The sequence below is a fragment of the Dipodomys merriami genome, unplaced genomic scaffold (genome assembly GCF_024711535.1).
Source record: "Dipodomys merriami isolate MVZ:Mamm:240054 unplaced genomic scaffold, mDipMer1.0.p SCAF_13, whole genome shotgun sequence".
Lineage (NCBI taxonomy): Eukaryota > Metazoa > Chordata > Mammalia > Rodentia > Heteromyidae > Dipodomys > Dipodomys merriami.
Genome location: NW_027202604.1, coordinates 15570707 through 15714885, shown reverse-complemented (window position 1 = coordinate 15714885; position 144179 = coordinate 15570707). Strand labels below are relative to the sequence as shown.

At 39.5% G+C, this 144179-nt stretch overlaps 1 protein-coding gene across 3 annotated transcripts; it reads right to left on the bottom strand.

The window, feature by feature from the left end:
* Window positions 1-32591: 32591 nt before the first annotated feature.
* Lrrc3b (leucine rich repeat containing 3B) lies at window positions 32592-116581 on the bottom strand. Of its 3 annotated transcripts, none has more exons than XM_070018391.1 (3): window positions 116164-116581; window positions 113716-113856; window positions 32592-33915 (listed from the first exon to the last, which is right to left on the bottom strand). In XM_070018391.1, exon 3 carries the CDS (start codon window positions 33752-33754, stop codon window positions 32975-32977), a length of 780 nt encoding a protein of 259 aa, XP_069874492.1. In that variant the 5' UTR covers window positions 33755-33915; window positions 113716-113856; window positions 116164-116581; the 3' UTR covers window positions 32592-32974. The 3 variants fall into 3 exon arrangements, with proteins under 3 accessions (XP_069874492.1, XP_069874493.1, XP_069874494.1); XM_070018392.1 differs by lacking the exon at window positions 116164-116581 and adding an exon at window positions 114501-114641; XM_070018393.1 differs by lacking the exon at window positions 116164-116581 and adding an exon at window positions 114529-114641.
* Window positions 116582-144179: the final 27598 nt, after the last annotated feature.

The following is a 144179-nucleotide window of genomic DNA, read 5'->3' as shown; positions in this document are numbered from 1 at the left end:
AAATTAATTGAGTTGTAATGGTAGATTTTCCATGTGATAATTAATCCAGTAGCTTCCATTATCCACCTCACTGGTCTTCCAACAATAGAATCCATGCCAGTATATTTAGTCTGTGGAGAGAGCATCCTTTGTGAGGCAGGTAAAGTTCATGCTAATCTTTCAGAATGAGGCATCCAAAAACAAATCTTGGTAATCTTTTGGCTTCTCCACCAAGGGCTATTCCAAGCAGGAAATCTCGTGAGAAGCCACGTGGCCTTCCAATCTTGCTGTGAGAGAAGCTGGAAGAAAAGCAAAATGCCAAGGAGCTACTTACTCTTGAATAGATTGTTTTCCAGTGTTTAAACACTTTCATCTTTTAATTTTCCTGGGAGAGTGTAGACAAGTAGATGAGCATGGTGAAAAGTTAAATCACTGGCAGAACTTACCCCCAACACTGAACTATCTTGTTGAGAAGGGACCCATTCCCTGGAGTCATGGGGAGAGAGAAGGGTCATCCCTACTCCCGTAAAGAAGATATTTGAGCAGTCTTGTTTCAGCCATTCTTGTCCCCAAAGGTTCTGTAAATATCCCCTTTCTGAAGAGCAGGTGCAGTCTGCCTCTTTCCTGCTTTATTTTATACGTGTATCTTTGATTTTTTTTTTTTAAAAATACATGTTATCTTATAGGTTCTAAGGATGTAAATCTCAAATCCTGGTATGGGCCAAATATTACCTGCATTTCATGATGTATTTTAGCCAATCTTTCTAAGAATCTGTGAATTAAAGGAAATAATGAGAACCATCTCATGGAGGTTTATGTTGTGTGTGATTCTTATTTTTGTACTTTTTTATTGTAAAAATACTGTATAGAGGGGTTACATTTCTTATTGAGCATTGTTGCCTCCTCCTTTGTTTTTCCTCATGGAGATTTATTTATGATAAAATGTTTATAGAGCAGTTGTCTACTGATCATTGACGGAGATAACTCAGTGTGGTCACCCACAGCACAAGTTTCCTTTTCACAGTAATTGATGGGAAATAATCAGCCACTCAGAGACTACATTTCCCAGCTTCCTTGCATTAGAGGCGGTCATGTGACTCATTCTAGCTGATGGACTGTGTGTGCCACCTTTGACCTTTGGGGTTGAAGCATACCTGTGTACCTCCTTCCCAATGCCTTTTATCTTTTCACTTGATCTGTCCTTCAAAGATTCATGTTCTGAATGATAGTTCCCCATCTGGTGGTATTATTTTGGTAGGTTCTAGAACCTTCAGAGGATGTCTCCTAGCTTATCCTTAGGGGATGTGTCTTGATCTGGGCCTATTCTTGTCTCTTTTGGCTTTCTTATTCTGGGATGCCCTGGAGTAAGCAGCCCCATCACCATGGTGATCTGCGGCACTGTGGTCCCAGAATCAACATAGCCAAGAACAATGGAGGAAAATCTATACAACTGTGAGCCAGAATAAATAATGTCCCTCATTGTTGTTTCTGTCAAGTATTTTGTAACAGTCACAGAAAGTTTGATTACTATACCAAGGAATGTCTGAGCTACAAGGTAGAACTAAATGTGTCTCTAAGTGAGCCATCACAGGAGAGTTCCCAAGAGAGCTTACCTCACAGGCAACCTTTCAGGAGCTGAAACACTTGTAGTGTGAAGACACAGGGAGTCTCAAGTGTTACAAAAGTTAGTCTCATTAGTACACAAAAGTATTTTTGCTCCTTATCAATTCACTGTAAGTCTTTAGCGGATCAATTTCCATGTGGAGATTCAAGCAGCAGGAAGATTCTGTTTGGGATCTAGCCTTTTATTGTGACTTAACACCCTTTGTTGCCTCCTTTTCATCCAACTAACAGAAGGAGAAAGATTATGTATGGTCATTAGGAAATGTTTATCTGGCCCACCCTAGAAGTACTTCATTTCACTGCTACCATTGGCTAGAATTCAGTCATATGGCCACATCTAGCTGTAAAGGAAGTTGAAAAATATTGTCCAATTATAAACTCTGGAGGCATGGACTGGTGTGCCATTTCTGCTGCAACAAATTGCTACACATTTTGTAGATTAAAACAACACGAAGTGACTATCTTTCAGTTCTGGAAGTCATGCTGACCTGGTTACATTCCATCTTGAGGCTGTTTACAGGAATCGATGTCCTTGCATTTTCCAGCTTCATAAGGCTGCCTGTATTATTAGACTCATGGATTCTTCCTTTACCTTCAAAGGTGGCTGTATAGCACCTTGTCTCTTACCTCAGCTTCCAAAACCACTTGTCCTTCTCTGAATCTGACCCTAAGCCTTCTTATAAAGACCTTTACATTGTCAAGTGCTGGTGGCTCATTCCCATAAGCCTAGCTACTTCAGAGATTGAGTTCTGAGGATCATGGTTCAAAGCCAGTACAAATAGGAAAACCCATGAGACTCTTGCCTCTAATCAACCAACAGAAAGTCAGAGCTGTGGCTCAAGTGGTAAAGTGCTAGCCTTGAGTGAAAGAGCTCACCAAGGCTCTGAGTTCAAGCCCCAGGACCAGTACACACACACACACACACACACACACACACACACACACACACACACAAACACACACACACAGCCCTATGTAGCCAACTCAGCTAATCTAGGATGATCTTCCTGTGCAATATTCTTATTCATATTTATAAATCCCTTTTACTATATAAAGTCAGATAAATTAATGTATTCTAACTGGACCTTTTTTTAGGGGGGAGGGGGGAGGGATCTTAGTCTATCAACCTTAAGAGGGAAATAGTTTGTGGAAAGCACACATATTGTCTACCACAGATGAATTAATTAATTATAAGAAAATTGCAAATTATCACTTTGAGTAGAAAGAGAGATAGATCATCTTTTGACATTCTTTAACAGATTATAATGTTCTAGCAAAGCGGTTAGGATTTAAACAATAAATATAGTCCCAGAAAAGCATCTAACCGAAACAGGGCTTTTATCTGAAAGAAACAGGACAAATCTCCAACTGTTGGAACTAGAAAATGAGGAAGTAAATGGTTGCTACATGATCTTTGGCTGGCTGTTTTGTCTAAAATAAGTACAAATGTCTTTGCCTCTCAAATGTCTTCCCAGACACAAACTGTGACTCCCATGTAGAGCCTTGAGGCTCTGGACACGAGAACCAGAAAGTCCTCCAGCAGAACACCTCCAGAAGGGCAAAATCTGTTTAACAGTGTTTATTTTACAAACCATAGTTTAAAAATATCTGTGTTTGCAAATTAAGAGACTTTCCTAACACTAATTAAAATATCCTTATTAACTTTTGGCAGGCGGCTGCTGTTCTTCATTTGAGGAAAAACAGATCTAGGAGAAAGGTCTGGAAATACTGGAGAAGAAAAATCAACTTTACCAAATGTACAAACGTAGCACCCAGTTGACTACCATCATGAGAGTGAGATATCTAATTATGTATCAACTTCATAATATTAGCAATTACACAGAGAAAAATTCTGAAAATAATATTTCCTTTTACCTTTTCCAACACTTGTTTGGTTCTTTTTTTAGTGGTTCTTTTGCTTCCATAAGGATGTCTCAGTGGAACACAGTTGGACAAGGTTCTTAGTCACTGACTACAGAATCTGCTGCAGCTATTAGGAGCTAGGAGATGGTTTAAAGTGGTTCATAGGGATTCATATTTACCTGATGCTCTGTGGAGAACAATGCAGCCAAATGGAACAAAGTTTATCTTGGAATTCTTCACCAAATTCACTGAGAAACATCCCTGAGATGTTTCTTCACTGAGATGTGGCACCATCTTACTAAAGATGCTACAATCTGGGCCTTAGCATATTCCCTGTGGTCTAGAGTAGCCAAACCAGCTCGACAAAGATTATCTTGCAGGGCACTGTCTCATTTTTCCCCATTCCTCTCTAAGTCATTGGGTTGTGTCTAGGTACAACTTACTTGGTTTCTAGCTTCATAAGAGTTTTAAATATAGTTGTTAGCTTGCTAGACTCTACAGTTCAGGAAGACAAGCTAGAATTGATATTGTTAGGTTCTCTATAGCAGATGTCACAGATTTTGACTTTACTCCTTGGTCTCCATCCAAAATAAACAACTCACTGAGCATATAGGGATATGTGTCTGGCACTAAGTGCTTTTGCTATAATGGAGGATTGGTAATAAAATTTATATGGACTCTAGACATATGATCTTTGTTACTCCCTGATGATTCTGTGCTCTATCAATAAAAGCTGAGGATTTGCTGCTGCCCCCTGCTGGAAGATTCTACCTTCATTTAAGTGTAGCAAATTTATCTTCGTAAAGAGTTTCAGAAATTGGGGAAAGATGGGACCTTTGCTCCCAAATCTTACAGAATCTGTGTCATGAGGTAAGTGTTGATTACAGTCAGTGGCATGCCAGGTACTGGATTCCAGGTGTATGCTTCCCCATTCTAGTCCTTTGCTGCTATTATGGGCATGAATCATGCATGGAACCTGTCCAGAGCACTGAAAAAAAAGAAATTCTGTTACTATACATTACTCACACATGTATAAAGCACATGTTTAAGTACTCATGAGTCTTAGGGAATAAGATCTCTGAGGAAAAAAGAAGGAGGATTATCTCCAATTTAACCATATCAAAACACAGGCCTAGCTTTGAGCTTCACATTTATAGAGGCAAGCTGGTAAAAAGTAGTTAAACTATAACCAAAATCCATATCACATGACTATTACCCGAATGCTCTTTGGGCTATTCAAGTCTCCATTCTAGTGGAAAGAAAAGGCCCTACCTGAAATGTTGATTCAGAATCTTCTGTGAGCTAAGCATTATCTCATTTATATTTAATCACCTTCATTATTTTAAATTTCCTCAAAACAATTCACTAGAATAGGTGATTTTATAGATAAGGATTCAGGCTTCAAGAATACTCTGAAGTCAGCTCCAAAATCTGTCATTCCCAAAGATTTTGATCTTCATTAAGAAAGCTTCTCCAAGATTTTTAATTTGTCTTTGAGATGGAGGAGAAGAAAAACTAAATTCCAGGAACATGATCAAGAAGAAAAGGAAGAAGAATTTCTGACAAATTGCCCAGATTGGTAACAGCTTATGCTGTGCATTTCAGACACAGGTCTCATTCCTTCAAAAGGGATTTCTTAGATAACTCATTTCTTTTCAGGTATTTCCTACCTGCACTGGTTCCTGGAAGCTGGGACAAAGATCAGGAAAAAATAGAGAGAGGAAGAGAGAGGAAAAGAGAAAGACAGAATAGAAAGAGAGAAAGCAAGAGAGAGAGAGAGAGAAAGAGAAAGAGAGAGAGAGAGAAAGAGAAAGAGAGAGAGAAAAGTTGAGGTTGATTCTCACTTTGGGGTCCTGGGTTCATACTGTTGCCACAGAAAGGAATGTCAGGACATACCAAGGTAGAGACCAGAGAAGTTTACTAGTAGAACAAAGCAAGAGAGAATACATATCTAGACATGTAGGCATGGGAGTGGCCATGTGAAAGATGATGGTGCCCAGCGCTCTACCATTAGGGTATTTACACCAGATAAGATAAGGCAAGGATGAGAGGTGTGGATAATGAAGCAGTCCTGGGAAAAGCATGGCTTGGTTGATCTTTTTCTCAATCCTGGGGTTGCAAGGAATTTCATAAAATTTGTTATCCCTGTCACCACTTGAAGGGAACAATCTGGTCCTTGTCATAAAAGATAAACTTTATGGTATATAATTGTGTTGCAATAAAACTATTATTTGAAAAATTAAAAATAAATACTCCATGCCCCAATAAAAGAAATTTCTCAATGGCCAAAACATATGATTTCATCAATTACATGGTTACAACTCTCATTTAAAAGCTTTTAGTCATAGCTGAATATATAGATCTCTCCCCAGAGAAAACTGTTTCAATTTTTGAAATAGCATTTAAAAAATTAGAGAAACCCACATTTTAGGTCTCAAAGTAGCAAAGTAAAAATAAACTTCTGAAAAAAAAATAATGCTTTGGAAAAGAAATCTGTAGATTTCTATAAATGTGTTTTGGTTTCACTTAAATGGCTGGTTTCAAATTTAAATTTAGATTAAGAATTTGTTTTTCCATTTAAAATAATAAAGCAGTTACTGTGTGGAGGACACAGAGCTGCAGGCTATGGATTACTCAAAAAAGGAGCCAACGGTGACACTTAGACCTTATAAATATCACATAGGATATGCCCACAGTCCCACAACAAGCATTAATCAGTATTTCTGCTCTGATCTTAAGCTGTTGATAAACACTTCCTCACTGTTCCTTTAAAATCTTATAGACCTCTGCTCCAGATAGACTCTATTAACCACTAAGCAAAATTTAAAACTTATCTGCAGACTGTATTCATCAAATCTCCTCATCTGATCCAATGTGGGAAGAGATATTTTGCAATTTCAGAGTTAACGGATGCAGAGTTAAGTCTATTAATTTTATACATTGTGGTTTTTATTTCTGTAGTTGTAAAAACACACCCTAATATATAAGTATGGATGAAAGTATAGCAGGTGTGTAAGTGATATTTGCAAAGCTAACCTCAAGGAACGTGTATGACCTGGAAGGAGAGGAGAGAAAACCATGGCCATGCCAGGCCACAGACACTTCATGAAAAAGGGGTACAAGATGAGAATGTTCATGACTTTGCAGGACTCCATAGAGCACAGACCAGCCGCCAGGAGAGAGACGTGAACCAGAAGATGTCCCTAGCCTTCAAAAATGCAATTGCCACCTACCAATACTTGAAAATCAACAACTTTAACTGTTTGTATTAACTGTTGTTGGATAAAAAATAGCCCTGAGAAAGGGAACACATTGTGCTCTTTTATTTTAGAAGCATATTTACTCGGTACTTACAATGCTCCAGGCTCTGGGAGAACTTGGGTATCCAGGAATAAAAGAGTTTGTACTAGGGATTTATTGGGACAGGCAACAGATGTGAATAGCTGTGTGAACCTCAGGGACAGAGTGCTTATCTCCTGCCTTATTTAGAATTAATCATGTGGGAGCAGGGATGAAAGTGAGGGGCTTATTCTGTGGGTCAGATATTTCAGATATTGTAACCCTGATATGATAAATTTGAACTTTACTTCACAAACCATAGAAAGAGGGGAGGACTTATGAATATTGTCCATGATCCATGTTAAGGGAGAAGATTCTAGAATGATTCAACTATATTGTATTTGCTGAGGGAATGGAAGAGATGATTGTGATTTGGGATTCTGCCAAAATCTATGAGTAGAGTTCTGGTTGGACAAAGCTTAATTGCATAGTTATCCACCTCTCTACTGTGTAGTCATTGGCTTAGGGAGGAGCATATTACTGTAATAATCAAGTATATTGTTGCTGGGATTTCCAGATCAGATGTTGGCTTTCTTCCTCTGGAGAGTCTCTTTTGCAAAATTCTGTGAGTAGGGTAAGGAATCTAGAATTGCTGTGCTAATTTGAGTTTCTTGCTTGAACTAACATCATGAATGGTTAAGTGAAAGACAGAAAAAAAACAAGGCATCTTTAACATTTCTGGATCAAGCCTAATCTGTAGCTCTTAATTGTTCCGAAGTTTGGATTTTTTTTATTGTTTAAGCTATATAAATGAGATAAGTAAAGCATAATGAGATACATTTTGAATTATTTGCCAGATTAAAAATGTGCCTAAATCATGCTGCTTCTATACAAATATGGGCCAATAAAGATAAAACACTGTCTTCAACTTCTAGTAGTGAAGACAATAGAGAGAAGAACACAGAGTAATGCTTACACAACAATTTGTTAAATACTGATACAGAATTTACTGTATAATATTCAGAATGACATTGATGCCTTACTGAATTGATTGGAATGTCTCTTTTCTAAATTATCTGCCTTTTACTAACGAGAGATTGACTATGTCTTGGCCGGGATCTGAACTGCAGCTCTTGGCTTCATTGATCACAAATGCCAAGGTCCATTGGGAAGGTTGTTTTAGGATAGTGGCTATGATTCTGTGTGAGTTAGATCTTCCCCATCTTTGGATACTAGGTAATTGTCCCGAAAGAGTGCTATAGAATTCCAGAAATTCAGAAAGGAAAGGGACTTGTTCTTAAAGGGATATTATTTCTCCAAGACCTTCACAAATGTTGTGGGTATTTCTTTTTATTTTTTTTAGAACGGAAATGGATGAATCTTTGTCCTCCTTCAACTTTTAAAGTGATAAAAAAAATCACCTACAAGCATAACTGTCAACTGGAAACTTCACAGATAAAAATGGAAACTTCCTGCCAGTCACAAGTTTTCATTCTTCCCTTCATCTCCAGCTCCAAAGAAACCGAGAGTTTTGAAACATCCTATAAACCAAATGCCACATTTCATTGCAAAGAAGACAGGATTATATGAAAAGAAACTCTTTGGGAAAAAAGATGTTTTTCTGGAACTTTGATATGGAATATATTCTGGGTTGATTTTACACTGGACAGCAAAAAAAGAGAAAAGGAAGAAAGGGCAGAATGTAGCAAAAAGAATATCCACTAGAAAGCAAAAAGAGAGAAAATTAATTATGATAAGCATAAAATAGGAAGGAGCATGATGAAATGGAAAACTATAGGAATAAGACAATTCCACAGTTTTGATGTGTGGGTTATTATTGTAATGCCTAAATTTCTTACCTTATTTTTAAAAGGTGACCAAACATAGAGGGTAAAAAGACTTTAATGGTGTTCTGAGCTAGGTAGGCATCTGTCTGGAAAGGTTTGCTTTTGCTGAACGAGAGAAGAAAAGCTTCCATGAAATTGAAACTGAGAGACCCCATTTGTTCTATGAAGCTGTGATTCCCTGCCCCCCACCAGATCTTCAATTTCATCATTCAGAACCAAAGAATGATTCTGTGTGTGTGTGTGTGTGTGTGTGTGTGTGTGTGTGTGTGTGTGTGTCCCCATCCTGCCGCTTGAACTCAACATCTGAACACAGTCCTTGAGCTTTTTTGCTCAAAGCTAATATTCTATCACTTGAGTCACAGCTCCACTTCTGGCTTTTAATTGGTCAGTTGTAGATAAAGAGTCTCTCAGACTTTCATGCCCAGGCTAGCTTTAAGTGGAGATCCTCAGATCTCAACCTCCTGATTAGTCAGGATTATAGGCACAAGCCCAGCTGTTTTCTCCTTTGAAAATCAAACAATATCTAAATCCAAAGCTTAGAATGTTCAAGTAAAACTTGTTGGCTGGTGATCCAAAGGGTTGGAATCAAAACTGGGGTCTGCTAAGAATGAAGATGGCTGATGGAATGGGTGAGAAATTTGTTATTAATTCTAAAGGGCCTGGGATTGTTTCTAGACTTGTTCTATAACAGTTTGAAGGACAGTAACTGTTTTTTTTTCCTTTTACAAATGGTTCTTTGTATCACTCGAGACCCACATGTAATAATAATGAGAGATGAAATGGAACAGAGATCACTAGTGAGTGAAGTATGAAATATGAAAATGATAGAGAGGATGTTAAAGTTTAAAAGCTTTCCATTTTTGAGTTAGCAAAGATGCTATTTATAAGACAAGATGTTTGAGAGATCTGAGAAAATGGTTCTTGCTCATTCAGGTCAGCACCAACTATGGGCCACTGTGGAGCCCACAGGATGGAAGGAGGATAATTCTACAGGGAAGTGATGGATTATAGGGAATTTCCCAGCCTGAGAAAGAGCAGGAATCTATCACTTTAGTCATAAAGACACAAGGATTACCTGGGAGCTTTGTGGACTGGGCTAAGGTGATAAATATGGTTTTCCAGACCATTCGGTGTCACACATTTGACGCCATGTACGGGGGCCTCTCAGAACTGAATATTTTATATTTCTGATCCAACGTGAGATGGACCCAAATCTCTCTCATATGCATTTATCTTCCAGCTGATCGAGACAAGTCACCTTTCCATTTAATCTCTCACAGGGAAGCTTTTGGCCGCTCACCCCAGCCTCTAATTAGGACATTTGGATCATAGCTTCTTTTAGATCTGTGTGGATGCCTTAAATGATCATTTTCATTCATTGAGTAGACAGTGACCTTGTAGAATGCCAATACAGTTACGATTTTTCAGAGTTGCGAGTTCTCCTGAGTATCAGCCAGTGCGTCTTCCCAAACCCAATATCAGATGCCTGCTCTGTGCTTCTCCCTGAGAGGGTCTGTTCCTGGCATCCTCTCCAAATGAGAGATGCTAAGCTCCATCAGTGTGCAGTGTGGTGCTTTTAGAATAGTATCCTCTCTTTGGGCAGGCCTATTCTGGATTTAAGCACATCACAATGCCATAAGGTTTTAACTTCTTTGCTGAATTTTTAACTTGAGCAAAAGCTATTCCTCATATTAACTTAACTTTGACTTACTTGTGAACTAATAACATGACCTTATATTGACTAAGAAAGAATTAGCTCTTTTCCTGAGTTAATTCTCAAATATTGTGCATTACCGTGACAAAGAGTGTCAAATGCAAACCACAAATCTTTACTCTCTGAAAGGGCTAGTCACTCCCTACAATTTATTGTAAGTTTCTAACTAAAGGGAAACATTATATATTTCATTTTTTTCCTATTGGTGATTGTAAGATATCAAGAGAAATTAATAAGACAAGCAGAATCAGATTGTAGGCTTCATATGCATAGTAATAAAATCTCTATTCCAAAATAATAAACAATAACAAGGAAACTGTTTTTTGTGTGTTTGTCTATGTTGAAATATGATAGCCAGAAGCTATTTACATAAGCCATAAATATATAAAAACTATCAAGGCATTTTGTAATGTCTTATATCTTTCCTATTCACAATGCAGTTAGAATAATTTCTCAAAATACAACAATTTGTTTTATTCTGAAAGTTAACTCTTCTTAAGGTTGCTAATGTAATTTTGCCCATTAACCCAGGCTTTTAGGACTATATTTCAGTTTCCAATTCAATATTTTGACATAGAATCACACCCCCTCTGCAGGAGAAAACAAGTTTAACTTCATGTCTTTCCTAAGAGTATGATTCCTAGAGGGTTTCCTATTTCTGCATGGAGATTATTTTTGAGCCTGAAAGGTACCATTATATTCCTTTAGTGATCCTATTTTGTCACATTTCAACTTCCATGCATCAAATATTTGTCACCTCAACATTGCTCTGTCAAATCTTCATAGCATTGTGGCTTTGCTTCTTCCATAGATGATGAACGAGAATGTCATGGGAAAAGTGATGATGGGAAAGGTCACAATTTTTTTTTGTCTGAGATAGGAATTTATTTATACTGTATATCTGATATTTTATATCACACTGAGTACGTTACATTTCATTGAGAAGAACATTCAAAATTGATCCTATTATAGATGTTCAAAAGAAAGCCAAATGGGACAAAATTGCTGCCTCATTCTCTCCATGAGAAATCCTTTGATTTAATTTATATCAAAGACACAGCATTTCCTGCAGGAGAACATGGACCCATCCACTTTCTTCTTGAAATACTATGGAAGAAACAAGTAGCTTATCCTCAACTTCATCTCTTTATCAATTCAGCTGACTCCTTGTTTTGATCTCCTTGTCTTTTCAGATCCATTCAGAATTAACATAATTCTCATCTTTTTCAGGGAGCTACCAACAAATCTTTAATATAATGTTTATTTTTCTTCTCATAATTTGGGATTTGCCTCTTAAGAAAACTTTGTACTTTCCCATGATAGAAAACTCTTAAGTAAATTCACCCTGCTAAGAAGTTTGATTTTTTACAAAAGACCCCCAAATATATATTGAACAAAAGACATTCTCTTCAATAAAAGCTGCTGGAAAAATATATATTCACATGCAGAAGACTGAAATCAGATCCTTATATCTCTCAACAATTCAATGTGGACCAAGGATCTTACTGTAAAACCAGAAACTTTTTTTTTTAATTTTATTTTATTTTATTTGAGAACATACTGTACAGAGGGGCTACAATTACATGGGCAGGATAATGCATACATTTCTTACCAAGCATTGCAGCCTCCTCCTTTGTTTACCCTTCACCTCCCTTCCCAGCCTCCCCCCTCCCCCCACCCAATTATACCCCCCCCACACACACCGACATTGTAAAGCTGGTTTTGACATGACATTTTGTACTTCTCATTGTTGCAACAAAAACCAGAAACTTTGAAACTACCACAGGAAAGAACAGGGAAAACAAGAGAGTATATTGGCATAAGGAGTAACCTCCCAAATAGAACTTCAATAGCTCAGCAAATAGGAGCAAAGATTGACAAAATTAGATTGCATCAAGCTAAAAATCTTCTGCACAGCAAAAGAAATAGTCACTAGATGAAAAGACATGCCACAGAATGGGAGAAAATCTTTGCCAGCTCTGTATCTGTGTATTGTGAACTGGAAACCACAATATTCTGGGAGCTCACTATTGGTGGGAATGCAAATTAGTGAATTGACTATGGAAACCAGTATGAAGGATCCTCAAAATATAAAAGTACAGTGACTACGTAGTCCAGCAATGCTACTTTGGGGCATACATCTAAAGGAATGTACATCAGGATGCAACGGAGGCACGTGTATACCCATGTTCACTGCAGTAATATTCACAATAGCCTAGCTATGAAAACAGCCCAGATGCCCTAATTGCTAAAGAAAATGTGATACATATATATGGTATATATATATATACATATAATGATGTATCATTCTGCCACAAAAATAATGAAATTTTGTTGTTTACAGGAAAATGAATGGGTCTGCAGGTTATCAGTAAAGTAAGGCAGGTTCCAGAGGACAAGGTCGCATGTTTTCTCTCATAAATGGATGAGAGATCTAAAAGATAAACTTACACAAACGCACACAGGATTATACAGTCACACACATACATACACATTCACATATAACATGTTTGTAATTGTGGGATTGCTACAGGAGGATAAAGATAGTAAAATGAAACTCAGTGACAGCTATTGAATAATTGGGGTTAATAGGAATGGGGAAAGTAGGAGTTAGCAGGAGAGTCAATCTGATTAAAATACTGTGTATATATTATATATAATACTGTATATATAAAATACTGAATGAATATGAAACCATATTAGACAATTGGCCTACACTAAAAAGAATATCAAGAATATAAAACTATTTTTGTCTCAGGTAGGGATACTAGTGTGTATATTGTGGGGTGGGGGATGAATCGAGAGAATGAGGGAGGTTGAATATGGTCAAAATACTTAAGTCCATTTTTGAGAGATGGTATGAAGAAACTTGTTAGCATTGATTTTGGAAGGGAGGAGGGGAGATAAGAGATTGGTGGAGAGGATGAATTTGATATATGCAATGTGTGATTATATAGACATGTCAATGAAACCTCCCTTATACAACTAATCAAAGACAATAAAAATGGAGAGCAAACAGCCAAAGGGTAAAAATCAATGCCGTTTCCCTAAGCTTAAAATATTTATAATCTTAGCGTGCTTGGTTAATAGAAATATATTCAGTTTACAAATGCACATTCATACAATCAATAATTTAGTACTTAGTTGTTAAGGGTCTTTCACTCCCTTGAAATTGGGAATTTGAAGAATCCCCGGAGTGTTTTTGTCTCATTTGTAGCCACTGTTTTGGTAAATTATTTCTCTATCTCAGATCCTGCAAGCAATCATCTCATGCTGAGAATGACAGTAGAGAACTGGCTCCCCAAATCCTGGCCTCTGTGTCTTAGAAGAGGCAACAGAACCCAGAACAATCACACTGTAATTTATCTCTTCTCCAGACTGCCTGCTCACCCCTGGCTAGGTCACCATACTTACAGATCTCCATACTTGTATATCTTCCTATAAACTGTAATTCCACTGTGGGTTTGGCTGACCTGCAAAAAAAATCAGGTTTTTTTTTCTTTTCAGTCAGCCATAGGGATGTACAACTCCAATCCCAGGATTCATGAGGTTAGGGAGAAGATCACAAGTTCAAGGCTAGCTGGGCTATATAGCAAGACCTTGTCCCAAACAAAACAAAATGAAATACATTTTCTTTCTATATATTTTCCTTTTACTCCTAATGTGGATAGGCAATCAAATCCTCCCACTTCCAGAATCAAGTTTTGGATTAAGGCCTTGTAACAATAAGGCCTTGTACTAAGCACTATAAAGCAGCAGTAAGCAAAGCAGGCCCTATGATTCAGTAGACAGGTAAAGCTTTAGGAAGAAATGTGTCTCAGAAAATAATTGAAATCAGTAGTTAATGATGTGTGGAGTCTATATAGCTCTCCAAGAGCCCTTAGAGGCCCTCTTTGAGAGGTCCTCATGCACTTGGAGAAAATATTCAGGCTCACAGTCAAGAGAGCTTCCAGGATTCTGGGATATAGCTATGAACTCTGACCTATCCCTGGGCTGGTTCCATAAGACCACAGTGGGATGAAGAACCTTAGCAATGTGGAAATAATTGGGCATGACTTTTTTTTTTATTATTTGTTTCCTTGAGTTGTAGATAATGTCCAACAGGAATCACATTGATGAATGGCCTTTTGGCTTTTCTACAGTTGTGGACTCGACTCATTTCACTGATGCCCAGTATCAAAATATCCGCTCCGGGCAAACAAAAGCAACTGCTAGAAACCTTTCTGCTTTGGAGGAAGCTCGCCTTGAAGCAGTTTAGGAGACTGAAAAGCAGTCTTAAGCACCACAAAGATGCTAAATACATGCCAGCATGCACTGGACAGATGAATGGACAGCCATATTGGTGACATTTACTAACAACTCCAGGGTAAACTACATACCACAATGCAGGGCTGCACAGGGATTGCACTCAGTACAAGAATAAATAACCAGCAGCTCTGGGAAGCAGCTTTGTCCATAGTACCAAGAAAATGAATTGCCCCTGAGCACCACAGAGAGAAATGATCAAATGTTTCTGAAGAATTCTACAAGCAGTAGGATACCAAAGCTTACTCCCCAAAGATAAGGATTTTGCTTTGCCTGCATAGTGGGGAGGGATGTTCTCTAGAGGGATCTACTGACAGGAGAAAGGAGAAAAGAATGTAGTAAAGTCTTTTGTGTTTGTTTGAGTTGTCTTAGGTATCAAGGCAGCCCATAAGACTGAGTCTTAATTTGGGCTCTTACATTATAGTGTTGTACTGTGCACTTTAACTGCGCTGTCTAATTTAACCTCCTTAATAACTCCATTAGAGTTATTATTGCCTCTTATCTTAGAGTCAAGGAAGCTGAAGTTCAGAGATATTAAATCACCCCACATAACTTCCTGTAAATGGAAAATCCAAGCTTCCAACTTGGATCTATCTCAGCCAGTAGCGATGACATGGAGAATGACATGGATTAGGAATTATGCTTTATGAATCATAACAGGCCACACTTGCAGTTAACAATGCAATTCAATCTATTTTGAGTTAACATTTATTAATCACATAAAATGAAGGGTTTTATTGCAATGTTTTCATACATTTGTGTAATTACTTTAATCACTTTCATTCCCTTGTCTCTTGTCCCTCTCTCCCCTCCTACTGGTTACTGATCTCTTTTGTCTCTCTAAAGAGGCTCCATTCTACATTCATGTCTTCTAATGTCTTTAAAATATTATGACTCTACATATGAGAGAAAATGTGGTTATTTGTTTTTCAGAGTCTGGCTTATTTTGTTTAGCATTATGATCTCTAGTCTCTCAGGCTTTTTCCTGCAAATGGCATACTTTTGCTCTTTTTGGCTGAATAAAATTCCATTGTGTATCTATATCACATTTTCTCTATCCATTCATCTGTTGTGAACCTAGATAGATTCTATAATGTGGCTATTGTGAATAGCACTTCAGTGAACATGGGCATTTAAGTATGTCTATAGTGTATGCCGACTTGCATTTCTTTGGGTATATACCCAGGAGTGGTATAGCAGGATCACATGGTAGTTTAATCTTGAGTTTCTGGAGGAAATACATAGCAATGTTCACACTGGCTGCACTTCCCACACACAGGCTGCAACTTGACCAGCATTTGTTATTTATTTTCTTGATGATGGCCATTTGGAATGGGGTGAGATGGAATCTCAATATCATTTTTGATTTGTACCTTCCCTAATGGCCAAAGCTGATGAATGTTTTTTTTCATGTTCTTATTTATTGGTCATTTAAGACGAGAAGATTTAAAAAAAAATGAGACTATGCAGTAGAAACTCTCAGTACTGCTGCTGCCTACTTAGTATGTTTTTAGTGAGCTATACCTGAGCTGATGGGAACGGGGGGGGGGGGGCGCGGTTTAGTGAGTATCTGGCCTTTAAGCAAAGTGCTGGTAATCTAGCAGAACTCTGACAAATTCCTTTTCTATGGGTTATGAGTCCTTTGCGTTTTATGAAATTTCCAGGTCAATCTTAGACAGGCATTTGGGTTAATATAGAAACTTTGAAAAGTTCCAATCAAACTCATTTGTGGCTATTTTCAGAAAGAAGCTTGATATTAGCTGATATTACATGCTCACTATCATTTATCTCTAATGTCAGAATCAGACCAAACATAGAAGAGAGGCAATTTGATATTGATGAAGGGTTTGCCCAAAGAATTTTACAAAAGCAGAACATGATTGCTTCTAGGAACATCACACACATAATTTATTTCCTCTTCAAATAAATTGATTATGTCCTCTAGGCTCTAAATGCAATAGTACCAACCATTTTTTCCTTACTAATGTTGGAACCATTCCCTCATAATATCTGCCAGAATTCTTAAAAGCATTTACTCCTTTGACCATTCTTTTGCCTTCAGACGTACTTTAGGGTTATTTTTTTATGAATAGTAGTAGTCAAACATTGTATACAGCTATACTAATAGCCAAACATGGCTTGAGAGAGGAGGCAATTACATTTCATCCTCAGTGGTCTGAAGGTCACCAAGGGTGGCTGCTTCTAGCTGGCCATTTCAGGGAGTTCAGAAGGTCTGCATGATCGATTTCCCTACGCTCCTTACATCTGAGACTACTTGTGATACAGTCTTCTCATAATCAATTGCAGACATGAAAGAGGATGAGTGGAAGTATTTGATACCACTTATGCTTCATCGTAGAATGAGCACATGGGACTTCTGTCTCAGGAAAGGCAATGCAAGTCACCTGGCACGGAGTAAGAAGTGATGGAGAATTACTATGGGGAAATTGTTGTCTTCCTATTGGCTTTTGAAAAATTTCCCCCCAAATTTCTCTTTCTACATGTCTATTTCCATCTATATAGAAAGCCTCAATACACAACTATATAAAAAGGTACTTTTAAACTGTTATGTAATTTAAACAAGGATAAACCCTAGTTAAAAAATTGGTTTATATTGTACAAAGGTTACTTCATCACGAAGACTTTCATTTTTCCTACTTTTGATTTTTTCCTCAGGATGAATAAAAAAATGTTGTGTTTTAGATATATCTGTGTTGTGTAGGAAAAATTGGAAGCCAAACTTATTGCATATGTTCTCAAAGAAAAGCATTGCTTGAGCTCCAGATCTGTCATAGAGAAATGTGTGTATTTATGAATTGGGGTTCAGCATGTATCTCCAGTGTGAAATATTTTCATTTACTGTCTTAAAGAAACTTTTTACCTTGACTATACTCATCAACTCTTGAGATGGTTGTTAGGTATGTAATATTGGCAGCAGCCTGGGATATGGGTAAAAAGCAAACACATATGTAGTATATTATTATTGTTTAGTTTATTATGATGAACAAGAGTTCTTACCAAGTCATAGGAGCTTAGGTAAAACAGACTTGATTAGTTCTGATGGGATGTCATGTTTCTTCATTCATAAAATGCTCACCAGCTGCTCTTCCTCATGGCCAGGGCAGCTAAAGCAGTAGGATTGTACAGGACTGGGGTTTCATGATGTTGGTTCAAGGAGGCAGGTAATCCAGCAAGCCTGGGTCAGACTCAGATGTCATTCTGCCTTACTAACTGAGAATGCCTAGTGAGACATTACACATTTTCTTGGGCTTAAACAAATGAATCCAAGTGTTGAGTGCTATCATCATGTAAAACATGGGGACCTGTGTTCCATGGTCAAACTTTGTTGTGAATCTGTGCCTTTCTTATGCAGCCTGTAAGAGCCAGATTGTTAGGACTGAAATCCTTGCTCTACCACCTGAAGAAGACATGGTCTTAGGTGAGTGTAGAATCATCACTGCACTTCAGTTTTCTCAGCGGTGTAAACATAAATTGTAATAGCATCCTCTCAGGAGTGTTGCTGTGAAGAGCACCGAAGGAAGGCATATAAAGGTGTTTGCATAGCACCTGCGCCTTGTAATTGCTTCATGAGTGCAATCAGCTAAAAATGGACCACTTTTGTTATTCTGTAATGTGTGTTGATTTATGCAACACAAAGACATCCTAGGGAGTATTTTATTATAGTGAGTGTTGAAAACAAGATATTCTATCTTGTTTTGACAACCAGACATTAATTCTTTATAGTATCCTTTATAAAATTTATTGGTGTTTTTTTTAGACTTCATATGATGGCATCTGAATCAGTTGGGAGAGAATATACCATCGTTTCCATCCATCCCTAAAAAAAAGCTCTTTTGATGAACTCATGGCACCCTAAACCTTAATCTCCCAAACCAAAAGCACAAACAGCCTAAGAATGAGATCCATGCATGTGTATGGCCCTATGGAAAGATCTAGAAGGGTAGTGATTCCAGCTGATGACAGCTCTCAGGTCAAGGACCAGACAATTAATTTAGTAAAGTATGTTAACATGAACGTAGTCATTTTTTTTTCCTGCAAAGTGACAAGCTGAGGTTATAGTTAAAGCCTCAATTAAAAGAGGTCTTCAAATAAAATTAGCTCCATCCTTTTCTGACAACCACAGGGAAAGATTTAAGACCATTTAATCTGTGATGCAGTATAAATCAAGTCTATTTTTGGCTACATCAAGTTGAACTTGACAGCAGAACCGTGTTGGTTGGCTCCAATAATTGAGCTGGGTTCTCAAGGCCTCATTGCTTCATGCTCTTTTATCATCACCCACCTCTCATCAGCACTAATCATAAGGGCCAGATCACAATAATAGCAACAATGATAACAAACATGCGGCTGCGGATTGACTGGCAGCATTTAAGACAGGCCTAATTGCATCTTTCAAACATGTCTCAAATTTTACCTACTTTCCATCTCCATTCCATAACTGACTCTAGGCCACAGCTTTATCCCTTGGTATTATACAAAATCCCTGGGTTCCTTGTCTTCACGCTTCACTTGGCCTGTGATAATTCCTTCTCAATGTTGTGGCTAGTTGGCTTTCAGAAATAAAGTTAGCCCCATTCCTATCTCAGCTTGGAACTCTCCAAAGGATCTCAAAGATCATTACTAAAGATTCTGAATTGGAAAAGAACAAAACTCACTGATTTAACAGACCATTCTGGCAAACTGGAGAAGCTAGAATAAAAAGGACTATATTCACAGTAGAAAGCTGTAACAAAGCAAAATAATACAGTGTTACAGGGGATTGAACCCAGAGCCTTGTACATGTTAGACAAGTATTCTATTATTTAAACCATCCCTCAGTCATTGTGTTGTCTTTTGTTTTTGAGTTGAGTCTCAACTGTGCCGAGTTACTCTCAAATTTGTGATTCTCCTGCCTCATCTCCTGAGAAGCTGGCTTTGTAGAAGTGTGCCGCTATGCCCTCTGGTAGGAACATTACTGGACTATTTGCATCAACGGATGGATTCTTAAAAGAAAAGAAAATTGGTATGATTCCTCTCATATGTACATAGATTATAAACATACAAAATACATAGGGTCATATTCACATATACACACATATACATAAAGGAAGATTCCAATGGTGTAATGTACAGTTTAACAAAAATGACCATCAGGAAGCTGAAGCATGTTTTGTCAGGTAGAGGGAGGGCAGCTGAATGGAGAGGGGGAAGGGTGGGTGCATACAGTGTACATATGTGAAAATGGAGCCAGATAACTTGAGGGGATGGATAGGGTTAAGAGAGATGAGGGATAATTATGGCAGGGGTACTTCAGATGTGTGGTACTCATAAATAGACATGTTGAATTGACACTCCTTTGTATAATTATTTAAAGATAATAAAATAAACACTGAAAAAGAACAATGTTCTGTATATTGAATAGAATACTCTTCAGTCACGAAATGAACAAAACCCTGCCATTTCAACATGGATATAAGTGGAGGTCATTGAGTTAAGTGAAATAAGCAAAACACAGAAAGACAGCACATGATCCCAGTTATATGTAGACTCTATGATCTCATATGTAGACTAAATTATCTCAGTAGTACTAAGTTTAGACAGGAGTAAGAAGTTCTGATGTGTTATTGCACAGTGGGTAACTAGGTGACAATAATGCAGTATACACTAATAAGATTATAGTATATAGCAGCATGCATTTCAATACACTATAACAATTAAATAATATCCTGTGATATTTCAATATACTGTATTGACACAGATCAATATATATTGGTTGTATTGTTATGTATCAATGCTGATATATATTAATTCATATTGATTGTATTGATACAATGGATTATATACATGTGTATACACATATATACTTTATTCAATATTCAGTATACAGAAGTACACATTACAAATAGTTAAAGAAAGACATTTGAACATTTTGAACATAAAGAAGTGATCTGTCTTTGAGGAGATGGATATGTTTATTATTATTGTAATATTATACAATGCATACATATATGAAAACATTACATGGTAGCCCATAAATATGTATAATTTTTAAATATTTTATGCATCAGTAAAAATACATTAAAAAAGGAAGAACAGATAAATATATCTTCTGAACAGCATGCATAATATATCCTTTTAATTTAATTAATTAATTAATTTATTATTATTAATTAGTTTTTTATTGTGAAAATACTGTACAGAGAAGTTGCAATTATATGGGCAAGGTAATGAGTACATTTCTTATCAAGCATTGTTGCCTCCTCCTTTGTTTCCTCTTACCATCCCTGCCCTCTCACTCCCCCCCAATGCCAAAGTTGTAAAGTTTGTTTTTCAATATAATGTCTTGTACATCTTGTACAAGACATTTAAACAATTTAAACAATTTGTTTTTGTTTATTTTATTTTATTTTTTTGTTGGTTGTAGGGCTTGAACTCTGCGCCTGGGCACTGTCCCTGAGCTCTTCAGTTAAAGGCAAACACTCTACCATTTGAGCCACAGCGCCACTTCTGGTTTTCAAATGATTAATTGGAGAAAAGAATCTCATGGATTTTCTTGGCTGGGCTGGCTTTGAACTGTGATCCTCAGATCTCGGCCTCCTGAGTAGCTAGGATTACAGGCATGAGCCACCAGCTCCTGGCTTTATATCCTTTTTATGAAAATTTATAAATATATGTACACAGAGAGAGGTCTGGAAGAGATCTATACTTCTGTCTTCATCTTCCATAATACTGTTTTTATTTTCTAGGTAATTCTGTAACTTCAGATTTTAAATACTGAGCTTATTTTTGTTTGGTGAGCAAAGCAAAATACATCCTCTGGTCATTTTTCTTCCTTTCCTTTTTAATTACACCATAATGCAAATTAAAACAATGGATCTCTAATAGTAAGTCTCATCACAGCTGAATGTGTGGCATGATAACCATTTTCTAAAAGGCTTTCCATGGCCTCTGGCTTCCAATACTTTGTCTGCAGAAATCTGATGAGTCTCTCCCTGGCAGACCTTCACCCTGCTAGCTGAGCAGACCCAGCTGTCTATAGCATGGACCAAATGGTAAGCCAAGACTAATTACAATGTTTTGCAGCTCGGTGAGAGAGGCAAATTCTTCACTTACAACCTCCGCCACAGCTTTTAAAGCTCCCAATCTGAGAGGTTATCATTAGAGTTGTAAACGGAGCCAGTCTACTATGAAAATTGTTGGAATAGAATTGAGAAAAAAATCTTCTTTTCATTTTAAAGTAACTGTTTTTTTGAATATATATATTTTATTGTAAAGATACTATACAGAGGGGTTACAGTTACATGAGCAAGGTAATGAGTCCATTTCCTCTCGAGCATCGTTACACCCTCCTTTATATTTCCCCTACCATCCCTTTCCTCCCACCTCCACAACTACCATCTCCCCCAAGTTATAAAGTTCATTTTCAACATAGTGTCTTGTACATCTCATTGTTATAATGGGACAACCTGTGTCCTTATTTCAGCCTTTTGTTATTTCCCTTCCCCTTCCCAAATTAGAAAAATGTATATACAAGATGCAGGGCACCAGAATAAAATACAGTGAAAACAGGGGTTGTACCATGGGGGAAGAACATACAAAAGACACAAAAAAACACATAATACATTATCAGTACATTAAGAAGAACAGCAACAAAGATAAAACCTCTTGTGTCCCTATCTTGGGGTTCATTTTGCTTAGCATCAGGTTATATGGTCATATGTACATAGCTTTTGACCTCTTCTGCTTGTCCTAGACATATACTAGTTATTGCAGATAAGAAAAACCATGGGACCTATGTTTCTTTGAGTCTGGCTTACTTCACTTAATATCATTTTTTCCAAGTCTTTCCATTTCCTAACAAATGGGGCAGTGTCATTCTTTCTGATGGAGGCATAGAATTCCTGTGTGTGTGTGTTTGTGTGTGTGTGTGTGTGTGTGTGTGTAAGAGAGAGAGAGAGAGGGAGAGAGATACACTTTTTCTTGATCCATTCACCTACTGAGGGGCATCTGGGTTGGTTCTATATCTTAGCTATGGTAAATAATGCTGTAATAAACATAGTTGTGCTGGTAGCTTTAGTATGGTCTTGTTTGTGATCATTTGGGTAAATGCCTAAAAGTGGGATTGCTGGGTCATAGGGGAACTCTATGTGGAGCCTTTTGAGGAACCTCCATATTGCTTTCCAGAGTGGTTGAACAAGTTTACACTCCCACCAACAGTGTAATAGGGTTCCCTTCTGTTCACATCCCCTCCAGCATCTGTTTTTATTAGAGTTCTTGATTATAGCTATTCTAACTGGGGTGAGGTGGAATCTCAATGTTGTTTTGATTTGCATTTCTTTTATGGCTAGAGAAGTTGAGCATTTTTTCATGTGTCTATTGGCCATTCTTATTTCCTCTTCAGAGAAGTCTCTCTTTAAGTCTTTAGCCCACTTATTAACCCGACAGTTGTTTTCAAGTAACAGTTTTAAGGATATCTGTTTCACTGGGATTTTATTTTTATCTATGAGGAAAATTCCTAATGAATCTGGCATGGAGAGTACAGTAATGATACCATTCTTCCCATTAAGGTATTTTATTACCTATGGTCATTTCTCCCCTTTAAAAATCACTATCTAGAAATGAAGCCAGTAGAATCCAACCATCCATTCTTATGCCTCATTTTCTTTCATACCTGTATACAAAAATCATCATGTTTTAGCTTCTACATTGCCTTCTTGTTCTGGATCCTTTCCAGAAAAAAAATAAATAAATAAAATCAAAGTTGCCCTTGACAGACAAGGGCAACACAGAAGGATACAAGTGTGGCACTCACAGTGGATGACATTTCCCACATATTTTTCTATATCACCTCCTAGGAAAGCCTTCCACAGTGCTCCTTGGAGATAGTGACCGCTGGCTTACTAGTTCTGCCATCACAGATGTGTGATGTAAATGGGAATCCATTATTTTCCCCTAGCTCTCGAGTCTAGAAATCCAAGACCAAGTTGTTGGTAGGTTTGGTTTCTTCTGCAGATGCCCCCTTGTTCCTGTATGCTCTTCCTTCAGTCCCTGTGCATCCGGGGTGTCTCTCTGCATGGCCTCCTCTCTTCTTCTTTATGACCCTATAAGTCAGATTGGATTCGGGCCCAGCTTAATGACCTCATTTTCACTTAATTATCTCTTTAAAAGGCCCCATATCCAAATACAATCCCATTCTGAGAAACTGGAATTAGGGCTCCAACTGATAACTCTGAAGAGACAATTCAGCCCACAATATATAATGTTCATTATAAAGAGCAAGTTGGGAGAATCAAAACAGTAATGCAAGTGAAATCTTGCTTGTGGTGTTAGAATATTAGACACAGGGGCAACACAATCTGCCAAGTCTGAACAAAGAGGTAGATGTAGGCTTTAGCCCCCCCACCTCCCCCCAAAACCCCACAAGATTTGAGGTGAGATTTTACTCTTCTGGCATTTCCCTGAGTCCACTCCTCATGCCTTGTAAGAAGTTGGCAGAGAATCAGCATTGGTGCCAGGTTCATTCATTCACATTTCATGTTAACTGAAGATACTGTGGGCAAACCATTTAGGCAATCTAAGACTCAGTTTCCTTATTGGGAAAGTAATGCTTTCATTTACTCTACTTCCTTCTTTCCTGGTGGGCAGAGGTGCAAAAGTTAGGAGCGGATGAGGATAAGATGTGACCTTACATTTGAGTGTGAGTCTTGGTGATTCTGGCATAATTTCATAACAAGGAATCTCAGATGTTTCTGGATCTCAGATGTTTCTGGAACATGGAAGCAGGTGGAGGAAACAAATTAACCAACACAAAATAGTAAATGTGTCTGGAAACAATTTATAAATATGAGGAAAAAAATGAACTGTGGCAAATAAATATATATTTTCTTTAGTTATATAACAAAGCCAAGTATTGTGGTGTACACCTGCAATTCTAACACTCAGGAGACAGAGGAAGAGAACTGTGAGCTTAAGACTAGCCTGGGAAAACAAAGGAGGGGGTTAACAATGCTCAATAGGAAATGTTCTCATTACCGTATTCGTGTAACTGTAGCCCCTCTATACAGTATCTTTACAATAAAAAAAAGTTAAAAAAAAGACTAGTCTGGGATGTACAATCATTCCAACCTTGTCTTGCTATATATATTCAATATGTTTTCTGAAAAATAAAAAAAATATATAAAAGGCCATGCACTAGTGGCTTATATCTGTAATCCTAGCTATTAGAGAGGCTGAAATCTGAAGATTCAAAACAAGTTCAAAGCCAGTCTGGACAGGAAAGTCCATGAAACTCATTTTCAACTAATGACCAAAAAGTCAGAAGTGAATCTTTGGTTGTAGAGTGTTAGCCTTGAACAAACAAAGCTCAGCAACAGCTCTCAAGTCCTGAGTTCAAGCCTCAGGACCAGTGTACAGACACACACACACACACACACACACACACACACACACACACACACACACACACACACACACACACACACACACACCACTCTCATGTATTACATAAGGAGGTCTAAGGAGTATTAAATATAGAAATAGAAACATGAAAGCAAATACATTTAAACAATCAGAATAATTGATGGCTTACATGTAATAGAAATCAGGCTAGAATCAAATGGGCTATGAGAGTATCTTATAATCAATAAATTTGAGGCACAGTGTTATCCTACTCCCCCCCCCCCCAAATTTCCCAGCAAGTGAGGTTAAAAAGGCAATTACATTAGGGATCCATACCACACTCCTTGAGAGGACAGTGTTAATTTTCTGAGGGCAGCTAAGTTTTGCCAAGCATAATATTGCAAAATAAATCTCTGCAGGATGCTCTGTTGGCCGGTGTTAACAATCCTGATGGATTACCTTCAAATCTCCAGGGGAGGAAGAGGATCAACAGACATTACAGATGCCTGAGCCCCACTCCAGAGGCTCCAGTCCAGAAGATGAAAATAAAGCACAGCTAGTCTTTTTCAAAAATGATCTCAACATGCCTGATGTTTCCCTAGGCTAGCAAAGCAAAGACCTAGAGTAAAATAGCCAAGTAACTTACATTGGACTCCTCAGACAGACACTGAGGCTACGATTTGAATGCGAAGAGTCTTTGGAAGAGAGAACAAAACATCCATAAAACAGTGGAGCTGTTATACAAGGGAGGAGAGAGAGCAATAACATACCATGCTAAGCCTCTTACTGCAACCGAGAGGGCAGAGCTTCATTTTGTCAGGATGTCAGGACAAGACTCTTGCTTTGGAGAGTAAGGGAATGGAGTGTTCACATATCAAGCTCCCAGGTGCCATTGGTTGAGGGCTGCTTCTATGGGGTTGCAATGCCATGGAGACCCCAGTCTTCTGTGTAAACTGACAAGGCATACTGCAGTGGTCAGACAAGACATCCAGGCAAGTGCCTTCAGGAGTTGCCAGCTGAATTTTCCTCATGTACTTGTCCATGGTTGGAGTGAGAGCCCAGATAGATACAAGTAAAAGAAGCACAGGCTCCCACCTTCATTTCCTCTCAGAAGGAAGTCTGGAACCTATCTCGTTATTGTGAGTAGCCAAACAGCTTCTCTGATCAAAAGCCTTCTTTGGGTCCCTATGGAAGTCAGGGCTGGGCATCGAAGATGGAGATGAAGAGGGGACAGAACTTGGTAGACCTCGAACACCAGGTCCTGACAACTAGCTGGGGAGCAGGCTTTGTTCTTTGGTAGCTCACTTAAAATAAATGTCTCCTTATCCACCATCACTTATTCTCCAGACTCTTCAGACAAGCTTTTATAAACTCAAGATGATGCAAAATTAACTGGCAATGTGACACAAGCAAAGCGTGAGACCTTGCAAGTGGCTGCTCTGACTCATCTACTGCATGGCAGCTTGGTAAATGGAGAAATGGTAAAGAGTGCTTGACAGGAAGCAGGGAAGGAGGAACGGAACCTTGAACTGGGCAAAGAAAATGATGTCTGTTACTGGAGAAAAATGGGATTATTTGACATGAAAGTCTTTGGGACTTATTTTATGATGTATGTATGTATGTATGTATGTATGTATGTATGTATGTATGTATGTATGTATATACGTATGTATTTTGTGCCAATATAGGATGTGAATTCAGGGCCTGGGTGCTATCCCTTAGCTTATTTGCTCAAGAGAAAGGCTCTACCCCTGGAGACATAGCTCCCCTTCTTGATTTTTGATGACTAGTTGTAGATTCTCATAGAGTTTCCTGCTCAGGCTGGTTTTGAACTGTAATCCTCAGATCAGAGCCTCCTGCGTAGCTGGGATTACTGGTGTGAGCCACTGGCTCTATGACTTATTTTAACACAAGCAGTGATGTTTCATCAGTGATAAAGTGATAAAAATGCCAGTCTCTGGCTCTTGTTTGCCCTCCCCCTGATGGCCTTTAAGAAGCATGCAGACATATATTTAAAGCTTTCCCCAAACTATGTGAAAATATACATAGTTGTCATTAAGAGCAATTGAGTTGATCCACTTCATAAGCTGGGATGCTTCTAAGGATGACATACGCTCTGCATTTGCTCACTGGTTCAAAATAGAAGTTTTGAATGGACTTTACTTCTGTGCAGGGATTCAAGCATCCAAGTGATAGACATTTTCTGATGCTGACTTTAGAAATTAAGCCTTAAATAAATACACAGGTCTTTCTGAGTTTGGGACCAGAACTTTGTAGGTTTTTTATTTTCAGATTTTTTTAAAGGTTTCTTTTAGTTTTTCTTTTAGAGAAATGTTCATAAAGTGGAAATTAATTTGCAAATCTGACTGGTCTAAGATTAATAAGCTATCTGTTGAATTAATGGCACTGATTATTGAATCCATTTTAAAAATAGCACGTGGGGAATAGTAGCTCACAAATACCAGCTTCTTTATACATTTTACATTTCCTCTGAAAGAAAATATCTGAAAGACGCTGGTGTTCTCTCAAAGTCTTTCATCCCCCTCCAAACCCTGCCAATTTCTGGGCTTTCTGAGAAGCCAGCTACCGTGACAAGAATGAGAAATGATCACCTGAGGTTTCAAATCAAGCTTTGCACTCGCTAGGTAGGCTTTCTACCACTTGCATCATGACTCTAGCCCTTTTTGCTCTGGAGTCTGTCTGGGCTGGCCTAGACTACCACTTCCCTGCTTATACTTCCATCTCTAGGTAGGACAGCAGTCATCCACCAATTGCTCAGCTATAGTTTGAGATGATGTCTTGTGAACTTTTTGTGTAAAGTGTCCTGGAACCACGATCCTCCCAACTTAGCCTCTTGAATATCTTGGATGATAGGCATGAACCACTGTCGCTGATTTGTATGTGTACTTCTTAAATGATTTACATTAGTTTATTTTAATGCTAGAGTCATACAAACTAATGGATTTCATTTCTTTTTTCTTTTTTTTGTCATCCACTCATGAAACCATGAGACTTAGACTTAAAAGTATGTGTTTCCTGAGTTGGAAGGAAAGCATCTTAGACCTTGAGGGTTGCCCTGATTGGGTCTGACCCACCAAACCTTCTGCTACATTCTGAATCATCCATCTTATAAGGTTGGGCTAATACAGAATGAAAAAAGGCAGATTTTCACTGTCCTGGATTCAGTTACCTGAATGGATTTTGGAGAGCATCAGGAAAACATTTGTAAATGTGTAGTTATGGAGTTTGATTCCGGTTTATCTTTTCTTGGTCAGACAAGGTCAACTGGATGAATCAATGATACCACTTTGGGAAGCCAGTCTGAGTTGGCCCTGGAGGTGAAGGGCACCATTCAAGGGCACCCATTCTGCTCCTGCCATCAGCGTGCACAGGAGCTCTTCTGCCTCTCTGACTCAACAAAGAACAGTCAATTCCCTCTGCAGGGAGCTTCCTTGAGATCCTTTCTTCCATCTCTCCCTGAGGAAGACAGGTCAGAAAGAACACTGACTATGATAACCATCTATCTGGGAGCTTTGTGTATATACATATAGCTCCCATCATTCTGTCTTCAAAGAATAAGAAGGTTTTGTTTTCTCAGAATCATGGATATTCTTTATGATGACAAGGTGGTAATGTAGGAACCTCTCTTGCTTTTTGAATTCCCAAAGAAACTTTTTGGACAGACATTGGCATTTTCATGACATATGTGGTTCTGATAGTTCTAGTATTCTGTTTTTTTTTTATGATTTGAGAATGATTTATCAGGGGAGGTGATTGGGGCCCTGGAAAAGTCACTGGAAAGGAACATGGGGAGGTAAGTGCTAATCTCGAAGCCTTCAAGGGTTTTCATTTTAGCACGGGTAAAAGAAGTGGGGGGAGATCACTTTCCTAGAAGTTTTTAGCACTGACATTTTAAGAGCTCACCTATTTCTAAAACCTGAGGGTTTAATGAAGCAGAATCTTTCCATTCTCCAACCCTGCCAGATAGATGAGCGAACTTCCTGTCTGAAGTGAAAGTCTTATGTCAATATAGAAAACTTATCTCCATCTCAGACAGCCCTAAATGTGTGTTGATGGCAGTACAAGGATGATTGCCAGGCATCAGAGATGGATGTAAAGCAGAACAATGCACACCTGGCAGACTTTGTTTATCAGTGCATTCTGATTTGCCAAAATGGCACTGAAAGTGAAATCTCCCATTATGCAAATGTTTATCACTTTCTTAAAAAATGTTCCAGTTGGGCCGGCATGTTTTATGGTTTGCTTTGCTTCAAAGATAAGCACACTATCAAAGACGAGACTAAAATTCCCAGGCAGTTTTTTTTAAACTTAAAGGGTTGAGTTTAAAAGAGAATGTTGCCAATGGAACAGTTTGAGGAAAGGCACTATTTAAAAAAAGCTTTAAGCATAAGGTTAGGCTTGCTCAAATAGTGAGATGACAGTTTCAGGAGCCTTCAAGTAGCTCATCATTTACATAAACATCTGCAAAGCTTTGGAGAATTAAGAAGCAAGCATGCAGCTGATGGCTCACACCTGTAATCCTAGCCATGCAGGAGTCTGAGATCTGAGGATGACAGTTCAAAGCCAGCCCAGGTGGAAAAGTCCTTGAGACTCTTATCTCCAGTTAACTAGTAAAAAGCCAGGAGTAGAGCTATGGCTTAAGTGACAAACAAAGTACCAACCTTGGGAGAGGGTGAGTTCAAGCCCCACCACTACCAGCACATACACAGACAACAAAAGAAATAGAGAATAAGCAAGCCAGTGTCAAAATGGGAACCTGGAGCTTACACACTGGGGATTTTCAACATATATATAAGTGGAAGTCATCTCTTATCACTCACTGACATCAGGTACTGTTGGCCTAATGAGAGACACCATCCCTAGAGGCAAATCATTCCCTTTCAGATCTGATCACACAGAGACTCAATATGCTGTCTTTGTATTTATTTGTTTATTTGATTTTATTTGCCAATGGCTTATACTCAGTTCATAGCAACCCAAATGAAGTTTGCTTTTGCAAAGCACCAAGGGCACTGCTAACAATCTACAGACAATTCAGAGAGGGGGATTATGACACATCTCTCAGTTTCATCTGCATGGAGATTTAGAGCTAAATAATACTGAATCTTTGATGTTTCTTTACGTCTGAATAAGAATATGCTTATACTTACTAACTTGAAGAGATTTTTTTCTTTAACTTGAATAATAACAGTTGGCTAATAGAAAACAAGCTCCATTTTTTATTCATGATATAGAGCCCAAGCTGGTCTTGAATTTATAATTTATCTGTCTTAGGCCTCCTAAATACTGGGATTACAGGTGTGTGCTACTACACTAGGCTATAAACTCATCAGAGTAAGGACATAAAAAAGTGTTTTGGAAGAAGTGACATGGAATAAATTGTCTAATTCATGAGAGATTTTCTAAGTTGAATGCTATTCATGTAGTCAAATAAACACAATCTAATCATTAAGTGGTTGTCTTTAAAAGGCTTGATTTCTGTCTCTTGAGAAAACAAACAAACAGGAGCTGGGTCAGTGGTAGAGTGCTTGCCTTGCATGCATGAGGGCCTGGATTCCATTCCTTAGCACCATCCAAGCAGAAAAAGCTGGAAGTGGCACTGTGGCTCAAGTGGTAGAGTGCTAGCCTTGAGCTGAAGAGCTTAGGGACAGTGCCCAGGCCCAGAGTTCAGGGGCCATGACCAACAAAAACAAAACAAAACAAAATAAATAAACAAATAACAACCATGTATTTAATTCAGTTAACCATCCTAGAAATGTTAATTCTCACAGGGATATATTATAACATTGTCCTCCAGGGGGCATTAAATCGTCAGCAAAACACTAGTTTCACTGGAAGGCACTCAAATCCATTCTTCAAGCTCAAACAGTTGGGCTTACTTCTCATTGGGATGCAGAATCTTTAGGCCCCATATCCAGAATTTCATGCCTGGGAGTTCCCTTGGACTTTTAGACTAGACCTAACACTTCCTAGACTGGCTAAGGTGGTGTGAAAACACAGCAGCCTTGAATGTGTGTGTTGCCACCTTGCTTTCTGTGTCTTGCTATATTCTTGGATTGGCTGATCTCTCTAGCAAACCTTCAAATACTATTGCTTTAGGTCAGAAGCCCTTGGTGCTTGAGTCAAATGACTAAATTTACCTCTTAGGAGATCTCAGATCCTGGGTCACAGAACTCTGTGTCTATGCTTTGTCGTCCTAAAAAGACTAACTCAAGGATAGGAGTAAGGATTAGTTAAAATAGTCCAAAGAAAGTAATTGGTGCATGGTAAGTGTTCCATAAGTGATACTCGAAACGCATCATTATTGTTCCTCCATCTGGAGTGAAGATGTGTGCCATATGGTGCCCGCCTTGCCTCCTTCATCCCACAGACCTCTTTACCCATTTATCCCTTGGATCCTGGGATTCTATTATTTTTGCCTACATCATCACTTTATGAAATCCCACTTAAATTTCAATGATTATCTATAACAAGATTTTAAGACAAAGAAGCCCATCATTTCCCTGTTCCATTCCCCTACCTCTGACCAGTGACAAGGACACAATGTCTTCATTATGCAGTAGTTGCACAGGTATGTTTGCTTTTCAAAACACACAGTACTGTATATTTAATATAGATGCATTTGTGTGTGTGTGTGTGTGTGGTGTGTGTGTGTGTGTGCGTGTGTTGGACCCCAGGTTTGAATTCAGGGCCTGGGCAGTGTCCCTGCCTGAGCTTTTTGTTCTCAAGGCTAGGGCTCTACCAGTTGAGCCACTTCTGGCCTTTTTGGGATAGTTTATTGTAATAAGAGTCTCATGAACTTTCCTGCCTGGATTTGAACCTCGATTCTCAGATATCAGCCTCCTGAGAAGCTAGGCTTACAGGCCTGAGCCAGCCCAGCTTGTAGGTGCATTGCTCAATATGTGAAGTACACATCTATAAACCAACTCAGTGGGCCTACCAATAAGAAGACCTCATTTCTTGGAAAAGGAAAGATATAGCTCAGCTTCAAGTTCGTATACCCAATAAGTCTTTCACATGAATAAGAGTCACGTCCTTTTCTGGTAGTGAGGGTTTATAGATAAAAGTAATAATAGCCACATGTTTCACAGTGACTTCATGCAATCCAATCTGACTGTTAAGCCTTTCCTTTGTGGCACAGCTATTTCTAAATTAGCTACACATCCCTATCTAGCAGAAGTGATTGTGAGGATAGAGATGTGCCATCCTTTTCTTTTCCACCATGTCTAGCATGGAGTAGAAGCACAGTAAACATTTGGTCTCATAGCCTAATGTACCTATTTTTGAAGAGCAAAATCAAAAGGCATTCCAAGGAGAACACCTGCAGGATGTCTCGCTTCTACAACCACCTGGGATTGCACAGCTGGGTATTTTGAAGTCTGACAGACACTTGGGTAGATGAATAATTCAGCCACAGCTTCCCCCTACTCAAGAGAGATAGTACACCTTGCGTTCCCATAGCCGTTTAGGTTCACAGGCTAATCTAATCGACGTGACACGTTGTGGAATGATCTCCTTCTGCTTTCTTGACCAGTAAGGCACTCTATTTTCCATGGTTCAAAGTTAAGCTTTTATTTGGTTTTGAAATTAAAAAAATAAATTTCATTATTAAATAGTGAGATGGGACTAACTAACAATCAAATAGTAGCTTACTCAGGAATATAACCGCCGGGGTGGAGTGGGGTGGGGGGGGATGTTGGGAAGGGAGGGTTACAATTAAGGTGGGGGGGGGGAGGAGGAAGTTGGGGGTGGGTGGAGATAGATCACCTAAACTAAAATAGTTATATTGAAACATTTGTGAACGGTTAGTTCAACAGTGATGCGATTTCGAAAGGAACTGGAATACAAAGTTTCAAAGTGTTGACAATGAATGGGCGCAGCACACCGCGTCTTCTTCCTGGCGCTGGCCAACCACCCCCTTCCTCCACCGCAGCCCAGGTGGGCTTTACACCACCGTGCTGATGTCATCCGGCTCATCGGCTTTCTTTTGCCTGCTTGGCAGGGATTTCAAGTATTCCAGGTGTCTCCGGGCATCCTCCTGGTTTTGCCGCACGTAATAGACCACGTACGAGATCACCATGGTGAACCAGCCGAACATGGTGACCAGCATGGCATAATCCGTAGTCTTTTTAGGGAGGTTACAAAGGTCGGCGTCATTGGCAGCATTGAGGAAGGGTCTTCCTGCGTGCTCGTCCAACACCGACGTCTTGCAGATCACATTGTGGGCCGTCTCGTGGTTGGACGCCATGCTCCTCAGCACTTGCTGGAGAGTACAGTCACAATGCCAGGGGTTGTTGGCAATCCTGGCCCTGGCCTTCAGGTTATTGAAGGCGTTTTTGTGCACGCTCTGAATCCGGTTGTCAGACAAGTCCAGAGTCTGTAAGGTTTCGGCGACCCCTTTGAAGGCATGCTCGTCGATGAACTCGATGCCGTTTTTGGAGAGGTTGAGAACTCTCAGTTGATGGAGGTCCTTAAAAATCTCATTGGGGATGGATGTGATCTGATTGGAGTCCAGATACAGTAAGACTGTTTCAGGAGGGAGATCTCTGGGTATTTCCTTGAGGTTTGCATTGCTACAGGTGACATTTAAGCCTCCGGAGGAAGAACAAAGACAGCCCTTGGGACACATACTGGCAGAATGAAAGCACAGTATCATAAGAACAAAACTTTGTAGGAGGAGACACATGGAGAGGGAGCGGGTTAACCACAGGTCTACCAGATTCATGCTGGAATGTCAGCATAATCGTAAGTCCATTCCTCATTTACTCCAACTAGTGTGGCAACGGTTCCAGCTCTGTCCACACCGTCGATTTCCTTCTTGTGGGGCTTTAAAAGGTCGTGGCTAACACACGCGTCTCTTCATTATTCTTGTCTTTGCTTGGGAGCCTACGGAAAGGGAAGCAGATGCAATTAGCTCTTTTGCAGAGGGAAATGCATTGCAATTAAACAGTCTCTCAGGTATCTGGTGTGCTAGTTGGGAAGGAAGGTTCGTTATGCAGGCAATTTCCACCGAGGCCACTGGGAGTTGCCTGTGGAATGGGAATCTCCTGCTCAAACCCCAGGTGCCGGGAGAGGGCTGTTAATAAAAGACAACCTTTCCAAACTCTTGTCACCTTTCTTTTGCTGGAATTAAAGGCAATAGTCTCCATTTCTCTCGACTCTGCTGTTCCCCTCCTAGACTCCTTCTAAATTCTACGGCAATAAAATTTAATTACATCTTTCACCCTTCCTGCAGTAGCAGATGTATTAATGCAATTTAGCCCTGCACTTGGGCAACAATGAGAAATAATACCAGGACTTCATGGCTAATGACCATAGACAGGAATGTCTGTCTTGGCTTTTGAATGGATGCCCAGTTTGGAATACTGGTCCTAAAGAAGAATGATCTTTAACTTGAGTTAAGAAAGGAACAAATGCTTTCCAACCTTTACCATACGATGTTTCTGGGGGACAGATAATCAAGAACTTCCCAAATTGTCACTTTCCTGTGACTTCTTGAGATTACATTATACCTGGGAGAATGCTCTTAACTGAATTTTCAAAAGATTCTATTTTCTAAACAATGTATTCCCTGTACAGCAGAATTTCAAGTATGACACTCACCTGTAAGACTTTCTTTTTATTACTGAAATAAGAAATACTAGCTTCTAAGAATTCCCCCAATAGCTGTTTTCCCCTTTTCAAGTACTATAAGCATTGAAAAAAATAGAAATTAACTACACTCAATTACAAACGTAAGTGATATAAATAAAATGATAAATTGTATGCAATGGCAGAGAGCAGAGATGCAAATATAATTTAACCCTCCCAGTACCCTCTGATATAGAGTGGAAAGGCATATCTTTGCAATCAACCAGTTCATGTAGGAGATGAATGATCCTGCAGATATTAGGTGACTTGCCTAAGGTTGACCAGCTGGTAGGTACATAGACAGATCTCAGATGAAAATCTGTTTTCTGGTTCATTCATCTCCTAACTCTTTCACTATCCCCACAGCTCTTTTTCCATCACATCTCCTCTATGAACATAGGATCCAACGAGCATTGCTTTGGGAGGATCTCAGATACTGTTATGTTGTGGATCTTAATTGCTGCTCCTTTCCAGCCTGTAGAGGGATCCTTGATTTCAGCTTTTCCTTACAGGACCCGAGAAACAAAGCAAGCATTCACTCTTGCTATACAGTGAGCAACAAATGACTTTATGCAAACTTATCTTTTCTGAAGATCCCAGATGGATAAATACAGAGGGAAATGATCCAAATGTTACCCAACTCACAGAAGTGATGATTAATGTGAGCTGAAAACATAATGAACTGGGTTGTTAATCATGGAAAAAAATGAGATTAAGAGCAAGCAGGATGGAGAGGATGTGCTTTTGGAATACTGTATCCCGTAAATGCCAGAAAATGCTAAAGAAGGATCCCTAATCTTACTAAGTCATCCCTCATTCATTTGCAGTGAAGTGTCCTGTCTGTCTCACGTTTTTCCTTCAAAAGTGCATTGTATAGCACCTGTGTGGGGTCTCTAATAAGTATCTAGATCAGAGCGGTATAGACGAGACATTATTCTGAGAAACAAAGGAGAAGCAGAAATACAAAGCAAGAGTCGGTGGGAGGAGCTCATGAGAAGGACGTAACAGACAGGACAATGGAGGAATAATGAGAGCCTCTGTCAACCAAGGAACCTTAATTAACCAAGTCTGTGCAATCAGCTACCTACTAACTTACTAAAAGCTTGGAACCTCCTCTGGAAGATGCTTCACCTTTCTCCTGAGATTATGGTTAGTAGTTGTTTTCTTTTTTATGTGTATATAGAAGTGTTCAATAATTCATACTGTAAAATGTGCGGGGACAAGGGCTTGTTCTGCCTCATCTAGAAACGATAGTAAACAATTTAAAAGTGGTTGGTGTATCAGCTTTGATCTTTGCTATCTGTTCTTTGAGGATGTTATTCAAGTGACATTCTAATAATTTTTTAAAAACAGAGACGTAATAGAAGTTGGTATCCACTGATTTTATATGCCAATGTGGTAGACTTGGCAAACATCACAAGTATAGACTCCAAGAAGGTCCTAGATGCCCCAGCTGAGCCATCTACTCACTGGATGGAAACTTGTTAGGAGTACAAATACAGAGTCTATCTTCCACCACAGATATTATGCTCAAGTTAAATACTGGGTCTTCTCTCTATAAAGTTTGCTAAAAGAACACGAAAACTTCCAATTGGCTAGACTGCTGGGTCACTGTGACTTGGTCTTTACCTTAGACCTGATAAAGTGACAAGAGATGTAGAATGTGGGCAGTAGAGTGCTTAGGTGGTATGATCTGAATATGTGGCCTCTCACAAACTCATACGTTGAAATTGAATTCTCAGTGTGAATGTGTGTGGAGAAGCAGAGCCCTTATTCTTGGGATTAGCACCCTAATAATGGAGTTCCTAGATGCCCCCCTCTCTCCCTATCTATCTAGTGCATATGTATTTATACCACATTTGAACTCATGGCCTCAAACTTGTTTGTGGCTGGTGCTTTGCCACTTGAGCAGCGCTTCTAGCTTGGATTTCTGCTGGTTATTTTAGAGATAGGGACTCATAGTCTTTCCTGAAAAGGCCAACTTTGAACCAGTTTCCTGAGTATCTAGGATTACAGGCATGAGCCACTAGCACCTGGCCCTGCCTTGCTCCATCTATCATGTGAAGACACAGGGGGAAGATGGCTAACATGGCCCAGGGAACAAGTGCTCACCAAGTCTTCTGGGAGCCACCTTGAAGTTGGACTTCTTAGCTTTCGAAACTATAAGTAATAAATGTCTGTTGCTTCAGTAACAAAAATTGACCCAAGCAAGTCCAGGAGATGGTCTAGACATCAAGTCAAAGATGTTGAATCAAGATCACCTTCACAAGGGAGGACAGAAAAGCTACTTCTCTACTCCATGATACCACACAGCCAGTTTCCATAGGGATTATTGGATGGATATAACCTTCCCATCAGCGTAGATCCACACAAGCTGTTGCAAAGGGAGAAGTAGAAGTGGGCAAAGAAAAGGAGGCGGACATTCTTCTGTCTGGTTATCATCCAGCACAAATACTGAACAAGAGCTCAGAAACCTAAAACGTCTTCTATTCTGTTTTGAATCAAGTTTGCAAACAAATCACAAACTATGAACAAATTCTACCCTTCTAGGAAAAAGGACTCTTTAGTGGCTTTTATTAATTTTTGTCTCAGCTTTCAACTTAGGACCAAGTAGAGAAAGCTAACTATACTTCAACCAATCACATAGCACATTCTGCTTCTGTCTAGCCCAACTTCAGCTTCCTGGGCAGACAGCCTCCAATCAGGGCTCAGCAGAAGCCTTCCTTGATTTTCCACTCTATAAAGAGATTATATATACCTGTCTGCCTTTGAGTCTCTGCCAAGTGCCAGGGGGCAGTTGGTTGACTTTCCTGCTAGAGAAAATTCTGAATAGATCATCGTTACATCTTTCCATTGTCATTTAACAAGTCTAAAGTTGATAAAGTTGGCCTTTTCAAGGCAATTATTTCCATAATTAGCTTTATGATTATAGAAATTACATATTCTGATTTATTTTATCATTATATATTTTTTAAAATAAACTAACTATGGATTATATAAACTACCAATCTGTGCAATCCTTGACCAAGAAATATCAGGGAAATTGAATCTGGACTAAATAATTCAGGTGAATGAATTGCACAGGTGTTTTTTCTCCTCCTTTGTTGCTTTGGTAAATGTTGGTTGACATTCACATCTTTATCACCGAGTTTCATCATAAATTTCATGCATTTCCACTCCTAACAACCTGCCAAAGAGGAAGAGCCTCAATTGGGGTGTATCTAAAACTAAAATCTTAATTTTCACCCTTCAACTGCATCCAGTGACCTTCCCCTCCACCATACACTACCTGTTCTTTCCTGCTGATTTCTGAAAAGGGTTCACTGTCACCTTCTGCCATCTCTCATACTTTATACTTCCTGGGTCTCTTTCCTATTTCAAACCTCCATCTTGTTCTGAAAAATGGCAAAAGCCTTCTTTCTGGACTTCTGTGTCCAAGTTTTCTTTGTTTCCATTCTCCTAATAGCAAGTCATATCCTCCCACTAATAGAAAAGAGTCAATGGCCTTGATTTTTGTGACAAGCTCATCTTCACACACTTCCTCACAGACACAGATCAATGTATAGGAAGTTGATAAAAAATGACACTACATCCCACATGAATTTTCCACAAACCATCCTAACTGAACAGCTTTCAATGTAGAGTGGAGTCTCCATTTGGAATCCAGTTTCATTGTAATTTGGCTCAAAAATTATAAAAGCTGCATCATTTAGTCAAGGATGCAAACTGATAAGGATTTTTACTTTTTAATGGAATGTAATCTGAGGATGAATCCAAATTGTTAAGGCAGGGAGTACCTGGAATCTCTAAACTCCCTCTGTTATACCCTAACTTCTGATGTTATATCAATTGCAACTTTAAATACTCCAGTTTGTCTTCCCTAACAGGAGATACCAGAAGGAAGGACCTGTGGCATTTCTTACTTATTTTTGTGTTTTCACATTGCCCATGATAAAAGTTTAATAAATATTTAATGACATGAGCTAAGATCAATTCTCATTTCATCATTAGTTTTCTTGTCATTTATTATATTCCAGGCACTTATTGTAATGAACCCATGTAACAAGATGCTAAAACTGAAGTTCTGACTAGGCAGGTTCCTGGTTAAATGTCTGTAGAGTTTGCAGGTGAGGAGTTAACATATGATACTTGGCTAACGTGTTCTTTGACTAACATCTTCTTATATAATGAACAATAAGAAGGGCCTGGAGCTATCTATCTCATCACTTCCTCATGGGAAGAGTTTATCACATGACCCTTGGAACTGGAAATGAACAGAGTGCTTCAGACTAAGAAGCATAACAGCCTGGTGTTTGGCAGTGGAGCTGTGTGGTGCTTTAAAGTTGGAGTGAACCCCCCTCCCCTAGTGTGTAAATAAATGATAGAAACTATTTCCTATGGATCAGATATAGTCACCAGTGGGGAGATGTTCCCCAAGGGGTGCATCTTGGGTTCTATAGGATTCTTTAGTAAAGCAGAAGGGTCTCAGCAACAAGAGACTAAGGGTAAGTGCTTAGGTTGAAGAAGAAGCCATCTTAAAGGCATGCGTGGTCAGAGTCAGAGAGGTAGATAGAGTAGCTGTAGTAAAAAGAGTCTCATAAGAAAAACACCAGGCCCAGGGACCATGATTCTTTGCAATGCATCGTCATCTCCAAAGCAGTTGATACCCAGTTATGCTGACCTAAGATGGAAGTGAATAAAGGGACAGAAAGGAAAAATTGAGCAGTCTACCATTGTCTATTGTTTGAGCCTGCAACAACAAAACACGGAGAATAGCTGGATATTATATATAGCCTATTTCACAGTGTTTTAGGTAGACATTTGCATTAGAAATATAAGTGATGGAACTTGATTTTTTACTTTTGTTTGAATTAATTGTGGTTCTGGCTTAAAATAATGTCAGGACAATGTCTTATCTTAGACTAAGCACAGAACTGCGAGGCTCATACACCAGGGCTGAGGGGAGGACTATTAGACAGGGCAGAGTGGAGAGGGAAGTGAAATTGCAGTTTTCCGTGGCTACACATATGCCATTTGTACAAATCCTCCCAACCACCATAGAAGGAGCAACTGTGACCTCTGCACAGATGAGGAAATCAAGGCTCAGGGAGGTTATGTGACCTGTCATGACAGCAGCTGTTCTGTGTCAAAAGCAAAAACTTAAGTCCTTTGGCCTCCATGCAACATAGCACGACACACCATTTTATAACTGCTGTAACGGACTTTGCAACGGACTCCACTAAAATAGGGAACAAGAGCCAGGATGCATTCTACATGAAGTAGTTGTTGCATATTGTTAAAGAGAAATGGATGGCAAAGAAAAGGTTGCAGTATGCTTCTAAGTCAAAAGCCCTAAATGTGAGGTTGGTAGAATGCCAATGAGGGAAAGTGCCAGGTACTGATTTTGAGTCCTAATCTCTGGGAAAAAGAGAGGGAGAGAGAGAGAGAGAGAGAGAGAGAGAGAGAGAGAGAGACAGAGACAGAGACAGAGACAGAGACAGAGACAGAGACAGAGACAGAGACAGAGAGACAGAGAGACAGAGACAGAGAGACAGAGACAGAGAGAGAGACAGAGAGAGACAGAGACAGAGAGACAGACAGAGAGACAGAGAGAGAGACAGAGAGAGACAGAGAGAGACAGAGACAGAGACAGAGACAGAGAGACAGAGAGAGACAGAGAGAGACAGAGACAGAGAGACAGAGAGAGAGACAGAGACAGAGAGAGACAGAGACAGAGAGAGGAAGAAGGAGGAAAGAGGAAGGAAGGAAGGAAGGAAGGAAGGAAGGAAGGAAGGAAGGAAGGAAGGAAGGAAAGAAGGAAGGAAAGAAGGAAGGAAAGAAGGAAGGAAAGAACCAGGCACTGGTATTCCTGTTAGCAACTCAGGAGGCTGAGTTCTAAGGATTGTGGTTCAAATCGGGCCTGGGAAAGGAAGTCCATGAGACTCTTATCTCCAATTAACCACCCACAGCCAGAAGTAGGGCTAGAGCTTAAGCAGTAGAGAGATTGCCTTGATCATGAAAGGTCAGGGACAAAGCCCAGGCCCTGAGTTCAAGACGCAGGACTAGCACAAAACAATCCTCCAAAAATTTACCTTGTAAATGTAACCTATTGTGATGTTCATGAATATGCTCTCATTTGGTTCTCTCTCAAACATCCACAGAGGGATATTTTTCCTCCTATTTTAAGACACTTGAGTAACTCCTGCAGAAGAACTCCTCAAAAGCACACAATTGATAAAAGCAGGGCAAAAGTTAAATCCCAGATGTTCCCCCAAACAGGTCTCATTCAACATGCATTGTTTTATCTCTTACTGGTTGTTTTTGATATGGAGAATCTGTAAATGTAAGTGCTGAGTTTTAAGTGTCAGACTAGCTCTCCATGGACGTCTTCCTACAAAGTTTGGAAAAATCCAGGGTACCTTCTCCTTTGTTAGTTTCTCTTTAAAGTGTACTCTGAAATGGACCCTTTTATCAAAATGACAAGCAATCACTAGGTGCAGGTAGCTCTTGCCTATAATCCTAGCTACTCAGGAGGTTGAGAGATCTGAGGGTCATGATTTGAGGCCAGCCCAGGAAAGAAAGTCTTTGAGACCTCCTATCTCCAATTAACCAGCAAAAACCAGATGTGGAGAGCCAGTCTTGAGTTACAGGACACACCCTAGCCCCCAAGTTCAAGTCCTAGTACTGGCACATACACAAAAAAAGACAAGAAATCTTTTTGATCCACATCTGTCAGTTCAAGAATGGTTTTTCCATTTTTGAAAATAATTTTAGAGAGTAAGTACTTAAGATAAACAGTATAAAACAGGTTTCTCTGCACACATTTCCTCTTTTCTACATGATCTGGTGCTCATATAGCTCCAGGATAGATTTACAAATTCTTCTTACCCAGAAATTCACTGGAGAAACAAACAAAAACTTAAAACATTAAAAAAAACACCCAACCAGTAATCAACCCTCTCTGGGTACCCAGCATAGGGTATGGATATTACCATGTCTTAGCAAATATCTGTAATTATTACACACCATGCTACAGGTTTATGAGGAGATGAAATGGGAAAAGGGCCACTTTGGTTTCTTTCTGCTTCTCTATTATTGTGCCCCAGCAAGTTCCCATGACATTTCTAACAGCGAGAGCATTGCAAACTTTAAAATTATAATCTACATAAGTTCATCTCCCCAACACTCAAAAGAGCCCAAGATAACTTGAAAGCTGTTTATAGAAAGCCCAGACTTAAGCTGAATTCATTGTAGATATGTGTAGGATGAGTGGTTTTTAGTTACCATTTCAAAAAGTTAACCCTACATCATCCTTCTGACATTACATACCATGATCATAGTCACTGGCCAGGTGGATTAAGCACAAGATGGAGACAAAAACCACAGTCTAGAAAATGGAGTTAAATGTGGAGTTCTTAAGGAATGAACTCTAGGACCTTAGCAAATCATTCATGTTTTCCTTGCTTTTGTGGCTCGAGGATCAACTCTGACTAATCTAGAACTGGAGACATTTTACAGAATGACTAGTATGGGCTCTGTGAGAAGTCATTGAAGGAAAATTGGAAAAAATCCTAAATACAGAACAAAACAAATGAAATAACCACTGCACCAAAATAGGCTGTATAATTTGTATATTAACTGGAAAGATCATGGAAGAAATAAGATTCTAGACTAGACAAAAAAGCCAAAGGGATGCCATTGGAAGAATGGGAAGCATTCAAATGCTGACATCATGCTAGATCTTATTGCAACAAATGTAAGCTTCTTGGGGTTATATCATGATATGAGAACTTCCTATTCATAGTAGATGCACGTAGATACATTTTAGGATAAACTGCTGTAACAACTATAACCTTATTTTGTATGTATGTGCTTGTCATAGGGCTTGAACTTTCCTGCCTGAGCTGGATTCCAACCACCATCCTCAGAGCTCAGTCTCTAGAGTAGCTAGGATTACAGGCATTAGCCTGAAAGTTTCAAAGTTTTCCCACAGAAGTTATGTGTAGGAGACCTTTTAAGTTTTAAAAGAGACTTAGTGAAGAAATTCGCCTCCAATGAAGGAATTCTAGTTGGAGTATCCACAAGCCTTTTGAAATCATTTTCACACTTCTGCTTCTGGAACTATGAGAAAAGAGCTGTGTGCTGTGTAACATACAAAATTTGTGGTCATTTATTATAGCATCCATAGGAAGCTAACATCAATAAAAGAATAGAACTTGAAGGCATTTTTGTCTAACTCCCATCTCTAGAGCTGGAGAGCTTTGGCTGCAACTAAATCACTCTAGTTCCAAGTTTCCTGGAAGCCAAAAGAAGTACACACACACACACACACACACACACACACACACACACACACACACACACACACACACACACACACACACATTTACAAAATGGGTCTTTTCTGATACAGTAAAAGATAATTCACTATTAGCAGAGATTGGAAAATACTTCATATTTCAGAACCTTCAAAAGATTCTGAAGCCAAGTATCTGTGGCTCACACCTATAGTCCTAGCTACTGAAGAGACTCAGATCTCAAGATTGTAGTTTGAAGGCAGCTTAAACAGAAAAGTCTGGGAGAGTCATCTCCAATTAACCAACAAAAAGCTGGAAGTAAAGGTGTGGCTTACAGGGAAGAGCACCAGCCTTGACCAAAAATGCCAAGGCTGTGAAACCATGCAGTCAAGAGTTCAAGCCCTAATGCTGGCAAAAAAAAAAAAAAGACTCTAGGAAAAGACCACTATACAATATAGCAGAGGAATGCTGGGCAGCTGGTGGCTCACGCCTGTAATCCTAGCTAGTCAGGAGGCTGAGATCTGAGGATCGCAGTTCAAAGCCAGCCCAGGCAGCAAAATCCATGAGACTTATCTCCAACAACCTCCAGAAAACCAGAAGTGGCGCTGTGGCTCAGTGGTAGAGCACTAGCCTTGAGCTGAGGAGCTGAGGGACAGGGCTCAGTCCCAGAGTTCAAGCCCCACAACAAAATAAATACATACATACATACATAAATACATAAATGAAATTATATATATAATATATCATATATAACATATATTTTATATATGTATATATATATACATATATATATAGCAGAGGAGTGGTATAGACATATTCTTCTTTGGCTCAAGCATCAGATGAAATCATTGATCTGTTTTAAAATAAAGCTAGACAATCATCTGAAAATGATCTTTATTAGAGATGTAGGATTAAACCAGGCTGAAACAGAAAATAAGGGAGATCAGGATTGTTAGTTAGCAGGTGCCTTACAGGCCTGGGAGCCATAGAGTTATTTGTACTCACATTTGATTGAAAAATCACTGCTGGGGGCAACTGTGTTGGGTAATTGGTTCATACAGGAGCTATCTCCATGAAGTGAGACACAGGATTATCTCAGTTATCAGAGAATCAGGGAGAGTAAGAAACTTGTGGTTTAAGGCCAGCCTAGACAAAAAATTAGACAGAAGACCCTCATCTCCACATCAGCTGGATATAGTGAAATGCACCTGTCAGCCCAGTTATGCAAGAGATTGGGATGATCGCAGTGCTAGGTCAGACCAGGCAAAGTTTGTAAGATCTCTTCTGAACAGAGAAAGCTGAGTGAAGTCGTGTTCAGCTGTGTTCCTAATGAAGAGAAGTATAAATAGGATGATCTAGGTCTAGGCAGATCCAGGCTGAAAGCAAGACAGCATCTCAATAATACCCAAAGTATGAAAGGCTGTAGGTACAGCTGAAGTAGTAGAGTACCTCCCTAGAAAACTCAAAGACCTGAGTTCAAGTCCTAGTACTGCCTAAAGGAAAAGAAAATTAAGCAGATTAGAAGAATATTTTGATCACTGACTGTAGAGGGCTGCCAATCTTTCTAGTCTTCAATGGAGATTAGCCCCTGTGGATTATTAATATATGACTTTAAGAATAGTATTATGGTGTGTGTGTGTGTGTGTGTGTGTGTGTGTGTGTGTGTGTGTGTGTGTGTGTGTGTGTGTGTGTACGCACGCGCGCGTGGGTGCACACGTGCATGTGTTGTATTGTTTGAACTTTGGGCCTGGGCTCTGTCCTTGAGCTTCTTTTGTTCAGGGCTAGCACTCTACCCCTTGAAGCACACCACTTCCAGCTTTTTTAGATGTTTATTGGAGATAAGAGTCTTCTGGACTCTCCTGCCAGGGCTGCCTTTGAACTGCAATCCTCAGATCTCAGCCTCCTGAGTAGCTAGGATTACAGACATGAGCCACTGATGCCCAGCTAGACCTTTTTTTTTCTTTTTATAAGAACTGAAGAATGTAACTAGGGATACAGGTGGACCCATTGTAACAATGAGATGTACAAGTCTTTATGGGGGGTGGGGGGAGGACCGGATGGGGGGAGTAGGGTGAGTATGGGAAGGGATGGGAAGGGGAAACAAAGAGGAGGCAACAATACTTGATAAGAAGTGTACTCATTGTCTTGCCCATGTAATTGTAACTCCTCTGTATGGAATTCTCACAATAAAAATAAAAAAATAAAAAAAGAACTGAAGAATGAACTAAGCACCTTGCTCCTGTTAGGTAAGAACTTTACCATTTTAATAACACTCCAATCCTTTTGATTTTAGTTTTTTAGACAGGCTTTCATGGTAAATTGCCCAGGCCAGCCTTGACCTATGATCCACTTACCTCTATTTCCTGATTAGCTGGCATTATAGGTGTGTGACATCATGTCATGCTTTAAAATTACTTTATAAATTAAGACTTCTGAAGTTCAAACATGCAACAAACCAATTATCTTTTTTTATGGTCAAGGTGATGTACAGAGGGGTTTCAGTTACATAAGTTAGGTAATGAGTACATTTCTTGTCAAACTTGTTACCCACCCTCAATTTTCTCCTACTCCTCCAGGCATATACATGCCATTTTTACAGTTGCCATTTTGGCATAGGTAAGAATAATGAGTATCATTTTTTAAAGTTCCAAATGATCACAACTTGTTAGAAACCTAGTGAGTGAGATTATTTATTTTACCTTTTTCTGCATTATGTGGTGGACATTTAGGTTGTCTTCTATTTCTTTTTATCATAAACAATAATGAACTTAGACAATATCATCCATATTTTACCTCATTGAGAGAACCAACAAATGGGGATAATGACTTTAAATTGGGAGAATTGATTGTGTCCATCAGTTTGTGTAGAATATAAGTCCACAGCATCAAAGGTAAAACTACACAGAGCCATACTGGTCTCTGTAGGGAAATGGTAGCTTGACCACTCTCTTCTGATTTTAGCTATTGTGGACCTTGGACATATTGATTAACATCAGAGAGGGACCAGGGTCTAAAACTCTTCATTTCTTGACTAACACAACACAGTGGAACAGAAAAGCAGGGTCCTCGGTACTTCATCAAGACACTGTGTTGAAAAAAGAACTTTACAATTTAGGCAGGGGTAAGCAGGTGTGTAGATGTGTAGTTGTGTGTAGTAACAATGCTTGATAAGAAATGTACTCATTACCTTGCTCATGTAACTGTAACCCCTCTGTACAGTATTTTCACAATAAAAAACTTATTTAAAAATTCATATTTAAAAAGCCTATTTATTTGCTGCTCCTGTAACATTTTCTTGGCAACAGTTCTCTATTTTCTCTCCCAAGAACAGTCACTAGGGGGAAATGATTCTTTTATGTGATTTCCATGAAAAACAGCTGTCGAATGTATGTGTATTGCAAAAAAAAAAAAAAAAGAAGAAAGGATTAGCTTGGTGCAGTGGCTCATGTTTGTAATTCTAACTACTTGGGTATCTAAAATCTGGAAATTTGAAACACTGAGGTTCCAAACAAAGCTCAGGACAAAAAAAAAAAAGCAAGACCTCAAGTCAGAAGACAAAGCTAGATGTAATAGCAAATACCTGTTGTCTTAGCTAGGAACATATATTCAGACTAGTCCAAGCAAAAAGCCAGAACTTATCTCAACAATAAGCAGATGGAATCTCATAGTTCAAGTGGTAAAATGCCTGCCTAGCAAGTCTAAAAAGTTTGTGTAATCTCCTTTTTGTTACTCTGTCACTTGCTAGTTACTAGTTACTGGTAGCAATTTGACATTTACCAGCTTTCTGGGTTTTTCAAAAAACATTTTTATTAGTGTATATTAGTTGTAGGAGGAAGGATTTCACTGTAACATTTACACATACATAATGTGTGTACACATAATGTACACATAATGCGTGTACACATAATGTACAAATAAAGTACCCCAATCAAACTCACCCCTCCCATCTCTTCTTTATCCCTTCTCCCCTTCACATAAAACAATTTCAGTAAGTGTTCTAGCTATTCTTTCATACTACCTATCAAAATTTTTTGTCAACTCTTGCAACAATGAGATGTACAAGTCGTTATATCAAAAATGAACTTTACAACTTTGGTGGGGAGGGGAGGGGGGAGGAAGATTGGGTAGGGAGATGGGGGGGGAGATGGGAAGGGATGTGAAGGGGAAACAAAGGAGGAGGCTACAATGCTTGATAAGAAATGTACTCATTATCTTGCCCATGTAATTGTCCCTCTGTACAGTATTTTCAATTTTTTTTTTTGTCAAATTCATCCACATTCATCTTCTTATTTGCCCTCACTCTTCCCTCTGGTACCAAGGATTTAGTATTTAGCACTGGACTTGGACATTTTCATATATAAAATTACTATGACAATAGTTTTTTCATATGGGTTTGGTAATTGTTTCCAAAAATGACTTCCCTTATCTATCATCCTATATTACTCATGCTTTATTACAGTCTAATGTTAAATCTTCTCCCATCAAGATGTAGAGTTCCTTTACCAGTCCTTAAATCCAGTCGGTTCTGGTCTTGCTTTGAGCATATCAAGTGCAGAAGTGACACTAAGCAGTTCTCTCCACAAGGCCTGTATGATTCCTGCTTTTGCTTTTAGAATCCTTCCCAGAGGCCATTTAGAGATGCAAAGGCCTTGCTAGCCTGTTGAATGATGAGAAACCACACAAAGGAAAGTCCAGCTGTTCCAGAGGAGGCATCCCAGTTTATACCAGACATACTCCAGACACATGAGAAAGCCCAGTCTAGATCATCAAAGACAATGATCTAACCTGCAGCTGACCAGACTAAAGAGAACCACTAAGATGCTTACAGGTTTGTGAGTAGTAACAAATGCTCCTAATCATAGATACCTTCTTAGGTAGCTAAAGCTGATTAACATGCATGCCTATTTTTAACAATCAAATGAGTTAACACATTTATTTCTTAGACAAGGCCTGATTAATAGTAGATTGATATAAAGCTAACAACTAATGAAAGAATAGGCTTCTTAATAAAAGTAGGGTATAGACATTATTCAAAAATTTTGTAGAGGCTCAATGCTAAAGGACATTAATGGTTCCATTGTGGTTAGAAACCAAATTATTATTGACTACAAAGTCATTAGTATCCCAATTTGTTGCAGCCCCCTAAATGACATCCACATACAGAAGATACGTAAGCAATTCTGGGGTTAAATCTGAGTAAGGAATGTAAATACTATGTACTCATGTATCCTGGTGCTCAGCCCGGTGTCTGGTATGGATCAAGGTTCTGACGCTGAAGTCCAGTGGTTCAGAGCAAGGACTCAGACTCGACTCAGACTGACTGAGTTTAAACCTCAGTCTTTTCAGTAACCTTGCTTTCCCCATCCATTAAACTTCACTTCTTACTTTTCTGTTTGTAGTAAAGATAATGTGAGATCATTTAGGTAAAGTACCTACAACAGAACCTGGCACTTTTCAGTGCACAATAAATGTAAGCTATTTCTTCCTGTTGAGCAATTTTTGTCCAAACCTATTCTTGGCACAGAGCTGGTATGGCAGTTCTGAGCAGGTATGTGTGCTTGTTTGTTTTCTCTAGCTCTCAGAAGTTGTCCTACAGTAAACACAAAGACAAACATCAAAGAGTTGAGTACTAAGGAAACAAAGGTTGCAGAGATGCAGTAAGAATTTAAATGCCACGTCTCAGTAACCCTTATGATACAGAAGGGAAGTAAATGGCATTTTTCTAGTTCAAGAGTCACTGCCAGCATTGGGATTGAATTAAATTAATGGGAACCCAATCTCCATTATTCAGACTGGAAGGGCCCAAAGCAGTTCTCCTTCTACCCCATTTTACCTTGGCCATTTGTATCCCAATAAGACTTGTCTAGAGCTGTGAATGTATACACATTCTCATGAAAGTGCCTGGGTTGATATAATTGAGACTGATGCCTAGTTCCGAATTTTGATGAGAGATCAGTCAAGAACTCACTTGCCTCAGCTTATCCTTCTATCCGGTGTTCTTCCTAACCAAAGTTTCAGAAAGCTGGTTAGAACTAATATAAGGGACAAAGGCCTAGAGTCAAATTCATTGCTCTGAGTATGCATAAAGTGAAAAGTCAGGTAATCAAGAGTTACCTGCTAACCTATGCAGCCCTTTAGACTCTCATAATTCTTCCTTTCCAGAACCCTTGCCCAGCAAACCAAGTTCCAGCCTTCATGCAATTTGCTTTAGATTTCAGATTCAGATTTTTCTGGTTAGCATCCTAATGTACTTTTGTTCACATTTCATCTTCTCAATGAGCACATAAGGGAATCATGTCAGGTCAACATTCTCCTCATTTATATCATCTTCGGCTATGCACTTTAAAAAAATATACAGAAGTCTCAGAGGAGAAGACAAAGATGCAAAACTAACAAAGATCTGTAGGCCTGGGAATTCATATGAGGAGTTGCCTGGGTTCTATCGATGGAAATTCAATTCGCACAGTAGTACCGCCAGCCAGGTTGCCTCCTGTTCACCTAATTATATCAATGGATCAATGTCCTTACCTCTCTGTTCTCCATCTGAGCCCTTTACCTTCTCAGTTAGACACAGGGTTTTCTCAACCAAGGAAAATCTCTCTTCACAGGAAAGAAATCCCACTTATCAATAAAGGAAATGAGAACTGAGATTATGGCCTGTCTTTTCCAACCTGTACAGTTCATTCAAATTGCACAAGTGTAAAAAAAAATAGGAGCCCTGACTTGGCTTGATTCTCTACTGGGAGTTACCCGGAAAAATTAACAGCTACCTGGGGATTCAGCTTTTGTCAACAACAAAGCAAATAAAACTTTCTAAGCCCACTTAATTGTCAGCATGAAGCAATAAGACTTTCACTATCTCCTGGCTCAGACATAACATATCAGTTTAATAAATCCGAGTCGGTATTTTGCATCCTCACATTTACTATATCACATTGAACCACCCAGCATGTCAGCATGTGTGGTAACTGAACAGGGTAGGGAATCTTTCCAAGTAAACCTGAGAAAATCGGGGAGCCGAGGGGGAGGGTGGAAACAGCAGCCATTTCTAGAGCCTGACACAGTAAATCTCCATGTTGTCTCTGCTAAATGCCTACATGACTTTTCAAGAGTACATTGTTACCATGATGACAGGTGGTTACTGATTTCATTATCCATTGTATCTAAATAGTCAGTTTTCATACACAGTTCACACAGGTCTGCGACCACATTTTTTACATTATCTTTACTTAGGTACAGACTATGAGAACTGCAAAAATGCACCTGCCATGGTCCCCCCAACTCCTTGATTTAGTAACAGCTAAGCTGAGCAGAAGCACACCCCAACAGAGAAGCTCATGCTCTTTCTCTGTTTTAGGTGCTACCATTCCTCATGTCTCAGATGGAAGAGCAAAGCCACCCTGCATGTTCAGGCCAGTGGACCATCTGAAAGTCCAGCTATGGGCCATCCCAGAGCCCAGGCGGATGATACACACATGTTTTCTCAATGAAAACATGGCAGAGCATCTCAGGAACCTCACAGCCTGACTAGGGAGGGCAGGCTCCTACCTTGACCAGTGCTGACTGCTGGTCTCTTCTGTCCACATGGAAATAGAAGAGGAAGGGCTGGAGAGAGCCACTAACTGAGCGGCTCCTTGCACAATTAGTTCCAAAGGGAAACAGAAATGGAAGAGGCAGCATCCAATAAATGAAAGCTGACATCTGGTCAGATGAGTTGTGTGAGTCTCTGCTGCTCTCTGAGAGCCATCCAGATATGGTTCTAGTTGGTGGGAGGTGTGGCCTGGTTGAGGGGACACTGTGGTTCAACAGGGATGGTCCTAGGTTCCCAATGAACTGTCACCAAACCCATGACACTGACCTGCCCTCTAGGCCCAGAAACACACAGTCAATGAGGAGCGAGGTAAAAATATTTATAGAGAATGAGAGCCAGGAAGAAACTGAACCTATACTGAGGAGATGCTTCACTTGAAACGTGTCTGCAATTCCTTCTTTAACTCAGGCTTGGAAGAGAAGACATCATCACGGATCCCTAGGGAAATGGAGCCTCAGAGGGTTGGCAAGGCTCTAGTGCTCAGCTGCTGGAGTCTGGCAAGCACCTCACAGCTGTAGGCTTCGAGCTTGCTCCAGCTGAAGGCACTGAGTTTGCTCCAGCTGCAGAAACAGCTGGCACTCACTCTGGTCACTCAGGCCTTCATCATGGGAAGAGCTGTTTCAGTTACATTCAAACAGTAGATTCTTAAGATGTAGATCCTGACACATCTGTTTACAGCAACCAACAATAATTTACAGTAGAGACTATGATTGTTGATTTATAACCAGCACTTGGAGGGGAGTGGTGGAAAAAGTATATTCCAGGTATCTGTGAGGGGAGGTGGGAGGGCAGTCATTAATTATCCTCTGCTAGTGCTAGAAAACATTCTCTCTTTTAGCTGAATATTTTCCCTGGCATTATTCTTTCTGTTGTCCTTGATTAAAATGTATGCCTGGGCTGGGTATGGTGGATTATGCTTTGGCGGCAGAGATTGAGAGTATTGCAGTTCAAGATCAGCCAACAAACAAGCAGAAAATGGTGGTCCATGCCTGTGATGGCAAAAATGTGAGGGGCATGGATAAGTCCAAAATTGAAGTCCAGAGTTGGATCTGGATGCTATCCAAAACAACTGAAACAAAAGAAGGCGAGGGATGTGGCTAAAGCGATAGAGAGTCTACCTATCAAGCACAAGGCCCTGAGTTCAAACTCTAGTAACACTGTACAAAAAACAGATGCGTGTTCCCTCTGCAGAGTAGCATTCTACTCTGTGACCACAGTGGCTGTTTACACAGTGGTGTAAACATTCATCCCTTTATGAGTAAGTTATTACCATAAAGCTTCCATATTGTGATCCTAGGTATTCCAGAAACACCTCAGACTCTCTTGGAAATGATGAGATGGGGGCTCCAGTGAGACACTAGAGCATCAAAGCAGGGAAGAAAAATCCCAAAAGGATCTTTCAGAAGCAGCTGGTAGAATGTCTGTCTTTCCAGTGGCCACCATGGTGGAATGAAATGAAGCTGTGGGGGGAGATGGAGCCAAGGCTAATTCCTGATTATTTAAGCTGTGGATTATCTCCATGACTGATTGTCTTCCCTTCCCATCTGTCTCCTTCATCTTGGGTCATTTTCGCTGCTCATTATCACCAGCACCAGAGGGAAGGCAAGAGGAAATGGAGGGAGATGAAATTCAAATGAATCAATCCTGCCACTTGTTAGCAGCTCAGCTCACAAGTATTCAACGGGGAGGAGGCTGCAGCTCTTCTGGGGGCTTCAGTGCTCTGTGCTATTCTTGTTCCCTGTGCTGCCAGGCAATATGGAGTGGGTTGCAAGGGAATGATCTGGAGGATGAAAGAAGGAAGGCAGGAGCTCTCTCCAGCAGTCGCTTCTTCCAAGAAAAGCCAAAGGGAGTGATAGGCTTGGGGGCAGCATGCACAAGGAGTAGCCCACATTTTATTAAACAAACTCATGTTTGGAAGCACACTGTCCTGTCAGAACTAGAGGAAAAGGAATGTGGAGCTGTATTTAGAGCAATTACAATGCAGAGAATGCACTGATTGTCATAGCAGCAAAAAGAAAAGGAGGTTTCCTTAAAAGAACAAGGACAACTGAAACAGAAGTGAACGACATGTTAAAACACTGAAGGGAGCCGGGCTCCCGTGGCTCACACCTGTCATCCTAGCTACTCAGGAGGCTGAGATCTGAAGATCACAAATCAAAGTCAGCCCAGGCAGGAAAGTATGTGAGACTCTTATCTCCCGTTAACCATCTGAAAGCCAGAAGTGGTGTTGTGGCTCAAAGTAGTAGAGAGCTAGCCTTGAGTGAAGTTCAGAGACAGTGCACAGACCCTGAGTTCAAGCCCCACGACTGATAAGAAAAATTTTTAATCAATTAAATAAACACTGATAATGAGTAGGAAGAAAAATACATAAAGACCCCCTAAAACCACTGTCATTCAGACAAATGGGATGGCATAGATTGGGAGACAGAACCTGGGTGGGGGCAGAGAGAATTTCCTTTTTCACTCTAAACTCATTCAATAGAAAGGAAGTGGGCTCTGGTTATCAATTTCCCAGCTTTCTCTGTGGTAAGTCTCCTGAAACCACACCGAGGTCCCCTCAAGTGAAGGGTCTATGTTGGCCCTTTAAGAGATTCTCTCTGGCAGAAACCTCATAATCCCAATGATTGATCATTGTGCCCAGTTTAAGACAGCCCTGAAGGGTATTTTCTAGAACTTAAGCTGTCTGTGGGGTTGGCATGTATCTCTTTCCAACTCTCCAATCCTTACACCGATGATAATCCCCATGATATTTCTGAATAAGTCTTTTGCATTCCAAATATTAACTCCTGTTACAGTTTGTCTGCCCACCTTGTCTGGGATGTGCAGGTTATTGATTTTTTTTCTGAATTGAACATTTATCTTTACATATGATGGTATACAACCACAGAGGAGAGGAATGGAACACAAGAAGTAACTGTACCAAAGGAAGAGAGCGAATGCAATACACCAAAGCAAAATGCAAGTTGAAGAGATGAGGATGCAGAAGAGACTAAATGACTCTGTTGGGAACTGAGTAGGAATATTGGCTTTCTATGTGAGAAGAAACAGTGCTGAGGTTATTACAGAAACAATGGTCATCACTCATGAAATCCTTATGGCATCTATAATATGCCCAAGCATTGGGAATAGGACAAGAAGAAGACAGGCTTGCAGTTTCCCTGGGCAAAGAAAGAGGCATAATCGGAGAATATCTTCCACTGTGATTGAGTCTATTAACAAGCAAGTAGCCTTTTTCAGCTATACCTAGGAACACAGTGTATCCTATTTGGGGACACTGTCATCAGTACAATCTTAGAGAATGTTTGTCAGCAGAGGAAGATATATCTGAGAGACCAGACTCAGTTATCAACAGAATACATCTATATACTCTGCCACCTAAACACTAAATAGTCTTGGACAGAGCATTTGGACCCTAAGTCTGAAGGGAAAAAGGAGGAAAACTGCTCTTAGAATGAAGATACATAAAACTGGAATCTTTCTGAAGGATAGGAAATTTCCATCAATTAAAGTATTTAAGTAAATTGTGGTATGATCATAAGACGGAAGAATACAAAGCTGTGTGTACATATACACATACACCCAGTCATTTCAGGGGATGAGTAGGCTTGGACTAGATGCCTTGTCCTTATAAATTGACCTGTTGAATTGCAGCACCTTTATATAGCTACTTAAAGATAATAAAAATTTAGATAAATGTACACATGTATATGTATTTGTGTATGTATACATCATTTTATATACTGCTCCCCTTTGTTCCCTCCTGTATTACCACACTGAAGCTGCTCATATTCTTGCAAACAGGATCCTGAAATCACCTTCCATGTGAACAGGTTTCCACACTTCCTTACAGAGGTCAGCTTAACATGACATTGCTGCTCCTTTGGGGAGGTAGTACACTCCTTTTGACATTAGAGCTGGCCATCCAATCACTTTGGTCAGTGAATTCAGAGCAGAACTTACTGAGTTACTATGCTACTCCTACCCCCCACCTTACCCCTGGGCAACACACCTCAGTCCTCCTGGACTAGTAAGTAGGAGAAGCAGGTCTCCTATTAGACATGTGATGGATATATTACATAATGAGAAATAAACCTTGATCCCTTTAAACCCCAGATAATTAGGTCTCATTCAGTACTACTGATCTATAGGGCCCATGCTCATACATGCTTCATACATTCTCCTTCTTCTGCTAAAGAAATCAGGTTCAGAAAAATCTAAGGCCTTGTTCTTGGCCACATACTAACAAGATGCGCAGCACTTTGGCATGCAGAGAATGAGGGGAAGGGGTCATTTTAGGACATAAGATCAAGGAAAATAAAAAAGGAAGAGAAAGGCATATCCAACTACTGTGATATTCCCATTTGTGTGGAAATGAGTACAGCACTGCTGTTGATGAATACAGCCTTCTGTATGCAACAAGTTCATGATGAATTTGTTAAAGATGTTCACAGAGGCTGAGGATGTGGCTCAGTGGTAGAGTGCTTGCCTAGCATGCTTGAAGCCCTGGGTTCAGTTCCTCAGTACCACATAAATAGAAAATGCCAGAAGTGGTGCTGTGGTGCTGTGGCTTAATTAGTAGAGTTCTAGCCTTGAGTAAAAGAAGCTTAGGGACAGTGCCCAGGGCCTGAGTTCCAGCCCCAAGACTGGCAAAAAAAGAAAGATGTTCAAAAACCTAGTGCTATGGTCTGATACCTTTCCCCTCAAAAACTCATGCTAAAATCTAGCTGTCCTTGTAATAGTATTAAGGTGAGGAACATTCAGCCATGGTTAGGCTGTGAGGGCTTCACTGGTGTCTGGGGTTAATGCCATGATAAAAGCACCAGTGTGGCTGCTTTACCTTTCATCATCTTGTGGTATGCAAGAAGGCTCTCCCAATATGCCAGCCCCTGGACTTCTCAGACTTCAGGATTATGAGAAACATATTTCTGTTCATAACCTGGGTATTCACAAACAGACTCTTTTTTTTATTGTGAGAATACCATACAGAGGAGTTACAATTACATGGGCAAGATAACGAGTATATTTCTTATCAAGCATTGTTGCCTCCTCTTTGTTTCCCCTTCCCATCCCTTCCCATACTCCTCCCCTCCCCCACCCGATCCTCCCCCCACCCTTCACCAAAGTTGTTTAGTTCATTTTTCGACATAACGACTTGTACATCTCATTGTTGCAATGGATCCACCTGTATCCTTAGTTAAACGATTTGTTTTTTCCCCTTCCCCTCCACAAATTATACCAACATCAAAAACAGTGAACGTATGGGTTATACTGTGGGGAGGGACATACAAAGCAACATAGAAATCATCTTATACATATGATAGAAACAATTGCATGAAAGAAAAAAAAACAAAAAAAATCATTTGAATACTTATCTTGGGGTTCATTTCCCTAACATCAACTTCTCTGACCTTTTCTGTTTGACTCAGACATACACTAGTTATTGCAAATAAGGGAAATCATGAGACCTATGTTTCTTTGGGCCTGGCTTACTTCACTTAATATAATTTTTTCCAAGTCTTTCCATTTCCTAACAAATGGGGCAGTGTCATTGTGGGCTAAAGACTTAAAGAGAAACTACTGTGAAGGGGAAAGAAGGATGGCCAATAGACACATGAAGAAATGCTCAACCTCTCTAGCCATAAAAGAAATGCAAATCAAAACAACATTGAGATATCACCTCACCCCAGTTAGAATGGCTATAATCAAGAACTCTAATAACAACAGATGCTGGAAGGGATGCGGACAGAAGGGAACCTTACTGCATTGTTGGTGGGAGTGTAAACTTGTTCAACCACTTTGGAAAGCAGTATGGAGGTTCCTCAAAAGACTCCACATAGAGCTCCCCTACGACCCGGCAATCCCACTTTTAGGCATTTACCCAAATGATCACAAACAAGACCACACTAAAGCTACCAGCACGACTATGTTTATTGCAGCATTATTTACCAGAGCTAAGATATGGAACCAACCCAGATGCCCCTCAGTAGATGAATGGATCAAGAAAATGTGGTATATATACACAATGGAATCCTATGACTCCAAAACAGACTCTTAAATACCTTTACTTGCTAAGATTCTGTCAGTAAGAAAGCTAATGCAGTGTACCATATGTTGTCAAGAAGAGATGGAAAACCGTCTCAACACAGATGCTACCCATCTATACTCAAGGTCAGAAGCTGTTGAGATTTCTCAGCACGATTCCTAGTGCTTCTTGATACTTTCAGTGCTATAAAGATTGAGGCTGACTTGATCTCAAGAGAACCAACCAGACAGAGCAGTTCCATACAGTCTCCTTTTGCCTTTGGTTCCTTAGCCACACTCCAAAAATGGAAAGCCTTCACAGAACAGCAGGGCTAAAATGCTTCTAACCTTGTTTATATAGAAGGGGAAATGGGGTGAAGCTTCTCAGAAATTGTTCAGCCCCAGTGATGATCCTCAGTGAATAACTTGAGCAAATCATCTAAACTGGATGATTTGCTGGCAGAAGTAGACAAGCCCACAGCAGACAATTCAGCCCAAAGGATCCCAAGAAAATATTGAAAGGAACAGGCCCTGTGGAATAAGGATCAGACTGGGTCAAACATCAATATGGTTTAAATCAAGATTATTCTGGCCATGTGCTATAAACTGAGAACAGAAGTGGAATTCTTTGAAATTCTATTGCAGATATCTTTGGACAAGTGGGAACCCCAGATCTGCTAAAATGAGCAGGGATGGGTACACTACATACACCACAGAAAGTCAGCAAAGCTATCATCTCAGGCCAGAATAATGGATGGCTGATGGGCTGCACAGGGTGATGAAAGAAGTCCTGTGTTGAATAGGTAGTATTTCAGAAATGGAGTCTGGGAGTAGTTTCACGGCTTTAATGTCTTGTAAGCCTTAGGCACTATGAATCCTCATAGCCACTACTACTCTCACATTAGAGCTGACTCTGAAAATGACTGCATCACTTCATGATGCATTTAAGATTCCCTGGTGGGGTGCAGCCATGGACCTTTGACACCCTTCTTCATTTCCCAAGACCTTTCTGAGGCTTATGCTTGACTTGAACTCCTGGGCCCAGAGGAGCCATGATGCAGCAGTGGCTGGAATCTACCTTTGGCAACACTTAGACATGCAGTGGCTGTTTCCACAATTTACTCAACAGATCAGATGGCTGTGGTGTGAGAACTCATCCTGTAGGAAGCTAGTGTTTATTGTGTCCCATAACTCATTCTTCCCCTGGCTGACATGGGGAAAGGCCATGTAGCTTCTCAGTTGCCCTTTCCCTGCTCTTCCATTTCCTGACCTCCTCCCATTCTCAAATAGTACCCTGAAAATTAGAGCACACCCTGCAAGTAAGCATGGCTAGTATAAGCAGGACCTCAAAGTGGCACACTTGTAATCTATCAGTTGGGAGGAAGATATAGGAAAGTTCTACTCCAGTCTAGAATATAGAGGCTGGTCTCAACAGGAACAAACAAGAGAGAAGAGGAGATCTCATATTGAGCTGTCCAGGTACAGCTAGTATAGAAAATGAAGATGGGGTTCTTTCACATTTTTCTCTAGAGCTTCAGAATTCCTGTGTTAAAATTAGGAAATCATATTCCTTGAACTGTTTTGGATAAACACATGGAAAAGTAAAATAGGAAATGGAGAGCTAATTGATGTAGAAGGAAAACAGTCATCTAACATGGCGTTACATATACTATATGGTATTAAGAGGAAAGACTTTCCCACTGGGTTAATGGCACCCTGAGAAAGAATCTTGAAGAAGGAAGCTACAGGGAAGTCTGGTCATGGTGGACAATAGTCACATCCAAATGGAGCATTTAGTTGTTGTTGAGGCTGGGGACAGTCCTTCCAGTGGCATTTTGTCAGGAAATGTATTTTCCCATCTCAAACAGGGAATGAACAGCTCTTCCTACTAGGAGCCAAAAGTAAAAGGAAATGTAGTTTCTCAGCAAATCAGGGGGGGGGGTTGACATATAGCAACCAAAGTTTTATTCTACAGATGACCATGTGTGTATTCCTGGGGATGGGATGGAGAAGAGGAAATAAAAAAGAAAGAAGTGAACTAAGGGTTTTCTAGGGAATTGGGCAGGAGGTGGAACCTACGTGCAAAGGAGTCTAAATCTTATGCAAAATGTAATCAAAGCAGAAAGAATGTAGAATAAGATTTGGACAAGAGGAAGAGCTAGCTCCCAGTCTATTGACATCGTGTGTCTGAGGAGTTGAGGTTGACTAGTTTGCCTATAGTGTAAAACAGGTATAGTTAGCCACCAAATCCTGTACAAATTTGCCCATAGTGGCTTATTACATGAATAACTTTTGCTAAATGACTCACACAATAACCTTTACTCATGTCAGAAATATTTGTATTTATACCAAGGCAACATTAACCATCAGGGGGTATTGATAATAATATTGTGATAAGAATATTATAATCCTAATGGTTAACATGTACTTAGTCCTTACTTTGACTCTATACTTCAAACTCATACAAAAACACTTCAACCCTTCAGAACTACCCTTCTACAGATGAGGAAATCAAAGTTCAGAAAAGCTTGCTTAAACCAGTTGTGAAATTTGGATTGTGATCTAGATATAGCAATTCCTGGATCTGAATTCATAAACATTATGGAATATTGTGTCTTAATGAGAAGAAGAAATGATAGGGTTTATGTTTATTCTCCTGGGAAGACTGTGAGGAAGAGGGATTTCATATGCTACTATTATATGTCATAAACACATATAATTTAGCCTTTGCCTTCAAATCAACTGCATTCAGTACTACATTTTTTCTCACAAAATCTATATAATTTAGTGTGATCCCAAAAGATTGACATTCTGTTATGCTTTAAAAACTTCCATAAACAAAAGAACAATAAAGTGGTATAAAAAGTATTACTGAGAACAGAAGCTATATGTATTAATGATCTCACCTTCCAACATTTCCTTCCTTATTTCTCACTCCTTCAAAAAGTAGGCTTCAGAAGTCTTTTCTAGACCACAGCAATTCTATTGCTTTTTTAGTATATAAATGAGGGAACTAAAAGAGCACGTTTCTTTTCTCTGATTAATATTACCTTTAGTTGTTATGTTCTAGAATGAAATCCTATGATTAACAGCTAGATCAGAAAATTAATGCTATGTTTCTACATAAAAGTGATTCTCTACAATGTCTAGAAATCAGTGATTTAGGATAAGCCAAAATAATCTCATTTCTGAGCTAGAACACTTTTGTTTTTAAATCAGAAAATATTAAATCAACCAAAGTGTTGAAGACCAGAGGAGAAATCCAGCTATATGCAATATTAAACAGCTTTTGCATTCTGGGGCTTTTGGCATTCTGGGGAAGGAATTAGAGGCCAGTTGTTTGGTCATCTCTGTGCTGCAAAGTAGGAACAGCATGGTTGAGGTGACAGGGGTTACAGAGTAACTTTAGGGGGTGCTCAGGTGTCATGTATGGAATTTCTGGGATACCCTTCCAGAAGATGGATGAGCTGTAAATTCATGTTTTCCAAATGCATGAGAAATTCACCATCTCTGTCCATGGCCTTGGACTGTAAGAGAGAGAAAACCCAGCAAACTTCCCTTTACTTCATTTGTGAAGCAAGGGCATAAGTCACTTCTTGAACTGATAGAGAAAAGCAGTACATAAGTGTAACTTCGAAGGATTTCCAATCCGTACACCTTTGTGACTTGTCCCTGAAGGAGCTAAAATGAGAAACTCTATTCTGACCTCAGGAAGGGATCCTGACTAGTACCATGGACTTGCGCCATTCCATATAATGGCGACCCCTCACCCAAAGCACAGACACCTCCAGTCAACACTTCCATCCAAGGAGCATCTTTGTGAAGCCTGGACTCCCATCTTCCAAACCACAATGCTAGACCCATGATCATAGCATATAAACAAAATAAACCAATGACTGCGGTGGAGTTGCTACATCCTATCTTTTCAACTGCCGCCATTGTTTCATAAAAGCAGTGCCATGTTTTCCTATCAAGAAGAGGAAGGGGAAAATCTAGCAGCTAGTTTTCTTTTCCAAAACCATTAAAACATTAAGCATTTTATGTCATCTTATTTTAGAAATATAAAAACTCCTAGTTAGGTTCTCTTTACTTGGATGTATATGCAATCATTGATACAAATCTGCCATCTAAGTGTATGTGTATGTGTATGTGTATGTGTATGTGTATGTGTGTATAAGTACATATATATTCAACAATGCAAGAAAAGAACCAATTATCCTGATCAATTTCTTTTCTAATCAAGCCATTGTCAGATCATCAGTTTCAGACAGCAAAAATGGAAACAGCAGTTGCTGAGCGTCCTCAGACACCTTAGAATATTCTGGGAAAACTGGAGAAGTTGAGAACCATTTCCATGCACTAGTCGCTCTGCCAGCCCTTTCTCTGGAGCACCCCAGAGACAGTGGGTAGTGGCAGACAGATAAATGGAACAAGTGTAAAGATACTGTATAGAGAGGTTACAGTTACATGAGTATGGTAATGAGTACATTTCCTATTGATCATAGTTACCCACTCCTTTGTGTTTCCCCTACCATCCCTTCCCTCCCCAATTCCTTCCTCCCTGCCCCCGAAGTTGTAACATTTGTTTTCAACATAGGGTCTTGTGCATCTCATTGCTACAATGGATCATCCTATAGCCTTATTTCAGCATTTTGTTATTTCTCTTCCCCTCCCCCAATTAGAAAAATGTATACACAAGTATCTTTACAATAAAAATATATATTTAATAAAAAATAAAGAAAAAAACTAAGGACTCAATAAAGGTTTATTCTGTAACACACATACAAAAAACGGTAGCAAATGCTACAGGAAGTCAGTGTGTACCTAGAATCTCTGCTGAGACCTGGGCCTGATTCACCCTGTCAACTGCATTCATCCAGTGACAGCATTTTAATATCCTGGTCTGCAGGTGTGACCTTAGGAATTATGTACATGCTATGCCTGAGTATATCCCTTTTGTTTTAAAGGAATGACTGAAGTTTCCAATTATGGTGCCTTCTCATCTGTACAGGCTATCTATTTACATTCCGGACAAGTCAGGTAGGAAGAATCACACAGGGAAAGTTCTGCTACAGTACCCAGAAAGCTGATGCCAAAGGCCAGACAGTGTTTGAAGAATGGTTTCCTGTTCCTCTATCCATATTGCCTTTGAGAGATTTCAGTCATTCCAAATCTGGTCATCAACATCAATACAACAGCACAATGTAAGATGATTTTGAGTCTACTTATAATCATATTTAAGCATGGCTACTATTTGTGGAATATTCAAGGGAGAATGTTGGACAAGCCAGAGACAGGAAAATATGAAAAAGGAGGGTAAATAAGAAGAGGTAAGGATGGGTTCACTTCAAGAAGTGCTCAGTTTGAGTACACTTGGAATTTCCGGGTTGTCATGTCTAGTTTAGATCTATATCTATATCTATCTATATACTATTATATACTATATATAGTATATCTCTATCTATCTCTATCTAACCTAGATAGAGATACAGATATATCTCTATAGAGATAAATAGTATATATCTATCTATATCTCTATATCACTATCTAGGATACATACAGAGATAGATAGATAGATAGATAGATAGATAGATAGATAGATAGATAGATAGATAGATAGATAGATGTATAGATATAGATCCAAGTACTCATCTAAAATGTGCATTAAAGTTGAGAAATAATACGTGAGAATCTAAAGAACCTAAAATACATGCTAAATTTGAGAAAGAATATGAGCCTCCATCTCTTGGGAGAACAGATTTCAACAGCAACAATGTCTTGGGGAGAAACCAATAGAATGTCATTATTCTTTGATAAAAGGTATTTGAAAATACAAAATTTGGAAATTTTAAAGAGCATCCTTCATCCATTTTTATAAGAAAACAAGATTAGAAGCCAAGTACAAAGTCATTCCCATAATAACATTATTTCGCTTTAGCATGATCTGGCTAACGTGTAAATTTTATTAATTTAATTTTATCTGAATATTTTCTTCACATTCATAAGTTAATGTTTTGCTTATGTACTGTAGCAACATGACAAAAATACTTACCAAATGTTGTAATTAACATGTTGAATTAGAGCTTGTGTAGCTTTCTCGAAACATCAGAAGTATCGTCTCCAACAATGAACTCTGGGAGATGATAGAACCTGGACTACCTTTCTGATGGTATTGACTCATTATCCTGTCTCTAATATCCTATGACTCTCCTGGAAAATAGGGACAATGCTTGCTGTAAGAAGCACAGTATTCATCAACTCCCTTAGTGAATGGCAACTCGTTTGTATAACTATGTAAAGATAATAAAATATTTTTAAAGATATATTAAATTTCAGGTTTTTATCTGTGTCTGTGGCTTCCAGAAAAAAGAAAGAAACAGTTTCTATCTCTTAGGTAAATTCCATTAAGTTACAGAATTGACTTAGTGCAATACTTTACCACCATCACAATGATTTGTTTTTTTTTTTTTTTTATCTCATATGTGTTGTTTGTAATCTACACTAGATCAAGATATAAGATAGCCCTCTTTCTACAGTATTGCCTGGCTTTCCAATTTCTCATAAAAGAAACTCCAATGAATGAAGTGGATAGGGTGTCACTCCAAATTCTGTTGGCAACACTGACTCATCCAGACATTTTCCCACTCTACTTTGAACTCAGAACCTTGTATTTGCTAGGGAGACACTCTAACACTAGAGCTATATCCTGAAGCTCTTCTTGCTCTAGTGATTATTATTTATTATTATTACTTGCAGATAGAGTTTCTAGCCTTTGCCTATACCAGGCTGAGATGGCAGTCCACAAACTTCCTACCTACACCTCCCATATACTTGGGATGACAGGCATGAGCTATCACATTTGGCTTATTTGTTGAGATAAAACCTTGCTGGCTTTTTGCCCAGGATGACTCTTCAATCACAACCCTCCCAATCTCCATCTTCGGAGAAGATGTGACCATTGCATCTGACCCTTTTGTTCAACTTCTGAAGGATCTAAGGAAGCGGTTATACCTCTGGGCTAGGGTGGGCAGAAAAGCAATCACAAGAACAAGTCATCTGGGACCGCACAGGCCACATTTCATGGTAAAAATGAAGTGAAGCAGCCAGGAAGCAAGACTGAGGGAACTATTTCCACTTCCAACTCTATGCTGGGGGACTGGAAGCAGTGAAATATCCTGTTTTGTAGGCTGAGCCCTGTTTTCTTTGTCTGCTTCTCCATCTTTCTCCAAACAGCAGAGAAAACTAATAGGGATCCATTTTCCTGGCATAGTTCTGAGGCCATCTTTCTTTCCTAATACTGCCCCCAAATCTCCCTCTATCTATCATCATTGGGTTTTCTCACAGGAACTATCTCGGCAAAGTGTGGGTTACAATGAATGCAGCTTGACATGAAAACCTGAGGATATAAAAAAGAAATGCACCCTTTATCTGACTTATGTAACCATAACCCATCTGTACATCACCTTTACGACAACAATAATAAATTTTAAAATAAAAATAGTAATAAAGCTTCTCTCTTTCTTTTTTCTTCTTTTTTATTTTATTTTATTGTAAAGATGCTGTACAGAGGGGTTACAGATACATGAGTAATGTGAAGGGCATAAAACCAACCCATGAACAATCTGATCTTTAAAATTTGATATTTGTGCAAAAAAAGTTTACTTGACACTAAAGCAGACCTTTATTTGGACAATTCAAGTATAATCCCAAAGATTCATTTCACAAGGGCAATGCTGATATTTGCCAAGGATAGGGATTTGAATCTCAGATGCTTGCAAGGAAGTATTGGCAGGTGAAACTTTTGAACAGTAAGTAAACCAAGCCAACCATCCAGCCTCTTCCATTCCCAGGCTAGCTTTGCTGACCTGTTAAAATTATCTTGTATGGAAGCTCTGTCCAAATGCTAAAACATAAGGATGAGAACTGGGGTTCAGTGGCAAGGAAGAAAAGAAGGAAGGGAAGAAAAAAGGGAGGGAGGAAGGAAGGAAGGAGGGAGGGAAGGAAGAAAGGAAGGAAGGAGTAAGGAAGGAAGGAAGGAGGAAGGAAGGAAAAATAAAAGAGAGAAAGGAAGAAAGTGGGGGAGAGGGAGGGAAAGATTGGGGGAGGGAAGGAAGGAAATATTGGGAGGGAGGGAAGGAAGGAGAAAAGAAGGAAGAAAGAAATGCTTTTCAAAGACACAAAAGGGAGCAAAATCAACTATATTTAATTTAAAAATCATAAGCAACCACTTAGATAGATACTGTAACTTGAGCAATGAATATGAGACTGAGGTCACACTTGATGGAAACTTGACAAGGAATTTGAGATTCTATGTTTTGTAAGAAAATATTATGCTTCTGTTAGACTAGTAAGTAAGGAGTGGCAGCACAGAGTGAATTCTGAACAGCAGCAACTAGATGAGAGAACTGATATTCTATCCTGCGTTATTACCCAAATGAAGGCCATTCCTGCCATTCCTTGTAGGGATATACTAACTTGAACCTATTAGGATATATTTCACATAGTTGCCTTATACCATGTCTTATCAGATAGCTAAGAATTGACGTAACACTTGAGGTGAAAATAATAAGAATTTAAGTTGGTAAGAGTGTATGGCCTGGAACAGCACATTTCCTACCACCTCAACCCTGCACCAATGAACTACCTCTGCTTTCTAAGATATTATACAATTAAATAGTATTTCTTGATGTCTTCTGCTTTACTGTATAAAAATTATTTTATTTTGTGTCCTAGAAAACTTTAGTCATTTTTTTTTCTTTTTGAGATAGGGTCTTACTAATGAAGCTCAAGCTGGTACCTTCACAATTCTCTGACTCAGTGTCCTGATTACAAGCTTGTGTCATCCTGCCTGGCTCCCAATTTTAACTTTAAGGATTGCAGTTTAAAAACAAACGTGCCTAAAGATATATATATATATATATATATATATATATATATATATATATATATATAATGTAATGTATATACACATATAATCAATATTTATTTATAGAGTACATGTCTTACATGCAATATAATATACATATATTTGTGTGTGTATATTTGATATTTATTCCACTTTTTTCTGTGAATTGAAATGTAAATAAAGAACTGCTGAGTTGCTTCACCAGCAATAATTTGGGGGTAGGAATAAACACCTCAATTACTGGATAACAATGTATTTCACCTGGATTTGGAGGTGAGTGTGCATATACAGAACACAGTGTTTTATAAAAGGTCTGAAATGAATTAAAAGTGAGTTTAGCAAGCCAGTGTCGGAGGCTCACACCTGTAATCCTAGCTACTCAGGAGCCTGAGATCTGAAGATTGCCGTTGGAAGCCAGCCCCGGAAGAAAAGTCCCCATGAGACTTTTATCTTCAATAAACTACTCAAAAAAGTGGCTCAAGTTGTAGAGTGCCTCCAGCCTTGAGTACAAAGAGGCTCAGTGACAGCGCCCAGGCCCTGAGTTCAAGCCCCAGGACTGGCAAAAAAATAAAAAAGTGAGTTAGCAAAGGTTCATGTTAATTTACTAGGTTTTCAATTGTCTATCAACTAAATAGATCTTGCATTTATAACCCATAATATTTTTATTCTTGGCCTTTTAGGGGAGTTTTCTGTTAGTGAAAGATGTCAACCTCAAGTTTATAAATATGTAAGAATGAATACTAGGGAGAAATCTGAGAAGTGAAAATCTTTTTCTGGTTAATTTGCTTTATGTCCTGAGTATGATTCTTGTTGTGAGCTTCAATGTTTTTATTTGCATAGTCTTGATCGCTATATGTATAGAACTTGTTGTGTAAGAATCATATGAGATTATTATAGTTTTGTAATACAATTTGAAGTTTGGTATTGATATTTCTCCAGCACAGTTCTTTCTGCTAAGGACTGTTTTTGCTATTCGGGGTCTTTTATTATCCCATATGTATTCTTGGACTGCTTCCTCTATTTCATTAAAAGAATGATGTTGGGATATTGATGTGTAGTGCATTGAATTTGTAGATAGCCTTTGGCAGTATTGCCATTTTCATGATGTTAATTCTCCCAATCCAGGAGCATGGGAGGTTTTTACCTTAGTTTTGCTTTAATTTCTTTTTTTCAGGGTTTTAAAGTTCTCATCATAGAGGTCCTTCACTTCTTGGGTTAATCCCTAGGTATTTTTGGGGGGGTATGCTATTACAAAATGAGTTGCTTTCCTGATTTCAGCCTTGCTCTTCTCATTATTGGCATATAGAAAAGACAAAGGTAAGGGGAAACAAAGGAGGAGGCAACATTGCTTATTAAGAAATATACTCATTACCTTGCTCATGTAATTGTAACCCCTCTGTATGGTATTTTCACAATAAAAAAAGGAAAAGAAAAAAAGAAAGAAAAGACATTGAGTTTTGAGAGTTAATTTTATACCCAACTACTTTGCTGAAGTTTTAGATCAGATCAAGTAACTTGGAAGTGGAGTCTATGGAGTTCTTTAAATACATGATCATGTCATCTGCAAAGGCAATCTGCATATTGCCTTATTGCTCTAGCTAGGAATTCTGATACTAAATTGAAGAGGAGTACAGAGAGTAGACATGCTTGTCTCTTGTTCCTGAATTTAGAGGAAATGGCTTTAGCTTTTCACCATTAAATATAATTTTAAAAAATAAGATGGAAGAAAGAGAGCCTTTTCAGCAAATAGTGCTGGCAAAATTGGTTTAACTCCTGTAGAAAACTGAAGTTAGATCCTTATATATCACTCTGCACTAGAATCAATTCCAAATGGATCTAAAACCTCTAGGTAAAAGCAGACACCCTGAGAACATTACAAGAAAGAATAGGAGAAACTCTAGGGCTCCTTGGCACAGCCAAAATTCTCTTAAGAAAGACCCAGAAACACAACAAATTAAAGAAAGGGTGGACAAATGGGATTGCATAAACTACAGAGCTTCTGCATGGCAAAGGACATAGCTAGCAAGATCAATAGAAGACCCACAGATTGGGAGAAAATCTTCACTAGCCATACATACAGATAAAGGCCTCATATCTAAAATATCTCAAAACTCAAAAGATTAAATCCCCTAACAACAAATCTCAAAGAAACAACCACCCCATTAATAAGTGGGCTAAAGACAGAAACTTCTCTGAAGAGGAAATAAGAATGGCCAATAGATACATGAAGAAATGCTCAACTTCTCTGGCCATAAAAGAAATGTAAATCAATCAAAACAACATTGAGATTCCACCTCACCCCAGTTAGAATGGCTACAATGAAGAAATCTAATAACAACAGATGTTGGAGGGGATATGGCCAAAAGGGAATGCTACTACACTGTTGGTAGGACTGTAAACTTGTTCAAACACTCTGGAAAGCAGTATGGTGGTTCTCCAAAGACTAAACATAAAGCTCTCCTATAGCAAACCCATTTCTGGGCATTTACCCAAATGACCACAAACAAGGCCATACTAAAGCCACCAGCACAGCTATGTTTATTGCAGCATTATTTACCATAGCTAAGATATAGAACCAATCTAGATACCCCTCAGTAGATGAATGGATCAAGAAAATGTGCTGTATATATATATATATATATATATATATATATATATATATACATATATATATATATATATATATATATGAATTCTATGTATCCATCAGAAAGGCTGACACTGCCCCATTTGTAAGGAAATGGGAAGACTTCAAAAAATCATATTAAGTCAAGCCAAACCCAAAGAAACATAGATCCCATGGTTTCCTTCATTTGTAATCATTAATATATGTCTATGATAATCCTACCAGATGATCAGAATAGCTCAACAGCTATGTACATATGACCAGATAAGATGAACTCCATGACATGGACACAAGAGGTTTTTCTTTGTTGTTGTTGTTTTTAATGTACTATGTGATTTCTTTCTTCTTTTGTGTTTTTATTTTCTTTTTCCTATGGTTTATCCCCTGTTGTCACTGTATTTGATTTTGGTATCCCGGGTATTGTATAGATTTTGATTTGAATTAGGGAAGGGAAGGATCACAACAAAATGGTGAGACAAAGGACAAAGGGGGAACCAATGCAACAGCGATACTCACAAGACAATATGTTGGAAATGAACTGTACAACTTGGGGAAAAGGTTGGGGGGATGGAAAGTGGGAGAAAATGAGGGAAGGGGGTAACAAGTTTGACAAGAAATACGCTCACTACCTTACATATGTAACTGTAACCTCTCTATACATCACCTTGATAATAATTTTTTTTAAAAAAAGAACCCTATGAGTATGGACTATGCCCATCTATCCCAAAGACAGGCACAGCACAGTGTAATGTAATTGCATGGGAATGAGAGCATCCAGATTCTCCTTGGTAGTTCTTGTTATGTAAGAATAAAGCCATGATGGGCTATATAGTTTTTTGGTGCCCAACACCACATGGAACTTTCTATGGAGATTACTAACTTTCTCTCCTTGACTTGCTACTGTAGTCATTATGATTGTTTCCACACTGTGGTTGGGGAAATTGAGACACGGAGAAGTTAAGCAACCTATTTAATGTCTCAAAGAATTGGAGATTCGCATCCAGACATACTATCGCTCTATGTAATAAAGAAACAAATGACTTTTGCCTTCAGCTTGTTAATAAAACCTTTGATGTGGTAATAATTTTTGACATTTTTATAGTGTATGTGGTATTTCAGGAGACTCCCTGACAACCTGGAAATATCATTTGAGTGATTTTATAGATTTTAAAAGAAATCAAGGCTCAGAAAGAAGAGATAAGCAGTAGGATGAGTAAGAATTAAAGTACTTCACTATACTTCACTCACAATGAGTACTTCACTGTCTTAATCTCTAGCAAGCAGTGGTCCAGGAGGAAGGCAGAAGGCTTTAAAATTAAGCCTTAATTTAATTTGGGAAAAACTTCCCCAAGTCTAGGCTGCTTTGTGTCTCTCTCATTGCTAAAGGTAAAGGGATAAAATGACTTCTCTGTAACTGGGTGCCCATCAGGAAATATACGATCTCTTTTAAGCCATCCTCAAATCTTCTATTATGAAGAAAAAAAGCTAGATTAATTAATAGCTTAACAGCACTCACAATAAAAACAAAGGAAACTGTAGTTAGAATGAGAAACCAAACTAATAGCAAGGGCAATTAAGAATATTAATTCAAATAACAAAAAAAGAAAAAAAATGCAGGGAAGAGAGAGGAAATGAATATTTTGTTAAGCTCAAGGAAATGTGATTAAAATTAGAAAGTAATTAAATGGACAAAGGAGGCTTTATCTTTCACCTGGAAGTCAATCCTCACTCACAGAGGCAAACTGACCCTAACTAAATCCAACCAAGCCAAACCAAAATGATCAAAAATAATCAGAATGGATAAGTATCTGCCAGCAAAACCTGCTTATAAAAAAATCCAACAAATCACCTTTCACCAGTAGACCACCGTGTTATATAAAGGAAGATTCAAGTAATAAAATATGAACTGTCTTTAATAGCAAATAAGCAACCTATTACTTTCCAAATTATTGGTTTCCTCTCTTCAAACAACACATTTTACTAAGACTAAATCTTAATAAAGTAAGATTTCGGTAAGAATCAAGTAATTAGTGAATATTGTATCTGGCTACATTATTCTCAGTAATATCATGAGGCAAAAGGTAGTAATCACTATCTCCTTATTTTACAAATGTTCTTTAATTTAGAAAATGATTAAAAGAGGAATTAAATATTTCATTTTCTGGATATAGCAAAGCTAGTTTAGTTTTATTCAACCAACATGGAAGAAGGACCATTCAACAATGGGAGCAATTTTCTTTCCCTTAGAAAGCAAAGAATTGTTGAGCTTTGAGTCCCCAAAGCCACAATAGAACCACAATCTGTGACTAAAAAGTGATTGGGCACGAAGCCAGAAAGGTTAGTAGGTTAGGATCAGAAAGCTTTTGAGGGCTGGGTAGTTGGCTCTGTGGTAGAGTGCTTGCCTTGCATGCATGAGGCCCTGGGTTCAATTCCTCAGCACCACATAAGCAAAAAGAAAAAAGCCGGAAGTGGTGCTGTGGCTCAAGTGGTAGAGCGCCTAGCCTTGAGCTGAAGAGCTGAGGGACAGTGCCCAGGCCCAGAGTTCAAGCCCCATGACCCACAAAAAAGCAAAACAAAACAACAGAAAGCTTTTGAGACTGAAATTACCATACAGATCAATGACAGAGCGATGGCTATACTTCTAGGATTATAACAGTGTGACTTCTGCAATGGAAATATGGTTCTTTTCCAGAAACTTAGCTATTACACAGCAGGACCCACATTCAGTTTTCCACAGTCCCAGTGTCACTTTATAGGAATAGGTCCCAAGGAAAGAGTTGAAGCAACTACTAAGCACATTTCCCAGGAGTCTCTTTTTCTGTTTTGTTTGTTTGCTTATTTATTTGTTTTTTTTTTTCTGCCAGTACCAAGGTTCAAGCTCAGAGTCTTGTCTGGTGCTCTACCACATGCATGATGCATCCAGCCTGGCTTCTTGCTGCTTATTTTAGAGATGGAATCTTGAAGACTTTTCTTCAAACTTGGCTTCAAACCGAGATCCGAGGCTGAGTACCTAGGATTATCAGCAAGAGCCATCAGCACCTGGCTGCAAACATGACTTTTTAAGTTTACAAGTACTGCTAGGATTCTCCTGATGTAGAAGCATAGGGACCTTTTGTTAATATTTTGTTGTTGATTTTCTGCAAAATAATTGTTTGCTCTATAAAATAATTAATGTTGATTAATTATTTAACCATGTTAATTGATGTTGAGGACTAATAAATTAGTGTTCCCTTTCTAAATAATTATTGTTGAAAATTGGAAAACATAGAAAAGTAAAAATACTCTAAATTATATAGTTAGCACAAATAGTTACCATTCCAATGTATTATCTTTTTCAGCGCATATAAGACAGCAAGTTTTTGTTGTGTAAAGTAACTAGAATGCCTTCTAAAAGTCTATTATATACCATGTAGTGTCAGAAAATAAAGAAATGGTTTGTTAATTCCCATTTGGCATTTTAAGAATCTTGACAAACTATGGATTACCTATTAGGTTCCTCCAATCCACAAGCTTACCAAACATAAGTTCAATCATTGGATAAACATACAAAGATGCTACTTATTAAAAATGATAAACGCAAATTGATTTATAAATCCAGTAAATATAGAGTAACTTGCTAGTATTGCTTTTTTCTTCTTCAGTCATGGAGCATGAAATGAATTCAATCATGCTATGAAAGGACCACAGATGTACTCATGGTCCAACTGAGTCTTGTGTTTGGGAGGTGAAAGTGAGATGAGTGGATTAATGACTTAAAGAGTCTTTGCTGAACAAGTTTGAACAAGTTAACACTCCCACCAACAATGCAGTAGGGTTCCCTTCTGGCCACATCCCCTCTGGCATCTGTTGTTAGAGTTCTTGATTATAGCCATTCTAACTGGGGTGAGGTGAAATCTCAATGCTGTTTTGATTTGCATTTCTTTTATGGCGAGAGAGATTGAACATTTCTTCATGTGTCTATTAGCCATTCTTACTTGCTCAACCACTTTGGAAAGTAGTATGGAGGTTCCTCAAAAGACTCCACATAGAGCTCCCCTCCCACTTTTGGGCATTTACCCAAAAGATCACAAACAAGACCATACTAAAGTTATCAGCACAACTATGTGTATTGCAGCATTATTTACCATAGCTAAGATATGGAACCAACTCAGATGCCCCTCAGTAGATGAATGGATCAATTGTGTGTGTGTGTGTGTGTGTGTGTGTGTGTGTGTGTGTGTGTGTATGTATAATATATATACACACAATGGAATTCTATGCCTTCATCAGAAAGAATGACATTGTCCCATATGTTAAGAATGGAAAGACTTGGAAAAAAATAATATTAAGTGAAGTAAGCCAGGCCCAAAGAAACATAAGTCATATGGTTTCCCTTATTTGTAATAACTAGTATATGTCTGGGACAAGTAGAAACGGTCAAAAGCTATGTACATATGACAGATAAGAGGAAGTTAAGCAAAATGAACCCCAAGATAGGGACACAGTGGTTTTTTTTCTTGCTGTTGTTTCTAATGTACTTATAAGGTACCATGTGATTTTTTGTTGCTTTATATGTTCCTCCCCTATGGTATAACCCCTGTTTTCACTATATTTGATGATGGGGAGGGGAAGGAAAAAAACAAAATGTTTAAATAGGTGGGCCTATTGTAACAATGAGATGTAGAAGACACAGGTGGGCCCATTGTAACAATGAGATGTAGAAGACACTATGTTGAAAAATGAACTTTATAATTTAGGAGGGAGAAGTAGTTGTGGAGATGGGAGGGAAAGCATGGTAGGGGAAAAACAAAGGAGGAGGCAACAATGCTTGAAAAGAAATGTACTCATTACTTTGCTCATGTAACTGTAACCTCTCTGTACAGTATTTTCACAATAAAAAATTATTAAAAAAAGAGTCTTTGCTGTTTCCATGCCATACTTGAGACCAAGTCAATTACATGCCTATGAAGTCAAATTTTTTAAAAATGGGCTTGATTTCTTTTTAACCCATGTTGGGAATATATACACCCAGAAGTGTGAGAAAGGCCAACCTATGAGCCATATGAACATGAAATCATTCAGTACATAAGGGATAGACAGGCATACTTCTCATCACCTTCCTGTGGCCACCTATCTGTAATGATAATTTTGTATGGCCTGTAAATGATGTTACAATATTCAAATGTTCCTTGGCATAAGAAAATGGTCTCCACCCACAAAAAGAAAGATTAGAAACTTTCTCAGACCATGGGTATTGGAAGTAAAGTTGGAGGAGGATGAGAAGTACATGTAATGTGGATCCTGAACTCAGTCTTGGAAAAATAAAACACGCTACTGGAGAAACTCCCAACAGCTAATAATATTTGGAGTTCAGAAGATAGTAATGCACCAATGTTTAGAGCATTGATGGTGTACTGAAAACTTTGATGATGAAATTATCTGTGGCTATGTGTTCAGAAAGAGTTATACCACATTGTTGTGGGTGATGGTGCTCACTGTTTATGCCCCCAAGGTTCCATCTCATGCTTTTCTTTGACATAGACCATTCTATTTTTGGTAGGCACATGAATACCTACTATGAAGTTCATGTTTTCCAGCCTTCTTAAGAGCTCCGTTGGACCAAGTTTGGGCCAATGAGATAGAGAAGATTATGTGGTACTACTAGGCAATCTTATAAGACAGAAGATACATCCTTCTGTTACTCTTTCTGGTTGTATAGAATGTAAAGGCAATTACTGGTATTTTACCATTCCTCCTATATCATAAAGATGGTAGAGGCCAGACTCTAAGGATAGCAGAACAATGAGGAAGGAGATATAGAACTAATTTCTGTAGTTCTCATACTAGTTCTAGATTGCCTGTTGTGAATTGCTTCTAGGAAAGAAAATAATACAATGGTACCTTCCTTAGGTCTCGTATATCAGGTATAGATCTTGTAACTATATTTAATCTTAATGGACACAGGGATCATTGCATAATTAACTAGACATTGAAGCAAAATACATATTAAATGTTTAATAATGCAAAAATCCAATAGATGAATATTAAGTATTTGTAATCCTTAAGGATTCGCTTAGAGGGTTAGTATCTTCACCAAATTTTCCAAGGGCTGGAAGGCCATAAGGTTAAGCATACAAGTCTGAATACAGGCCTTTTTTTTCATTAAAATTGAAACAGAATGAACAAATAACTTTCCAGACAACTTTCCAGAATTCAGGGATCCCAAGTATCTTTATAAAACAGTGAGCTCTTAGTTCTGCTGTGCTAGAAAAAGTGATGAGTGATACCTTCTTTCTAGTCAGAATCTCTGTATTTGATGAAAATGTTGAAACTGACACATTTCTATTAAAAGAGTTTTGCAGGTCCATTGATCAAGATATATCACACTCATGAATCAATATGTTACCTTAAAACACCTTTGAGCAATTAAAGATAAAACTGTCCAAGTCATTACAAAAAGAAAGATTAGAAACTTTCACAGACCATAGGAGTTAGAAGAGAAGTTGGAGGAGGATAAGAAGTACGTGTAATGTGGACCCTGAACTCAGTCTTGGAAAAATAAAACATGCTACTGGAGAAACTCCCAACAGCTAACAATATTTGGAGTTCAGCTGATAGTAATGCACCAGTGTTTAGAGCCTTAACTGTGATAAATGACCAGAGTAATATAAGCCACAAACAGAAGGAGATACTGGGTGTTGTATGTAAGAACCCTCTGTTCTATTATTACAACTTCTCTTCACATTTTATTCTTTCAAAGTAGTCATTTCTATTGAAAAGTAGTTGGGGAGATTTGCTGATAGGCTGTTCATACACTTGAAGATGGTCCTCTATTTCCTCACTTTTCTTTTTCACAGCAATAACTGATTTATTTTCAGATTTTCCTCATTTTTCTTCCTTCTTGATGTATTTTTTTTCTCTTTTCTTAAATGCAACACATTTAACTAGCTTTGAGACACAAATCACACTCTTGTTCCCACAAAGCCACCCTATGGTAAGCTTTGTATAGACAAAGATCTTCTTTTCTCCATGGGTCTTCCTCCTCTTCCTCATTCCATATTTTACACAGAGTAAGTACTTGGTATGTTTCTGTTAAGTAGGTTTGGAATTAATAAACAAGAAGTATAGTACAAGGGCTCTCATAATTCTGGAATGATTTATTACCTTTGCAAATATTCCAGCATAAAGTCAGATTTAATTACAACACTTAACTTCCAGCTCTCTCATATTTACTTCACAGTGCTCAGTTGGACAGATTTTCCAATACATGAGCCACTCTGGTTAACATCAGAAGCCTCTGGGAGTTCTGCAAACTCTTTCACATAACCAGTGGGAACAGAGCAAAGAAGACCCTATTTTTAGAAAAATGAAAAGTACAACCATGCCTAGAGATTGATGGGAATTCCTACAATTACCAAAAGCTTCTTCATTGACTTGCAAAGAATGCCCTATAAATCAGCGAAAATAATTTTTATTCAGGGATTTTCCCTGCTCATGTAGTCAATTTCAGTATCTAGTTCTTATTTTATATTTTTATGGTTTGTTGCTTCAACTCTCTTTTCAATACTTATCAATACCACTGAAATCCACTCCTTTCTTTCTAGATAACTTTGAAGGTTTGTTTTGGTAGATTACAATAAAAGAAAATATGTCACACAGTAATCTGGGAAGAAAAACACATTAACAAGACAAAACAACAGCACTTCCAGGGAGTATTTTTAGCAGAGCTGAATGTGGAAGGGAGAAGAGAATGAAAACATGATAAGGGGAAATGTTTTAGTATGTTTATCTTGAAACTCAGCAAAGGGAAGTTTGATTTAGAAGTTAAATCTAGAGCTTAGTCTGTCCAAACTGGAATCTGGCTCTGGAAAGAAATGACAGGAGAAGATGCTGTTGATGCTCTACCCACATTCACTGAGTCCCTTGCTGATTGCCAAACACACCAGATTCTGGTGCATTTTCACTCCTAGCTGCTTACACTCACATCTTGGAAAATGGCCCTCAGGCAGCCATAAGGTTTTGCTTATATCGGTTTCTCAAAGTAAAGTTGCCTTAGTGTCACCAGAGAACTTGTTGAAAATGCATATTCTTGGACCTTTGATCCTACTGGATCAAAAATTCTAGGAATATGGACCAACAATCTGGATGTTATTAAGCTCTTTAGCATCTCAGTCTTGAGGCCTACACACATGAGACTTACACACATGGAAAGCCAAGTGACTGGGAGTTTATGCTATGGGGAACTCAGCCTTTAGCCAATGCTGATGGAGTGAGAGTATCCACACTCTGGATGGCTCCTCTCTGTTGGGCTAAATCAGCAATAGTATTTCAACTGCTTCTAGAACCTCTTGCAGATGAAAAAGAAAGAGGTCAAGAAAGTTGGGTACATGAGATTTTGGCAGAAGATAATTTGGGTTCAGTTCTGCAAGAGGTTCTAGAAGCAGTGTGGATACTCTCACTCCTTCATCCAGTCTCCCACCAGTGGTTTGTAGGACTACTCCCCAACAAATCCATTTTATATTCTCTTCAGCCCTGGGTTGGCTTCTAGAAGACTAAATCAAAACTACCTTCTCTGGAAAACACTTCAAACAATGGTTTGGTATGGTCATTTGGTGTTTAGCAATAGCTTCTAGACTCTAGACATTAGAGTATAGGCTGGAGATAAAATGATAAATAGGATTCTGTCTGTCCACAAAGAACTCACAGCTAGTGGTCGTAGTGGTAGAGGGCAAGAAATGTGATCAAGTCTTGAAATTCTTGATAGCGGTAGGAAAATACTTAACCAAAATTGAGTGAGATTTCCAAAATTCTTAAACATTTACCCAAATGGCTGAAATGTGAATGAAGATTAATAAGGATAGGAAAATGGGACAAAACTTTCCAGCAGAAACTGTGAATCAAAACATAGGAGTGGGGACAGAGAAGAGCTATGGGTACCTTCATATTAATATGCTAAATTCAAATTGAAGAGCAGGGCAGCAGGTAATGTAGTTGAGCACATGGGTAAGTTCTTTATTCCCCCCCCCACTCCCCTTCTCAGTTTTTAAAATGAGGAGGTTCTAAACCACAATAAAACTTTTTCTGCTCTACTAGCACCATATTTGCTTTGGGGGTAATAGGTATGTGCTGACAGATTGTGCAAATGTTACTTTGAAAGTTCTCTCAGAAAAATCCTCTAGACAGGGCATGGTGGTGGTATACATTTGTAATCCCAGCACATGGGAGGTAGAGGTAGGAGGATCAAGAGTTCAAGGCCAGTCTGGGCTACATGGTAAGCTCCAGACCAACCTAGGTCGTATATGAAGACCTTGTCTCAATAAACCAAGGACTTAGTATAAACAGCATGGGCATAACCCTAGTTCTATACCTAGTACTGCAGGCAGGCAGGCAGGTACAAGGAAGGAAGGAAGGGAGGAAGGAAAGAAGGAAGGAAGGAAGGAAGGAAGGAAGGAAGGAAGGAAGGAAGGAAGGAAGGGAGGGAGGGAGGGAGGGAGGGAGGGAGGGAGGAAGGGAGGAAGGAAGGAAGAAAGGAAAGGAGGGAGGGAGGAAAGAAGGGAGGGAGGGAGGGAGGGAAGGAAACGATCATTTCAAGGGTTATTGCTATAGCACAAGCAATATATGACAAAGCCTGAACTAGAGGAACATATGGAACCAAAAATATTTAAGAATTGAAATTGACAAGGTTTTTGATTCATTAAATGTAATCCTGTATAACAGGAAAGAATGAAGCAAAGATAAATCCAGCTTTCTAGCTTGAACAATGCAACTAACTTAGAGTCATAATCATTTCCATTTGGCCAGTTCCAAGTGAGAACTGAAAATAGTCAAGCTGAGAATTGCTCTCCGACCTTGGGAAAGCTAGATACAACTATTATTCCCAGTCAACACAACCCATGGAAAACTTCATCAGCTCTGAAAGACACAAAGCAGTTCTGATAAGCAGTAATGCAGAATTGCCTGATCAACAAATCAAATCATCAGACACAATTAATACATAAACCCTTTTAGCTAAACCCAGTTAATGGGTAATTGCTTTAAATGAAAAGTTTATTATATTTTCTATTGTTTTTAAAATAACTAACAAAAGTCTACATTTTATGAGGATTAGTCAGAGAGATATGCAACACTTTAGCAGAACAGTGAGTGGTAATGAAGATGCGTTTGTGGGTTGGTGGTGGGAAATGAAAACATAACCAATATGAGCATTCAGAAGGAACTGCAAAACAAATTCCACAAGTGAGCACAGCATTAGAGCAAGTACATGTAACTCTTAATTCACAAGTATTAAATATGCACTTTTGAACAGAGGTAAATCCGAATTTAGATGCAAAGGACAAACCTGTGAAAATGGCTAGAAAATGGGTGCCAGTGTGTTGATATGGAAGGGCCTAAAGGAGTGATAACACGTATGCTCTTGAACTTACAGCACTGGGAACAAAAGCAACAGAGAAGCAGGACCAGAGCAAGAATTCAGTTCCCCTTGTGCTCAACTTCTTGGCTCCTGGAAAGGCCCCTTTATGATAGATGTACATGCTTACATATCTCTTCCCCTCAGTGTTTCATTTGATTGCAAGTTCTTGGTACCAGAAAGACAGAAGTAACAATAGGTTCATAAAGCAGTGAGTGGCTTTTTTGTCTGCTAAAGGAGCGTTTTGGTCAGTAAGAAAGAGAGGCAGTGGGTGAGATATCTTCGGCTTCCAAGAAACTTGATTTCATATTTGAGTCCAGATTGAATAAGTCAAAGGTGGTGTCAAAATAGGCAGCCAAACCACCGTACAAATATACATGATACACTCACCTATATATCTTACACCTATTATCTATCTATCTATCTATCTATCTATCTATCTATCTATCTATCTATCCTTCCACCCATACAGACCCATGTACCTGTACCATGCTATAACTGCATCAGAGTTGAGAGTAGATGACAAAGATTTTAGTGGAGGAATAGAGGCTTTCAAGGAGGGGAGTTTTAAGAGGAGGATGGTAGTAGCCACTTCAAGGATTAATACCATCATTGACACTAATACTACTAGCATTAATATCAGCAATGGCATGATAATACCATGTATATCAGATGATATAAGAATAAATCTTTTCTTGCATTAAAGTGATCAGAACCTTAAATATGGAGTATGAGTGTGGCATGACACAGAGTCTAAGGACAATGAATTAATTTAGTTGCCTCCGATTGTCTAGGGAAAGAAAGACCAAGTTAGGATACGTGGCTGAAAAATATCTTTCCATTTTTTAACTTAAGAATATAGAAGACTTTCACTGAAAGGTCTAAAATTCACTTGTTTCATGGTAAGGTTAAAAGCACTGCTTTTTTTGGAACAAATAAGTGACTACTATTGTTAACGATGCTAACATTTCTCAGAGGAGCTTTAGGATCCTCTAGCCTCAGGGGTTACTAAGGGATCACACAGATCAGAACTTGTACTTCTGAGAACATAGGCATCTGTACAAATCTCTTGAATAACTGATTTTAATTCTGGACCATTCTGTGATTTTGCAAGCTTCTAGCCTTTTAAAGAAACCCATTGTGTCACTGAATTTGAGCTACAGGAATCTATGAAAAAAGACAAGAAATGCAGTGTGAGAAGTTGTGGTTCAGGTAGGGGAAGAAGATGGATTCCGTATGACTCTGTGAATGAGAACTTCCAGGGTAACAGGAGATGATCACAAAAGAATTAGGTGGACAGCTGAAAATCATGGAGAAACAGAATGGCAACAGACAACAGTAGGAAACAGTATGCAGCTGCAACTGCCAAAGCCACACCACCCAGGAATCCACGCAAATCTGGAGTCAACAGACTGATAGTCCTAGCTGCAAAATACGCTCGCAGTAGGGAATTTGGCACAATAGAGACGCCTGTGTGGCAGACTAGCATTGGAGAAGACATTCTGTCGTCCTCTATACTGTGGAGTACAATCCCTATGGATCAACTTGAAAGGGTCTATTATTTGAAGACTGAACTACTCTAGAGACTAGAAAGCAAGGAACAATAGAAGCTCAGGGAGCATAGGGATACTCTTCCATAGTGTCTGGGTGGGAAACAGCCATGAGAGGCATTTGTGTAGAGTAAGTCAGACATGAACCCACTGAGAAGTTTAAGCAGCAGGCAGCTTAAGCTGTAAAGGACTTGATGATTGGTGGCCTCTTTCATTAGAACAAGAAGCAAACTCCCTAGTATAGGCTGGCTATGAAAACAGACCCCCAAATCTGTGGCTAGCAGATTGTTTGGCTTTAGGATGGGGCTCCTGCAGTTTCCTTCCTCCAGCAAGAACTGAGAATTCTAAGCCCAGCCCTCATGAATCAGTTGATTTTCTAACAGGGTGGTTAACTACCCAAACTAGGTCTGAAAGTTCTGAGGATGGAAAACAGAACGTCTAATTCTCCCCATTTTACTCTTCCAGTACAGAGCTCAGTGCTTTGTTTGCTTTTCCTCCACAATCATCAATTTAAGAGACTGTACCCTAAGGGTACAAACTCAGGGCCCTGTGAATCAAGTAGGAAAATATCTGGCCAACAACTCCTTTTGCAAAACTCCTTTTGGTCAGCAGCAGTTCCTGATACATAAAGAAAGGAAATTTCTAAATTGAAAGCCGCCATTAAATGGACTAATGATCTCTGACTGGTGTCATTCTTAGCTTACATAAAACATCAATAGACATACAGGCATTACAGAAGACCCCAGGTAGCTTTGGTCTTTCTGAGTGATGCCTTGGATTGAGTTCAATGCCCTCAGCACATGAGTGAATGCTTGGGTACTGAGATGTACCCTAGTCTAGTCGAGAAAATTTCAAGGCAGCCCTGCCAATACCTAATCTTGTCTGAATATTAAGAATACTAACTGAAAGAACACAAATGACTAAAACCTACAACACCAAATTGGTCTCAGATGCACAAATCTCAATTCAGCAAGAGGTAATATGAAAAAGATATGGCAAATATCATGCTCTGAAACTCAACAATTCCACTTAACAGACTCTAATGACTGTGAAGTAGATGGAAAACAAAAGAATTCCAAAGAATGATTGTAAAATGATCAATGAAAGTTAAGAAGATGCCATAAAAACCTGAAAAAATTCAGAAAAGAAGACAAATAAACACTTGAAAAGGTGAATTTGATCATTATACATCATATGCATGTATAATAATTATTTCAATGAACATTTTTTACTAATAACTTATGCTAATGAATATATAACTAAATAAAAGAATTCACACAATTCGATAAAAGTAATGAACAAAGCACACAAGCCTTTGGAACACTATTAATAGACCAAATTTACAAATCAGGGACTTAAAAATAAGAAGCTCTGCATACTAAAGACATAGAAAGCATATTCAATAAACTAATAGCAGAAAAATTTCCAAATATTCTGAAAATAATGGAGATTCAGAAACAGAAAGCTTTTCAGACTGTAAACAGAATGTCCTTGTATCATATTATAGTTAAAGTATCAGGTGAACAAACGAAGAAAGAAAAGAACTGCTATGACAGATAAAGGAAAACACGTCAGAATAAGGGCAGATATCTTAGCAAAACTTTAAAAATAGGAGAGGCATGAAATTGTGTATTTCCATCTCAGTAACAAAATAATAGCCAACCTATACTACTGTGAAGCTCTCCTTCATAATTGAGGAAGAAATGAAAACTTCTTATCAAAAACAAAAAATAAAGGAATTCATGACCACTTAACTTGAACAGTGGAGGGCACTTAAAGGAATCCTGTACAGAGGAATGGAAAATAAAATAATCGTAAGTATATGGGAAAAGGCTAAATCTCACTAGATGAGTAGACAAATAAATGAGTATGAGGAATTTACATATGTTACCACAACAAAAAATCGCTACATGTATTTCAATAATGTAACTCTGAAAGCGAATGGTCTCATTTTCTACTCAAAGCACACAGATTGGTTGATTGGATTAAAAAATAAGATCCAACCATTTGTTACCAACAAGAAACAGATCTCATAGGCAAAGACAAACATAAGGTTAGGTAAACATATTTCAAGCAAACAGAGCCTGAAAGCAAGCAAGAGTCTCTCTATTCACATCTGAAAGAGACAAAAATTGACAATCCATAAGACAATCTATCAGCTGTCAAGATATATGTGCCAAATGTCAGCAGAGACAAATTTCATAAAATGAGCACTACTGGACAGAAAAACAAATAGAGGCCTAACATGACAATAGCAGATGGCTTTTAATATCCTATTATCGCACTACACACATTATTTAGACAAAAATACTGACAAAGAAACTTCAGAATTAAATGCAGTATAAAAGAAGTAGACAACTAGACACAATAGAATATTTCACACTGCAACTGCAGAACAGACTCTCTTTTCTAGAGCCTATGGAATGTTTTCCATGATGTTATGATCTCATAAAGCAAATCTAAACACATATCCAGGAAACTGAATAGGTCAAAGACAATTTAAAGTTATACATAAGGATATTTACCATATGCTACACATTGTACTTGTGTAATCTCCGCCACAACTCCTTAAGATAGGTAATGTTTTTTTAATCTCTATTGTATGGATTTTAAAAAGAGGGTTGGACAAAACGGGAAGGTAATTTATATTCATAAACCTACCAAATGAAAAAGGCAGGATTTGAGCTGAGTATTCTCTAACTTCAATATATGCATCTGTGACAGTTATGCTAGATTATCTGCATTTTTTTACTTCAGAAATATAAACCTTGGGCTGTGATGTAGCTGAGTGACAAAGTGCTTGCCTAGCAGGTACACTGCTCCAGGTATAATACTTAGTACCATTTTTTAAAAAAGAACTATATACATAGCTATACTATAAGTTGTCCATTCTCAGACTCTTTGAGTTCTTATAACCACACAGTAGTTCAATTATGAAAGAATCTATATGATTTTCTGCTAAAATTTGGAAAGTGAAAAATGTGTACAGCTGGGAGATTGATACTCTTAAAAAAGTGAGAGCTTTTGCAGAATGAGAAATTTTCTGGGGTGAGTCAAAGCAGCAAAAAAGAAAAAAAAAGAGCTAAATTTGAGCCCAAAATTCTATGGTGAGATTGTGGTAATCAAAAAAACACCTAAGAGCTAAATACAGGATGTGTGAGAGAGATACTTTTATCCAGATGTCCTAACACCTCAGAGAGGAGTCTATAGGAAGTAATCTTTCATAATGTATCAATGAATAAAGACAGTTCATGGATCTTTTCACCAGAAAGATCTATTTTCAAACAAAAAAAACTAAGCAAAATAAATCCAAAATGAATCATTTCATTATTTTCCATTTCAAGTTTCAAAGCAAAATGATTCTTTTTGAAAAAGCATCTATCTATCACTCTCTATCTATATGTACATGTATCCATCTATCTATCTATATGTGTGTGTGTGTGTATATATCTATCTATATATATATATATATAAATTGAGACAAAAGCCTATAAACTGGATATTTAGATAACTCTATTCAAATAATTTCAGTTACAATCAAATATACTATTTATGTTCTTCCATGTATTCCTTGAATCTACCTGTGTGTGTTTGTATTGTGTATATATTGCTACATGAGTTATTTTATCTCAACTTCCCAATGACACTGAGAATCACAGATTATCACTAGGCCTGTTTTGCTGTTGGCAGAAATACTGAGCCAGAAAGTCTGAAATATTTATTCAAGGACAAAAGCTAGAGGAAGGATTTGAACTTAAGTGATACATGTTACTCTGTGAGTGTCATACGTGAGACCAGGGAAGCATAGCAGCAGAATGGACAGCAGAAAGCCTGTCCAGATTCAGAGTCAGCTCTGCTGAAGTGCGGAAATATAGTTCATCTTCTGGTCATTCAGTCACTTTATCACATGGAGATAATAGTAGGACTAAATAAGCCAAATATTTACAGAACGTCTGGCAATGTGTATGTTCCATACATGCTGCCATTGTAGCTGCTGCTGCTGCTGTGTGTGATTATCTGTACATATAATGTATTTGTATGGACATGAAATGAAGTTATGTTCCTAATATTTACCTTTGGTTATCTCAGAACTCCTGGTAAACTGGAAAAAGTTAACAGCAAGTAAGCATCAGACTGAAACTTGGGCCTTCCATGGTCTGCGGCTTTCCACGTATACCTGCCCTTAGAGCAAGCTGTTCGTTGGGCGATTTGATGTAACTGTGCCTTCGCCACTGCTCAGATGGAATAGAATCTGTTACTTTTTCTTTTTGCTGTTGGTGGATATACAATCTGAGATATGTAGCTATCTAAATTATGCCAACTCACTACGACCTAAAGGAAGCACTTGGTAAAAAATACTGTATAGGAAAACAAAAACCAAGAGATCGCCATTTCTTTATTACCGTTATGAAGTTTCTTCTCACATAGAGGCCACATCATCTAGAAATAAATAGGGATACATGTTGACCCATTGTAATAATGAGATGTACAAGACACCATGTTGAAAACGAACTTTACAATTTAGGCAGGATGGGAGGATGGGGGAGTGTAGTTGTGGAGGTGGGAGGGAAGGGACGGTAGGGGAAAAACAAAGGAGGAGGCAACAATGCTTGATAGGAAATGCACTCATTACCTTGCTCATGTAACTGTAACCCTTCTGTACAGTATTTTTAAAATAAAAAAACTTATTTAAAAATGAATGAGATGGGAAAGGATGGGAAAGGGAAACAACGGAGTAGGCAACAATGCTTGATAAGAAATGTACTCATTACCTTGCCCATGTAATTGTAACCCTTCTGTATGGTATTTTCACAATTAAAACAAAATGAATGAGGCCTGGACAGATATTTCTCCTTCTTAGTATGCAATGGCAGAATAGCAGTGGCCTAAACCTGGTCCCCATCCTCCATCCTCCATCCACCACATTAGAATCTATATTTTTAAGAAGAGCCCAAGTGGTTCCTATGCTCATGAAAATTAGAGAAACAGAGCTGTCTGCCTGCAGGTAATTTATTTACAAATTCAGTTTCATTGGAGCAGTGAAAGAAGGACTGTTCTGTTAGTTGTTTAATAGTACAGTCAAACTAATCTCCTTTCCATAGTCAATTCTATGAAACAACGTAGCCATCATTCTGGAAGCAAAGGTAGTCAGTCTCTTCCTGATTTTCCCTCCTCTCTTTTATTATTTACTTATTAAAGATTGAAAAAGCAGATGTGGCCTCACCTGCAGAAACCCAGGAAAATACAGGAGTGAGTCATCACACTCTCCACTATTAGACCAGGTTCAGCTGGCCGATTCATAGTTGGGTGAGCCCAGAAATGAATGAAAAGTCAGGCAAGGCGATCATTCTTTTGCAATCCAGCTCAGAAGGCAACCTAGCAGGTAATGAGCACCTTGGCTGGAAGTAAGAAGTTTCAAGAGACTCCAAGAAGAAAACGAAGCAAAAAAAAAAAAAAAAAAAAAAAAAAAAGAGCAAAAGGAAAATAACTTAATGAATCACACGAATGCTGGAACTATTCAAAGAGTGAAAGCAAGCATGAATCTGTTTAAGTGACTAATACTGTCAATTCAGAGAAGTGACTTAGCAAATACAAAGGTGGAATGTGATCACTCAGGACAAACTTTACCCCCATGAAGAAACAGGGGGAGAGAGCTCTGTGCTTCATCCAAAGTTAGTCACCCTGCCATGCCATGTCACCTAGACACTTCTGTCTAGCCAGGAGGTAGATTTTAAAACAGAATGTCATTCAGTGATCAGTTAGCCACAAACTATATACAGTATCTGGTATTCTTGGAGTTTCCATCATGGTTTTCACAGTGATTCAGGCTGTTCCCTGGTGGAGGAGTTAACAGCTCTCTCTGTGTTGGGAGTGAGGCATTTTAGATTTTTGGCAAAATCTGATACTTGCATACATAAATGGTCTACTTCATTCAACTGAACAGGGGAGACTGTGGTTCAGAAAGCATCTCTCTAGCCATATGCCCTTAAACAGTGGGTCTTTGTGATATCAAAAAGTGATCACTTTAAAATCTCTTTGGCATTTCATGCTCTCAAACACCTTCTCACAAGTCACCAATTTGTATACTCTGGACCCTAGAAAGAAGGGACAAAGGCCTGGTGCTGGTGGCTCACACCTGTAATCCTAGCCCAATTAACCACTAGAAAACCAGAAGTGGTGCTGTGGCTCCAAGAGAGCACTGGCCTTGAGCTGAAGAGCTCAGGGATAGCACCCAGACCCAGAGTTCAAGCCCCACAACCATCAAAAAGTGGGGGGAGGGGGCAAAGGAAGTGCTTTGATTCCCAAGTGAACAGAAAAATCTCTGCAGTTGAGAGACTGCCAATAAGCATTATGCCTACCGAAGTACAAAGTGGCAGTGAACAGAATCTGAATTTTGATTCCATATCCCAATGTAGGTTTTATGTCTACTTTCCCATGAGAGCCTTAGTTGCTTTATAAAGCAGGCTATATCTGTCTTTTTCTCCAGTTGTGTTCTTCAGTTACATCTTAGAGTAAAAAGCAAAAGGCTGCTTGCTTCTGGTGATGGTCAAATGAAGAACTGGTCAAGGGGCTGTAGCAATGTGGTCCTCAGGACTGAAGCCCTTCCTCCAGATTCTTAGCTTTGTGAACCTTCCTCTCTTTGCCTGGTATGGCATAGTCTGAAATTCATTCTCACCTTCTGGAGAGTTAGGATCTCTATCCTACCTAGCCTGCCTGCAATTTGGTGGCCGTATGATTGAATTCTGATACATGAAATGTGAATGCAAGCCTCTTCTGAGGCTCGGTAGATAAACCCTTCCAAAACATGTGCTACACCTTTAGACATTTTGAATGGCTAGACGAGAAATGATAATGGCAACCTTAGAAGCCATGTATTCTAGATAATAGGTCCACTTGGTCAGCCTCATTCTCTGAAGGACAGACAAGGCCATGTGACTTTTACCTTTCACTTTTCTATCCACCTCAAACTGCCCCATACAGTCAGTTAGCCAAGAAGTGAATTCATTCTATGTTAAGTCATTGTATGCTTGGACTAATAACGTCATTAGACTCTCAACAAAAGATAACCATCTCTTCATTCTGGCTCCTTTGGGACACAGTGTTAGTAGCCGCCATAGCAGTATACTTCTTTCTCTACTTTATAAAAATATCAAGTTTGGTTAATACTTCAGGACACTTATAAATCATTGGCCCCAAATCATCTGTGAGTAATGATCAGAAGAGAAGTGAGCAAGTTCAGGCTTTGCGGTCCAACAAGCCTGTCTGAAGCCTACCCCTGTCCTGCACTAGTTATGCAAATTGACTAGTCCCTCAGTTCTGTAAGTCTTGGTTCCTTATCAGGAAAGTGGATCTTTAACTTATATGGCAAGAAAACTCATTTTATCATGGGGATATCAAACCAATAGAAACTGCCCTTTTTGAAGGCAGGAGAAGGTGATTTGATCTGAAGGCACCCTCAAAGATGAGCTGCTGTTATTTTCACCCTGGTCCTTAGCTACATAGCCTGTAGGTATGTTGGCATTGAAATGGACATGTGGCAGATATCATCCACATTCTTAGGGAAACTTTGACACAGTGCCCATTACCCTCTACTCCCATGCAAGGTACAAAGTTCTCTGTCCAAGGGCTGGCTGGCTGCCTTTGCTATTCCTGTCCCTACTCCTATCCTGATCCTCAGGATAACTAATCTGGATCAGTGCTGCTTTTCAATACCATTTACAAATATCCCTTTCAGCACAGGGACCAGGCCACACACTTTGTAGCAAGCATGAGAATCTAAGCAATTACTTAGCTTTTGGTTTTTTTTTTTATAGTATCAGTTTCTAAGGCTAAGCTTCTATTTATGAAAAAGAGATACTAATTTTCTACCACAGGAGTTAAGTATTTGATAGATAAGTAGATAGAGAGTTAGATAGGTAGGTATCTTCTATAGATATCTTTAAGTAAAAAAAGAAGCTCATTTAAAAAAATATTAGAAACATCTGCACAAAAATTATGAAGAGAGTAAAGTAATGGCTTAGTAGGAAATTCTACAGCAGTGTTATTTCTACTGGCTCATGGGCCCATAATTTCTGCTTTCTCCCCAGTACATATTATATACTGGTTCTATGCATATCAAAAAACAAACAAGTACTTTCTTTCTCTAGGGGATAATTTTGCCTATCAAACTATCAGTACTAGTTCATCAACCTGGTATCCAAGCTCCTTTTCTACAAATTCTGACCCCTCCTGTTGTACCTTCAAGCTACCTCGCTGTGGCTAAAAAGAACTCTGCCATTTCCACTCCATATTCTCTTCTGATTTTGCTTCTGCTGTTTTTTTTTTCTGCCCAGAGCACTCTCTCTGTTCCCTGCCACAGGAGCCTTTGTTACTTCTTTTTCCTATAAAGTACTCCTAGAGCACATGGTTATGTCTTGTTATCATTCATTATACCATGCTTAGTTTTATGACTATGTAGCAGAACAACCTAGGAAAATTTGAAAACTACTGCTGCCTTTGCTTCTGTTTTTGAAAGAAGTATGTCCTGAGATGCTGATATTTTCACAGCTCTCTGGAAGAGTCTAGGCTCTGGCCAAGATTTTTTTCTTTTCTTTTTTTAATATATTTTTAATTGTAAAGATGCTGTACAAAGGGGTTGCAGTTACATGAGTAAGGTAATGAGTACATTTCCTATCAAGCATTACTATCCCCTCCTTTGCTTTTCCCTTACCATCCCTTCCCCTCCCACCTCCCTAACTTCTCTCTCCCCCACCCCGAAGCTGTCAAGTTTGTTTTCAATATAGTGTCTTATACAACCAAACCATCACAAACAAGGCCATACTAAAGCTACCAGCCCAACTATGTTTATTGCAGCATTATTTACCATAGCTAAGATATGGAACCAACCCAGATGCCCCTCAGTAGATGAATGGATCAAGAAAATATAGTGGAATTCTAGGCCTCCATCAGAAGAATGACAGTGCCCCATTTGTTAGGAAATGGAAAGACTTGGGAAAAAATCATATTAAGTGAAGTAAGCCAGGCCCAAAGAAACATAGGCTCTGGCCAAGTTTGAGGATCATATGCACACTCTTATCACTAAGCCCTTGCTGTTTGTCAATCAACTTTTTATGTTTGCTTGTCTTGATGTTGATGGAATGAGAGTGAGGAAATGCTTAAGAATCAGCAGCAACGTTTTTCTAATCCAGCCTGGCCTTATTTCAGGACACTCAGGTCTCTGACAAATTTGAAGCCATGATTGTATTACATAACTATCCAAGCTATTAGAAGCAGACCATCAGGAAAAGGAAAGCACCACAGCAATTCAGCCTGGCTTTTGATTTCTTCCCTCATCTAGGAAATGTATCTTGCAGGCTATTTTAAGTTGTTAATTAGTCATGAAAAGGAAGAGCCATCTGGCACTACCAGGTATGGGCAGTATAAGCTTTCTCATACAGCACAATTCCCTTCTTTTAAAAATTATATTTTTATTATCTTTAAGTAGTTAGTTTTACAAAGGAGTTACCATTCAACATGTCATTTGGTGAGTGCAAAGCATATCCATCAATACCCTTTTCATTTTTCTTCCCCATCCTTCCCAACTTACCTATCCTCTCAATTTTCCTAGTTTCATGAAATAGACATTGAATATTATGGCTGCATTTCCCTTCCCCTTCCTCCCCTCTTCACTGTTTTTCTCCTTCCCCTTCTCCTCCCCTCTACCTTCCCCCTTCACTGCAAGCTTCTTAGTATTCATTTTGTTAGACTGTGAATTAGTTGTTCTAAGGACTTACACCTTTTGAGTTCTTTCCTGCATATTTATAAACTCTAGGTAACAAGTACTTAAACTGCTTTTGCTGAATAGTACTGGCACCTTCCTTGGCCCCATAATTATCTAAAACCAAGAGAAAAGCTTGTCAACACTGCCTCCATTTCCTATGTGCCTGCTGTAAGCCATTCTCTCCATAGTCATTTTCCAATCACCTTGGGTTCCAGGGAAGACACGAATGACCCAAAACACCTTTATGACAAGTGAGCCAACTGTTCCAAAGGAAAGGAACAGAGAGACCACCTACCAGGCAACAGTGGCTTGTGTATCCTGCTCAAAATTGTTCCCTTCAAGTGATGACAGTGAAACAACTTCTTTTGTACCCCTCTATAAAGATCAACTAGTCCAAATTTGAACTTTAATAATTAGGCATACCTCTCTCTCCTTGCCCCCAATTCTTTGTCTATGGAAACAGCTACTCATGCCACATGCTAAATCTCCATCCTCTGACCTTCTCCAAGTGCCTTTATTTGACATACAGGAATAAATAGCAGGGAGCGATGTGGTAAATTCCGGGAGTTTTGGCCTGGGTCTTAAACTCCAGTTTTAGACTGATTAGATGAACTAATAAATGCTGATTAGAAGCGTTAGTGTCTTTATGTGGTATCCTTCAGCATGATCATGCTGTTAGAAGGTATTTCTCTAAAATAAACAGTTCCTAGGGAGTGTAATAAGTAAAGATAATTTCTGGTAAAAGTCTAACATCTGGCCTTGAGCGGTAATCAAAAAAGATGATGTAAGGGCCCAAATCACTCAGCATGATCAAAAGTTCTCAAAATCACCATGGGACCCGAGGTTGCTTCCCTGTGGCCAGAGGGCTGGCCTCAGCTTTCTTTCCTGAGAGCTCTTCGCTTTGACAGGTTACATGTTTTGTTTTATACTCCATCTCTTTCAGCCTCCCAGAGGCTCTGTCAGTGAGAAATGGCATGTCAGCAGCTCCTAAACCATTATTAATGATGAATTTCCGCAGCATCTGAACTCACATGTAGATCTGGTCTTTCTGAGGTCTTCATTTGTGTCTGGAGAAACATGACAGGATTTCTAGGTATTGTGGAGAAACTGATGAGGCCCCGGGTAACACAGGCAGCAGAGCTGAATATTGGGGAGAAGCAAGACATTCTCTTTTCATGAACCCTAGTAATATTTTCTTCTTCTTTCAGCTTTTTCTTCTATACCACTGTCTACTTATTTAATTGTATCCTGTCTTTTAAGTACTTTTTTCTTTTTCCTGAACATCTTTCCCGATATCTCTCCATTCTTATCCCACCAATTCTATCCCAAGTACCTCTGTCTGATTTGTGACATTATCGGGGAACAGTGTCACCCAGACAATGGCATATGATGGGGGAAGTGGAAACAATTTCCTCCAGAAATGCATTTTAGCAGATTGAAGATAAGGGTCTTTGACATCCTAAAGAATGTGCATAAATACCCTCAAGAAGTACACAGGGAAGAAACTAGAGAAAGAGTGAGAATGTTTTCAGCATGGTGAAATTAAGGGAGATACTTTATTACTTTACTTTGCTTTTAGTGCTGTGATAACTTCATTAATACATTTCAAGCAACTAACTATGCACTTTGTAAAAAAAGGGGGGAAAACATGATTTGACCTGGATACAGTGGGTCACTTCTGTAATCCTAGCTATTTGGGAGGCAGCAATTGAGAGGATCATGGTTCTAGGCCAGCCCAGGTCAAAACATTCATATGACCCTATGAAGAGCCGTGTGTGGTGGCAAACATCTATTCTAGCTTTACAAGAAGCATAAACAGGAAGATTATGGTACAGGCACGCCCAGGCAAAAAGTGGGAAATAAATAAAGTAAAAAAGGCTAAGGGATAGCTCAACTGGTAGAGTGTTTGCCAGCAAGAGAAAGGCCCTGCAGTCAAGTTTTGGTATTGCAGAAAGAAAGGAAAAGTGAAAGGAAGGAAGAAGAAAAAGAAGGAAAGGAAAATAAGCAGAAAAAAAGCTGGCTTAAACCATCTAGGAATTACTTTTTAAAAGTTGTTTTTCAAGGTTGTGCATCCTAGTGCGTGAAACAGAACCCTCTCAGAAGCATTCTTAGTGCGTGGCCACGGGGACATACCTTATGTGCAGTCAACAATTTGGACCAAAGGATTCCTGTTACCTAGAGGACCACCTCCTCTATACATGAGCAGACACTGTTCTCTACCCTTTTGGAGCCTTGCATTTTCTTCTCCCATTCTTTAATGACATTCCCTTGGCTTCTCTCCTCCACCCTACTTCACAGCTGGGAGGTGACATCTAACACTTTCCAGCAGCATATGCTGGCAGGAGCAGGTGCCAAAGCAGCAGAGCCTGTGAGCGAGAAATGGAGAGGATCCCACCCAGGCAAGGTTCTGCTGGCTCCCTGGCCCCAGCTGTCCTTGGCTCCTGGTCTCAGCAACAGGGCAGCCCCAGCTGATCACACTGGCGTTTGTGCAAGCACACATGGCATTCTCTGGCTTTGCAGAAGTTAAAATATCATCTCAGCTGGTTTGCCCCCAACCCCTACCTTTCCTGTTTCACAGGAATGCTATGGGATCATACCCTATGTGCCATTCCTCCTCTTGCCACCTTGCTAACTGCACAGAAGGCAGCAAAATGTAAGGAGTCTGATAGTCAAGAGCCAGGCTCTGCAGCTACATCCCGAGTCAAGTCCAATATGTGGTACTTCCTGGTGTCAGGATCTGGCAAGTTCCAGCATGATAAGGTGTCATTTTCTTATCTGTACTTAAGCTATTCTTGACCATTCATTGCAACAATACATCTTCAAAGGACCTAACTCAGAAAATATCAATCCATAGTGATTTTTGCAGGCTGCATGAACAAATATGAAAGCAGGATCTCAAGGGGTCCTCAAGCAGGCTCTCAAAGGGACCATATTCTTTAGGTTACAGAAAAGTTACTTCTGCAACCCACTGAGAGTTCAGTGTCCTTATCCCCATTTCAGATGAGCTGTGGAGAGAAAGAAAGGGCTAGACCAAAGCTTCTTCCAGTGGGATGCTTCCCTCATCCATTCACCTCAAGAAATACGTGCTGAATATTGACTTCATGTAAGAAACTTTTGTGTATATCATCCAGGGTGTGGAACTGATATTGTATTTCCTGACCCCATAGAACCAAGAGTCTTATAGATATACAAATACTAATCAAATAAACCCACGTATAGTAATTCAGTTTTGTGTAAGGTTAGTGCAGAAAAACAAACAGGTTAGGGGCTGGGAAGGTGGTTCAGTGGTAGAGTGCTTGCCTTGCATGCATGAGGCCCTGAGTTCGATTCCTCAGCACCACATAAGCAGAAAAAGCTGGAAGTGGTGCTATGGCTCAAGTGGTAGAGTGCTAGCCTTGAGCTGAAGAGCTGAGGGGCAGCGCCCAGGCCCAAAGTTCAGGCCCCACGACCAGTTAAAAGAAAAAAAAGGGTAAAATGAGAAAGAGGCAGACAGTATATATTTGATGCGGCTGATTAGAAAAAGCCTCTCTAGTAAGATGATATTTGAGTAGAATCTTCTCTGAAGAACTCCCAGAAAAATCATTCTTCAATAAAGCAAAAAATCACACGGAGTCTGGGAACTGTTAATATACATGATTCTCAGGGAAATCATTTTCCATGCACCCTTCCTCTGTGTGACAGAATGATGTACAATGACAATCCTGAACTGGAACAAGTATAATTCACACACAAAGAGGGATGAACACTTGCTTTCCAAAACTGTGTTCTTTGCAGTAACCAAACATTAAGAACAAATAAAATCCTAGGAGTTTAATAGGTCTGTTTCTTCATGTTTACAGTCACAGTGCTCTCATTATTGATTTCAAATTAACTTGCATTCTTTGTTTTTTGTTTTGGAGACAAGGTCTAGTTCTATACTCCAGACTGGCCTCAAACTTATAGCCCTCCCTTCTCTATATCATGAATGTTGGGATAACAAGTGTGCATTACCACATCGAGCTTAAATCAACATTTCAATGCAGAAGTATGTGTTCCGATATGGACTGGTGCAGGAGCTCTCCTTAAAGCAAGAGAAAGAGCTAGAACAGTCTTATGTTTCTAGGTAACTAAGGCCTGGTATCAGCAGGTATAGGTTACACCTCTCAGAATTAACTTCCATGTAGAATATTATTCTAAATGTGGTACCTCTGGTTCATACATAAATATGAACATTATTAAACAACAATAAAAACAACAGTGATAATAATAATAATATCTAATTTTGACCTTAGATGTATTATTACCAATTAACAGTGATTTTTAACAACAAAATATACTCTGGAAGGAAAGACTATTTTATCACTAACACTATTTGGGAATAGAGGGACAATGAAAAACAGAACATCTCCTTATTGGTCTTATAATCGTGTCAAGTGTTTGCTTACTGCCCTAAATGAGGTGTACTATTCCCTGCACCTGTTTGTTCTAGTTGTGCCATGGGTCAGGAGAGCCATGGGACTCCCTCTTCTCATTTTCACACCCTCCCTCAAGGACCCTTCAGACCTTGGAAGACAAGAGCCCAGATGGTGAAAGTAAAGCAATCTAATACCGTTACTGACACCCATTGAAACTGAGGGTTCCTGTAGGTAGATGGGTATTCCCTTTGGAGAGGGAAAACACAGCTATTACCTGAGTGTTCTTTTGGAGCCTGTGTGTTCATCAGCAGGGCTGTAACTGGGAATAAACAAAGTATGAGACATGGTCTTGGATACTAGGTTGTTGCTATTTTTTTAATCAAGATGGAGAAATAAAATACAAAAACATATACAACTTCAAAAAGACTGAAAAAACAGAGCGAAGAAATTCAAATGTGCTTAGCACAGGGGTTCCTTTCATCAGGTTGAGATGAAAATGTCTCTTTGGGTTTTGTTCTGAATCTCAAATAGACAAAATGCCATGGGATAAAATATGCAGAAAAGGCAGAGAGGTTGAGAAGTTAATTGATTCATCTAATCATAAGAAGTAAAGTGAACCTATAAGGTGGCCAGGTTAGGAAATTAGATATTATACATAGGTAAAGTACCAAACACTTTAGACAGAAAGTCATCAAATTATAGTAGTATTTTAGAAAGATGTGTCTGGTGACAATGCCCACATGTAAGGGAAGGGGAGAGGGAAGGGTAATTTGGACTAGTCATAAAGGGATAAAGACCTGTATTTAGGAAATTCACCTTGGAATTGGATGGAAACTAGGAGTCTAACACCACAAGATTGAAACTCAGAGTTAGAATTTATTTTTAACTGGAGGAAAAGGAAAAGAAAGTGTCTGTAAAAAAAAATAGCCACACAATTAACGTCTAGGGAAGTTTTCTTCAGTTTATAGATGTAGTTTTCCTTGTTAATTATTCTGAGTTAAAGATTCCTTCCTGCCTACCTCCCTCCCTCCTGGCCAGAGTCAACCTAGAAGAAAAAATCAGAGGGATGAATCATGTCTTTGCACATTGTAACTGAAATCTTGATTTCTCCACAAAGCAGCAAAAGTGGCTCAACCTCATAAACAAGCAATGAATGCTTTTTCTTACCTGGTTAGCCCAGTCTTAAGTCAGATGATACAAAATAAAAGGACTCATTCAGGCATTTAAGATCTAACTTCTATTTCTAATTCTTTTACTTAAGATGCAAATAATTTTTTTATACATCTTATTTAAAAGCTGCATTTTAATTCATCCTCTGAAAGAGCTGTATTTGAGGGCCACCCTACATGTGTGATTTCTGTCATTTGATCCTCCTCTTCCCCTTTTAAATAATGCCTCTCACAGGAAAACCTGTATCTTCCCCAAAAGAAAACAAAACAAAACAGAAGTCTTGTTCTTGTTTTTGAGTTCCCTTAAAGGAGAAATGTAAGCACTGAGCACTTAAGGCAGACAGTCTATGTATTATTTTTATTCCAGGCAATTTGCTTTTCTAAGGCATAATTCAGATAACAAATTTGATGATGCTGTAGCCATTAAAATATTATGAATCAAGCATCAGAAGCTTGTGCTATCCATGCTTTTACAATGTATACCAACATTCATGGGAAGGTTTTTCTCCTAGGAGTTTAACAGAGACTCCACATCCTGTGAACGGATATGGGATTCTGGTTGCCTGGGGAGGGGAGAGCAGACAAGAGGCTGGATTTTTTTAAAGCCCTTATGCTTTAAGAAACAGGAGGAACATCCATTTTTAGAACTCCCCCCCCCCAAATAAAGTGATTTTCCCCCCCAGATTTCAGATTGCATCTCATTTTCTATAACTGGAGATTTTTAATTTCCACTGTAACAGAAGTAGGAAACTCTTTCCATTTCTTAAGAAAAATAAAACAAGGTGTAATGCTGAGGAAGGCACAGCACCCTTTTATACTTCATCCACAAGGTGACAGGAAAGGAGGAATTTCCCCCATCTGAGATCAGTGCCAGCCGCTGCCTGATTCGGTCTCTATCGGGATGATTTTCACACTTCTAAAAAAAAAACCCACATCTTTCTAAACATCATGAATAATGGATTGAGAAATCTGAAATCCCCTTGCTTTCCCTCCACAATTTAAATCAAGCTCTTTCAAAGCCTACATACTACATATTGATTGAAGCTTGAAAAAGGTTATAAATAGTAAAGGTTAAAATTTTTCCACAAAGGTAAGTAAATGAGGAACAAATACTTCTAGCCTATACAGACAAGAGTTGCTTCTCCTTGGCCCCATCCTTCATCATCACCTGTAATACCTTGAAGGAACACCACAAACAAAAAATGCTCATACTACTACTGTGCTTGCCTCTGAGCTCAACTTTGCACCTATTTCTGGCTTCCTTCAAACCTGGGATACAATGTCAAACGTGGTGCAGAATATGTGTAGTTTTTATTCTAAATACAATCTTCCTCTCATGGTAAACACTGTTGAAGTACTGTTTGCTCTCTAGGGGATTGACTTATCTGTAAAAAAGCACTGGCTGAGCAGCAAGTTCCAAGCTGGAGAAATGTTCCTGTTGCTTCAAAACTTGTGCAGATTACATTGACACTCCCACCAATGAGCTATATCAGGAGTTAAATTATGTGCTAGAAACAGGAGGTGGACACTGATGCAGAATGATAGAAAATTATGAAGAGAAGCCAGGTGCTAGTAGCTCACGCCTGTGATCTCAGCTACTCAGGAGGCTGAGGTCTGAGAATCGAGATTTGGAGGTAGCATAGACAGAAAAGTCTGCCAAGAGTCATATTTTCAATTAGCCAGCAGAAAGCTGGAAGTGGAGGTGTGGCTCAAGTGGCAGAGCAACAGTTAGGAATGAAAAGGCTGAGTGACAGTACAAGGCCAAGAGTGCAAATACTGTCCCAGTAGTACTGGCACAAAACTGTGAAGAGGAAACTTGAGACTGGATGGTGGAACGGGTTCTACATGGGCAAGGTAGCAAAGGTTTGAGGAGATGGGTAGGGTTGGGAGAGACGGGGGAGGATGATCAAAGGGGAGTCATGGATCAAGACAAACTGGCCGGTTTAAAGATAATAATTAAAATATTGAATAAAAATAAAGTACTATCTGCATCGTGTTTTATAATTTCCAAAGTACTTGTTAAAAAAGTAAAACCTTTGTGCTATCTTCTCCGCTTCTTATGGAGTTCTAGGTAACATTCACCTAGCAAATATTTATTGAGCCGCTAGTATGTGCTCAGCACTGATATGCAGGAGTGAGGGTGTAGTAATTAAGGCTTTTGCTCCCATGGGTTTCTGATTGAGGAGAGACAATTAACCCAAGCAGAAGTAAATCTAGATAAGAAAAGGTAGCATGAAGGAAACCCTTCAGGGGAAAATGCTGGAGTATGATATAGACTGTGGCAAGGCTGCTCTTAGGAACAGCATTTGAACTGAGGAATGGGTTTAGGGAGGACCACGCCATCTCAGAGATGGCCAGATGAACCAAAGGTAGTATAAATCCAACATCAATGCAGAAATATACGTGGTGTGGTTTGCAAACAAGGAGAAGGCCAGTATGGCTGAAACTGAGAGAGCAATTTATCAGAGATGTGCTAGAAAACTAAAGAGGTGTGAAGGGGCTGCCACATAAGGACAAGGACTCAAGATGCAGTAGGAGGAAGTGGAGCTCACGTTTGGCAAGTGATTGCTAAGCCTTGAGCCAAGCTGTAGGAATAGATGGCGCTGGGAACTCAAACCACGTTCTCCAACCACTGATACTGTTCATCTTGTATTGCTCAATGCTGTCTCGTCCCTCCTTACCATCTGGACCCAGCTTTGACTCACCCAAGTGGGCGAAGGAAACACAGAAGGAAGAGTGACTATCAGAATTCAACACTGGGTCCTGTTTACCTGATGGCTATCACCTAAGTGAGATTTACATAAGAGGCACATTTTTTTGTTTGACATTTATTGTATTGTACGTCCATACTGTATTGTATTATGTAGTATTTTTTGTGCCATTTCTAGGGCTTGAACTTAGGGCCTGGACACTGTCCCTTAGCTTTTTTCACTCATGAATAGCACTGTACCACTTGAGCCACAGCTCTACTTCAAGATTTTTGGTGGTTAGTTGAAAATAAGAGTCTCATGGGCTTTCCTGTCTGAGCTGGCTTTGAATCTTGATCCTCAGCTCTCACTCTCCAGAGTAGCTAGGATTACCAGTGCCTGGCATTTTAGCTGAATTCTAAAGGTTGGAATTTCCCTAACTGCTGAGCAAAATTGCTTTGACTTCCTATCTTGGTGGCCTCTGAACTGAAGAATCAGCTGACTGGCTCTACACTCTTGGGGTAAATGCAAGCATTGCAGATAGAATGCAATTATCTGAGGAAATGGAAAAGGTGACTGAAGAAGAAAAGGTAAACCATATTTAATACCTGCAGGAAATGAATCCAAATGGTCCTGATCAGTGTTGCAAGGACAATGAATTATCTCTCTCATTTCCCTCCACTTCTTTAAACAAGTTTGAATCCTCTCTTTCTCTCGCTGCTGCTCCATGAACTCAAATTGCTTTAGAAGCCTGTCATATTGAATTAGCAAAAGTGGATAGTAATTCAGAGGGGTGCCCAGGTGGCATTGTTGAAAATTGTCGGTTGGAAGGCTTCCTGCAGCATTATTCAGAGGCTCTCACTTACATTTATCTCCATGTGTCAGTCAGAGCAAGGAAGGAGATTTCTGTAAGTTAGGGTTAAACATATTTAAAAAGTCCATCAAAGAATTGAAAGTATCTGGATTGGGAATCTTAAGTGCCCAGGGGAGAAAACATCTATAGTTATTAGTTATTAGCAACCAGAGGAAGCAGGCACATAGACTTGGAGGAATCCCACCTGTGGTCACTTGACATGGGGCACAGCTATGTTGTGGATTGTGGTAGTCCAGCAGAATAGCCTGACCCTTGACCTTGAAATTAGGGTGAACGCACAGCTTGGAAGAATTGAAAATCCAAATAAAGACATGGAAAATAAACCACTCTTCTTATTGGACTCAATGGCTGATCAATCTCTTAGAAAGCCTGCTCGAGGTCATACCCTGTCAGGTAACCTTCATAGTTTGCTTTTTCTTGGTAATGTTGGAAATATCTGCATTCATTCCATATCTCTTGTGGCTACTTTCTAATATCTCACACTCCAGACTCTGATTTCTATAAGTAATCGATTCTGACCAGCTTTACCACTTACCCCAAGGAACAGTGGCTACAGAATAATAGGCACCCAAGAACTATGTAAAGAAGGACAACAAATACACAGACATAGATACAGACACATAACCACACCTACACCCACACACAAAACATTCAGACACAGCAGAGCCCATTCTGTGTTTAGCAGTATCGTCTGACTATTAAGACCAAAGTTTATGCAAGCTGCAATCTAGGCAATCAAGACCACAATCTATGTTCAGCTGCATCAACCAGAACCCACTCTGATGTCCAATGGCTCCTTTGCAGGTGGAATCTTGTCTGCTGGATAGCAAGGAAGCAATTTGCAGGTCTCTGTACAATGTAGACATGCTCCTTAGCAAGCTCAAGGAAAATTTTATTCAGCTCCTCAACACAGTTGCTTGGTCTACACGATAAATTTTAGACATCTCAAAAATTCCCTTAGCTAAAAAAAACTCTACTAATTTTTTTCTGCAATTTTATTTTTGAAATAGTTTAAGCCTACAGAAAGATTGCATTCATTGCAAAATTAATATTATGGATTGGTTGTCATCCTATTCTATCATGTCTATTTTTCCCTGTGTTTATGAGTATTCATGTACATATGCATCTGTGTACATGTACATGTATGCAAGTATGTGTGTGTCTGTGTGTATATATGCATATATGCATGTATATATATGTATATGTATTTTATGTGCATACATATGGACACAATAGTGTAAGACTACATGTGGGTATGCATATTTTGATTAGTTGAATATTCATTGTAGATATTGATGTACTTTATCCTTAACTACTTCAGCATGAGTCTCCTAAGACCAAGATAATAAGGATATTATCTTATTCTGCAATAATTACCCTCAGGAAATCTAAAGTTTGCAAAGATCCTATTTTTTAGCAAGCAATCCATTTTCAAATTCCTTCCATGTTCCAAACTGTGTTTTATAAATTCTTGTTTTTATCTTGACCCCCACAAAGGACCACACATTATAGTTAGTTGGCATATATCTTCAGCCTCTTTTAATTTAGAATGGATCCCCAGCCTATTGTTTTCTTTTGCTTTATGATATTGACATTTTTGCAGAATCCAAGGCCAGTTGCTTTGCATAATTTCTTTTCAGGTTTAATTTGTCTGCTGTTTCCCCTAATTATATCCAGGTTAAATTCTGACATTCTAAATACCAACCACAATCAATATGAAGATGAGAACTAACGGGTTTTCAAGAGGACATTTTAGGATGAATTACCAAACCCATGAAGAATTAAAAACCTTCTGATGGGCATCACATGTCCCTTGATAAGGTGGTCTCTTCTAAATTTGTTAACATGAAGTCTGATCACATCATTACTTTAGTGTGCACCACATATGACTTCATACTGTCTTCAAGATTTTGGTGACATCAAGTTCTATCTATGTGGATACTTACATATTCTCTTCAAGCACTTTACTTAAATTATTTCTTATCCTCAAAGATAAGATTCATTGAAAGAGTTTTCCTGTATGTTTTTTTTAGTACCTGTCAAAGTATGAGCAAATTAAAAAAGCAATCATATGTGTCCAAAGTGACCTAAATATTACCTGTCATGCCTGGGGGAACACTGAGCAGAGAAGGTGTGTGTGTGTGTGTGTGTGTGTGTGTGTGTGTGTGTGTGTGTGTATGTGTGTGTGTGTGTGTGTGTGTGTGTACACATGCGTATGTATGAGTTTATCCCTGTGTGAAGTTAGTTGGTCAAAAATCCTTCCCAAGAAGTAAGGAAAAAGAAGGTGCCAAGGTTGCCAGACCAAAGTGGGGACAACATCCAAACAACTGACAGAACCAGTAACTCCCCAGATACATGGCTGCTATATTTAGTCTTCTGACATCAGATTGATTGCTTTCTTGCTCATTTCCAAATCACTCAGCAAGCAAGATTGAAAAGAGGCCCAGGAAGTGCTACTCAGGCAAACCATGAGAGTGTGTCAGGATTCTTGTAACAGGTCAAAAAGAGCAATCCTGACATTTCACAGCTTCAGCACTTTAGCCAAAGAGTCAGAACCAGAGACCCCTGCTGTACTGCTCAGGATCACACATCTAGTGATAGGGTGCCAGGAACTCCATGTCTGACTCTAGATGTTCAGGCCTTCTCATTTCTCCATGATCTTCTGAATCCTGGACTCAAAATCACTCATAAATGAAACCACCTGTGTACACACTCCATGTCCAGAGGTTTTATAGACATGCATACAAAGCCACATACACATGTAGATATATTGATATATAATAAAACCACATAATCATTCTGGCTTTATGAGTCCCTCCCAGGCTCCCTAACTACCACAAATGCATCAAGCCAAAAAGAGAAGGGCATTCGTTTTCAATTCTTGCATCTTTGTGGCTCAATTAACTGTTTTCAAAGCAGGCAAAACATTACCTGCTTTGGCATCTCCAATAAAATTCAATTCCTCTTTTCATATGACAATATAGTGGTTCCAGAAATCCAGAAATATAATTTATTACTACAGCTTTGAAATCAGAATGATTCCTTCTGATAATTCTGTTCATAAGACATATAGACTAGAACTGTCAACTCTTCACCTGGTGGTCACCCAGCCCTAGATGTACCTTCCCACCCTGGTGACAGAGACAGTTCCTGACTCTTATGTTCCTTCCTATCTCTGCCTACTTTCATCACTCCATGAAAAAAAGCCAACCATTTAAATTAGTTGCTATAGTTTGGGAAAATTGGCAAGTTCAAATGAGAATAAATTTTTCATTAGTGTTTTCTTTGAAAATAGGAATACACACACACACACACACACACACACACACACACACACACACATATGGCTATAAGTCCAGCCCAAGAATATTCAAACATGTTTATCTTATGGTGAAGCAAACTACTGAAGTGTGTCATTTAAGGCAAGTTTTCTTTATATAAATTGTTTTATTACTGATAACATATTAGTTGATGTCATAGATGCACAGCACTGTAGGTTCTGTACAAATCAGTGCTTTGTGTTGTTTTGCACTTTGAAATCCCATATACTTTATCTTTTGCATTTAAAAATACTGTTCTGAGAAGATGTAACAGATTCCACTACACAAGAGGCTGTCAAAGATTCAATGGTAAAATTTCTGCTCTGGCTATTCTATGACTGACTCATGTTATTAGCCACATACTACCATTGAAGACATTTGCTGTGTGCCCAGTCCACTCACATCCGTGTGCACACCTCCTACTCCACTCGTAATCCTCGAGAAAGAAGACATTACTGTTGCTATCTGCACAAAGAGAAGGTAAGCAGCTGAGCACCAAGGGTTTATGCCTATAAGCTTAGCCACTAAGGTAGCTGATATCAGAGGATTATAGTTTGTAGTCAACCTGGTCAGGGGTGCCATCTTGGAGATTCTATCTTCAATTAACCAGCAAATGCCAGGCTGGAAGTATGGCTCAGGTGGTAGAGCACCAGTTATGCAAGTCTAAGATCCTGAGTTCAACTCCAGGAGGACCTCCAGATAGATAGATAGATAGATAGATAGATAGATAGATAGATAGATAGATAGACAGATAGTGTAGAAGACACAAGACCTTTTAAAATCAGTGATATACAGGTGGCCAGGAGCTAAAGACAAATTTGTGGTGGTGGAGCAAACAGTAATTTCCTAGTAGCTCAATAAATCAGTAGCAGTTTTTCAAGAAACTGTTGGTTTCTCCACTTTCAATGGGAAAAGACAATTTATCTCACCTGTTATTGTTGAAACTCTTCCCTTGTTCTTGAGTTCAGCACAAGTGTGTATTTGACAACAAAACAGCACTCTCCAATAATTAAAGAAATTAAAAACTGTGGGGGTTGATACAGTCAACTCAGGCTGGAGAAGAACGTGGCATGTATTTCAAGGCACATATTTTAAGACCCATATTTCTCAGTTCTGTTGCCCAACAGTTAGAAACACCCCTGGGATACAGGCAGTGTTATTACTTTTAGAAATTTTGTTCTTTTTTTTCCCCCCTTACACATCCAAAATGAGATTCAGCCCACCATTTGATATTGTCAATACATATTCTTCATTACACAACTGGCATGCCAACTGTTACCTAAGCACTTCAGACTCTTCCAACCCACACCCACCCAACATGAACTCATCTGCACTCAGAATGAAAAAAGACAAAATGAAACAAAATAAGTAGCATCCTGAGGAAACCACGACTCCATTCTCAGAAGCAAAAGCCACGTCTCAGACATTTCTTAGAATGAGAAAGCCTTCCAAAGTTACTATTTCACTTGAGAGGATGGACTGGGGGTTGGGAAAGATGAGAGGGGAGAATGGTAGAAGGGCTGACATTGATTAAGATGTATTGTACTCATAAATTGATATGTTGAGTTGCAGCTCCTTTGCACAAATGCACAAAATAAATATAAAATGAAGTCACCACTTTATCAGAAAAGAATCCTATTCTTCTATGGTAGCTTGCCCGTTGAGGATTTCAAATTAAGGGACCCCCAAAAGTCCTGCCAATATCAAGGTTCTATGATTCTTTTTACAAAAGAAGGAAGATCTTTTCTTTTACTAAACTTGACTTAATTAGGTTTTGGCAGGTTGACATCACAACTCAGCATCTCTTTATTGAGAAGAGTTCTAGAAGACCTTGATGAAATTGCACATGCTTAGAAACAGACACTAGTTTGCATGCTGAGTAAATAGGAAAGCACGCTGACTGCATTTATTTTACTACCATTATGTCTCCATGGGGTGAGTGAGCCAGTAAGTAAATGTTGTTAACATCTTAAAAAAATAAACATACATTCTCTCTCTCTCCATATATATATATATATATATATATATCACTAAAATAATTTATTTTTCCTTCTTATAAAAGTATAATTTTATGATTATAAGAAGTCTTTAGCATTGGAATAAATTGTTTCCAAAAGATCAAAATTGGATTTAATCTATTATTATTTTCTTGCAATGATATGATTTTGAACTCAGTGAGTCATACTTGTTGAAGTAACAGTCCTGTTTGTGTTTTTGGTTTGTTTTTCAGATAAGGTCTTGAGCTAACTTGGCCTGGGACTATCTTAAATTGTAGCTGGGGTTTATAGCCATGCATGACCATGGCCTGCCCTAAATTGGGTATTTTTTCACTTCATTCATTCGAGTTTACTCATTCATTCAGCACATTTTTATCCAAAGGCCCAGGCAATGCTAGAGTGACTTCTTGGTCCTTGACATCAATTGTGGCCATCTAAATGCTAAATTCATCTAAATGCTAAATCTATAGATGGAGATGTTTTAAACTCACTTCTGAGGGCAGAGCATTGGCTTCTCTGGAGCTCAGGTCTTATACTGGTCAGTAAGATAGGGCCCTGGACACCAGTAGTGGAAAAAAAATATTATTGCATCAGAGAGCTGAGATGTCAGATGGCTTGGATCTTGGAAAGGAGTAGAACTCTTAGGCTCAGGTCAGCACTAGAAGCAGTGTGGTTAGAATGCTGCATGGAGCCCCAGTCCTGGGAAGACCTGATCTTTGAAATCAGTTATGCCTTCCTCAAAGCCTATCTGCTTCTTGAAAACTCAATATGGCCATGTTCAACATAACAAAACGAATAAAGGTAATGTCAAGCAGACTGCACTGTGTTTTATGGCATTATCATAAGCCTGAAGGCCAACAAGGCTGCAGTTACAGTTTGTTCTACCAGGCTCAGTGAAGCAGGCTGGGTGCACCTCTCACTAGCGTCAGAGCTAATGTCCACCTGGCTCAGCCCCTCTACCAGAAACAATTGGCTTGATTCTCCTAGGGTTGGCTCATAAAAGTTTGCATGATAATAACCTGCCTGGAATGGAAAGGTATGAAAAGAGGGGAAATACACAAATGTATTGACAATGCTGACTAACACCAGGAGCAGCTGAAAGAACCACCATCAGCTCACAGGGCAGAAGTGGCCCTACTGCCCTGCACCCTTCTGGAACCAATGAGGAACGCTGAGGTGGATTCCTCCTGGACATGCTGAATTCCAAAACGGAATGCCAAGCTCCTTCTGACGTTGAACAAAATACAAAAGGAAAAACACACCTACCTTTCTTTTCCCCCCATCAATTGTTCAAATTAATGAGGCATGTGAGGACAGTCAGATGTCTTCGGATGACTTAAAAGGAGACTCGGAGCTGTACTGTGTGTGGCTCTGCCGGAGCTTAGGGATAATTCCAACATTTGTCAGGTTCTTTGCTACGACTCATTCGTTCAGCCAGGAATGGAGGATAGGAAGTAACAATAGGCATTTGGTAGAACACTAAGGTTCAGAGAGCTTAAAGAACCCTCATTTGTGGTCACACAGTTAAGGAGGGAATCACATTCAAACTCAGGAATTCCAATTATTGCATATCTTTTTTTTTTGTATTGTCCTGGGCCTTGAACTCAGAGCCTGGGCACCGTCCGTGAGCTTGCTCAAGGCTCGTGCTCAGTCATTGAGCCACAGCTCCACTTCCAGCTTTTCTTGAGTAGTTTATTAGAGATAAGGGTCTCATGAGTCTTTCCTGCCCAAGCTGATTTGGAATTGAAATCTTCAGATCTCAGCTTCCTGAGTAGCTAAGATTATAAATATGAGCCCCTGGCTCCTGGCTGTATGTTAGCGTTTTTAAACAAGCTTAAAATGTAGAACTCCTCTCTTCTGTGGGAGGCTGACTATAACGATAGATGGGTTCTGTTCTGTTGTTATTGTTTCATTTTAGTCTTAATTAAATGAAACAGACCATTAAACATCAGGAGTTTTCATATAAAATCTGGATTTATGACCTCTCCTCCCACCTCCAGGAAGAGCCTAAGCTCAGACTTGTGCTGGGACAGACAACAGAAAGAACTAAAAGAGGATTGCAGCTCACTTCCTGGACTCTAGGTATTACCTGAAGTCCATCCAATGTCCATTCTCCTTCTAGGACCTCAGGTTCAGGCTCATAAACCCTAACAACCACCTCTTTGGTTCCTCTTTTATCTGTGCTCATATCTTGTCCCTCCTCTGGGGATGTCCCTGTCTGTTTTGTCAATTTGCTCACGCTGTGTGACTAGCCTTCAGGATTCATTAAAATGTTCCTGTCTCCATGAAATCAATTTGGATAACACTGTAATAACTAACTGGGCTTTGGTCAGAGCTCTGAATATTTTCTTTGTTTTACTAACTTCTTTCATGTAGACATACTTAGTACTGAACACTGAGTATAACAGTAGATAATAGTTAATAAGAACAACAATGTTCTGCTCAATAATAATAACAATGATTTAGGTAATATCTATCGCTATCTGGCACTATCAAAAGTACTTGTTCAAATCATTTACATCTTTCACATTCTTATCATTGTACCTCATTTACATAGAGAAACTGTTAGCAAAGTTAAAAATGTTCCCATAGTCCTTACTTAGCTACTAAATGGCAGAAGAGAAAGGAATTACAGTTTAGTCTGGCTATCTCTGAGTGGTGGTTGGTAGGCAGATGAGCAGCTAGAAAGAAAAGAGAAAGATGAGGGAAAGAGAAATGAGCAGTCAGGAACAGGATGACAAATGGAGGATATGGGAAAGAGTTCTTTAAGTTATAAGAACAGAAAGTTCCTTGATGGGGTGGGGGCCTGGACTTGTAAATTTTGCAACCAGATTTTCTGGGGGAGGGGAAGCTGTGCTTTTCACTGCTAGTGTAAGTACTCTTAGTTGGTTGTTTTCAAGTCACCAGCATAGAGTTGGAGAGAGAAAATGTGGACAATTGCAAATGAGCTAGTATCAACTCAGCAGCAGGACTTATGGGATGCTGAGGAAAATGGCACATAAAGAGACAGAGAACAGATAGACAATAAAATACTTCTGAAACCATACCTACAACCAGGTACTACCCACAACCAGGACTTACTTTAAGTTTTTAAATAGAGAGGAATCTTGTCATATGCCTTTTGAGAATTGGACAAGTAAATTGCATTTCAAAATTTCCTCCATCTTTCTTCCATTTTGCATGAAAAGAAAGCAGGAGTACATCATATCACCCCTTTCCTACGTTGTCCCCTCCTGAGTAACTTTTCCCTCTAAAGCCTTCTACCTTAGTCTTTTGTTGCAGGTAACACTGATGCTCAGGATCCTAGAGTGTTGATCAACAAAGACATGAAAGTCTTAAACAAGAACCCATTATATGAAGTATAAGTAATAGTGCTGGAGAGCTGGGTGCTGGTAGCTCACACCTGTAATTCTAGCTGATACTCAGTAGACTGAAATCTGAGGATTGTGGTTCAAAGCCAGCCCAAGAAGGAAAGTCCATGAAACTCTTAACTCCAAATAACCATTAGAGCAGGCTTAAAGTAGTAGAGTGCTAGCCTAGAGGGGGGGAAAAAAAGCTCAGACATAGTGGCTGGGCCCTAAGTTCAAGCCCCATGACTGAAAAACAACAGAAACAAACAGCAGTCTTGGACATATCCTTGATACTCTAGATCATCCACTGGAAGGCACTTTTAAAAACATTTAGCCCCCAGTTACCCTGACTCTCAGCAAGTAGAGCTCCATGTAATTGACAGCACCTGCCGTAGGCAGGTAAGAACCAAGGAACCAGGTGACATTGTGCCAGGTCACATGTCCCAGTCAATAGTTCATATGCAGAAGTCATATTCTGAGATGTTGCCTCTTTCTGCTAAGTCAAAGGGTTTCTGAAGAGAGACTTTTCTCCTACTCAGCAGATTTTATTTCACCAGTTACAACAGGAAAAAAACCAACAACAACAAAAACAAGAACAGGACCAATCTGTCATCTCCCCCCAACACTGCACAATGACAATTACCTGTTTAGAAAACACCCTATAACCACAATCCCCTCTTCCCCACTCAGTTTAAGAATGCTTCCGATCCTGCGCTTTTCCCATGACTATCCATCCACCTGCTTGCACCAAGGCCATTTCCTGATTGCTAAGAAGTGGGCAGGGAAAGGAAGTGAACCTTTCAAAACTATTGTGGCAGCTCTGCTGAAAAGAAAAAAAAATGCTGGAAAGGAAGCTGAAACTTTTGGCAGAAATGCAATGTAGCCTGATAATTCTCCCTCACTTCAGGTGATATTGGCCAAGGCTACAGGGCACCTCGCCAAGGGGATCATTGGGAACTCAAATGTAAGCCAGTGCTTATCCGGCCAGGATTCAGGATTTCCTGCTACACCTAGGAAGTCCATTATTTCATTCTTACAAAGGCACTCCATAGACAGGCAGTGGCGCTGATATGGGCCCTTCTTTCACTAAAAGGTTATCTCCACTTCCCAACCAGTGATCTCCAAGAATAGGGCAGATAAAGTCAATTCCTTGGTGCAGAGGAGTAAAAATTGCTCTAGGAAGAAAAGATCCCTGGGAAGTGAAAAAGCAAATAAGACCCTATAGGGTCATATATAACAATTTACCCAATCCCAATTTGCTTATCCCAACTTGCATCTACTGTCTTGCAAAAATAACTAAGAGCCCTTTCATTTTCCAGAGTGTCCTTGTGATAAATGACAAATGACAGGGTCCCCCTGGTCTAGAGTTCTTGCGATCATGCATTTCTAAGATATCTACTAGTGGACCCTAAGACATCTGCCTATGAACTTGAATGGAAAAAAAGACAAAAACTTCCCTCATTAAAATGACATAGCAAAGTAGTATTTATTCTCTCATGAATGCCAGTCATAAACCTCAACTGTAATATTGGAATCAACAGCTCTTGCCACCAGTGTAATTAGGTATTTTTCAAATCATATTATTGTTGCTCTAGTTATGCATTTAGGCTCATCTCTACTCCAAAATGACATAGCCATTAATGAGTCCCAGTGGTACAACTTATGCATGCATTGCATAAGAGGCACATACATCACACATTATAACTAAATAAATGTTTTACTAAGATCTGCTTGTAACCTTGTGTATTATGTTTTATGCATTCAAGAACATAATGCTACTTACAAAAAAACATAATGCTGAAGTTTCCTAGGCTTCATCCGATTGCCAAAGCGCACTATGGGGTACATGAGGGTGAGAGCTCTGAATTTGGTGATTGAGAAGCTACACATTAATGAGGTATTCTGGGATGTGATAAAGGGGCCAGAGCCTCCAGCTGAGCACCTAGCCTGATCTAAGCTAATGCAGACAGTTAGGAATTATGTAGTGCATCTTTCTTTTACTTGTACACCTTTTTTCCTTAGGACTTATTATCTCCACTTTCTTTGTCTCCTCTGTTTTCCCCTTTTGTCTATGGGCTTAGGATGCTAAGGTGCAAAATCTTTCTGTGCCAACTGCTAGGCTCTCTTCCTTAGAATGAATAGTTTTCTTTCTTGGTCTCTCTTATTCCTCTTCTGTCTCAATACCTCTCCTCTGCTGCTTTTCTTTGCCTCTTTTGACTAAGCTGGTCTTATATCACCTTCCTTCATAGGTTTTATAGCAGAGGCTTCTGGTATGGATGATTTATACTACCTACACTTCCCACTTAGGAATGATGCTCATTACAATTGTAGCATGTATTTCTGAAATACAATAAAAAAATCCAGCTGGATACTTTAATAATGACCACACAATATTTCATAACATAACCTCAGCATCAATGTGTTTTTAAAAAGGGGTGAAAAGTACCCACCCTTCTTGATAATCCCTGTGGACCTCGTGTCTAGGCTAGACCAGTAGCCTGGACTAGGACTCTATTCAGTGGCCAAGTTCCATTGTAGCATACAAAAAGTATACTGCTTAGTCACTGCCAACAGGGAAGCCCTCAGAAGCAGGCCCGGGCACTGTTTCTTCAAATCAGAGCTGAGCTAGAAGACTGGGGGCAGATCCAGTAAAAGACCTCATGATCTTGGTGTTTTGGCTTTGGGTAGGGTACAGGTGCACTCTGCACTTAGCCCTACCCTGTCCTGAAAAAGTAATCATTCTTGGGAAGGTATTAAGTACTTACTCTGTCAATGATCTAGAGAAGAAAACAGGAAGGAAGGGAAGGAGGGAGGGAAGGAGAAAGGAGAAGAAATGAGGGGGGAAAGAAAAGAGGGGGGAAAATAATCTAACCTATCCTATATTTGAAAAAAATACTACTTTGTCAAACATTGCTCCTGGAGAGAGTGGCTTGCTGTAGATTTTTTTATATTTGTTTCCATTTTTTTCTAATAAAAGGTACAAAAGCACTTGAAAAAAATATACCTGGAAGTGTACTGACATTTGCACTGTACAAGCACTAACATTAAATGCAGCTTGGAGAGCTTAGGATAAAATGAAATCATAAATTTTGTAACCTTTCCTAATCTGTTCATTTATCCGCTTAAAGAACAAAATCCATTTGTATGGGGGGTAGTTCTTTTTGTTCCATATTTATTCCGTTATTTTAAAGAATTACATGGCCCTTACGATTACCTTGCCACTTTGAAGGAAAACTGTCAGTTCATGAAAAGCCTCTAGATTTCATTCTCTTCCAGTGGTTGACTGAGATATACTAATTCTTAAGTTTTTACAAAGTGTATGAAACATATTAAAACACTTCAGATATGAATTTCCATCCTGATCTCAAGCCATTTGTTGAACAAAGCTTCAAGTTACAATCTATGGATAAAGCTTTCGTTAACATTTTCTTCAAATTCTTCTCACAGAATCTTATTACTTGCCTTCCTTTGATATTAAAAATAGTCTAAGTCAGATGATGTACAGGTTGATTTTACTTTAATATGTCAAACATCCAACCTCCAAATGAGCATTATAGCTCATACTATGTATTGCATACATACCTATTCAATGTGTTCTGAATATAAAGTTTTAATTTTCCACATCCTTCATATTAGATGGAATTGTGTTGCTTGATACTACTTGTTATCCGAAACGTCAACAAACTCCTATTTGTATGACTGGAAAGAAACAGATGCCAGAGTCCTGTGCCAGCAGAGGTGTCATCTGGGCCTTTGATCCTATACCACACTGGAGTCACAGGAAACTAACAGAGGGACGTGGCCCACATGAATCACATGATGAGAGGCCAACTCCACCACCTCCCCCCCCCCCCCAAATCTCATCATGGGAAACACGGATGTATGCCAGGGTCACATGAATTCTCTTCCCCACTGAAACTATCTTCGGACATGTTCTCCTACTGGGGTAAGAAAACACTTAACTGCTGTAGTCTAATGAAAGCAGTGTCCCTGCCCCCAAAAGGCTTCCCTTGAGGTAATGACGTGATGGCTCTCCCTGAAGAGTGTGGCAGGTGTGCAACATTCTCCTACTTACATAAAAACAAGACTCTTCTAAGGAATTCACTAGAAAGTGAATGACCACCTCCCTCCCCCACCCCCCCACACAAGCAGCTAGGAGTTCTGTGATTCACATCCACCACATTGTGACCTATATCAGATGATAGGCTAAGGAAGAGGTAAGAAAGAAAGAAGAGGGGAGCTAGTGCATAGTGCATGAGCATTTGCTACAGGCATTTCTGTCCCACCAGGACTTGTCATCAGCCAAGTCTCCTCTCCTCTTCAGGTCACTATCCCCTTACCTTTGCTTGCTCCACTTCAGGGACTCCCCAGAACCTCTGTTTTGGTGCATCACAGCCTTAGTGCTGGAAATTTTGATCCAGGTGACATAAAAGCTACCAGGTTTCCACTGTTTACATGGAACTTTTGCCATCTTGATGAGACTAAGAAACAGCCTCTCTGTGCTCCCTGGCTGTTTCCTCCAAGACTTTTTCTTGGTTTTCCTCGTAGAGGAGGGCATTCTAGTACTATGGCTTTTGAAAGAAGACATGGGGTTTCCCCAGAAACCAGAATACCAGCCCACATGTGTGCATACAGGTAGATGGAATCCCCAAATGGCAGGAGAAAGTCCTCATTGTGGAAAGGGCTCAGTGGGTTGAAGAAGTGGAGAAGATGCATTGTTCCCATTTCTAAGTCCCAGGTGTAACCACTGGAGTCCATTGTTTTATTGCACAAAAGCTCAAGTCAAAGGCACGACTTCCAGGAGAAACCATACCAGCTCATTTCATTGTATGAAAAGCAATTTCTCTCTGATATCCTATATTGTCTCATATTTGCACAAATACTTGGGAATAAAGGCGGGACAGAACTACTCAACCTGATAGAAGGACTATGCAGAAATGGTTGAGACCCATTTCATCTTAATTAGAATTGTTAAAAGATTGCATGGTTAGTTAACTTTTGCTGCTTTGAAGGCTTGCAAATATTCTATTGCAATCTTTCTCAAAAGAGGCACATGGAAGGGGGCTGTGTTGTCCCTTGTACTGACTTTTTCCACATTATGTTCATGGAGAAGCATTTATGAAAAATTAAACAAAGAAAGCCATTTGTGGAAAAAATATTTTTCTCTAATTAATTTTGAGATGCCAATAAACAGCAGAAAAATGACCATAATCTATTTATGTATAAATATAGTTCATTTCATGAGGGTCAAATACAGATATTCTGAAGTACAGCCTATCATTGGATCTGGGTTAGAAAAGATGTATCTGGGATCCCTCTTAACTTTAACATTCTGTGATTTAATTTGCAGAAGTGAAATCACAAAATGAGTACCGAGAATACATCTAATTTTTTTTAAACCAGAAAGTAAAGCTTTATTCCCATTTGGACCTCTCATTTTGTCTTGTACTTCAAAGGAGGACATTTACTAACAGCTTTCCAATTCCTTTCCAATTCCTGTAACCAATTCCTTCCATGGATTGTTGTAGTTGCGCCCATCTTACCAAGGTGCACTGTTGGGGTGCACTGAGGCAGGTGACACACATTCCAAGAAAGGTTGGCACCCACCATTTGCCCCTAAGGTTTAAAATGAAGGCTAAGTGGTCTTCATGTGTCCTTGGAGACAATTAAATAGGCCTGAGAGTGTGCTCTACCCACCCGAGGAGCCAGCCTCTCTGTGGACTGGCTAGTTGAAAAAGAAGCAAATACTTTCTCTGTAGTTTGGGCTTCTCATCTATAAAATTATAAAAAAAAAAACTTTATCATCCTTCATGATTAACGAAAGTACATAAACTGGAGGAAAGTGCTTACCACACAATAAGAATTTAAGAAACATTAAGTAGTATTCACTATTATCATTACGAATCACCCCAGAAGAGAGGAACAACTTGGGCGGAAAAAAAAATCCACCTGCCATATTTCTGGAGTCTTCTCTCAGGTTGCCCAGTGATCTTTTCTAACCACTTTCTGAGACAAGGGGAAGAGCCTGGAGCACAAATCCAGGTGACAAATATTCAGAAAGAAAGCAGCCTTCGGGTGTCAGAAACTAAGTATTATGGCGTGAAGAGTTTACAGTGGGGGGATCCTACCTCAGGTTTCCAGGCAATTCGGAAGCTGTGTTCTGTTCTGTCACCAGCCAGGCCCAGCCTCTGAGGTGTGGCCTCAACTCTCAGTTGTTGCTCCAGGACCCTGAGTTGAGTGGATTCCTGCTCCTCCTGCTCCTTGGGGCCCTGGTGAGTGAGGCAGAAAGCTAGCTGCTTCAAGGGTGGCCCAGAATGGCAGTGACCCTCATGCAGACTCCTCCCAGGTGCCCTGGACAAGCCACGTGTCCTCTGGACGGATCTGACCAGAGGGTCCAAATAAGCCACTGTCCGAGTTCTGCTTGCTCCCAGCTAGCACAGGAGAGCAGGAAGGCTCCACAGGGTGAGATACAGAAGATTGTGCCCATGTCAGGCCCGGCTAGGGAGAACCTGAGAGCTGTATGGGGGCTCCAGATCGGTACAACCTCCAGTATAACCCCCAATACAACCGCCTATGGGGGCGGTAGGAACCACCAAAAAGACTCAGCCAGAAGTGTCACTTGGAGAGGGGAGGGGCATGCGCCTCGTGTGGGAGAGCAAGGTTAAGTGAGGTGCTCCCCGCCTGGCTGTCCAACCATGTGTGTTCCTCATCTGGAAAAGGTAGGTCGGTGGCTGGGGGGTTGAGTGCTAAGCAAGAGAGGCGGCTGGCTCTTCTTTGCAACAGCAGACTAGCCCCCCCCCCCGCCGCCCTCCCGCAAACTGTCTTGCACTCTGAATTGCTAGGGTGCAAAGGAGGAGCTTCGCCTTCTTGCATTCACCAAAGCATCCAGAAAGGAATAAGCAAAGGGGTCTACCTGAGGGCTGCGTGGTGGGTAGACGCACCTTTGCCCAGGGCCCCGGATCGGGAAGGTGGGTCTCGCTTCCTCAGCTGCCCACACCCCCTTGCTCTGCGTTTTCCTCTCACGCCCTGCCCTCCAGCTCCAGCTCCAGCTCGCCTTCTCTGACGATCCTACCAGTGGAAGCACTCGGCTTGGCTCCCCCACTCCGTTGCTCCGCCCAGGTGCGATTTGTGGGGCAGCGGGGGGGGGGGGGAAGGGGGGAGGGAGGAGGAGAAGGTGGGAAGGTGGCTTCCACGGCAGCCTCCGCCTTGGCAGGCTCCTCCCACCGCTGGGACCCCTGCCTATTTGCTGGGCTTTGGGGACTCCCCTTCCGACCTCCAGCCCCCACCCTGCACCCACGTATTCCCCTAATGGCCAGGAATTCCGTTCCCACCCTGAGGCTTGTGGAGTCTTGTTTGATGCCCAAGTACTGGCAGGGAAGGTGGGCATGGATCTAACCCACCGCGCTGCAGAGATGAATGGGTGTAAAAGCCAGAGGCTGCCAGAAAAGAGAGAGGGAACTACGCTTTTCTAAGACCCAGAAAAGCATCCTTATCCCTGATCTGACCATTCAGTCACCGCCCAAGATGCCAGCGCATTCAGATGATAGCTGAGGAGGTTTGCTTCCACTCTCCAAGAGCGAGATCGCTGCACCAGGCACCCAGCAGCTCACCTTCCCAAATCCGCCCCCTAGAACCCCGAAATTCCAGGGCTGCATTCCACCCCAGTGCTTCCCCAGGTTACCCAGCCCCTCCCCCATCTGCATTTGCACACCCAGGCCAGAGCCCTCAGGACTTAAAAAATCTCTTTTCCTCCTGCTCTGGCCATTCCCCTCGCCTTCATTAGGAGAGCCTTTCCCTTCCCCTCAGATCTCCCCCTCTCCCCAGCTTCCTCCCACATCCCCACCAGCAATCTTTTCCTTCCCCGCTTGCTCACTTACTTCACGCACCCACCCCGCGCGCCCCATAGCTGCACATGCCGTTCCCGAGGCGCACAACCCAAAGCCACTCCAAGGGTTTCATTCTGGAGTTGGATGGGTGGCATGCTCCAGGGTACTAATCCACCCCCAACCACCACTCGGGATAGAGCTCCAGGAGTGGCCCGCAGCCTTGCCCCTCTCCACGCCCCCCCCCACCCCGACTCCGTTGTCACCATCACGGTTCCTACCCAGCTCCTACGGAGCAGGCTGAGGGCACTGCCGGGTCCCGAGAGCCCACGCCTCGGGAGCGCCGGCGAGCTGCGGCGAGTGCACAGTCTCGGAGAAGAACACACAGATCCAAACGGGCACACGCGTCTCACAAGGGGAGTTGGGGGAAGGGCGCACGCGAGAACTAAACGTGCAAGTGCACCGCACACGGGGGTGAGCATCGCGCGGGGAAAGGAGGGGGGGTCACAAAAGTTTGCAGAGTACTGCACGGCAGCCAGCTGCACCAAAGTGGAGAAAGCTAACAACGCCCCCTCGCCGGCTGATGCCTCTCCAAGGGTCTGTACCAAAGGGACCAGAGGTTTGCACAGCCACGGCTCACAACTGAGGGCGATAGTTCTCCTCCACTTGTTCCCAGAGGGCCAGACAGCCGCAGCACCACCGGGAAGAGATGATCCCGCGCTCTGCGAAAAGCAACAGGCGGCTGCACCTTACCTTGCGCCAGCCCCGGCTTGAGATGGCTGCTCCATCCTCCTGGCGCAGGGAGGAGGTGTGGGGTGCGTCTGCCTAGGGGTGTGCGCGCAGTCAGGGCTGCATCGGCCGCCACCTCCAGCCGGCTGCCAGCTGGGCTGCCCACCCCTTCCTCCCCTTCTCTTTCCCCAGCCGGCTGGTGGGGCTCAGATCCTCGGCCACGGTTGGCTCGTGGCGGCGGAGTGGTTACGCGGTGGCTGGGGCGCGCGGGACGCAGGCAGTGCGTGGCGCGACTGGCGTCTCCGGGCGCCGCCACGGAGCGAGGGTGCGGCCCCCGAGCGGCCGTGTGGGGCACGACTTGGTTCGAGCTGCTGCGGTGGTTGCAGCAGACCCGGGCGCCGGAGCCTCGCAGGAAGAGGAGACAAAGACACAAGAGAGGCAAACGGCGACTGGTCCTAAAATGCAGTGGATTCAGTCACTAGAGAGGAGTCGCCTCCAAAGCTTGGCGTAGAGACGAGGGAGGAGGGGCGAGGCTGCTGTGGACTGGAAAAGCAGCCTGGAAAGAGCGTGACCGACCGAGCTTCCCTATTGCTTAGTCTGCGCCTTTCCCTTGCCTTGGCGTGGGGAGGGGGGGGGTGGTGGCGGAGGGGGGATGGGTGGGTCTGGAATGGAGGCAAAGTGCAAGGAGTGTTTGCTTTGAGAGGTGTTTGCTTTCACCTCCCCCCCGCCCCCCGCCGCCCCCAGGTTCCCCCGGCACAGTTCCACAGTTCCTGCAGGTTGTTGATGGCCCCATTCTTTCCCCTGTTTTTGTAACTACTGAGACCAGAGCTGTATTACTCTCCATTGTCTTCAGTCGGGGGGAAAGTAGATGCTTAAAATCCATGGCACACATGATTACCTAATGGGTGCCAAGCACTGTGTGAGGCTGTAGGTGGAGAGGAGGGGTTGAATAAGATAGGATTTCCTCCCCCAAGCCAGTGAGCTCTCAGGATGAGTCAGGGAGGTCCAAATTTTAAGAGTTGTGGTTCCTAATCCTGATCCCCCAGTTTCCCAGAGGAAAAGATGCTAGGGTTCAATTTTTCACTTTTCCTTTCAGGCAGAATGGGAGTGTTTCTTAAGAAAGTGTGTGTGTGTGTGTGTGTGTGTGTGTGTGTGTGTGTGTGTGTGTGTGTGTGTGTGTGTGTGTGTGTGTGTGAAAATAAAGGAAATGACTGGTTTTCGCGATGTTCTTACGATTTTAATTATTTACTTTTCGGTGTCAATTTAGGACAGAGGAAGCTGTGTTGTCAGGCCTCAATAAATATCACCTTCTTTTCCTAACTCTATTCCACTCCCTCCAGATCCCCAAGCAGAATTAATTTTTCTCTCTGACTCTTTGCTTTTCTCTATCTCTTCATTCATTTATGAATACCCCATTTTTATTTGTTCCCAATTCAACATCCAACAGTGGTTTATACCTAATGAGTACTGAAGGAATGTTTATCCAGTTGAAGGTCATTTTCTCTCTCAAGACTAGCTAGATCTTAGAACTGTCTTTAGAACTGAAGTGACTCAGGTGATGACACCTTTAAGAATTTCTGAAGGTGGGGGCTCAGGGCTATATCCACAGCCAGCCCCTAGGCTGGAAATAGGAAGGTCTTTCATTCATTTTTGTTCCTAGGTAATCTTCCTTCTCCCATTGATTACCACAATTTAAATTTCTGAAATCTCAAAGGCAAAAGAAAACCATGCTGTTGAGGAACTGCAGAGAGGAAGAATTATACATTCTGCTGCCGGCAGCCTGAACAAACCCATTTCATGGGAAGAATGACCAAATAATCTTTATCATTTTGTAGCCTGTGTCAAGTGTGTTGAAAACCTGCCAACATTTTCTCCTTTCCAACGAGGTTTCCTTATTCTGAACACATCTTAGAACAGGTTAGCAGTATTGCATTGTTGAAAGGTAAAGAAATAGGTCTAGTAGTTAGGGATATCTTAAATCATTTTTTGTTCTCTATTTCACCTTCTGTTAGTTACAGGATGGAGATTCCAGATCAGAGAACCCATTATATAAGATATTAGATTCAGTGAGTTCTGATACATAATTTATTTCTACAACTTTATGATGTCATTTGAAAGTTCAAGTTATTTTTTAATTTTAGCATGTAAAAATTGAGGCTTTTGGGTCAGACACAAATACAGATGAGTAATTATTACATATAAGGTAATTTGACATAATTGGTCAGAGTGAAATTTGGTATTTATCATTGAAGCCATTAAACTTTTTGCATGCTACTGATTCTACTTCTGAAATTTCCTCTTTGGGAAATAATTAAGGATGTGCAATAAAATTTATCTTCAAGGATACTTATTGAAGTATTGTTTAAACTGGTGCACGGTTGGAAGGGAACAAAACTAAACTCAAACATCTAATAAAAAGAAAATGTGAACTATTTCACACACACAATGGAATATTGGTACAGATATTAAACCATTGTAGTAGACTATGTAAACCATTGTAGACTATGGTCATGTGTAAAAGTTATACTTTTCATTGAAAAATTCCAGATGCATAAGATGACATATGAAGATGAAATCAGGACTTAACATACCTGGTTTTAAACCAAGCATTTTTTATTTTCTGGCTACATGGTTTGGGTTCTGAATCTCTAGTTTCTCAAATATATCATTAGGTTGATTCTATTTAGCTCCTAGTGTGCTTTAAATGAAATATATTTGTGAACCACTCAATACACTTAATAATACTCGGTAATAGTCATCCATAATACTCAGTAGAATTCCAATATAGTTTTCTTTGGCAATGATTAAATGAGATCAAGGTATGTTTTCTGACTAAAAATATATAGTGACTTATGTCCATAATAGTGTACACTCCACTATCAATAGTGACATTGTACTAACACTGGTATCATGAGTGCCTTTCAAAAATTTTTAGAGTAATCATAAATAGAAATAATGTAGCAAAAATATACAATTTGTTTCTAATTTAGCCATCTTAATTAAAACTTAAAAATGTGTGCCTACAGGAAACCTCTGGACATGCTTGGTGGCTTTCTGCTTTAATTGATTCATCAACAAGTCACCAACATGGCTTGCTGACTGTTGGTGTCACCCATTCTATAAAAAGGATAAATGACAGGGCATCAACTTTGTCACCTCCAATATAAACTTAGATCTGTTTTGTAGCAACCAGGAGTCAAGTCCAGCTCAGCAAAATATGGGGCTTAATGGGAAGAGCTGATTGGCTGTTATCCTGGCTTTGCTTGACAGCCAATTAAAAGAAAGAAAGAGGAGAGAGGATGAATCAGAAGCTATATTTGTAACTTTTGATTAGTGAACTAGAGGCATTGAAGGGTCACAAGACTCCATGACCTTCACATTTCTAGTCCTGCAACCCCTCTGGGTCAGAAGTAGATCTTTCACAAAAGTTATAGGTATTAAAAATACCACAAAAACATTGAAATAGTCTTTATTGGTTTTTTAAACTTTCCTTTGAAATGGAAGTGAGCTATTTAAAAATCAATTATGTTTCAGAAAGTTTTGCATATGAAGGTGATTCCTTTGATTTTGAATTGTATTCTCCATTTGAAACTCTCTACAGAACTAAAAATGAATTGCTCTGAACTCAGAAATTGAATTTCCGAATGCTGGATAGTTTGGGCGCCCCAAATTCTGTTGTCTAATGAACGAAAGGGATCAAGGCTTGAACATGTTATTACCGTAAACCCTCTGCAGAAGGTGTTTCAGCTAATAACAAACCACTCTAGAGCTTCTTGGCTAAAAATAACAACAGTCACTTATGCAGCCTGAATCAGAATTTGGACAGGGCTCACTGAGGAAGGCTGGACTTTACCCCATTCTCAAACCCCTGGCTTACAGCTCGGGTATCCATGTTCTATCTGGCACTCAAAGCCTGGCCTGTTGTGCTGGCAGCTGGCTGGCAGTTCAAGATGAACTGAGAACCCAGAAGCTACTTTCTCTCTAAAGGGAGAGAGGGTCTTTATGTTTGTCTCTCCACAGATTTGTGTCATCTTTTTTACTGCATGGTGGTTGAGTTCACCAAGAGAATCCCAACAGCAACCAGACTTTCCTTGACTAATGAAAACCTCAGTGGGCTAGCCCTTTAGTGATGCATGCTTATTTGATTTTCAAAAAAAAATTATACATTTTAACTCAAAAGTTACTAGCAAAGGAATTCGAAGAACTGATTTCCTCATTTAAGTGGATCATTTACCCCCTACATTTAGGGTGATGGTAATCTCATCAAGATTTGGAAAATCAGTGAATTAAATATATAACCATATGTTCTTTAAAAATTAACAATAATTCCATACAGTGAAGACTGGATTCCTTTCCATTGTTTTGAACAGTCTCTACAATTTATGTCTCTCCCCCTACTCTTAACCCTATAGCTTTTAACCTCTTATAGCTTTTCATGAAGCAGTCTATGTCTCTAAAACTCTCAGCCCAGAGCCATTCATTGACTATGTGCTTAATACATATTTATTAAAAAGATGAATAATTCAATACTTCTTGCTTTTCCAACTCAATTGTTCCATCTCCAAAATGGCAATATTGCTCGTGAGCTACTCCACAGGGGAGCTAATTAATTCTCTGAAGCTGGAAAATATTATGAATCTCCCCAGTACTTCAGAAATACTGAAGAACATTAATATGTGCAATAAGGACACTATTATTACTTCCCTGACACATAAATGGTGACTAATCCCTTTTTAATGTGTTTGTTTTGAATATTCTCAACAAATTTGCAGAAAGGAATATATTGTTGGCTTATCTCCACTAATGGACAGCTTCTGTGGACTGAATAAGACGTGGACTCCACTGACTCTATTGTTTGTTCATTTCCCCAGCTTTCAGAGATTTATTTCTTACCAGAAAAGATGATTATGATATAGTGTAGCTATGTGCAGGTTTCTTGGAGTTACCAATATGACATATACTATTTTTATTATGAAACCACCATCCTTCATGGTCTAACAGAGATCTCTTGTCCCCAAAGCTGGTGTTATCTCAATCTCTTCTTTGGGAATATTGTATATGAAAACTGGAACAATTGGGGTAATCTCTGTGTGTGGGGGGGTAAAGTTGCAAAATATAAGTTACAGGAGCCATGATCAGGCACATTGTCTATCATATGGAGAAATTCTCACTGTGGGTTAAGCAATAAAATCATCAAATTGAGGGGCTGGGATGTAGCTCAGTGGCAAAGCGCTTGCCTAGCAAGTGCATCGTCCTGGGTTCGATCCCCAGTACCGAAAAAAAAAAAGAAAGAAAATCACCAAATTGAGATGTTGTGAGTGACAGTGAGAAAGGATTACAGCCCTGGTCCCAGCTCTGGAGGTCTTCCAAGTCTATTTCCCTCCACAGATACTTCTTAATTCATCTGCTTTTCAATAAATTTACCTTTCTGCTTAGAATAGTTCAAATTTGGTATCTGTCACTTGAGACCAAAAGAATTCACACTAAGGGAACATGGGAGAAAAGGTTAAGAAATGTCTCCCCAAAAAATGTTTGATTAAAGATTGGCAAGAGAATGAGTGAAGATGCTTTGATTACGAGGCTTGCATCTTTGGAAGCACAGTAAGCAATATAAATTGAAAGTTCTTTCTCTAGGCAATAAAAATAGGGCTGCAAATGTGAAAACAGGATACTGGTGTTTGTGACTTATTAGAATGGGTGTCTTTAGGGCAGACACATGACTACTCTGACACTCCGACAACAGATAGAGTGTTCTTTACACTAAGGGGGAGTTTGTGCATACTTGTGCAATACATTGATATATATATATATTTTTTTATCGCATGTTACTTCTACTAGAAATATAAATGTCTACCTTTATAAAACTCACATTATAAACCAGTTATTGTGCTAACATATCATTGTAATTCACTTCTCACCACACCCATGGGGGTGTGGTCAGGGCGAGACTGAATTAAGAGGACTAGCTTTTGTGGAATAAACAGTTTTCTCCAGGACATATGGGTTCTACATTGATCATATCTGAACCCAGGATCATCTGTCCCTAAATTGTGGTATTGTCTGTTACCATGATCACATGTTAACATTCTTCTCTGTAGGGCCCCAAACTCTTCCGAGTGCTAACCTGCACAGGGACAGAGTTAGACTCATTTCTTACTTCATTTGTAATTTCAGTTTTCCATTAAAGGTTAAATTTGTAAGTGGAAGGGGAGCCTGTGGTGCTGCCTCTGGTATTCCTTCCTAGCATCTGTGTGATCAGGCCAAAGCTCACTCTTACTCCACTTGCTTTGTCAGAACATCATGGTGCTTGGGTTCTACCAGAGTCTCTTGGTGTTATTACTCTTAACCCGATAGCCTCAATCTGAAAATACCTGTAAGATGTCTGGGCTATTGAGAAGTACCCTGAAAGCTCCAGGCAAGAGACTTGATGGATAAATGTCCCACACCCCTCTCCTCTGTGTGACTCTATGCTACCTCCCAGTGAGCCCTCATTACCTACAAAACTACCTAGCTCTAAAGTGAACTCTCTGCTTACTTCCTTCTTTTCTGCATCTTACTTCTCTAAACCTCTGTCAAAACTTTCCAAATAAATGACTTGAATTCTCATCCTTACCCCATGGGACTTCTTCTCGGGTAACCAAAGTGAAGGCATCTCTCTCTAGCCCATTTACTTCTGCTCCCTAAAGGAAAAGGTCAAATTGCTTGATGGATGAGTTTAAAAGAAGAAAGCGATCATTATGTATTGCATTCCTCTTGTTGGGAGAAGGCAACTTTATACAATGTAGAGGTTCAGACTACCCTCTGGCACAGAGTGGGGCATGTCCTCCTGGGAAAGTCTGCAAAAGAATGGACAAGTCAGCTTAATTCAGACATGATGTATAAGGACATTTCCGGATTTTTCCAGATCTGAAATCCTGTTTCCCAGAAGTCTTCCCCAAAATATTGAGTATTTCCCTGAAAAGAAGCACTCAAAAGGGGAAACAACATAAATATACAACTGAAAGATGCAGAAAATATGTTCTAGTTATATAATAGAGTATCAGTTGGCAATAAAAAGGGGCTGACATGAATTCGCTATTTTAAAAGAGCTGGTAGAAAAGATTTTTAATGCTCTCAGCATGAGAAAAATGGTAAGTGTCTGGGATAAGAGATATGTCAATCACCCTGATCTGTATACTTACATTGAATGTCACACAAAGCCCCCAACATGTATAGCAGGAATGCTCCTTGCAAATATTATAGTTGGTGAAAGAAACCACTACCAAAGACTACTTTATAAGAAACAACAGGACAGGGAAATCTATAGCTACAAGAGTCTATTGATGGTAACTTGAGGGTAATGTGTGGGGGAGTGGGGGTTAGAAGAGATGAAGCTCTTCTAAAACCATGTTGGGGTGGCAGTGCCCATATCTATGAATATACTAAAAACCACTGAGTGTACACTTTGAACAGGTGAATTACATCTCAAGAAAGGAGTTGAAGTTAGGCCTGTGAGATGAAACAAAATGCTAACATGATTAGAGGCTGAATGAAGAACCTTTGAGAGCTGTGTGTTCTTCGGTACTTTGCTTCTTATGTCTTCTCTTTCTCTCCTTATAACTAAAATATCTAGGTGTATAAATCCCAACCACCTCTGTGCCTAGGGCTTCTCATTTCTTCCTAAGGTCTATGTCTTCCTGCTACCTTTCAGATGTGAGCTTTGACCTGACCACTTCTTATCAAGGGGATTAATATCCCTATTACTATCATTTAATAGCCATAATGATCCAGCTTGGTTTGCAACCCCAGAGGCTTGCAAGAAAAATAAAAGCAGGACAAGTACTAATTGATGTTAAGTAGCTTCCCTCATTCTTGCTGGGTTTTATGGAAATACACAATTCCACCAGACCCACATGTAAGCCATGAGCCGTGGCAAGCATTTTTTTCCTCACTTTTCAGTGCTTGGGGAAGCCAGCATGTATTTCTGCTAGTTGGTCTGGAGTCAGTTCTGTATATAATTATGGGGTAGATTTTCTTCCTTTGTATTAAGGTTTTCTCCACCCACCGGGGGTGTTTTAGGAATTTGACAAGGAAGCTATGCTGATCTGTCCCCCGTCTCATTGTAAGAAGCCAAGAGCGTGAGGGAAATGCCCTAGCTGGAGTGGAGGCTGGGCTTTCAGCCTTTTCTCTACACTTCAAGGATAAAGGAAGCTAGGGACGAATCATCCAGTCCCTCAAGGTTTCTGTGTTTCCTGTTGTAAAAATGAGAAAATTGGACAAATTTATTTCCCAAGTTCCTCTCAGCCTTGACATTCTCCAAAAAATGTGGGCATTTTCCTCCAAGTTTACTGACAAGTAGTTGCCAAACACCAGAGGAGTGCTGATATGTTGTTAGCTAATATTACCTCTCATCTGTTTGCAGCTTCTTGCTGGGAAATCATCACTGAGAGTTCAATGTTCTGATGTCTGCTCTGAGGATTGGGGTTGAAGAAGTTGGAAGGGAGTGCCAGGTAGAGGGTGGAGCCCCTAGCACCATTGGCTAGCTTGGGTGGTTGTTCTTTTAGGATACCAACAGAGATGCACAGAATCCAACCAGATGCTGGTCTCAACGCTTGGCACTCGAGTATTACATAAGTGCAATTTCACTTTCTGCGTTAATCTTTGCTGAGGTAATTGCCTTCATTCTATTTTCAGTGTGTTGTTGGCAATGCTGCATGGCCTACTGACAGTTAGTTGTTCAATAAAAACAGAGGTCCTATTCAGGAGGGAAGAAAGGTGCCATAGTCACACATGGCCAGTGTTTGACTTCCAGGAGATATGGGCCTCAGTCCTCAAGAGTTAAAGGGAGAGAGGCTCCTATTTCAGTTTGTTCCTTAAGGACATGACATTACATTTAATAGAAAATTGCATATGGCTGGTACACACACCTCTCTATATAAAGAGCCAGGCAATAAGCTCTGCAAGAGCTTCTTCAAATGAAGGAACCAGGGAGTTCCAATTTCCTCTTTATAGAATATATCTTTCCTTTAGATCCTAGTCATCCTGACCCTCAGAAGCACCACCAAGGAGATCCGAACTCACCTCCTAGGTAATCTTTCTAAGTGGCCACAACACAACTGATCCCTTCTCTTTACTGTTATCTTAAGTCAGAAAGAGCCTCACCTATGGCTTTCCTCTGACTACCTCTCTCATTCTCTGCACAGCAGCTTCTAGCCTGATGAGTGATTATGACATGCCTTGCTCAAAACTATTCAGAGCTTTCTGACAAAATTTTAACCACATCACACAGCCAACAAGTCTCATTACGATCTTTACTACTAGCTTCTTCCCCTGCCATTTTCTCTTCTTCTATGGTCCAGCTAGATAGAGATACTCACAGCTACTTCATATTTACCATACTCTTGTGTTTCTTATAGAAATACTTTCTGGTTTGTTCAACTCACACAGGTTTCTCCTTACATTTAAGCCTATTTCACCAACGTGTTGTTGAGTGTGATTTTTTTAACTCTGCAGGAAATGTAAGGCTTACTTCTTCCCCATACTCAATGTACATTCAGTACTCTGTCTACATATTTCCCAAATAACAATTGATGAACTAGAACTATCATGGTAAACTCAAGTGTGATCAATGAAAGTGGAAAACCATGTGTTAAATCTTCATCTCCTTAGCACCAAACCAGATAAAGGAAATGTCTAAGGAAGAAGGCATTTATAAAGTACCTAAGTTATGACCATGATTTTCACGAAGTTCTCATATGTGGTGATGGTATAGACCCTGAGCTGCATCTGGAAGAATAATAAAAGGAACTATCAATGAGAAAATATATTAATAATATTGTCAAACATATTGAGAGCTCCACAGCCAGGAAATACTCTGGGCTGGTGTAGAAATTAGTTAATAAGGGGAGGAAAGGAAAACTAAGGGTAATATTAAAGAAATAACAACTTAGACTCCAGGGGAGCCTTACTCCTGCAGGAAGCAAAAAGGTTCTGGAGTTCTACTGTGGCATATCTGAGGTTGTCCTTGACAGCTATGTCTCTAGAGTATGTTTCTGGAAAATATAGAGTTGCCAGGGACTCACTCATCACAAGCTGGAGAGATGTTAAAAGATGATTCTTAAATATACAACTCTGTAGCCATAGCATTGAATTATAAGCTGTGGTAAAATATTCTCTAGTTTGATTAAGCATCCAAAACTTTGGTTTTGACTTTTAGAGGGGAAGGTTGCAGGTGAAGATGGACAAGAAGCAGAGAGAAAGACATACCTAGATATGAAGCGGATGCTACAGAGCTAAAGTTTTATCATGGAAGATATAGAAGCTTTTGAGAGTTTTGAACAAGGTGTTCCTCAGTTACATTTGCAGGCTAGATGTCTCCAGATGCTGCTAGAACTGTCTAAATGGAATGTATAAATGGGATGTTGGGGACAGAGAGACCATTGAAGACTGTTACAGTATTCTAGGTGAGAAATGTTAATGATCCAAATCAAGATAGGAGAAGGGGGAAGGGTGAGGTAAGAGGAGAGGTAAGTTAATGTACCTGACCTTATTCAAAGAATCCAGGCTGTGATGGGTTCTGCTTATTACTTTCAATCTTGTTAATGAGTCATTCTCCAATCTGCAAGAGTCTGTGGCCAAGAGAATTCCAGCCTCACAGTGGCAGGTACAGTCAGTAGTCCATAAACATTCTTCCCACGGTGCTCATCTCACTAAAATCTCCTTTCCCAGTTGTCCTTGCAGCTGGGAAAGTATGGGCATTAGATTCCAGTCCACTGAATTAAAGGGAAGCTTGCCATGAAGTTTCTAGTAAAAGCCTTTCTCCCATAAGAAGTTCCTGAGAGGAACAATGTGCTTCTATTGGTCATGGGCTTTGTCATATCAATATGTGAGGCCTAGAATCTGGGCAATCATCCTTAGACCAGGGGAAGCCAATATGTTGAGGATAGAGGACAGAAAGGAAAAATAAAAAAGAATCTGAGCCCTTACTGATGTTTTTGCACTATTAAAACAAACAGTTTGTAATATAAGGTAGTGTACAACCTTACTTTTAAGATTTTTGCTACTCAAACATGGCTTGTGGAGCAGCTGTATCAACATCACCTGGAGCCATGTTAAAATTGTAGAATCTTGAATATCCAGAAAGACTGACTTGGATCAGACCCCCAGAACAAATCTAAGCCATTTCTTACTGGATATGTTTTTATCTTGCTGTTAGAAACATCCTCATTAATACTCACTATATGCACCACTTAATTTTGCAAATAGAATTAATTGTACTTTCTTTATTCACTCTGCAATATGTAACATCCACTCTAATACGAATATATTGTATTTTGTCATGCACTGTAGAACAGTGGGGATCGACCATGACAGTCTGACCTATACAACTCCGTAAGTTCCTTAAAGAATTTGCCTACAACTCCTATAGTTTACTCATTTTTGTATTCTCCCTTGTTACCTGGCATTAAGCTCTTTGAAAAAGAAGCATTCAAATATGTGTTAGATAAAATAACAAAAGAAGTCATCATTTCTCGAGCAATGAAAATTTTAGAATCCATAACTGGTAAGTACTTGGCCTTGGATTATAGAGGTAGACCATTTTCTTATGAAACTACTTTTCCAGGTAGAGCCCTGCTTCACTAAGCTCTTCAGAGTCAAGATGTGCAAGAAATCTTGGGCTATCGTTATGGGGCCACACCACTGCTGTCTTCCTGAGGCTTGGCTGCTTTGTTGTCTCTGGGGTATGGAAAATCACCTTAACGTTATCCCTGACAAAGGTATTAGCTCCCACGCTCTCATGTCCACTCGTCCACTCTACTCATGCAAGAGCTTAGTTTAAAGTGATCAATGCCACAAATCAATCCATCATTTAGTCTTAAGTGTTGCCCACAAAAAAAAGACCAGAAAGGAAAATCCTGAGGTCCCAGAATTCATGAAAAGCCAAACAGTGGTAGAGCCATGGCAGCTGACTGCCTTCCTTAAAAGGCTCTGGCACTGGCCAAGCTAGAAGGCGAAGACAAATAGAGAAAATTGATTTCACTTTTCATTTAATAAAAAACATCTATAAATTTAATACTGTAGAAGCCCTGCAAATAGGTCAGCCAAATAGAGGACATAAACACACACATACCTGCAGACACATGTACACACATGCATGCACACATGCACGCACACACACCCACATATCCACACATGTACATCTTTGCAGAAGACCTTTTAGCCATCTTACAACACTTGCACAAGAATAGGGAATTTCATTGTTTATTTTAAGCCATGATTTTTTTTGTAAATGTACCATCATAAGCCTGCTTCTTCAATACCCAGAAAAGTATAGATATTATAACAAATAAAGCCCCAATCCTGAGAAGGAGAGATTTCGACTGCATTAGTTCCAACTGCATTCTGTTAAGAGGTGTAAAGTGTTATTCACAAGTCTTTTCATGGACCCTTTCACCTCAACTACCAAGGTATATAAGAAACATCATGCAAATTTTTTTGGAAGAAGTAATTTCAAAATATTCTGGAAAGTTATATGAGAGAATTTACAAGAGGCGACTACCAAATCTTTCTGTCTGTAATGACAATTTTATGTGTTTGCATAGACAGCTCTAATTGGGCAAAGGATCAGACTTGATGTAACAAAATAATCCCTAGTATTTTCTATAATAATTCAGTATTGTCAACTGAAAGTCAAATATTGCTAGACCAAATTATCCAACAAATAAGACCTATCCAAAAAAAAAACCCCACATATAGACAGCTGTAGCTATACAGCCTCATCTGTCCTTTGAAAATAGAAAACGTTAGATGGGATTTCAGAAGTTCAGAATGCCTAATAGCAAATTTTGTCTATTCAAATGATGGTCCAGATTGAGAATAATCAGTTTTATAATTAGGGGGGCAATTTTCATCCTCAGGAGAAAAACTAATTTTATGTTTATGCTAATAAAATACTTTTTGAGTCACTAGTCATTTGAAGTTCAGTGGAAATTAATACCCATAAAGATAGATTTGGTTAATCAACTTAGAGTTTTCAACTTCAGTTTATAGATGTCGTATGATAAACCAATAGGAAACAGTAGAGTTCTGAGAGATTTAATAGCTTGCCCAAGCTCACATATTCAGACGTAAAATCAAGGCCTTTGGATTGGGCAGTGACACAAGGGCATTTTGGCTCAGAGCAGTGACTTGTCTCTGGTGGTAATTCCCCTCTCCCTTACCAGAAACAGCTGGCAATGGCAAGAGACAATTTTTGTAATCATAGGCAAGAGGTGAACACTATTTGCACCTAGCAGATTTGGCATGGAAGAGAGACTGCTAAATACCCTCCCATGCAGAAAACTCCCCAAGAAAGAGATACTGACCCTGAGAAACCACACAGAAGTTTATTTTTACACGTGAAGACTCAATACCCTCCACCCCTCCACACACAAATAGATAAACACAATAAAGAGATGATACAATAGTTTTATATTATTTCTAACATTTTCTTATAAACAAATGAAGAACAATAAAACCAACAGCTCACCTTAAGAGTTGTCTATGACTTCTCTCACTTTCTTCTCTTCACTTGTAATGTCAGTATGTCCTGCAGAGATGCCTTCAAAGCCTTCAAATTATATCCCCAAACCAGCTATTGTGTTCAACTTCCATACATGCCTTTATCTAGACCATCATTATCTTTAGCATGGATTATTGCATTAGTATCTTAATGAGTTTATCTTCAGCTCTGTACATAGTCTTTTAAGGTAAAGGCCATTTTTAAATTTTTATTCTTTTTCCTTTGTAGTCTATTTTTCTTCCTAAGTTATTGTTTTAGAGGTGTATACAGCGAAGTTACTTTTATATACGTCAGGTAATAAGTACATTTACATAGTGCCACCTGTTCCCTCTTTCTTTCCCTTTCCCACTTTTTAAAATTGGGACTCAATTTTTAAAAAGTGAGACTGAATTAAAAAAAAATAAAAATTGGGACTCAATTTAAATGGGACTCAGTACTCCCATTCACTCTTCTCTACTCAGCAGCCACAATGACCTTGACAATATAAACCCCAGCATGACACTTTCCGATTGTAAAGCTCATTTGTCCACTGGGATCCACACCATTTCCCAGTGCATTCTGGAAAATGTGTCAGGCTGTTATGGAAAATATTATAGAAAGTGTTTTGGTTGTCACAACAAATGGAGTGCCCTAGGCACTCAGTTGCTGGGATCAAAAAGAAGCTAATTGCCCAGCAGTGGGAGAGAATGTGTAGAACTCACTTGGGCCAGCTACTTAGTACTACTTAGTACCTGGGGTAGGACTCAGGAACATCACTTACCATTCTCTGGTCCCTATTGTTCTCTGGGCTTCAGTCATGGACTGGGAGTTCCCAGAGCCTATCAATCATTGCTTTGTGAATTGCTGACTTGGTTTTAACCACATGTGGCAAATAATTATGTAAAGAATCAAAATAAAATTCAAACCCAGACATTTTAAATTTCCTTATGTGGATCATGCAGCTCAGTTAGTACAGAGAAACTATCAATCAGTTCCACATTATCCTTAACTTCTGTCAACGATCCTTGTGTGGTCTGTTTCTCTGCCTTCACTTTTGTGAAATTCTGCATCTAAAGTGCAAATGGTACGCCAAATGTAACAGAAAAGTGAATGTGTTTAACAGAAGTAACCAAGTAAATATTTTACATTTGTTGAAAGGCAGCATGTCTTTAGGGAAAGTTGGGTAACATTACAGGAAATAATGAATTAAGTAGCTAAAGTATAGTACTGATGTCTGTGTATCCTGAGCATGTATAGCTGTCTATGAAGTGTTTCAGTGATGTATTGTTTTTGCCAGTCCTGAGGCTTGAATTCAGGGCCTGGGCACTGTCCCTGAGCTTCTTTTGTTGAAGGCTAGCACTCTACCACATAAACAGAAAAAGCCAGAACTGGCACTCTACCACTTGAGCCATAGTGCCACTTCCGGCTTTTTCTGTTTATGTGGTACTGAGGAATCGAATCTGGGCCTTGATGCATGTGAGACCAGCATTCGCCCACTAAGCCATATTCCCAGGCTAGGCAGTATTCATGAAACTATATACTAATTGATACCAAGGATCTATTGTGATTGATATCTACATGAAAAGTTCTCTGGTAAATACACGTGTTTTGCTCCTTTCCTTCATTCAGGTATCATCTGAATTTTCATCTAATTAGAGAAACAATTTTAACTCAGTTGTTATTCTTCATTAAGGAAAAGGATTATTCTGCTATTTTTAAATTTTATTTACCAATATTTGATATCACATGTAGTATATATTTATTAGTATGTTTCAGTGTTGTCTATCTGCCTATTAGACAGGAGATGCAAAGAGAGGAGGACTTTGCTTATCTTTGTTCTTTATGCCAGAACATAGGAAAGTTGTTAGGTGAACATATGAGGTATGAACAAATGAGTGTATATCTTTACTTACAAAAATGATCTAGACATAGGAGTGTGTCTTCAATTTGTGGCTGCAAATTTTGAAAACCTAACATCACAAAAAAAACCCACATTCACCAAAGAAAAATTATACATGAAAAATAGTCTTAATTACCTTATTTTAATTTTTGGTGAGTAACTATAGCTTTGTGAACTGAGTATTGCAAATACTCTCTCAAGGACTTTGAGAATCATAAACAAAAATGTGTGCATTGAACTAGTTCTATTCACATAGATATAAATAGTCTGATTTAGAGATTCAAACTTTATAGAGTATTTTGTGCTGACAATTCTAAGTGAGTAAACTCAGTGGGAACAGTGAAACAAGGAAAATTTGTCCCACTAACTTTGACAAAACAGCAGGTTTTTCCTTTGGGTGGGGGGCAGTCATCTGATTTCAGATCAAAGAAACAAATTTCTCCTCTCATGGGAGGGTTTAAATTTAGAAAGACATACTCACAATTGTCTTTTAAGTTTTTAAAATTTTTATTATAAAGATGACATACAGAGGGATTACAGTTATAGAAGTCAGGTCAAGTGTACATTTCTTTTTCACAATAGTCTTTTGATGAACAAGTAAAACATGGCATCTTCTCTGTCTACGCTTTTCTGAGGGATTGCACTCATCACTGAAATCTGTGGTCCTCATGTAGTCTGAATCAAGTCCACAAACCCCATAATTCATAGCAGGTATTCTTTTGAAAATGAATTTATTCCAGGCTGCTCTCAGAAAAGGGAAATAAAAGAAGCAGAATAGGGTAGGAGGAAAAATAAAACCTGAGCGAAGATATAGTCTTCACTGTAGTCTCATTTCAGCTTGAACTCATGAAGAGTCTTGGAATATAAGCCTGCCATCAAATTGGTTCTGTCACAGCCAGGGGCTCTTTCATGCCCCCAAGACAATAACCATTGGCCTTGGCTCAGTGGAGTGCTTTTACCTCACTGGTGAAGAGCTCCAATCCCATGGAGGACAATTCTCTGAGAAAAGGCCACTTTAGCAACCAGTCCTCATGCTAGGCCTAGGGAAGGCACTCCGAAGTTCTGTGACAGGTATTGGGATAAACTGCCAACCAAGTTTGCTTCGTGTCTGCCAGAGTTTCAGAGATCCATAAATCACAGTAATAATTTGTTTTGCTGTTGTTGTTTTCAGTAGCCACAAACCTAAGGACCACTACTTGTCACTTCTTCACAGTGGTCTAGAGACCATGTCTGGCATCCTGAGATTTTTTTCAAAAAGAAATCTGGTAGTCCTGAGCAACGTCCATATGGTATTTGCCACACCAAGTAACATTGTTTTCTCTTCTCTCAAAATGCCTGGACTATCTTATAAAGAGCAACTTTAACAAGCTTCAAAGAACAGTGGATGAGGTCAAACACAAATGGTAAAAACATCTGAAGCAAAGATTAAAAATAATTCTTTTTATTAGCAACAATGAACAATAATCAAATGGAACCATTTCAGCAAGTCTTCTAGAAATCTTATTTGCATTAATAGTCTTCATTTACTGTTATTGAAGTCTCTGAAGTAACACAATATAGTCTAAGTTTCCTCAACCCCTGTACATTTTGGAATATTTTAGAGACTATAATCGTATAATTCTTCATATTGTAGAATACAGAATCTCTGACCTCTCCCCACTAGATGTCTGTTTCCTGCCCCATCTCTTCCCCCTTTCATTTCATGTCTTGGTGGAGGACCACCCATGTACAGGAATCGAAGACAGTCATTGTAGCCAAGCAAAAACAAGTAATTAGTCATGTGTCTCAAACAAGTTGTGCAGTTATCCTAAACCTTGATTTTCTTATCCATGAAATGAAAGTGATATCTACCAGAATGGACTGTTTTGATGGTCTAAGTAAATAACATCAATATAACCAAGAACTGTACAGCCATGCATATAATTCCTTTGCTTCCTTTTAGATTAAAACACAATCCAGAGTAGTTTTTATTCTTGCAGATGGAATAGTGATTACAAAGCCTTTTTTCATACAAACAAGATGTACAGTATAGCTTAACTTCAAAGGAGTAAGGAAAGGAGGAAGAGAGATTATTGTTCCAGAATAACAGAAAATAGTACTATTGGAATTACAACGAAGAGGTCTATTGGAAAGTAGAAGAACCATACCTCTACAAAGACAATGGGTGTTTTTATGAAGAGAAACAGAGACAAGGAGTTGACCACTCTTTTTGACAAAGCTCTTTTTGCCCTGAGCATACTGAACTTGAAGCAGTGCCTTTCTCAGGCTCTGCATAAAATGCAGTTCAAGACACTCAAAAATCATAGGACAATTTTACAAATCTCAGGAATGACTTGATTTTGCTATGACAGTTCAAATACAGCCAGAGTCAATTTGTAAACAAGCTGCCATGGCTGTGTTCCAATGATATCTTGTTTACAAAAGCAGGCAGTGGTCTAGATTTGGCCCACTGGCCATTGTTTATTGATTTCTGACTCAGGGTCTTATTTCTGTATCTACGTACTGAGCTTTCAGGATGCTACAGAGTGCCCTGAACTCAGGCTGTTGCCTACAATTAGAATATATTGCTAAGGAGGGGTATTTCATTGTTGGTGCTGTGATCCAAAAGGCCCTGTTTTTCTGGAAGTAGTCATCCCAGCTCATGTGCTAAATGAATAATTCTTTATAAAAATGGAAAAGTGCAATAAATACTGCAGCTTTATTTACAGACTACATACTTAATAAAGATGAATTATAATGAAATACTTTTAGAGAATAGCGCCTAGAAAAGATGTTTAGGACTACAACACTCTTTAGTGGCAGGTCCAAGAATAGACCAGAGTTCTTAAGCTCCATTCTGGTCGTCTTTACTGTGCCATTCAATATCATTCCTCTAATCCTGCTTCCCTTGGGGCTTAAATAAAACACTTTTTCTTCACCCTGTACGGCTGTGTTTAGTCTGAGATACTCTGATGTCTGTGCACTTTGGGGTAGTTAAAAGGCCTTTTTACCTAACAGTAGATAAAAAGAAGGACCTATAATTAAATAATAGAATCCCATAGCCATTACTTAACTCTCACTCTGCTTAAAATATTTCATTTGACCTTTTCTTTTTATGATCCTCACTTCTGTCTACAGATTTACTTTCTTTATATATATATATATATTTTTTTGGGTCCGGTCGTGGGGCCTGAACTCTGGGCCTGGGCACTGTCCCTCAGCTCTTCAGCTCAAGGCTAGTGCTCTACCACTTGAGCCACAGCGCCACTTCCGGCTTTTTTCTTTTTGCTTATGTGGTGCTGAGGAATCGAACCCAGGGCCTTGAGCATGCAAGGCAAGCGTTCTACCACTGAGCCACCTTCCCAGCCCCTTTCTTTATATTTTTCAGGCTTCTTTTTGCTATGTTCACCTGGGTATGTGTGTGCACACATGCATGCAGGCATGAAGTATTGAGGTTTGAAGTCAGGGAGCACTGTCCTTCAGCTTTTTCAATTAAGAGTAGCCTTCTACCACTTGAGCCACAGCTCTACTCCCCCTTTTTTGCTAGTTGATTGAAGATAAAAAAAAAATCTCATGGGCTTTTCTACCCAAGATCCTCAGATCTCAGCCTCTTGAGTAGTGAGGATTGCAGGCATAGCCCCAGCAGCTGGTTCCTTAATTTCTCCACTAGCTCTTTTCCCATGTAAATGCTAGTGTGTTCCAAAGTTCTGTCCTCAGCTGTTTTTTTTCCCCCACACAAATTCCCTCTGAGATCTGCTTCCATTTGCATGGCCTTGACATTTTTAACCTGCTATGGATTGAAGAATCTCTTCTCTTCTTGACGTCCACATTCCTATATTTAACCAACCAAAGTCAGTTCTGCTATAATGTAGCATATACATTCTGTCAGTGTGAAAAAAATCATGCAATAAGAACAATAGGGATTTTGAGGAAAATGAAGTTAGAAGAAAAGTATTCACAGACCCCAACATATAGCTGTAATGGATTGAACCTATTTGACAAGTAAAGCCCAAACCCATAAGGTAATGGTATTAGGAGGCCAGACCTTTGGGAGGTGATTAGATCATGAGGGAAGAATTCCTATGAATGGAAAATAGATGCTAGAGATATACCTCACCCTTCCCTTCATGTGAGGTCATAATGGGAAAATCACTATGAAGAAGTGGCCCTTACCAAGCACTGAATCTGCAAATGTCTTGAATTTATATTGCCTAGCCTCTAGAGCTGTGAATAATAAATTTATTTATAAATCAATTGGTTTGTGCTATTTCGACATAGCAGTCTAAATGAATGTAGAGAAGAACCCAGAAACTAATCAAAAGAACATCACAATCTCACATATATTAAATGGTTAATAAAATGCACAAATACTACAATGACTATGGCACTTGTAGAACAGATGACGTTTGCCTGAAGAAAGCTGCTTTGGAATGGTTGAGCTTGGGGTTAGGTGAAGTCAATCAGATAAGACTGGGTGTGTCTGATGGTGTGTGATGTGCACTGAGTTATTAGTGGCTACTTGAAATATGCATGTAAGCTTTGATATTTCTGTACGGCTTAGTTCTGCTGGATACTATTTTCGGCCTTCCCCTAGTGTTTTTCTTGGGTTGAAATCAGACATAAGCAAGTGCAAAATTCTATGCTCAAGTGATTCCTTAATCTTAATACATTATTATCACTGGGACACACTCACGTGTTCATATCCAGTTTTACAGCAGAACTGATGTCTCCCAGCATCTCGATGTCAACACATCAAACCATCATAGGCCCAACTACTTGTTCCCTGCAAAGTCGTACTTCCTCTATGGATGCCAGCAATGGTAACTCAATTGCCTCACAGAAACCATTCACATGCTCACCAACTACTTCCCTCACTACATCCAAGTCGTGATGGACAGCCTGTAGTCACTGTGATATCACAGATATTTCTATATTGTGGTGGCTCTTTGGGTTCAAACCTATCTCTTTTTTTTGGCCAGAGTTTTCACAGAAATCTTCTATTTGGTTTTCCAATATCCATTCCTATCTCTATATACCTGAGCTCCCATACAAAGTTGAGATCATTCTGGGAGTGAGCTTTCTGAGGACTTGATTAACCTCTTACCCCTAAACTTCTTTATATGGAAGGCGAGACTGATAAGAAATCTGCATGATGAATTTGATGTGAGAATAAATATAAATATATATACAGATCAATGTCCATATCCATATGTGTTTAATAAATAATAGTTATGCTCAAGGTCATCATTATGATTATCAGTATCATTATCATTGTTGCCATCTGCAGTAATTTATCATTCTAGGAGAGCTTCTCCAAGCCAAAAACTAGATGTTCACTCTACATCTTAGTGATTTCCATTAATCCAAGTGATATGTATTGAGTGTTACTATATCTAAAGAAATACCAAGGGAGACAGAGTTGTATGTAATTTCCAGTCTAAAAAGTATATATTAATCTTTCTTTTTCAAGAATATTTTCATGATTAGTACAAAGGGAATATAGGAAAAGAGATCTTCCTTCTTCCCTTTCCTTCCCTCCCTCCCTCCCTTCCTTCCTTCCTTCCTGCCTTCCTGCCTTCCTGCCTTCCTTCCTTCCGGATAAGAGTCTCATAGTACATCTCATTGTTGCAATGGGTCCACCTGTATCCCTATTTAAACAATTTTTTTTTCCCTTCCCCTTCCCAAATTATACCAACATCAAATATGGTGAAAATTATTTTCATATTAAAAAAACTTATTAATAAAAAAGAGTCTCTAGTTAATTTGTGTGTGTGTGTGTGTGTGTGTGTGTGTGTGTGTGTGTGTGTGTGTGTGTGTGTGTGTGTACCAGTCTTGGGACTTGAACTCAAGGCCTGCATGCTGTCCCTGAGCTTTTATTTGCTGTTGTCGGTCATGGGGGCTGAACTCTGGACCTGGGCGCTGTCCCTCAGTTCTTCAGCTCAAGGCTAGCGCTCTACCACTTGAGCCACAGCGCCACTTCTGGCTTTTTTCTGCTTATGTGGTGCCCAGGGCCTCATGCATGCAAGACAAGCATTCTACCACTGAGCCAACTTCCCAGCCCCTGTCCCTGAGCTTTTTTATTCAAGGCTACTATTCTGCCACAGCTCCACTTCCAGCTTTTGTTTGTTTTTGTAGTTTATTGGAAACAAGAGTCTGAGGGACTTTCCCGTCCAAGCTGGCTTCAAATTGTCATCTTCAGCTCTCAACCTGAGTAGCTGGAATTATAGGTATGAGCCACCAGTGCCTAGTAAGAGATAAATTCTAAGGTGGGATGAGGAAAGCCTTCAAAGAGGTTGGATTTGAATGGCCGGGAGGATTGAAAGGACCTTTTCCAGGATGAGTTCCAGCTTAGAATCAACTCAAAGTTGATTCTCTCTTATCATGGAGCCGATAGAAGAGTCTAGAAAACTGCAGATTGGTCTATTGTATAAGGAATGTGGTATGCATGATGGGAAGAGCGGGGTTGAAGACCAACTATGGACTCTGATGTGTTAGGCTAGGACAAGGAGGAACATAACTGCAAGGAGTGAGGTGGGCAAATTTTCTCTCACACTGGAGAGATAGTGCTCAAAGCACCTGCTACCAGTAACTGGCAGGGCTTGGTGGATTCTTATTACTCCTGCTCCTCTGCAGAGCTACCTCTGAACTATACCAGACATGCCACCTTCAGAGTCCTCTTGAAAGACCCAGTCCCATTGGCCCCTTGCCCTACAGTGTTCTGATCCATAGCGCCCTCTACTGGCTATCTTGACTGCACTGTCTCCGTTTTCTCTACCCTTGCTGTTAGTTCTTTGGAATCACGTACCCTAAAGAAACTTGTCTTCAAATTTCTGTCTCAATGTTTTTTCCCCTGAGGGAATTGCCTCTTCATTCCAGCCAGAGTGGAGTTAAGAGAGAGAATCAGGCTGTCAGAGCTTTTAAAGGTAGTCGAAAGGTGTCATATTTTGAAAACCTGTTAGGAATTAGATTGACTTTATTACATTTGCCCATGTCACCCATCACCTGCCTCCCTTAGCCTCCATCTCTGCACAATGAAGCTTTTTTGTTATCACAAATTCCTGTACTTCCTGCCTGAGGCCTGTAGCTTCTGGCCTCAAGAGCATAGTCTGCCTACACACTGGGTAACTTAGGACTTACATGAAAGGCATATTCTTGAAGCAACTCAATCAATGAAAAACAGGATCAGTGAAGGTATAGTCCAAAGGTGTGGTCCATAGACAGGCCTTCTTTCCTAGACATCCTTGGCAAAGTGAGTTTTCCATGCCCATGGAAACTCCCGGACCCCAACACACTGCCAGCTTCCTGAGCGCATGGGCAGTGCCTCCCTTACTTCTCAGACAAATCACTCATCCTACCTCTGTCACAGGGTCTGCCTTTGGAGGAGACTTCCCCAATGCAAAACATATATTTCATTTGATGTTATTAATGAACAACTGAGCCAGGTAAAAGTGCTTAAGTCAAGGCACAGGTGGTAAAGCAACTGCATAACGAGTGAGAGGCCTTGAGTTCAAAACCAAGTACTTCCAATACTTGCATGCATGAATATCTAACAATTTGAGAGTGCTAACAGATAATGATAATGCTAATTCACCCTTCTAAGTGCCTTACATATATTCACTCATTTGATTTTTACATCACAGTAATAATCAAAGCCAGGTATGGTGAAGTATGCCCGTAATCCTAGCACTTTGGAGGTTGAAACAGGAGAATTAAGAGTTCAAAGCTGACCTGAGCTACATACTGAGTGTGAGACTGTTATAAGATATACAGCAAAGAATCCCTCTCAAAACAACAACAGAAGAAACAAGGTAGTAAACTTATAACCATTCCTTATATCCATTCTGCTTAGAAAATCAAGGAACTCCACTAATTTTCAAAATAGTAGCTGAATCCCTAGCCAGAGCAAGAGAAAGAAATAAAAGAGACCCAAATAGGGAAAGAAGGAGCCCAATTATCCCTATTTCAGAGATATGGTCCTATACCTAAAGGGCTCTATAAAGATTCCACCCCCAAACTCCTAGATAAGCTTTTGTAGCTGGTTACAAAATCAACCCTCATCAGTAACTTTTCTGTATATCAACAATGAACAGGCTGAGAAGTTAGGAGAATAATTACATTCAAATAGCCTAAAACATATTTCTAGGCATGAAGTTGACCAGAGAGTTGAAAGTCTTCTTCAATGAAAACTATAAAGTCTTGAAAAGGGGAGTCTAAGGGGGCCTCAGAAGATGGAAAGATATAATTGTCATGAATTGTGAGAATTAATATTGCAAAATAATCTCATAAGAGGTGTGTGCTGCTCAATTCCTCCTTTGGTTATGATTTAAATAAGTACATTATGTCAGACATTGGGGTCTGGTGTGTTCAGTAAGTTCACAGACCTGTTTTTGATATGACAGGCATCTATGTCTTTTTGAATTAAATTATTTATCAGTCTGTCTAGGTGGTGGTTGGTTGTTGCATAAATAAGATGTAAAGTCTTTCTGCTTTGGCACTTACACTGAAAGTAGAGTGGCCTGGGTCAAAGTTGTTTCTTGCAAAATGTAGTGGGATCAAGGCTAAGCAAAGCCTTAGAGCTGTTATTGTACATATCCTATTGTAACCCAGAGCTGATTCAGCCTGTTCTCCTCAGTAAAGGAGTATGAAGATGATCAAAATACTTTATGTTCATATGTGAAAAGGAAACAACAAAGCTTGTTGAGGTTGCTTTGAAAGTGGGTAGGGGAGATGAGGGACAGTTATTGGAAGGGATGAGTCTGATCAAGGAACATTGCAAGCAGATAAAATCATGTAAAAAAATGAACCTCCTTTGTACAACTAATTGGTACTCTCACTTGAGTATTTTCAGTGTGTGGAACTTTGAAACAAGAATACAAGAAGGTTTTACTTTCTTTGTGTTTCTGCTGTTTGATTCTGACAGAAAACTGGTGTTTGGTGACTTTGTTATGTTAAAAAACCAGGGGAGAAAAAAATAAAGTTTGGGCATGAAGAAATTATCAGAGCTAAAAGCCAATGGCTCACACCTGTAATCCTAGCTCCTCAGGAGGCTGAGATTTAAGGATCAAGGTTAAAAGCCAACTTAGAAAGACAAATTGGAGATTCTTATCTCCAAGTAACTAGCAAAAGGACAGAAGTAAAAGAATGGCTCAAGTGGTAGAACATGAGCTGAAGAGTATGTCTCTGAGATCAACCCCAGGACTTTTTCTTATTCTTTCTTTTTTAAAGAAAAACTGTCTCAGAGCCATTGTTTTTCAGAATTCGTCTGAGTCACCTCTTTAGCTGCAGAAGCACTCAAGAGTCACAAGTAGCACATGTCTGGTTCATACCAGAGCAAGGCCTAAACCCTGCAGCTGCGTGGATTTAGGAAATCACTTCACCACCCTGAGCCTAACTCTTCCCAACATGAGGATACTAGTTCTGACTATGTCAGTTCAAGTTGAGGATCAGAACTGGGCTGGGCACAGGAAAGATTCTATGCATATTAAGATGCTATAACACACTAGCTAGAGTCACTGAAACATAACAAAGCAGGTATGTGTCTTTTCTTTTAATATTGACCATGGTCATTAATAAACAGCTGCTGTATATTCTATATAAACACAGTGTTCTTGACAGAGTATACAAACAGTTCTCTGCCACACATTCTACTGTAAACATTGTAGACTAATGGGTTTGCTAGGCAGTAACAAGAGTTATAGGGAAGATGAGTAGAAGAAATATTGGGAAAAGACTTTTAGATAGAGTGAGACCTGGAAAGGTTTCACTAAGTGATTGATATTTGGGCAAAAGCTCACAAAGATCAAGTCAACATGGATTAAAGCCTTAAACATAAAACCTGAAACTAAAATTCCAGGAAGAGGCTACCCAGAGAAGCCCCTTGACATTGGCCTTGGCAATGTTTTGGCTAGAACACCAAAAGCACAGGCAACAAAGCAATAGGGGTGGGGCCAAGGGGAGAAAGTATAAATGAAGAGAGGAAGGAGGGGGAAATGCAGTTATAAAACACCACGCATATTTACAAAATTAAGAAAATTGAGGGACAGGTTGGGAATGATGGAGGAGAATGTTGAAGGAAGTGACATTGATCAAGACACATTCTATTTATTAACTGATCTGTTAAATGACAACTCCTTTGTAGAACTGCTTAAGATACAGATGAAATTTGAAGAAAAACTGGAAAAAAATATTAAGCAAGTGCAACCACATCAAAACTGAGATGTTTTTGTATGGCAAAGGAAGCAGTCAATAAAGATGAAGTCAAATTATGGATGGGAGAGAATATTTGCAAATCATGTGTCTGACAGAGAGCTAATATCCAAATTGCACTAAAAAACCTGATTAAACATGATCAAAGGACCCAAACATTTTCCTCCCCAAAGACAAAAATGGTCAACAGATACATGAAAAGTTGTTTCTCTCTTATTTGAGGAATCAAAGAATGTTAAACCTTAGAAGAGAAAAAAAAAGTAGTTGCTAGGAGCAGAAGGATGGGGAAAATAGGAGACTGGCTCTTTAAAGGCTTGTCCCTAAACTTGTAGTTACAGGATGAGTGAACTCTAAAAAATCTATTGACTAGCATGATATCTATATCTAATAATGCATTCTATACCTTAACTTTGATCAGAGAGTATGTGTTAAATATTCTCACCAATATTTTTTTTAAAGTTCATGAGGTGATATATAGGTTAATTAACTTGCCAGGGGAAATTGTTTCAAAATATATTCATTACTCAACCCTTCAAGATAAATATGTATAATGGCGTTTATCAATTATACCTTTAATAAAGCTGAGGATGGCTTGAAAAACTGAGAGTGCAGACCATGAACCCAAAAGTATGCAACCCATCTCCATGAGCACTGCTCTGTTCCCTAGCTCAACCTTCCCTCACTCTTCTGAATGCCATGGCTGTGACCCTTTGGACAAGCAGAGTGGGACCCAGCCTAGCAAAGAGGAAAGCAATCTAAGCTGGCCTGGATTCTAAACACGTTGCTGCAAGGTACTTGGGATGTAATAACTCCTCATATTGAAAACCCTAGTGTGAGAAACCTGGGAAAATAGCCCAACAACTTTGCATGATATTGGCAGTCTGAGAGACTCATTCTGCAAAGCCAGCAACCTTCATGCCCAGAGAGAATCTGAAACTGGTGAGTCCTCTCATTGTTTCCTGCACAAGGAAGCCTGGCTCTTTAGCCAACTGCTTTTTTCTTATGTGAAAGCCAACAGAAACTGTGGTACTTTAAACCCAAGATGACCTCAGCAACATCTTCAGCATCACAGAACCAGGACAAAGCCAGCAGCAGCCCCGTGCAAAACATAGCATCTCCAATAGCACAGAAGCACTAGCTGTTCTGATAGACCTGTCCTCAAGCATTATTACAGCTCTTCATAGACCATGTTTTCAATATCAAGGAATGAAGACCAGAACAGTGAGCTGAATTCTCAGGCAATCCACTTTGCCTGAGTTTTAGTTAACAAGTTTTAGTAATATATTATTAGAACTGAATGAAATGTCACTCATCTTCTAGCAAAGCAACACAATAGAGCAGATGTGTCTGAAATGCCTTGGATATTACCTTTGCTATTTGGAGATGAGGTGAGAAGCTTTGGGGAAGAGATTAGGGTTCTAATCCCATGCATGTCTGTCCAGGAAGCCCAAGAAGAAAGCAACATTCTCTGATTTTCAGTGTTTTGTTCTATGCCATAGGAAACTTTGACTTCTCTCTGAAGGGGGTTTTCCTGAAGATAAACATCCTTAAAGGAGAAAAGAAGAATACACATTGAAAACTATACCAGCAGAATGTCACATCAGGATTCAGGGCACTATGCAAATAAGTTCTAAGTCCTGATGGCAAGGTAAAAATCTCTCTGCAGAAATTTATATTAACCTAGGAAAGAGCCCTGTCACAGATTTCCTTCTAAATCACCCAACAGCTAACATTTTTGCCTAATTCCTTTCCTACCAGTGCTGCTCTTGTGATAGTTTATTTTTAGGTGAAACACAAGAACATCAAAGTGGGATTAATGGGGTATCATGTAGTGATTCAGTACATGCATAAGCTGTATAATGTTTAATCACTTTAAACATATTTTCTATCTCATACATTTATGATTTCTTCAAGGTGAAAATGTCCCAAAGTCCTTCCTTCTAGCTTCTCGAAATGCACAGGATATAGTTGGTAGGTATGGTCATCATACTGTGAAGTAGTTTTACTGTGATTGCTGTTGCTAACTAATTTTAACTCAATACTCACTGACTAACCCTTCCTCATGCTTCCCCCAACCCACACAGCCCCAGCCTCTGGTAACCACCTTTGTACTTTCCACTTCTAGGAGATTTACGTTTCTTAGACTCCATAAACAAATGGATTCACATGACATTTGTTTTCCTGAGTCTGGTTTGTTTCATTTAACACGATTTCTAGTTGCATCTGTGTTGTTACAAGAGGCAGGATTTCATTCTTTGCCAGTAGCATTCCATTCTGTGTATTTAAAAAAAATCATTTGTGAATCTGTGGATATTTGGTTATTAGTTTCCATCTCTTGGCTATTGTAAAGAATGCAGGAGGTCAGATGTGTCTTTTTGACAGGCTTATTTCATTTCCTATACAGTTGTGGGACCTGTGGATCCTATTCTAGTTGCT

Excerpts from the sequence above, each read along its gene's own strand:
- Lrrc3b (XM_070018391.1), bottom strand. The coding sequence starts at position 33,754 with ATGAATCTGGTAGACCTGTGGTTAACCCGCTCCCTCTCCATGTGTCTC.